This window comes from Melopsittacus undulatus, chromosome 5 (assembly GCF_012275295.1).
Source record: "Melopsittacus undulatus isolate bMelUnd1 chromosome 5, bMelUnd1.mat.Z, whole genome shotgun sequence".
NCBI lineage: Eukaryota > Metazoa > Chordata > Aves > Psittaciformes > Psittaculidae > Melopsittacus > Melopsittacus undulatus.
The window spans coordinates 78001692-78145126 of record NC_047531.1 but is presented as its reverse complement, the minus strand read 5'-3'; the positions used below and the strand labels follow the sequence as shown (position 1 = coordinate 78145126).

The 143435-nt window shown below is 40.6% G+C and overlaps 5 protein-coding genes across 13 annotated transcripts; 2 read left to right on the top strand and 3 right to left on the bottom strand.

The window, feature by feature from the left end:
- The first annotated feature begins 21699 nt into the window (after positions 1–21699).
- PPARA (peroxisome proliferator activated receptor alpha) lies at positions 21700–61443 on the top strand. 3 transcript variants are annotated; one of them, XM_031048004.2, is made up of 8 exons: positions 21700–21771; positions 24642–24764; positions 41441–41686; positions 44501–44661; positions 46037–46175; positions 48546–48748; positions 51572–52019; positions 53983–61443. In XM_031048004.2, the coding sequence occupies exons 3-8, from the start codon at positions 41479–41481 to the stop codon at positions 54228–54230; spliced, it is 1407 nt and encodes a 468-aa protein (XP_030903864.1). In that variant the 5' UTR covers positions 21700–21771; positions 24642–24764; positions 41441–41478; the 3' UTR covers positions 54231–61443. The 3 variants fall into 3 exon arrangements, with proteins under 3 accessions (XP_030903864.1, XP_030903863.1, XP_030903865.1); XM_031048003.2 differs by having other exon boundaries at positions 21732–21864; XM_031048005.2 differs by lacking the exons at positions 21700–21771; positions 24642–24764; positions 41441–41686; positions 44501–44661 and having other exon boundaries at positions 46067–46179.
- A 3160-nt stretch (positions 61444–64603) lies between these two features.
- Positions 64604–84702, bottom strand: CDPF1 (cysteine rich DPF motif domain containing 1). Of its 4 annotated transcripts, XM_034062739.1 has the most exons (5): positions 84670–84698; positions 84214–84328; positions 73735–73858; positions 71028–71139; positions 64604–65398 (listed from the first exon to the last, which is right to left on the bottom strand). In XM_034062739.1, exons 3-5 carry the CDS (start codon positions 73845–73847, stop codon positions 65252–65254), a joined length of 372 nt encoding a protein of 123 aa, XP_033918630.1. In that variant the 5' UTR covers positions 73848–73858; positions 84214–84328; positions 84670–84698; the 3' UTR covers positions 64604–65251. The 4 variants fall into 4 exon arrangements, with proteins under 4 accessions (XP_033918630.1, XP_033918631.1, XP_033918632.1 ...); XM_034062740.1 differs by lacking the exon at positions 84214–84328 and having other exon boundaries at positions 84670–84702; XM_034062741.1 differs by lacking the exons at positions 84214–84328; positions 84670–84698 and adding an exon at positions 84519–84566.
- TTC38 (tetratricopeptide repeat domain 38) lies at positions 84314–121499 on the top strand. Of its 3 annotated transcripts, none has more exons than XM_034062738.1 (15): positions 84314–84331; positions 88295–88418; positions 104928–105005; positions 105477–105558; positions 105897–106068; positions 107016–107189; positions 108993–109068; positions 110195–110314; positions 111873–111932; positions 112945–112983; positions 113898–113979; positions 115400–115565; positions 118432–118591; positions 118864–118937; positions 119884–121499. In XM_034062738.1, the coding sequence occupies exons 5-15, from the start codon at positions 105899–105901 to the stop codon at positions 119975–119977; spliced, it is 1215 nt and encodes a 404-aa protein (XP_033918629.1). In that variant the 5' UTR covers positions 84314–84331; positions 88295–88418; positions 104928–105005; positions 105477–105558; positions 105897–105898; the 3' UTR covers positions 119978–121499. The 3 variants fall into 3 exon arrangements, with proteins under 3 accessions (XP_033918629.1, XP_033918628.1, XP_005148041.2); XM_034062737.1 differs by lacking the exon at positions 84314–84331 and adding an exon at positions 84853–85022; XM_005147984.3 differs by lacking the exons at positions 84314–84331; positions 88295–88418 and adding an exon at positions 100970–101121.
- PKDREJ (polycystin family receptor for egg jelly) lies at positions 86058–93980 on the bottom strand. Its single transcript, XM_005148022.2, has 2 exons — positions 88508–93980; positions 86058–88330 (listed from the first exon to the last, which is right to left on the bottom strand). Exons 1-2 carry the CDS (start codon positions 93978–93980, stop codon positions 86058–86060), a joined length of 7746 nt encoding a protein of 2581 aa, XP_005148079.2.
- Positions 121500–122207: 708 nt separating the features above from the next.
- Positions 122208–143091, bottom strand: LOC101872189 (zinc finger CCCH-type antiviral protein 1-like). Of its 2 annotated transcripts, XM_034063098.1 has the most exons (12): positions 142742–143091; positions 139968–140100; positions 137596–137845; positions 136820–136921; positions 134348–134471; positions 132992–133157; positions 132397–132517; positions 131748–131844; positions 131221–131299; positions 126269–126399; positions 124881–125032; positions 122208–124064 (listed from the first exon to the last, which is right to left on the bottom strand). In XM_034063098.1, exons 1-12 carry the CDS (start codon positions 143023–143025, stop codon positions 123781–123783), a joined length of 1923 nt encoding a protein of 640 aa, XP_033918989.1. In that variant the 5' UTR covers positions 143026–143091; the 3' UTR covers positions 122208–123780. The 2 variants fall into 2 exon arrangements, with proteins under 2 accessions (XP_033918989.1, XP_033918990.1); XM_034063099.1 differs by lacking the exons at positions 122208–124064; positions 124881–125032; positions 126269–126399 and adding an exon at positions 128282–130502.
- Positions 143092–143435: the final 344 nt, after the last annotated feature.

Here is a 143435-nt window from a genome sequence, read left to right as displayed (position 1 = left end):
TGACCCAAAGTTCTTTCCCTCTCCCCAGTCTTTTGACCTTGGAGCCTTTCTGTATACAATAGTATTTAGCAAAGACACTGATTCTGTACTATCCTCTGCCTCCTGGGTCTCCTATACTATCAACACAGGAAGCATCTCGCTGGACTGAGGAAAAAACCAGCCAGCAGTGCCAGGATATTTTTGGTGTAAATTGTTACGAGGAGCATCGCTGTTGCTTTGGGTGGACAGCAGAGTATTTTGGACTTAGGTAAATTACACCCGTGAACTTTTTGTGTGCCAACTAAAACAGCACAAAAATATATTCCCTCTGTGCCTCACGGTTGCAAGGCTTTCACAGGGGAAAACGCAGCCATCTAACTATAAATAGAAACTTAACTAAAATTAGATAGAACTGGAAGGCTCTCCTCTATGAATGGGAGCACTGTTAATATGCTCATCAGGTACTGGAAGGGCTCCAAATCTGACAAGGCATGCTATGGTGCAAACGATCTGTGCCTGGAAAAATGAGCAGAAACGGCTGAATGAACAGGGCCGCGGATGTTTTCATAACTGGGTAATAATGTCAGAGACTGCCTGATGATGCTGATTCAATTTAAAGGGAGTACTGCAAGTAGGGATAGTTCTCCATGTTCCTTATTGCATCGCTTTGTTTATGCTAACAGAAAATGCTGTTAAATGTAATAAATAATGAAATGTGGGAAATCATTTAGGGGAAAATTAATACCAAGATAGTCAATGAAGTTAAACCAAGCCAGGTGAGAGTGTAAATTTAAAGTATGTAACTGGTTTTGGATGTTTTTATTCAGAAATGGTTAAGGCTTCTCTGCACTCATACATGATGGAATAACTGAACAGTGAATAAAAATATGAATTGACAATACACAAGTTACTTGGTACTAATCTGCCTGTTCCCCTCCCATAGAAAGACCAAAAATGCTGTTTGGCTTGTTCCAGTTCAAAACAGACCCTGCAGCATAGCGAGTGCCATTATGGTCACAAGATGGTAGAAAAGCTTCAGCTGCTCAAATGATACACGCTGACCTTCTTTCCACACGTAGAACCATTGAAATGCAATCATTCGGCACCTGCTATCAATCAGCCCACACTTCCACACATAGCACTTTTTTCCCCTAAAAAAATTAAGTTACCTCATAGAACAGCACCTGGAGGGCACGCTGTATTTCCATAAGGGAAGTCAGAGCAAAGTAGCTGATGAATTGTGAATTTACACCAAGCTTATTGTACAGTGTCTCTTCCATGTTGATAAACCATTAATTCTGTTCAGTTTAATTCACTTTGAGCATGAATTAAGTTACGGTAATTATGGCCAGCTGACTCCTAAATGAGTGTCTGTAGAGAAATTATATATGCTTGAGTTATATTCACCTTAAATTCACATCTTTTTTGGTGTTAATTCACTTTGACATCTAGTGTAGGACAAGACATTGGGTATCTTGGGCTTGTGCCAAAGCACCTTGAAGATTGGGAAAGAATTTTGGGATTAGTCTCAACAGACAGAAGAAAAACCTGAAGCAAAAAAAATCCCAGAGGCTTCTAGATGAAAAGTATTATAGAAATTTTTCTATTAAATAGAAAACATATGAGTGGCTCAAACACTGAGCAACTTGGTCTAGTGGAGGGTGTCTTTGGCCATGGCAGGGGGGTGGAACCAGATGAGCTTTAGGGTCCCTTCCAACCCAAACCATCCTGTGATTCTATGATTCTATATTCTATGATAACAGGATGTCTAAATTTAACCATGATAATTTAACTTTTTAATGAGAAATATTAGAATTAAACAATATAGTACTTGGTTATGCCCTTCTCAAATCACTGCTTGTCAGCCATAAGGAAAACACTAATTTATACCTATTATGTCCCAGTTATTCTGGTCACATAAATGGGATAAAATATTTGCTATCACAGCTGTTTTTACAGAAACCTTATCTTCACATGGCTCTGTCGACTTGTTTTTAATGTAGAAAATTATTTAAGTTGTACCTAATTTCATTTTCATTCTGGTGTCAGGAAATAAGTGTATGTTATTGTAACTCCAGTTCAGTTTTGAAGGTGCTATTGCTCCAGTCCTCCTGCAGATTTGCCACCATCATGTTAAAAAGACTATCAGTGGACTGAAGGCTTCACAAGGCTGTAGTGAAAAGTGAGTTTAACCTCAGCTTGCAGACAATGTTTTTGGCTTAGGAGAAAGTTTGTGTAAATCAGTACTTTGAAATTTAATCCTAGGTGGGATAAAAACAAGACTATTGTTTCTCATGGAAGGGATTTAATATTTGGATTAACCACTTGATTAGAAAGTTTAGGGTCTGTGTTTATGGAATAGCTTCTGTATTTTTAGCCCAATAGGAATGAAAGCTTTGATGTACAGAGTGCTGATAGTGAAGTATGTATTTTCATTGGAGAAATGTTACATGTCAGTTGAGGAGAAGGAATGAAGTCCAAGGGTCCAAATGTGCTTATTGAATACTGTGTGGGCATGGCGGGGAGAACAACCAAAGCAACTTATCAAAACCTTCCTATATGAAGATATAAATCCTGTTAGAATATTGCTGTATTGCTTTTTGGAAACCCTCTTTTTGGAAGACCGTGCACACGCTTCTTAAACATAGTAATAAACTCTCAAGATTCAAGAATAAAAGATTCAGAAACAAAAATATCCTGGATTCTGAACCAGGACCTTGATAAAAAGGATAATTAAAACCTAAAAAGGAACTAATGAAAGTTAAGGCTCCAATTCACGATTCCATCTTCCTCTATAAGCACTTTATTTCCCCTTTCCAAGTCCCTGGCTTCTTCCACATCAAGTATGCTCTACGGTTACTATTGAGGTAGCTGCCGCTAGAGGTCAGATGTTTATCATTCTCTTTAGAGTCATTAATAACCATTAGTGCTGTACAGTTTGAAAACGACGCTGCAAAATGCCTTATGTATCTACAAGTAGACATAAATACAAATTAGAATTGAGAGCGAAGATAAATTGTGACTTTACACCAAGCTTATGTGTTCTTTAGAAATCAGAAGATTTAAAATCAGAATTTTGTGTAAGAAATTTGTAGTTTTTAGTGTGCTATGTACAAAGATGAACCTTCCCAACACGCAATGAAATGTTCATTGATTTGAGTTATTGTATCAAAATAATAGAGAAGCTATAGTTTGGACATTAGTAATGGTGAAAACAATTGTTAGTTGCAATGCTTGCACTTTTTGAAACTTATACAGCTTTTTTTTACAACAATTTGTACCAGCCCTAAGTAGAAGAATATGCTTCTCATTTCGTGATGGATATTTCTGTTTCTTGCATTTAGACTGGGTTCTGGTGCGTGAACAGGGACATGATGTGGACTTAGCAACGTAGACCCCAGTGTCTGACTTGACTTAAACCAAAGTTGCCAGAGGGATATTAGATTCAAACAAATCAAGTCATCACAAATTATGAAAAAATTGGCAACTGAATAGTCAAACCCAACACAGATAAGTGTTTGCCCAGTGATATGGTCTCTTACCACTGCAAAACAGAGTAGTCAGCTGAGCAGGGAGCATGAGCATAGGAGCAAATCAGCTATTTTACCTCAAAATGATGGATGCTGGAAAAGTACTGTCCAGTATCGGACTGAAAACAAAGGATATGGAGCTAAAGAAACTAGGGGAGAGGAGATGATCAGCTGATGTTCCCATCACACAAAATGCATGGGAAATCAGGCTTTGTTTTGTCTTCTGGCATACATACAATGTGTGTATGTATAGAAATAGTCCTACTAAAGTAAGTCCTTGATTTTCCCAGCTTGTTCCCAAATTTTTGATTAGCCACACAATCAGTAAATACTACCTTGTATAAAACATGAAGAATGTAGAAGGTTATTAGGTTTGGTCTTTCCCAGTGAATGCAGTGAATATTCATACAGACTAACACAAGTAGAACAACCATTCCAGGTCCAAATATATCATCTTTTCACAGATCATGAACACTTCATTATTTTTATACAGGATTTATATCATATAATGATTTGCTGAGCAAGGCTCAGCAAATCAAGAGCTTAACTTGTTAAAATAAGCTGCTATTTAAATCAATTAACTAAACCAGCATGAGCCAGTGACACCACTGTAATACTATCTAGCTTTGCAGAACTCCACCTATGCTGTTGCACTCCCAACACTTCATCTCCATAGGAATACTCATTAAATGATCTTAGAGTGATGCCTTCTATAGGCCAATAACATGCTATAGCCTATGCAACAGGTATTTAGTAAGCAGCCTGACAGTCACTTGAAAACACCACGAGATGATATCCAAATGATTAATGGAGGCTCTTAAAGGACCAAAACAGCTCAGGAGAAGGAAAGAAACTCCCCACTTAGCCTTCTCTTTCATGAGACTGTTCTGATGACATGTCTCTTTTCCATAGATCAAAGCAAGGATCTGCCATCCTGCCTTTGGTAAATGAAACAGCTGGGTTCAATATTTTGTCAGAAACCATTCAGTTGCAAAAAAAATCAAAGAGCACCAGGCTCTCTGGATGCAGCCTTGGATATGTGCTAACCAGCCCCAAGCGTTGCTGCCATTCCAGAGGTTTAAACTGTGTTCATTTTGATTAATAGAGAATCGAACTCCAGAACAGTGGAAGACACTGAAATTACTATGGAAAGCCATAGGTCACAAACTAAACCAAACCTTTAGCATTTTCAAGACTGTAATTCCAAAAATTGCACTTTTCTGCTCAGAAATGCAGGCACTGCCGAATTGGTCTGTAAACTCACTTCATATATGTATGTGTATCTATATATATTTATAAACTTCATCACCTCAGGGCTGGGTGATGAAGGGCAGCACCAGGAAGCTCTGCAATACACTGTTTTAGTTACCAGTAGTTGAAAGTTAAGCCTGTAATCATGCTGTTAGCTGCCATGACAGAAAGAAACATACAAAAGCATAATTCCTTTTCTTTTGATGGCTCAAGTCTCTTCTAAGTTACCTGATTTTATTTCCAAACTTGCTTTTCACTCAGTAAAAGGATTTCTGTAACTTCACTAGTGTTTTGGAGTGAAGACAAAAGCATTCTAAGAGCAAAAAGACAAGGCCCACCACAAATATCTGGTTCACTACTGCATCTATAAACAAGCCTGGCTTTTCTTTTTGAGCTTTACATGGAGCTGCGCTCTTAGAAAAAGCAATACAGTAAATACTCGGAGCACCTTGATATTCACCAAATCTCTGCAATCAGTGAGCTTTAGAGACAGCTGTAAAATCAACTGTATTCACAGGCAAATTGTGAATTTTGTTAGAGATTTTAAGCCTTTTTTGTTAAAAAAGAAAAAATAAGGCCACCTGGAGATGGTAATGTCCTGCAGTTACAGTTCCAAAAAGGAATGTAAGAGTGGCTTTTAAATTGCAGAAATTGAATCAAGACATCAAACTCACATGGCTTCAACTTCAGGGTCTAAACATGGGGAGACTATACCCTAAATTTCTTTGTGTTGGAGCATGTTAGCCTCCCTTCTCCTCCACAGACAGATATGCTCCATTTTTCTTCTAAGGGTTATGATTAAGGGAAGTGCATTATAAGTTCAGAACATCTGTCAGGATCTGGTCTATATGGAAAACTCCATAATCCATCAGAGATATGTTCTTCCTTTTTTTTTCTGTTATAAATGTCTCTCAAATGATTTCAGAAGAACGAATAAAAATCACAAAGCTTGGAGAACCGGTCAGATGGATCAGGCATAGGAAAGAATGTCTTTATCTGGGATGGGGGAGTGTGGGTTTGGGGTTTCTTTGGTAGTAGAAATGTCTTTTTGTCTTTGTTCAAAGGACATATGGGTATTCTTATTAGCAGTGGGATGGGAAAAAGGCGGTAAGTCGGTTTATGTCTGAGTTGTTTCTAGTCTCTCCACCTTGCTTTCAACACGGCTTGATGCAACGTAATCACTGGTACGAAAGTCCACAGTTACTCAATGTCCATTTACTTCATGCAAATATTTTTGTTATGATAGAATCTTTATTTTAGAGGATGGCACAATTGTCCTGTTACTATTTTAAACCAGCTGCTGGTAATACAAAACTATTCACTGAGCACTGTAGAACACTACTTTATAGTTTTCCTAAAACTGGGTTTAGGGTTTACTTTAGTGACTTTGCTAAATAAGTTGCTCAGATTCTGTTGCCTGTGCCATAAAGCTTTGTATGCTTTTGAGAAAATTCCCGGAAGAGGGTCCTGCAACATTTTGTTCCAACCAGGGAGTAAGTTCATCAGAAAGCATTTCATTTTTAGGTTAAAATCATTTCCAGAAGGTTATTCTTTGTTACTGGTACAGACAAAATCTTATTATGTATTACTGATTACTATTATGTAATGGGAAGTCACCTATTTGTGTTCTTGTAATGCTGTAAGACAAATGTGAGAAGAAATGTTTGTAAATGAGAGAAAACTGGTTTTATTAAATCTGAAAGTCAGGTGTGCTTTCCAGCAAATCTGAATATAATCTTGGTAGGTGAACACTCGTCTTCATTTCATGTAGATGGTGCTTGCAGAAAAGTCATGTAAATATGTTGAATGTTAAAAAGTCATTCTAAAATATGACCTGTTATATCAAACTCCTGCCTTGTAATCATGCCTGAAATCTCTACAACACTTACTGTGCATCAGTTTTAATGTTTGGGGTTTTTTTAATAGTAATTTTTCCTGGCTTCAAAAGCACGTTGGTATGTCCTGAACTGCTAAAGCAAGACAACAATCTCATGGACAACTTTTCCGTGTGTTTCTTTTTTGTACCAACATCTTCCCTATCCCCTACAGATCAGTTTGGGCTTCAGTGTGCACCATCTCATGTGAGGTCTGAGGATGTGTTTTGCCTTGAGGTAAGCACAAAAGGTATTTTATTTCCATACATACAGTCCTTGTAAACCCTGCAATAGCTATGTTCACTTTGGTTATACTTAGAGGAATGGCTTGAACAGCTCATGAGTACATCCTCTCAGCATTCTTGATGAGCTCTGCTGTCTTCTGCACAACTGAATTCTTAAAAGCAATTTTAAGATAATGACTATACACTGACTATACATTTCTGAGTGTGAGCAGTGCAAGGTTTCTGTGCATGCTGGCAAGTAGCTAACTTTGTTAACACTGAATGATTGCACTTCATAAAGCTAAATAATTAGTTATTATTCCTTTTTTTCTGAAAAACAATACTTTTTTAATCCATTTAATGCTAGAAAGGTTAGTATAAAGCAATGTGTTCCCTACATCTGCCTTTATCTCTCTATAGGTTCTGGCACAGCTTTTTAGAGGCATGTCAGTAAAAGGTGAATATATACAAGAAATATATGCATCCATATATGTTACCTCTGAGACAGCAATTATGACTTTGTCTTTGTTATGCATGAGAACTGACCTCCCATCAACTGTCCTGCAGGCTGGGTTGACCACTAATGCTTTTTGGTAATGACATAAGAGGAAGACAAGAATGCAATTTTGATGTTTGTTGGGGATTTTTAAAAATAACTTTCTGTGGTTTTTGACTCTTCTACACCAGTGAATGAGGAAAGGCAAAAATAATCCCAACAGTTTTATCTTAAAGAGCCCCCCCAAAAAAGAGATAAAACCTTTTCACAGGTTATAGGATGGGCAGGTTGCTTAGTACTAACAGAGATAAAATGGCAGAAGTGTTGATAGCTGTCCTACCTGCAAACTCCCTCAAAGTTCTTCACTGTCAACAAAGTACAAATGGAAGTTCTCAATTTCTTCCCTCCAGGATGTCTCTGCATCTGGTACATCTCGGCAGTCCATTATTTTCCTTTTTTATGTACCAGCTTCCAATTCTTGAGCCTTCCAGTTCTTGAGGCACAAAAATCAATGAAGCGTGCCAAGGCCAAAGTGGTGTTAACAGAACATATGTGCCACATCAAGCTTTCATCATGACCTTTACAGTGACCTTGTGCTCCCCAGCTCTTCCTGGGTGTTATTTCCTACTGTATCACAAGCTTCTCCAGGAGGATCTGTCCCTTTATTTGCTGTAAAGCACCCTGCTCTCCCATGACGAATAAAAAATAACAACAGTGGGTTACAGCATGCACGGCATGAAGGACGTGACTGCCAAGAACCAAGGCTTGATCCTCGTGTTCCACAAAAAGAATGGCTCAGTGTATTTAGCACACTGCTCCAAGTGATTAATTCAGTGAACAAAATTTGGGGTTCTTTTTTTTTTCTTGCTAAGGCACATAAATACTTTTTTAAAGAAAGTTCTAATTCTGCTGGAGCAACAAAGCCTTAGAATTAAATTACCTAATTCTCACTAGTCCTAGGATGACTTGAGATCAGGAATGGAAAAACTATGTAGGTTAGTGGACTACTGTACCAAATGTATTTGCTCAGTAATCTTTTTGGTACCCAGGAGCTTATCAGAAACCTTCTGTCAGGTACTAGTGCTCTAGGTACAGCCTGGAATGGTATCCAGTTCAGCTATCCAAATTCAGAAACCTGCAAAGAGATGTATATTGCAAGAAGTATTCAGTATAGATTTTCATATGTTCATATTATCAAACATCTTATTTTAGTGTAGGCTTTGTCCCTTCACTAAGGAGTAACTCTAATCTGGAAGCTGTTTAGTGATCAGCCTTGCTGGACTCGGGCCCGTTGGTCACTATTTAACTTATTTATGGAAGGCAAAAGCAGGGCCATGAGATTAGCAGCCAAAGCTAAAACTGATTTCAAAGTACATTCTCCAGTAGTACAATACACATCTTTCAAATTTATGGACATGAGCGGATATCTGAGAAAAGCGTGAAATCAGCCGTAATTTATGAAAAGACAGCCTGACTTTCATGAACCACCAGGACAAATAAGATGTGAATACATTCCACAAGAAAACCCTGTAGCTAGGTCTCAAAAGCAACTGAAATCTGACTAGATTAATTTAACATCTGTAGATATAGCTCTAAAGCAGACATCATTAGTGTAAGATATATAGCAGCTGTAAAGTTGCTGTTTCTGGAGTGAAAAAAACCTAACAATGTGAGAGCTAGCTAGAAACAGAAAAAATAATGAAAAAGGGTTAGTTGTTCCAATGGGGCTCTTCTAGGAATTACAGATATTTTTAAAATCAGCATTGGTTTAGTGTTTTATTTTTAATCAGAGAATGAGTTTGGATTAAGTACATTTTGATTCCAGTGCTTCACTCTGATTTTTTGATATATAGTTCACCTTTATTTACTTAACAATACATACTTTCTTCTATATAGTTTATGGGATTGATAGTGGGATACTCTCTGATTCGAGTCTTTGTCTTCTCTCTAAAAGCACATGAAAATTGTTGAACTGCCTTCACTCCAAAAGCACATGAAAGTTGTTAAACTGTTTAGCTAAGCAAAGATTACTCTACAAAATCAAATAAAATGTTAAGATTTTGCCCCAAAGAACCAAATACTCAGGTAAACAGGAGCAAAAATTCCAGTATAATTATGTCGATGGCTGTCAACAAAGGGTTGACTAATTAAAAAAAGTTTGCAAAATAAATAGGTTAACAGGCTTAAAGGACTTATATAAAGATGATGTGAAAGGATAATGGGTGGATGTTAAGAGGGACACTGCCCCAATCAAGGGGTTTGTAGATAGGGAGGAAGAAAAGCGGAATAAAACTAATATTGATGCTGTGGGAAAACAAATGTCCCAGTAGTCATTTCAACAGCTTCTTGATCTACTTCTAAATATCCAGAGTGGCCTTTACCACCTTCTTCCAAAGTGCGGTTTAACAAACAACTGAACTGATGTAATACCTTGCAGCTGCAAGGGGGAAGATCTCGCTTCCTCCTGCCCTCTTCTGAGGTCGTCTCCTCACCCTTGTGCGTGTTCTGGTGTTCAGTCGCTCCTGTTTGAGTCAACTCAACTCACTAACCTACAGAAGTCTTCTTGGCAGGGTAGTGACTCAGATTTTGACTCACTAAGGTGTTTGACAGATACCAAAGCCCAAAGAAGATAAATTGTGAGGCCCATGCCTCAAGGAAGAGATAGGAGAAGAGAATGGGATTTTGTGTTTTCAGCAATGCTGAGCAGCTACATCAACATTACCCCAAATGACTGCTCTGCTGCCAGAATACCACAAAAAATAGTTCTGTAGCCTGTGACACTTCCTGACTCAGTTTCCAGTCCTAAAATTACCCTATGACATTGTCCTTAGCAAGAAAAAAGACACATTTTCACTTTGTGTTGTAATTAGAGCTTTACTGGGTCAAAAAAAAGGCTCGTGTTTGTTTTTACTGACACCAAAGCGCCTGTCTTAGAGCACAGTAATATGTAATAGTTAATCTAACTGTAAAATCTGAAGTGGAGAGACAGCGCTTGTAATTCTACCACCAAGTAATTAGGTGATGTCAGCACACTCACACCCTTGGTTAATCCAGCCTCATTTACCTTATAATAACATAACAGTGCCTTGCCTTCACCCATTTTTCAGTGGCACAGGTAGCTTGCACTATGTATGTTGCATTAAAGGCCCTTTGCGTCTCTGTATGTGTGATGACAAGCATGCTGACATGCAGGAGTGTGACAGGGCACTTTGTCTTTTACATAGCTTCAACAAGTAAACTCCAAGAATGTAAACATTTCAAGATGAGACATAGAGGGTAGGTATACAGACAAGCTTTTTTTTTGTCTCCAGATTTAATAGAAATAAACTGAGGGTATACTGAGCTATTGAGTGCATTTGAATATCCCTGCCTGGACATTAAACAAACATTTGGAATGCTGCAACCTAGGATAAACAGCAAATATTTTGTGTTCTTTAGCAAATATTTGCAGAGTTACACATGGATGAATTAGGTAATCAAAGCAACTGGAATTGGGTAACATGACTCAAAATGGATGCAAAACTTTGGTACACCTCTAATTAAGCACTCTTGTACAATGCTGTTGGAGGGGGTCCAGAGAAGGGCCACAAAAATGATCAAAGGGCTGGAGCACTTCTTCTATGAGAAAAGGCTGAGAGAGTTGAGTTTTCTCAGCCTGGGGAAGATAAGACTCTGGGGAAACTTTATTGTGGCCTTTCAGTTCTTAAAAGGGGCCTATGAGAAATAGGGGGAGAAACATTTTTGCAGAACCTGCAATAGGACGAGGGTGATGGTTTTAAACAAAAAGGGGAGGTTCAGGTTGGATTTGAGGAAGTAATTCTTTACAGTTAAGGTGGTAAAATACTGGAGCAGGTTGTCCAGAGAGAGGGTGGATGAGCCATCCCTGGAGACATTTAAACCCAAGCTGGATGTGATTCTGGGTAGTCTGCTATGGTTGGAGATATCGCTGCTCATTGCAGGGGGGCTGGACTAGATGAGCTTTGAAGGTCCCTTCCAACCCAAACTATTAGCTTCTTTTAGAAAAGCATTGGTGATCCACCTGGTGCATTTGCCTGTGCTGTCACTGGTATTTCCCAGACACTTGGGAACATCTGAGGTTTCCGGCTTTGGCTGTCAAAACAGGGAACTCAGACAAGTGTATGTGAACCCTGAGCGGTTGGCAGCTGGCAGGAGACCAACTTTGGAGTATTTGCTGCTTTACGTTCAAACTTTCTGAATTTTCTCTTTCAGTTTCTACAGCCAATTGTACCTTGAGCCATAAGCAGGAGAAAAAAAAAGAAATTAAGAGAATTATGTTAGTATATGCAAAAGTTAAGATTTTTATTTTTTTTTAATGGGGAAAGCCATTTAAAATAACTCAGTTAAAAGCTGAACATCTGGTGACACTGTTATGCAGAAAAGCAAACTTCAAAGACCTACTGCTTACAGAAGTCCTCACAGTTGCCTTTTTTAAACCATGTGTATCCAGATTTGTATTCTGACTCTTGTTGCATTTGGAGCAAGTGAAATGATCTGAGAAAAGAAGGCTTCTATGTGTGCTTTTTTTTCTTTAACTAGCAAGAAATAAGTTCAGGATTATTATGAGGGGGGAAAAGTTTGGAAAATACACCAAATATTGCAAATATTATAGGAAAGCTTTGGAAAACATGCTGGATTTGTATCCAGCTCTGTCTGAATAGTGTTTTTATATCTTGCAGGTTAAGTATCAAATTATTTCCATGAGGTTTCCAGAATTGAAGGAAGCATTTCAGGCACGGTTTCACTGAAGATAGACAGGTCTAGCTACACAGGGATCTGTTCATGTGCAATTTTGTTTACTGCTGCCTGTTTGCTAACCTCCAACTTCAGTGAGTCACAGCATTTTTGCTACCATGCTATCCATTCCATAGGCTTAAACATACTCCTCCACTTAATTATTAACGAAGTCCAAAGGTATCCACCCCTCTCCCACACAGCTAAACACAGCTCTGAAACCTCTTCTTATTTAAAATTGTTCTTTACGGTTTGGATAAGTATAGTGTTAGTGGTTGGTGTTTTCATGTTGCTGAAATGACATCCTCCCCCAGTTCTCCAAGCTCAGAAGCCTTAAGAAAGCCAATTCTATGCTCCTGCTGCTGCTTACATTCCTCATGTCCAAACAACTAGGACTTGCGCGCTTTCCAGTCCTACAGACATCTTCTGGCTTTGCTCCTCACAATCCAGTCAAAAATCACCTCCTTTTCCAGGATTCCCTGAATTTGCCTTTTAACTAAAATAAGTCCTTTGCTCTATTTTCTTATCCAATCACCCACTACAGTCATCTTCTCTGTTTCTTTGGTCAGGCTTGACTATGGTTTGATGCCAGGCTGATTTCAGTGGTAGCGCAGATGGAAGGAATTCAGCCAGCATTCCTTCATCACAGCACACCACCTCTCCAGGATGTGGAGAATGTGCCATGAATTAGATCAGGAAATCATTTTTATTTCCTGCTGCTCCTTTTTATTATTTTCAGTGGAATCTGATCTAGCTCACAACACAGCTCTGGGAAGAGCTGGGTTTGGGATAATTGAGGAGTGGTGCAGTACTGCATGAGGACAAAAAATGTGGAACTAGATGTTGGGATGTTCCTGAGGCCACAGGATCAGAAAATAGTGGCCTTTCTGCTAGTGGCCTGAGAAGAGGCTTGACTCAATTTGTAGCAAGTAGTGAGCTTGTTAGTATGTTAGTATGTTAGTATGTCTCACATAGCACAGTAAATCTGCACGTGTGTTCAAACCTTATCTCACCTTACCTCCGTCTTCTATGTTATTTAATGTCTTGTTTGAAAATTATTTTATCAAACACTTCAAACAAGTTTAGAAGTACAGTCTTGTTTTAAACAAATCTATCTAGGCACTTAGTTGTGAGCAGTTCCTATACACACAGTAAAGCTGGCCAGTGTAAAGAATAGTGAGAAATTCTTGAAGGAGAACATGGATAGTCAAAGTGTGAGGGAAAAACTGATACCTGAAAATCTTCACTGAAACTATATGTGTATTACTTTTGCTTAAACATCTGACTTGTAAATATGCAATGATTGAGCAGAGTACAGACATTAAATCTATGATTGATCTCAATGCAAGGCAGTTCTAGCTCAGTGTATCAATTGTGAATGCTGGAAAAGACTGGGTGTAGCACAGTGTTAGTCATGGCCTGGAAACTGGGTAGGAAAACATTTAAGGTGAATAGTTACTCAGCTAATTGCTTTAAGTCTCAGATTTACACACCCTACAACACAAACTCAAAATTTTTACACAGTAGGAGACATATACTTGTCCTTTCTCCAGGGCGGGGGGTTGGAGGGGATCTCAGGGCTTTCTAAACCTGCGTTTGCAGTAGAACAAGAACAGGAAAAGAAACTGCTTGCATCAAGGATCTTGTAGGGCAGCAAAACTGTGATCAGATGAGCTGCAGAATATTCACTGGAGCGGATACAAAGAACCAGTGCCACCTGGTGCGTATGCTGCCTGCTTGCCACGTGCTACCACTCTTAAAGCATCATGCAACCTCTACTTTCCCTTTAATTGCCTTGGTTAAAAAGAAAACAAACTAAAAGAAAAAACAAACCACCAACCCTAAACAGCCTAGCTTTAAAGTCACCTTCAAAAGCCACAGGACTTTGCACCTGAACAAATATATGTGCATGTGATCCACACTGACTCTCCTTAGGTGCTCTGGCAAAAACACAACTCTTAAAAATCACTGCATCTGCTTGCTAAATAAACATGCTTATGCCTTTGGTGCATGAAGAACTTGGTCTTAAGTGTACATGCTCAGTATGGAGGCAAACATAAGTTCCAACTTCAGCTTTAATTTCTGCACTTGGACTGAATTATTTACGAAAAGATGAGAACATGGCAAGCTGACATTTACATGGTAATTCCTTCTGGAAATCTGCATAAAACAGGAGACAAGGTGCAGAAACTACTGAAGCTTAGATTAAGGCTACAACTAAAGCCAGACAAGAATAAATATCTACTGAAGTATGCTGGGAGAATTTATCAGTTACACTGTAAGCTAGTCTAGGCATGCAAGAGAATACATATGTACTGCAGAGGTATATAGAAGGATACATTTAAAAGAAAACCAAGCAGAAGTTGCTAATAATTGTATTAAGAAACACGATCTACCATCCATTCTTTCTTGCTTCTGTGTTCTGATATGTAGTGCTAACATACAGGCTCTTCAGGGAAAGTGTAGATTTTCTGCATGACTGTTAAAGAATAGTAGAGAAAGCACAGGTTGTTACAGGAAAGAAGGGTTGGGAATTGGAAGCAGAGGTCAGAATGGGGTACAGAGTTGTAAAGAGACTTGAGAGGGACAGTAAAAGATAGCTTTAGCTGGAGAGGGGGAAGAATGAAGGCCAAAAGAGATGTTGCAATAGTCAGCTAATAAGATATGAATCACAGTTACGGTGGTGATGGCAAGGAGAGATTCTAAAGATGTCATCCAAGAACAGAATCTCAGTGAGTCAGATCAAACACTAAATGTGAAACTGAGACTGGAGAAAAAAAGGGCAACAAAGGCTTCATTGAGTCAACAGAACAAAAGCAGAAGTGAGAACCTGGATAAGAAAAAACTCTTTATTTGAAATAGGAAACATTCAAATAGTATTCAGTTCAAAGGACTGGAAAAACAGGGATCAATAAATTAAAATTCATTAAGCAATTAAATTAAGAATTAATTAAACTAAGATTACACCTATTTCCAAGAATAATAGGAAAAAATCTGTCATATAGGAGGCTACTGTTGTCCCTTCAGCCACACATCGTGTGCATCAAAGGAAGGCAGGAGTGAAAAACCCAGTAACAGAATAACAACTCTTCCTAGTTCAAGATATGGAGCAGTGATTTGTTTTCTAAAACGGTGTAATTTTATTATACTAAGTCTGACTCAGTCCGACCTAGTCTCATAATTTTATTATACTAAGTCTGGGTTCTCAGAGACAAAAAGCAAAAAAAAGACACCAAACCCAAACCATAAATAAATCTGATCAATCTTGCTGAATCTGGTAATTCACTGTCCCATACAAAAAGAAATTTATAGCAAAGGAATCTTACACTGGAGGAAGAAATGATTCAGGTGAGAAGGAAGGGAGATTTGGGAAAGAAAAACACAGCTGAGTTTTAAGAGTAATTAGTTATTCCCATAAACTGTTTTCAAGCTGGTATCCTCCTCTATGGTTCCTCCACATCCTGCAGAAGGCTCAAGTATGGGCTCTCCTTTGAAAAAAGCTTTGGGCTTTACTGTTTTCCTGCTCTCTTCCTGTTCACCCTTACTGTGTATGCTGCACAACTGGAAAACATAATGCTCACTGCTAACAGTTCCTCTTTAAAGAACCTTATTTTTTAAATGGAGATATGATACAGGCTGATCATAATAATGACAGAGAGAGAAAGAACTGTCATGTTAAAAAAAAAAAGTTAATTCAGTAATTCTCAACATTGCTGCCAATCATATAGCTGCCCATAGCGGTGATGAGAGCACCACCATAAAAAGCACTGGTTATTAGAGAAAGTCTAAACATTTTGGGTTAAAAAGGGTTAATTGATAAGTTTAAAGCACCATAATTTTACATGCAATTGTGCTTAGCCTTTTTGACATAGGAGACATACCTCTAGAATGTTTGTTCTTGAGACTCTGACCAATGATGAATGAGTTCACTAGTAAGTAAAGAGTAATGAGCAAAGTAACTTTCAGATACGGATAGAAATCTGAATGGCAATCCATACCTTGCATTGATGGGATGGCATGGTAAATGTGTCTGATGAAAATTAAATATAAGTAACAATTTTAATTGCTTGTTTTGTGGGGAAAAAGAAAGTCAGATTTAAATGTATATATATACAATATCTAAATAGTTTTGTGGAACATTAGACTTGTGTAAACCTGTAATGTGCATCCTGGTTCCATCCAGAAGCTGTCATTAAAATGAGACAGATGAACTCAATGTTTGGCTGGAGACCAGTAATGAGTGATGTCCCTCAGGGATCGGTGGTGCGACCAGTCTTGTTCAACATCTTTGTCTGTGACATGGACAGTGGGATTGAGTGCACCCTCAGCAAGTTTGCTGATGACACCAAGCTGTGTGGTTCCGTTGATACACTGGAGGGAAGGAATGCCATCCAGAGGGACCTTGACACGCTTGTGAGGTGGGCTGATGCCAACCTCATGAAGTTTAACCATGCCAAGTGCAAGGTCCTACACCTGGGTCAGAGCAATCCCAGGCACAGCTACAGGCTGGGCAAAGAAGAAATTCAGAGCAGCCCTGCAGAGTAGGACTTGAGGGTGTTGGTCAATGAGAAAATGAACATGAGCCAGCTTCAGTGTGCACTCACAGCCCAGAAAGCCAACCGTATCCTGGGCTGCATCAAAAGAAGCATGACCAGCAGGTCGAAGGAGGTGATCCTGCCCCTCTACTCTGCTCTCGTGAGACCTCACTTGGAGTATTGTGTGCAGTTCTGGTGTCCTCAACACAGAAAGGACATGGAACTGTTGGAACAAGTCCAGAGGAGGGCCACGAAGATGATCAGGGGACTGGAGCACCTCCCATATGAAGACGGGCTGAGAAAGTTGGGACTGTTCAGCCTGGAGAAGAAAAGGCTACATGGAGATCTCATAGCAGCCTTCCAGTATCTGAAGGGGGGGTATAGGGATGCTAGGGTTGGACTATTCATTAGGGACTGTAGTGATAGGACAAGGGGTAATGGGTTAAAACTTAAACAGGGGAAGTTTAGATTGGATCTAAGGAAGAAATTCTTTACTGTTAGGGTGGTGAGGTACTGGAATGGGTTGCCCAGGGAGGCTGTGAATGCTCCATCTCTGGCAGTGTTCAAGGCCAGGTTCGACAAAGCCTTGCGTGGCATGCTTTAGTGTGAGGTGTCCCTGCCCATGGCAAGGGGGTTGGAACTAGTTGATCTTAAGGTCCTTTCCAACCCTAACTATTCTATGATTCTATGATTTATCTTAAAACATTTTCATTTATCACCTTCAGTTTCAGAGCTTTGTTCTAATTTAGGAGAGATGTGCATTTAAAACAGTCAACCCTCAAAACCAGCCTGCACAAATACCAACAACAAAGCAAAGCAGCACAGACATTTCCATAACAAGACTGATGTGCTGGGACAGAGCTTCATAATGAAAGGTCAGGATGGATAAACCTCACAGGTCTCCTCTGTTTCACTAGTTTTCTTGATTGTTGTTTTTATTTTAAGGGGGTTGATCTGGTGAGCTCTTTTAACAATAATTTGCATACTGTATATGCATGTAACCCACGTATTAACTTATATAATGAGATGTAATCATCTCCTCTTCATTATCACATGGGACTTTTGGCTTCAACTTACTTTGACCACAAATGAGCAGGATTCAGCATGCATAAAATTGTGTGCAAAGAAGTCTTCAGTTACTCTCAAATAGTTTTCTACCTCTGTTCATAAAACTTGTTGTCTTGTGGTGATCCACCCACTTCTGTTCTTTTAAGAAACGTAGCTCAATAATCTTAGAATAATTTTCATTTAGTGCATGTTAGTTCGGTAAAACTTCAGTAGTCACACAAACAGAAACAGAACCATACTTAGCGCTTTTTCAGCTTACAAAATGCTGGCTACAATGCTTAGTCTCTGCAGTTCCCAAATGCGAAAGCTCTACTTTACTTATTATATTGACTTTGTCAAGAAAATCTTTCATGATGACCCAGCAAAAAGGAGGCATATTGTCTGTTAAGATCTCTGTCATCAGGTCAGCAAGAGAAACCACAGCAAATATTTGAGCATGGGGGTCAGCCCACTTCCTGCATTTTACCCGTGGTTGAAGAGGTGGCAAAGGCACTGCCAATTTTTGCTGGTATAGTTCATTTCCCAGACTTCTGAATGAGCCTGTGCTGACTTGGATCTGCTCTGCTTCCACAGAATTGTCATGAGAGACTCTGGATCTGGTCTTTATATAAATGGAAAGGGGTTCTTGTTTTGCAAATGAAAACATTTTGCTACGGAAATGCTGTGCATGACCACGGAGACCTCTGACAAAGCCAGCTGGCTACTGGAAAGATGGAAAATCAACGACTGCACAAGTCTGGCTCCTTGTTTAACTGCAGAGCTGTTAGGCTATAGTAATATGGTTATTGCATATGGAAGGAATATAACACCAGTTACGGCTTATTCCAGCTAAAAGCCTAGTAAATAATCTGATTTCTAATTTCTAAAAGCTTGCACATTTAAATAGCTAATGGAGATTATAATATTTAGTATGTTATTAAGATTTGAACTGTGATACAAATTTACACAATTCAGTCAGTAATCTATATTTAAAAAGCACTTTCAGTACAAAAGGAATCAATATGGTCTGCTGGGTGAATTTTTTAAATGCAGAATACGTTCTCCTCCTTCACTGCAGCTGCATTCTGTGACACCAGCCATTTTTATGGGCAAAAATGTATGCAACTTCTTTACAAGAAAACACTTCCAAAACAGGGATTAAACCAGAGGTCTTCTCCACGTCTGGGATAACATGGTCCTCTGCTGACCACACTGTAGGCGAAGGTTGCTATGAGTTTGGTTATCAGGGAGTGTGGGATGGGAGCCCACAGCTCATAAACAGGAAACAGCATACAACTCATTTTAAATTCCAATAAATATTTTGCTATTTCACTGCCTTTGAGACATCATCAGTGTCTGAGTCAGGACAAGATGTATGAAGCATTTGCCCTCAAAAAAGCTAGCTGCACTCAACAGTTAGAATAAAGTCTGGGCAGCCTGGAATGCCTCTCACTAGCAACAGCGAAGTCCTGATGTGGTGAATCTCCCAAAATACACATATCCCAACGTAAGAAATCTCACAACCATACCATGATCTTACTTTTGAGAACTGTACTGCAGCACTTGTACAATGTCACCTCAGGGACCAGCAACATGAGTATGCATGCAAACAGACCTCCTAAATCCAGTCTGAAAGTTCAATATGGAAACTCAAACAGAATCTCGCTCTCCATAGCTTCCTTGCCAAAACAGGAGGGGAAACAGTTTTAAGATATGATTATATACCCAAAGAAAACCAATAGGTATTAATATATATACTTGGGGGGGGTGGTGGGAGGAGAGTGAGGAAGTAAGAAGGGAGGGAAGGGAAGAAGGAAGGGAGGAAGGGAGGAAGGGAAGAAAGGAGGAAGGGAGGAAGGAAGGAAGGAAGATAAAAACTCATCTGCTCATATAACGTATTTATGTATATGGTCCCTGATCCTTATCAGCTGAGCTGATAAGTGCTGTAGGAAAATATGTAGGTGTTAAAATTGAGACTTAACTTACTAAATCAGCTGATACTGGCAGCACTGGGTGTTGGCCCAGCTTGGGACAGACTTTGGAGCAGCAGTAGTGGTTGAGAAGTTGGGCTGTAACCAGAACCATATTGAAATAGTCTGAAAATAGTCTTTAAATAAATGTGAGGGCTTTTGTAGCTTCCGTTTCAGATGGTGAACACTGCCTTTTATTGCTTGTTATTGAGGCTTGTTTTCTGGTCTTTTTTCAGCCTCAACTGTTGCTGTTGTTCCAGTACTGAGTGCTCTCATGTCCAGGTCCATGCGCTTAAACAAAATTTATGAGAATGTTATGGAATAAAATCTGGTGCTCACTGCAGCAGGGGCTGAGCCTCCAGGATAGTGCTCTCTTTCCTTCCCTTCTGGACATGCATTTCTATTTTCTGAGCTGCCACAAACTATATTTCCATCAAGTTAAAAAAAGCAGAAGCTGCACGTGTGCTTGGTACCTCTGAAACAACTTCCCATTAGAAACAGCTGAACTGAGTCGTGTTTTCTCCTTCTGGCACCCATCATATTGACTGCTCAGGTCAGTAACAAAGTGCCAAAGTGCCACTTTTTTTTTCCTTTAAATGGAATGAGAACATGAAAGTGAAAATGCAATTATTGGAAAGCTTCTCAGCTGAAAAGGACCAGGGAGTGCTGATAGATGGTTACTGAACATGAACCAGCTTGTGCCCAGGCAGCCAAGAAGGCCAATGGGATCCTGGCCTGTATCAGCACTGGTGTGGCCAGCAGGGCCAGGGCAGGGATCATCCCACTGTACTGGGCACTGGTGAGGCCACACCTTGAATCCTGTGTTCAGTTCTGGGCTCCTCACTACAAGAGAGACATTGAGGTGCTGGAGCAGGTCCACAGAATGGCAGCAAAGCTGGTGAAGGGTCTGGAGCACAAATGTGATGAGGAACAGCTGAGGGAACTGGTGGGTCTAGTCTGGGGAAGAGAAGGCTCAGGGGGGACCTTATCACTCTCTACAACTGCCTGAAAGGAGGTTGCAGTGAGGTGTGGGTCCGTCTCTTCTCCCAGGTAACAAGCAATAGGACAAGAGGAAACGGCCTCAAGCTGCACCAAGGGAGGTTTAGACTGGATCTCAGGAAACATTTCTTCACCAAGAGGGTGCTCAGGCATTGGAACAGGCTGCCTAGGGCAGTGGTTGAATCACTGTCCCTGAAACTGTTCAGAACACTGTATAGATGAGGCCCTCAGTGACATGTTTTGATGGTGGGCTTGGCAGTGCTGGGGTGATGGCTGGACTTGATGATCTTAAAGGTCTTTTCCAGCCCAACTGGTTCCATGATTCTATTAAATGGAGTAGGAAAATGAAAGTGAAAATGCAAGTATGTGATTAAAAAGGAAAAACAGCTAGTGGTATTTTTTGTGATGACACAATCATGAGGGTCATCAAGAGGTGCAATCTAGATGAAATAGTCAAAAAGCAGGAGCTGGGGGAAGCTGACCCTCTTGTAAAACCACTGTATTCATGTTTCTGGTTGTCTTCCCAACACTTAAGAACCTCAGGAAGGCGCAGTCCGTTACAAAGCCTTGTTCAGGGGATTGCTGAATTTTATCCAAGATTTCAGGCTTGATTTCAGCGTGACCCGCGGCCAGTTTAGACACGATAAAGCTGCTGGTAGCCAGCGGCACTCGGCACCTCCACACCCCGGCCCCTCAGGGCCAGGGCACCCCCCTCAGCCCGTCCGGAGGCCGGCGGCCGGGTCAGGGGAGCCGAGGGCAGGATTTGCCCTCCCCTCCTCCCAGCGGAGCTTTATTCGCCCTTGACAACCAATCTGGCCGCCTCACTCTCACACCCCCATCGCTCCCTTCGCCTCCTCTCCCTCCGCCGGCCCCGGCTCCCGGGAGTAGCGGGGGGGAGTAAGGCTGAGGGGGATAGCGGGGGGGGGGTGGAGGGGGGCGCGCATGAGGGTGAGGAGCGCGCGTGCCCCCGCTGCCTCCCCGCCCAGCCAATCGCACGCGGCCATTGCGGGAGGTGTGTGCCACGACCTCACTTCCGGTACCTGTCACCCCGCCGCCGTCAGTCAGTCACTCAGTCAGTCAGTCAGTCTGTCAGTCGGCCGGCCGCCGGACCTGGGTACTTCTGCACACCCCCCCTCACCCCTTCCTCCGTTACCGACCCCCGCCCGCCGCGCTGACAGCACCAGGGCCTGAGGCTGGCGGCGAGGAGGTGCGGGCGCGGCTGGGCAGGCGTTGGGCGAGCGTGTGCTGTAACGCACGGTATTGCCTTAGCGGTACCCCTTGTCCCGCCGCCCCCTGAGGTGCAGGGGCTGCCTGTGCCCCGGTTGGGGCTCCGGCGGCCGAGGGCGGCTCGGGGAGGCGGTGGGAGAGCGGCTGGGTTACTTCGGTAACACGGTGGCGGGTTTGGCGATGACCTCTCCTTTATTCCCCTTCCCCTCCCTTCTTTTGGTTTTGTTTTATCGTGTATTTAGTTAGCTCGCTAGCGTTTTGAAAGCTCTGCGGAAGCCCGGCGGTGGCAAAGGCCAGGAGCAGGAGTTAGCTTGGCCTGGGGAGATGCTTTAGCTGCTGCCGCTGCCGCGCTCGGGCTCAGCGCCAGCTGCCTGCCGTGCGGGGACCGCGGTGGGCGGTAGCCTGCGCTCACCGGGGCCAAAGGACGGGAGGGAGCCGGCCCTGATGCAGGCTGGCGTCTGTAGGTAAAGAGCGATCTCGGGAACTTGGTGGGGAGACTTCAGTGTACCGAGGGGTGGAGAAAACAACGTCCTGTCATATAAGGTGCTGTTTTGGAACTGTCATGTCTCTTAAGTGCAGGACGCTTGAATTGTCCTTAGCTGGTTTGGGAAGGGAACTTGGGCACCAGGCAAGAATACGTGCTTGCAGGTTATCTCTGGCTTGGCTTGGTCAGGCAAGTTATGGTTTCACCAGTTGGTTGGTCAGAGGGGAGTCCTATATCCTTGGAGGGAGGAGTGGGTCTGTGGGAGCTCCCCCTGTATTTGCTTTTGTAGTTTAATGAGAAAAACCTGTTCTTGATTATCCCTGTGGGGCTGTCCACTTGCTTTCTGAAAAGCAAGTGAAAACAGATAGCATCCAAAAAGTAATGGAAAAGAGTGCTAGAAGGAATTGCCTTATATTTAAATTAAGAGTAGCACAGCCTCACTGGCATGAGTAGCTGTTCCTAAGTTCTCTGATGGAAAAAGCGTGAGTGTAGGATTCGTCAGACAGGATTATCCGGAGTAATGATGTTTGGCAGTTTGGTGGCATTGGATGTTAGTAGTACTGTGCAAATTAAAACATTGCATAAGTTTTGTTGGGAATGAAAGTTTCAATCAAATTGTACTTGTATTACAGAACACAGAGATTTTCTTATCGACATCTAACAGTGGTTACTGGGTTGAAATTTATGTGGTCTTTGCAGGTAGCAAAACTGATAGGCTATAAAAATGTTTATGAATTCTAAATCACTGACTTAAGACTGAGGCTACCTGGCCTCATGCTGAAACTGACGGCAGTTATGGTTCATGTGATGTGGTCACAAGTCTACCCAAAGCTAAACCAGTATCATAACCTTTGTTATTTGGCATGAGCTATCAAGCAGCCATTGGGTCTTAGTTACTTTTAGTGGCAACTTTCTTGATTTTAAGTAGTGTGATGTAGTGCTTCAGAAGGATGAGAGTATGTGCAGTCCTTATCAGAGGTTTGTAGAACTGCACAGCCAGCACGCTCCCTTTCCCATGTTTGGAAGGAACACTTGCATAGTCCAAAAAAAAAAGAGTTCTTATCAATATGCTGATGCCTTATGTTGACTGTCATCCTCTGCAATCAGGTGGCATGGGAGTTTTGGCTGCCTATTACAAACCTGTACATCCTGAAAACCTTGTGGTTATCTCATTTGCTTTTCAGTAGTTAATATCTTCATTTTCTGTTCATGCCCCTCAATACTGTATTCTTCTTAAAGGGCATAATGATTTTTAAACCCTTAGAAAGGATTGCATTTCAGTTGTGATTTTTGTATCCTTATACTTTTAATATTGAATGTGTGAGTGTTATAAAAATATTAGAGAAGATAATGTGAGTAGGATACATGGCCTAGGATGTTCATCTTGCTCTAGAAAATAGATTATGATGCTCACTGTTGATCCAAAGTGGTCAAAGAGGGCAATGTAAATTTTCCTAGTATTTTTCTAGAAGAAGCTTTTACTTCAGTTAGCATTTGTTTTCTCTCTACCTTGCTTTAGCTTACCTGCTGAGGTTGGAGTTCTGAGTTCTGTTTCTCCTGCATATGGCATATTTTTTCAAGGGGAAAGAAGAGAACACTAGGCTTGGAAAATAGTTGAATTCATATTTTTTATAATTACAAACATATTTTCTTACAGGATTTTGGAATTTTAACAATTAAATCTGACTGCTTCATCAAAATCTCTCTAAATTTTGTTTGTTTTTAGTGGAGTGGACAGGGGAGTCAGTTTAAATGAATCATTATTTATTTTTATAGCAATGTATGCTTCTTTTATTTAGCAAGTCTTATAAGGTATATAAAAGTAGAATCTCTATGTTTGGGGTGTAAATGGTACTTAAAAGGCCAATTGCAAAATAAATCTTGTGGGACATGTATGTGTGCACTTTAAAAACTGTAACTACTCTGACAGTTTATCTATGTAAAGACTTTGACTCTTGTGAGAATAGTCCTTATAATGTAGTGGTTTTAGTTGAGTGGTTTTGGATTTGTCTAGTAGGAAAAAAATAGATCAGAATGATACTGGGGTATACCAGTCATATACCATAGTTAGCTAGATGTCAGTGTAGTCCTGCTGTAAAACTAATGTTTTATTAAAAGCATCAGTCATTTAAAAATAATTTTAGCTCAGGTGAAATGACAGTGGCTTTTTTCTGAAAAAGCATAAATATGAAAAAAGCATTTTACATGTTATCAATATAAAATTAAAATAGTAAGCTTTGGGAAATTTTGTTAATTTTTATTTTTTTTTAAAGGTTGTCAGCAGCTGCTTCTTAACGAAGAGCCGCTTGTCATCACCAATGTGCACGTGAAATGGAAAAGGAATAGATTCTGGAAAATAACTTCGGTTTCAACCTTACAAGATGTTGCATGACGTGGTGAGTACATGCATGGGCTGGGAGCTATCTTGGGATTGTTTTTGAACAACTGAAGAAGGAAAACATTGGAGGTAGAGTCTCTGTGAAGAGTGATTAATGTATAGTCAACTGATAAGGAAAGAAGCCTGAGCAAGAACTGCCAACAGATAGTTGATAAGTGGAAAGTAGTAGCACAATTGGAAGAAGAGAGTAAATAAAATTTCCTTATGTTCTGATATCTATTACTGTGTTAGATTGCTATGTGAAAGTTGTAGAAATGTGTTATTCAGCAGAGTCCTGAATATTTCAGGTCTGTAAAATTAAATGTTGAAGGACTTTTTATGAAGTAGAATGCTGAGCATTCACCAAACAAAAAAGTACTTAACCAGTTAAAGTTAGGCTCAAAGTCACTTATATCCTCGAAATTAAACTAAAATCTCACAATTTTAAAAACTGTGATATTTGGCATATTTTAAAAACATTAAATTGGTACGAGGAGATTGTTATGTGACCAGATTGCATGTGGAATTGAAGTGTTGCCAAATCTGATTCCACTTCCTCATACCAGTTCTCATAGTTTCTGCTTATGAAACAATATTTATAAGTGCACTGCATGTGCTTTTTAAGTATCTAGGATGTCTTTTCAGTATCTAGGAAATACAATTTCTGTGTCCAGTGGAGGGCTTCTTGTGCACAGGTTAATACAAATTACAATTCATTGGTGTGCTAGTCCTGACTGGGGCCTGAGTTGTCACATGACTGGTTTGTGTGATTGTTTGTTATGTTTTAAAATGCTCTGCATAAGCAATAGATTTTTATTTTGTTTTACTTTGGAGATCGATAGATGAGTTTTTAAAACTGATAGTCATGGTTTTTAAAAAAATTGTCAACTTATTCACTTAATCTTTCCAAATAATAAAATGAACTTGTTAAAAAATGTCTCTTCCTTGAGGAGCTCAGAGTTGCCACTGAAGTTGTAAGGTTCTTTGGCATTTGTTTCCAGGCAGCTGAAATATATGTGAAAGCAACTTAGTCCAGTGCTTTCATATCTTGTAATTTGTATCTCATTAGTCAATTTCAAGTTTGTTGTAAGTATATAAAAGGAAACCAGAACTGCTGTCCAGTGTGCAAATTAACTGCTGGTTGAGTAACTTCTTACTCAGATAAGTGTATAATATCCTAGAGCTGAGAGCAATTGTTGTGAGTAGCTTAGAGTTTGATTTATTTTGCATGGAAAAATGATACCACAATCTGTCCTACTTTTATTTAGATTTAACAAAAATGGGGTCATTTGAAACTGTTCTACAGCCTATGTTTAAGTGTTGGGTGCAGGGCTTACTGTCTTGTTTTATGAATCTATGCATCCAGCAAAGTTACGCTGTCTGAGTAAGTTCTATTATCTGCACATAGGTCTGTATTGCCACTATATTTTTTTGTCACAGAAATAAGAGTACAAGATGCCTGTTTTGTTTTGGCTTAAATAATTATTTGCTGGAAACGCTTGGTGTAATAATTCACAGAAGAAAACACTGAATTTAAACCAGACTCTGAATATTCAGATGCAAAGAACAACTTTTGTCTATTTTCAAAATCTGTTTGAAAGTGAAGACTTGAATTCCTGATGGTTTTTCCTGGCCTCCTGTTAGTGTTACTGCTTCAGCAGGAATGTCATGAAATACATGGCATTGGAGTCATGGTGCTGGCTCCCATTTAACAAAACAAATTCTTCCTGCATCTTTATTAAACATGGATGATAAATATTTCCTGGAGTAGTAAAGCTGAGAAATACAATATGGAACCATTTGGATTTGAGGGGGAGGAAGAGGGAAAAGGTGGGTGTTGTGTCAGAAGACTGCTTTGGTGACTCCTGGATTCATTAGCAGGCAGTGTTTAGCAGTGCTCTTTACAATAGGGCTGATGAATGCTCCATTACAGCGGTTGAGGAATTCACCCACTCTGATGTTAAAATAAAATTAATTGCAGCCTGCAGGTTGTAATGAATATTGGTGGCTTGTTGGCAATTCTCAGGGGAAGATTACAGGAACTATTCATTGCTAGCATAAAGATTATGTTTCTAGTGGAGGATTCTTGATGGTTAGGAATTCTAAGAATAATTAAAAAAACTAGCCAATGCAGGTATGCACAGAATATTGGTCACTGAAGTTTACTCAGCAGGGTTGGAAATGCTTAAGTGTGATTTTCAAAACCTTTTTCTTACTCTAGGTAAATACTCAGTTTGCAGTAAGTATGCTGCATGGTGAGGGGGGTTTGGGTGGAGTTTCTATCAGTGTAAGATGCTGGATGGATGCAGTTTCATTGTAAGAGAGAGCTGTAAGCAGGAGAATGTTCTGTCTGTGATTGTTTCTGACCAGCTGGTTGTTAGAAATTTTACTCTGTGAGCATAAGGAAGACTTATGTTGTTAAACTGTATATATGGTATAATGTGTTTATCATCTTGCACATAGCTGCCAACAGAGAAGAGCACATAAGAAATTAGAACTGTTTTTTTTACCTCTGAAATGAACTTGTGTGTATATATATATATATATATATATATATATGATTGATGACTTGGTGAGCGAAGATTTTGGGAAGGGCTTTAAACACGCTTACTTCAAGCATGATGACCAAGGGCAAGTGGGGTATAAGTCAGATATGTATATATATATAGATAGATATATATATACAAACATACATAAACGTAATTTCTTTCTTCTTACCCACCTCAGGACACAAAGACTGCTATGTGCACTTAAGCAGGCCAGTGTGATTAGAAGCAAGTCATGTAAAATCTTAACTATACATGTAACTAAGAGACAAGCAGCACGGGATACTGATTTTGAAAAATGCAGCAGCTGTACATTTTTGTGTACTGTGCTTCCAGAGAGATGTAACTATACATAAGTAGGCCAATGCTTTCAAACAGCTTTCAAATATTCAACTTGCATATATGTTTTGGACACCTAATTTTTCTGCCTACTGGGCTGCCATGATTCTAACTAAATTTACACAGAGTTGCATTTTCTAAGGATTATAAATCCTGTGGAAATGTAATAGTGATTATCCTTTAATAATGTAGAATTGTTCAGTTTGCAGCTATCATTCTGTTTTTTTCTCTTCTATATGGCACACATATTTGTGTATATGAATGAACACATAAATAGAAAAAAAAAGGATATTCCCCTCTCTTGTGTTATTCGTGACAGACTTGCAGATCTGAGGCTTACAGCCAGAGATGTGGTTATACAGCATGGCCTGATCTGATCTAGCAACTGTCGTTAAAGATAGGCCAGTCTCCTTTATGTTTCTTTCCTTTGCTACCATTCATGTATTTCTATCCTTCCTCTTTGCTGCCCCTTAGTGAGTCTGTTCAGCTGTTTCTAACTATTAATGTTTTTTATCTCCAGCTAAATGAGCTGTATTGTTTCACTAAAGCTGTGTTTACGCTAGGGAATAAAATATGCCAGGGACTGTTCTCTGGACCTAGAACAAAGTAGCAAGTTTGCATGCACCTAACAGTCTTCATCCAGAAAAGGAGTATGGTCACATCCAATTACCAGTGGAGAGTAGTTTGCTGCTCTTCATTTGCTGTCCCCTTAGCTGTGCCTGGGTGTTTGTTTGGGAGAGTGCCAGGCTGCTATGGGCCAAAATGGTGTTAGAGAGGATACCAACAGCATGGCTTGAGCCTGTGCTCCGGCCCTGTTTTATTTACTGTTACAGATGTGGCCAGATAGGTCAGGCAAGTGAGAGAGCCAGCACAGGGAGGATGGAGCTGTGTAGCTGGAAATAAAGAAGGGAGGGGGAAGTTGCAGGGCTGACAATGTCAGGGAATTATAGAAGGGATATAATTTTAATGTCAGGGAACTATTACATTACTTAAGCTGGTTTGTCTAACTAGCTTAACATAAGTTTGTTTTGCAACCAACTTTAGTTTAGCTCAGCAGAGGGCTTCACGTGCTGTGTTCCTATAACTACTTTATCTCAGTCGCTGAAGTGCCTTACAAAGTAAATTAATACTGGTGAGGGACTACTCATTAGGGACTGTAGTGACAGTGCAAGGGGTAACGGGTTAAAACTTAAGCAGGGGAGGTGTAGATTGGATATAAGGAATAAACTATTTACTGTTAGGGTGGTGAGGTACTGAAATGGGCTGCCCAGGGAGGTTGTGAATGCTCCATCCCTGGCAGTGTTCAAGGCCAGGTTGGATGAAGCCTTGCGTGACATGGTTTAGTGTGAGGTGTCCCTGCCCATGGCAGGGGGTTGGAACTAGATGATCTTGAGGTCCTTTCCAGTCCTAACTATTCTATGATTCTATGATTCTAAAGTACATATATGACTTTCTAAACAGGTTATCTTATCCTGTCTGTTTCATTGAACTGCTGTTTTTCTTCCATTTTTCTGCAGTTCAGGTGCTTCATTAGTCAAAGCAAGTGGGAAGGAGAAGTGAAGTGGCAGGCAGACAGCAGTGATGATGCTTTTAATATGGGGCTGTTAAAGCAGTAAGTAGACACCCTTCATGTCATTTGAAGGATGAGTAGAGAGGTTAGATGTCAGGAAAGTAATTGGTTATATTTTGACATTTTTTAGTTGTGCAGGAGTGTGAGGCTTGTGACCTCTATACTGTAGTGAGTGACCTGATTTAGAAATGTGAAGTCATGTGTCCCAAGTATATCCTCTATCTGACGTGTCAGTAGCTTGGAAGTACAAGTACTTGATGTCCATTTGCCAAATAATGTAGATTCATTGCATTCATACCTGCTGCCAAGACTCCTGCCAGCAGTGCTAATTCAATGTGAATGTTGCTTTTGTGTGATAAATTTATCACAAAGAAAAACTTTTTAAGGTGTGAATTTCTAAATTACCAGAACAAAACTGAAAGTGTTTTTCTTAACAAAAAAAGAGCCCCACCCCAAACCACCAGCAACAAAAAGTAAGAGAATTTTGTTTCACGTTCCAGTCTGGGTGCTCTGAGTTGTGGCATGCCATTAAATCAAAGTTAGTTTATTTTTAGAAAGCTTTATTTATTTATTTATTTAAATGTACTAGCTGAGCAACAAGAGCCTGCAAAAATACTTTGAAGGAATGAATAAAATTGTACTACACCAAAAAATGAGTAAACTACACAACTCCAGGTGCTGTTTATAGGAGACATTAGACTTTGTCTACTAGTAGAAGAGTATGAAAGCTAGCCCATTGGGATTACTCAATTAATTTTCAAAAAGACAGTTGCAAGTGGAAGGGGTCTAAGCCTGTAATATCTTACCTGAGGGTTATTCTCTTCACTAGGATATAAATCCTTTGTTAAGCTGAATTTAGTTTATCGAGTATGACTTGTTATTATGTGTGGGCAAGGAAATAAAGTTTATCAGTGAAATAAAACCACTGCAAATACACAGTGGTGGTGTTCTCTACTAAGAAGGCTAATTCAAGCTTCTTGAATATCTTCCAGAAACAGATGTAAATTCCACTGTAGCTTTTCAAATAGTGAATAATCACGGTCTGTTGTGTTTGGTAATGAATCATGCAAGGGGTTGCAGATGGTGAGAAGAGTGCAGCTGTGCAGATACTAGAGGGCAGAGACAGAAGACTAGAAGACCTGGGGGGATGAAGGAGGTGATTTGAGGATGGGTTTACATGGCTTATGGGTAAGGGTAAGACAGCTGAAAGAGTGTTGACGCTGAGTGTGCCAGGGTAAAGCCAAAACTAAACTGAGATTTGGGGATGCGGGGATTGAAAAGGAGGTATACTTGAGACAGAAAGATATTTGTTGTTGTTGTTGATCTTTGATGCGGAAGTTGCAACGTCAGATGCCAAAGTAACCGGACTTTTGCCCCAAGCCAGACCGCAATTAGATGTGGAAGTTTAAGCTGTAAATGAAAAGAGAAAACTATGCGACTTCATGTTGCTTTTAAAAGAATGCTGTTCCTAAGTAGGAGAGCTATTGTAGTAATAGATACAGATGCAAAGTTGTGTGTGGGGGGGTTATTTTGATTATCCTGAGCAGGACCTGTGCAATGAGATCAGGGTGACAAAATCTGGGGTTGGTCAGGTGGAAATTGTGCCTGACTAGATGTTTTAAAAAAGGGGGATTGCAAGGCTTAGGTTATCATTAAAGGTCAGGTAAGATTCCAGTGAAGCTTTTCTTAAATCAGCATACTAAAAAGTCCAGGTCATCTTTCAACTTTTTATATTAAGCAATTTTAATGTAAGATACCTTTTTTCTCCCCCTCCCCCCTTTTCAGATTAAAAGTGTTGTTCCAAAACCATAACACTTCATTCAAACATAATGTTGCCATCAAGGTGTCTGTAAGAACTAGTATTTTTGCCCACAGGTCAGAAATCCTCAGCCAAAGTGAGTATTTAACCAGTATTTCAAGGACAGCCAGTTATCTTTTTCTAAATAAAGTATGTGATTAGGAGAAAAAATGAGTGACCCTGGAAAACTGTAGAATACTCTGAGTACTGACATAACTTCAGGCACCCATTGTAATGTTCTACAAAACAAATACTTAAAGTGAACTGGAAAAAAGAAAAAAAAAAAGGGGGGGGGGGAGGGGAAGAGGGAAGAAAATGTCCAAATCTGGCTTGGAAGAGACTTATGCTCCAAAACTGCTATTCTGAAAACTGATCTCAAGATTGCTTTCTCATCTCTCTTAGTCTAGTTCCCTAAGAACATCAGGTTTATGCAATATGTCTGCTGTCCTCTCCCCCCACCAATAACTTTGAACCTGCAGGTCTTGTTGAATTTAACAGAAGAGTAGTGGTGGCAAAGGCATTAAAGCTCTTTAATTTGTATGGAAGTTGGTAACTGGGAAGAAGAAAGGAAAACACATTATTGACTCTCCCGAGGAAATGATGCAATATGAATTCAACAATTATATGTTCTGTTTGGCCTGTCAATTGCCAATCAGCATAGGAGCAATAGGGAGCCAGTTGCAACATGCAGCTCTGAACCAGCTACAGCATGTTTGCTGTTTGCATAGTAAGTAGTTCAGGGACATTGTGTGGGGAGGGGGAACTGTAAGTGTATTGAGAAGGGAAAGGAACAGGGGGACATGACATGACAATGTGGGGTGACAGTGCTATGGAAACTTAATGTTCTTGGGAGCAAATCAATAGAAATTAAAGCTTTTTTTTATTATTATTTCTTCTGAGCAAAGTTGCTCCTTTCCTAGTATTTTGATATCAGTAATAGCAAACACTGATATGAATTCTACCTGTCAAATTTGTGTACTGTCACAACTTAATGCTCTCAAGCTTTTATCATGTTGTTTAAAATCACAAAATTATGTACAACTTAAAATAATGCCAGTTGGTTTCTGTATAATGTTAAATTATGTGGCTGAAAATTAATAATATATTATTATATATAATTTGAATTAGGTTGTATTCAGTTGAAGTACTGATGTCATAGGAATATTCCTCTTCAAGCAATGTTGAAATCATACAGGAAGAATAAATATGCTCTCAGAACAAAAGATTAATTAGTTATATCTTGTACTTCATTTTACTATAAATTTAAACTTAAGGCAGGTATTTTTATTTATAACACAGCAAGGATTCTAAATTGTAAAGAGTATGTTACTACCAGTCCTGCCAATAATTATGCCAAGGGATTATTGGTAATATATAGCAATTGCTATCACACATAAAATATGTGTATATAAAAGAAAAGGGATTCTTATATCCTAGTTTATAAGGATACATATTAAGTTATCCGTACGTGTACATGAACCCTAAATATTGTTGAAATATCACTTTTAGAAAGAGCATCAAAGTCTTTAATTGACTGAAAGGTAGTGGCAACTGTTTTTTATTTCTTTTCATAAATGTAGTATGTCTAAAATTTCACTTCTGTTAGTGTGAATTACTAAACAGCTTTGCTTATGGAAGGTATGATGTCTTTCTGGATAGAACAGTCGTTAGTCTTGATGGGTTTTTGTTTTGTTTTGTTTTTATCAAGCATGTGAGCAAGTAAAGCTTTTGGCTTGTAGAGGTTTATGTAACAGCACAGCCAGGATGTTTAATGGAAAATGGCCAATTTTGCCTGGCACTGCCTCTGTATGTATTAGATTATAATTTTAATTGACAATTTTAGTTGCGCAGATGTCTTTAATTTGATACCCTCTGAAGTTTATTTTTACCATATGTAGTGAAAATGGACTCTGCAGGAGATTTAGCAAGGGGCTGATGTTTTATTTACTTCAAAAATTGATTATATCGGAGATAATCACTTAGTCACCACACTAAAATGCAATTTCTATTTGCATTTTACCCTCAGATATCTTTATCCTTCAACAAATGAAGTCTCTGTAGAATATCAGGGTATAGTTAGAAAATTGTTGAGAAGCTGCTTTGCATAATCTGAGATGCCGTAATCACGTGTGTAAGGAAACAATTGCAGCATTCCAATTTAGTTTTAAGGATCTGGTTTCCAGTCAGTGGCATGTCAGGACAGATGCGTAGGCTGTTTGTAAATTCTGTACATGTCAGAATCAACTTGGAATTCACCACCCAAAGTTACTTTTACGTATTGTTTTTAGGAAAAATTTGGTAATGGTTTCAAACAGGTACTAGTGCATGGAGTTCATGACACACAGTTTTTGTGGTGGTTTTGGTTTGTTCCTTTCAAATAAATTAAAAAAAAAAAGTCTTAATTCCGGTGATGCTGTGCCACCAGATTTAGCCTCAGCCTGAGCACTGATTTCTGAACTTGCTGTATCCCTAACTATATCCCTAACTGTTAATCAATTCAAAATCTTGGCATATATGATAAGCCTGTCAGACATTTCTACAGTACTGCAAAACTTAGGAAAAACAAATTACTTCCAAATAAATAGGTAAGTAGTTTTGGGACACATAGGGAAACTGAGAGCTTTGAGTTCATTAGCTGGGTAATGAACATAGAGCAAATACTCAGTTGATACATCTTGTGAACGTGACCTTGGATCTTGGATCAAATAGCAAATACATAAGTGCCATGTTTGTCTGAACATGACCTTGCATTGGTTCAAATATCAGTCATAAATCAAATCATAGCTTTTAATGTGCATATAAAAACCCTGGCCTCTTAAATGATGCATCAGATCTTCGTTTCACAGTAGCTGTGGTCTTCACTATTCAGCAAACACACAGAGCATCAGTGTGCTAAATGGTGTATTTTTTTAGCTCCATTGCCTAGCTTTATCACAAGACATTGCCATGAAGGATTTAGAATCTGTAAAAGATTGAAGCACAAGTTGCTATGGCTGTTATGATTAGCGTGTAAACATTTGAATCTTGCTTAAGTATGGAATAATTTGAGTAAATAGAACAGTGACTTGAAGAGATATTGACATCAAAATGCATTGGATAAAAAGCAAAACCTGGAGATTCTTTGGAGAGAGGAAAAGGGAAAGTGTATTGCAAGCATAAAGGTATACATAACAGTGAAGTGGAAGTTTTATTAGAAACTGGCGAGCTGTAAGCAGTACTTGTGGAACTGTATTTGGACTTGAAAGAGAGCACATGTCAGAGAACACAGAGTACTCTGTAATATAGTGGTTACTAAGATGTTGCCATGGCTTAGTTTCTTGCAGAAAGAGAAAATTACTGTTGCTCTTTTGAATCTCTTGTTAATAAAATATACTTACTTCAATGATCATGTGTCAAAAATACAGAATATAATTAGCTTCAAGCTGAATATTGTGCTTTACGTGCATTAATAACTAATGTAATAAATTGACAAAAACTCCCCTCATACTGTTGTCCAGGCTGATTTTTCTTTTTTTATGTCACATTAATAATAGAATGTCTATAGATTAATCTTGTAATCAATTCTCAGCCATGTGTCAGAGCACATTATTTACTATAAAAGTGGAAACAGAGACAAGATAAATAGAAAAAAGTTACAAATAGCCAATTTTTCAGGATTTTAGGCATCTCAACAATAAAAGTTGAAGTGAGAATACAGAATTTAACACAAAGTTTTCCATTTGCGTTTTTTGACAGTGCTTGCTTGGTTTAGAGTCAGGAATCATCTAAACATCAGACTGGAATATAATGTAGTTTAAAATATATTATTTGATACAAGACATATCAATTGATACAAATTTGGGTAATATCACGTTTAATGCGTCTGATTCCATTCCATTCATGTGGAAGAAAGCAAATATAACTTCAGATAGATGTAAGTCTGAGGTGATAGACCTGTAAGTCTTGTCTCTGGAGCCTGAAGGCAGAGGTCACAAAACCTTTATGTCCTGTTGCTGATGAAGTCAAACCTCCTGTGTTAAAGGGGTTAGCAGGCTTAAAGGGAGGATTCTGATCTCATTGTACCTTGATAACCTAGAGCTGTGGTATTTCTTTACATCTTAAGTTAAGCGCTCTGCTAGAGGTTGACCAGTCTAATGTTTTGGATCATATATGATGAAATATATTTTCTGGTCTAATAAAAAGTCAGTGTAAAAGTAGTGTATTTAAATGTAAAGTGTTCTCAACAGAGCTCCTTGTTACCAAATTCTTTAGGGGCTTGTTGAGTTTAAAATTTCCCATTAGAAACCCATTTGATGCCACGATGTTGTTTTATTCTTTACAAGTAGCTGAAGTCTGTCTTTAAGATAGACTCTATTCTCAGTTTGAGCTTCCAGCATTGGAATTATTATTTTATTTATTTGGAGTATGTTGTTTCAACCTAGAGTAAATGTCTGTATCTTCCATTTACTGGATTTCTGTGGGAGTTCTACTGCTGGAAGGAAGGATGATGAATTAAGTGTAGGATGTGCATTATCTCCCCAACCTATAAGACAGTTCCATGGCCCTGTCAAAAGATGCTGCTGCGTAATGTAATAGAGATGCTCTCTGATCTGTAGAGCAGTTTTCAGCCCTCATCAGAGACTTAAGAGGCATGTTTGCATTATTCAGGCAATGCAAGTGCCTGTTTTACAGGGCCAGCCTGTTCATACAATTATTGGAATCTTCAGAGGGGATTAAGGCTGCACATACGTATTTATTTGTTGGCCATGCAACACATGTATCCCTCTCCCCGCCTGCTTATTTCTGCCCCCTCCATTGAACCAGTGCAAATATTTTTAAAGCTTTGAACTCAACTGGATTAGGGAAGCAATCTGATTGGAAAGTACCACTTCTTAATTTGTAAATGTGGCCTCAGAGATCAGCTGTGGCTCTGGAAAGTCAGTCCACTGAGTTCTACTCAACACAAACATGTGAGGTGCTTGACATGAGATGAGTTACTGCTTTTATTTCTGTTCACTGAAAATTAATTTCTGCTTTGTAATATTTTTGTCCATTGTTAATTGTGTCTGTTATCTGGAAGTGAGAGGGTATGATATTTGAGATAGTTTAATTACTTCCTGAATAGTTTTGTTCTGTCTTGCTACTAGCTATTTCTTAGACAGTAATCTTGGCAAAACAAACAATTTTTAGAACTGTTTGGAGTATAATGAACGTGTTACATGATTGAAAGAAAACATTGGAGGAAATGGTGATTTTATAATCACAGAGTGGTTTGTCTTGGGAGGGACCTTAAAGCTCACACATTTCCAACCCCCGTGCCACAGATAGGGACACCTTCCACTAGATCAAGTTGCTCAAAGCCCCATTCAACCTGGCCTTGAACGCTTCCAGGGGTGGGGCAGCCACAGCTTCTCTGGATAACCAATTCCAGTGTCATGCTCATAATCATGAAGGTATAGAAAGAAGCTGAACAGTTGTAAAGCAGAAATGTTGCATTTAAAAAGGGAATGAGTGGTCCTGTTCAGAGACTTTTATCTTTAATATATTCTAGGCAATGAGTCTCCAACTTCCTGGAGTTGGGACCCATGAAGTAGCTTTTACTATGTGCCACTAAATCTTGGAAAGAAGCTACAGGGAGATGCCAACAGGGATTGAAGCCGGCTCAGTAGCTGCAAAGTAGTTGCGTAGTGATGTTAGTGATTATGGCATCGTTCCCTAGTTTTTCAGTCTGTGTTTCCACACCTTCCTTGGCTGATTAGTTGCTTTCTTCCTGTCTTTTTCTGTCTGTTTCTGTGTAGGGTCTGCCCAAATTTTTGAATTGAGCAGTGTTAGGAAATCATTTCAATAAGTATTTTGGGCTTTTTGGTCACAACCTAAGAAGGTTGTGATATTGGTGAAAGTGCTATTTGGGGTTTTTTTTCCTAACTGTGTGTTTGTATATACAGCAATCATAAGCAGTTCAAAGTTCTGTTTCATGAGGAAATGCAGTAGCATTTTGTCTAGTGATCCAAGATGACTTTGTATGCCTTGCCTTTAACTGAGTTTTTTTGTAGTAATATAGACTGAGGTTTTAGATTGTTACTTGGGAGGGACATGGATGTTAGACAGATGTTCCTAGAGCCTTAAACTTTTATTAATGCAGATCCTGCATCATGGCTACTTTGCATGTAATATGTAAGGAATCTTTCATGTTTAGTATGGCAACTCCATTTTTTACAACCCTTGTTTGTTTTCTCTACAGAATTTGTATCCTGTTCTTATGTTTTACTGTTGGTAATACTCTTCTTGCCACATGACAGGTGTTGCTTTTGTTAGTATTTCCTTACATATGTTTTCACTTTTTAAGAGTGGTTTGCACCAGGAAACTTGTGGATTTGTAGCACTGAGCTGTAAATTACATTTTGTAATTTTATTAAGTAATTTCCTTCGAGTTTTTTCGAACTAAAAATAACTGCGTAACAAAACAGTGACATTCTAAGAACTGAGGTTTTTGTTAAATTTCATAGCTTTTAATAGTTTGCAGTTTGAATATAATTTTTCAAAATCGAGGTATAGGAATTTTTATTTGTTTTAAATGCAAGGATGCTTATAAGTTGCATGGGATATCTTAGAGTACAACTTTGTACTGGGGAGGGATGCATCTGGCAGTCTTAAAGAGATGGCTCATGAAAGTTTTTAATCCCATGCATAGTAAATTCTCTTTGCCTTAACTTCTTAATACTTTGTAATATACAAAATGTTACTAGTATGTAAGGTTACAAAGCATGAAAACTGAATCACGTGTCACAGCATAGAGGACAAAACATGCATCCTTTCCCAGATAGGAGACTGTACTTCGTATTTTAGGTGCCAGATTTTATTTTCAGTTGTTTTTTATGTGTTGAATCAGGATATTGGAAATATCTGTAGCTTACAAATTCACCTCTTCCTATTTACCTAAGTTTTCTAAACCTATCTACTGCAGGCACTAGTTTTAAATGTGCTGTGTTCAGCTACAGCATTCTCAAAGTGACCGAGAGGTAATGAGTGTTTCAACTTTAACCTTGATGTTTTCATGCAAGCCCTTTACACGATCAATTTGTTTATGCAGTAAATCCAGACTTTGTTACTGCTTCTCAGAGACCTTTGCATCTCTGCCACCAAAGGGATTATCCCTAGTGTGGCAAGTATTGAATGTGGAAGAGCCAGTGGTTCAGTCTCCCACTATCCCTTTCCAAAAATGAAGCAAATAACCAAATGCTCCATGATTAGGTATTTTTCTTTGATAGGCTGACCATGATTTCTTTAAGACCTGTTTCAAGATTACAGGTAAGTTACTGATTGGGTATTTGCAGTATAGTGGTGGGAAAGGAAGACTTCTGAAAATAGACTTACTTCAGAGATAAAAGGCTGTGAGAGAGGGCTATTTATTCTTAAAGTCATAATTACATGAAATTGTGTTCTTATTTCTCCATGTCATGCTCTCTTGTTTTCAGTTTACTTTGTGTGTGTTTGTATGGGTACAGGAAAGGGAGTATGAAGACTAAAATATATGGGGAACAGAGAAAATCCTCTGTGAATGTCTGGCACAGGATTTTTCTAGAGTCTTAAGAGTTAGAAGTTATACAGATGCTTTAGTGGAATTATCGTGCTGCAGCTACCACATCTACTGTTGTAACATGCACAGCTTTTTTTGCAAAGCGGAATACTCTCTGGGAATATTACTTAAATGAATTTCATACTCATTACCTTTTTTAGTTTAGAAGTTTTACTTTCATACAAGTAAGGATCAATGCATATTAAATGAAACCTGCCAATGAAAGCATATGCATGTATAAACACGCACAGAATACAGAGAAGACAGAAGGCAAATGGTTTACTGCATGAACTCTAGACATTCACCTAAAGGTTTTCTGTGCTTATGGAAAAAAACTAAGTATAACCTTTTCAGTAAAGAACAGATCAGTATAATTTGACAGTCTCCAGAAATGGAGTCTCAGAAATAGCTATGCTTCCTAAGGTATCTAGTTAATCTTTGACAAGAGCCATAATGATTAAGCAGCTGTAATTCACTAGTAGTGTTTGAAAGTACAAAAGGGTATGTAATTTAATAGTTAAAACAATAAGCACTCCATTTATGTTTCACTAGCTGTTAGGTTGTTCTTACTTCAATTCAGCTGACTGCTGAATTTTAAATATTTACTGTAAATGTGGAAAAGTATGGTGCAACTTGGGCCATACCAGGCATACTGCTGGAAGAGCTGTTGCCATGTTGTGTTCAGCTGTCAAGCCTTTCCTTTGCTTTCATGTCAAATAATATCCATGCTTTTTCAAGGTAGACTTCAGCAATCACTTAACCTTTTAAAAATGCTCTTGCTAGATGAAGAAGTGATACTTGGAGAGATGTGTGTCATTCAGTAGGGTACTTGAGGTAAATTGAGTACAAGGAGAGTAGTGTGTTCTGGAGCCTCCACAGCTATCCTGAGGGGTACTACTCATGGAATCATAGAATGGTTTGGGTTGGAAAGGACCTTAAGAGCATTAAGTTCCAATCCCCCTGCATGAGCAGGGACGCCTCACACTAGACCATGTCACTCAAGGCTCTGTCCAGCCTGGCTTTGAACACTGCCAGGGATGGAGCATTCACCACTTTGGGCAACCTGTTCCAGTGCCTCAGCACCCTCACAGGAAGGAACATGCTACATATCTGATGAGGAATATAATGTTTCTGTGTTGCAAACAACTCTTTACCCTGGGATAAGTTCATGAAGAGTACTCTGGAGAAGCAGTGCCCATCATGTGCTCTGCCATTGCATTCTTCCTTTTTTGTTGATGGATTCTTAGAGAGACAAATTTGGTAGTCTGCTTTGGATTGCTGGAGAACAGCTATTCTCAGCCATCATTACAAAACCAACGTATGTCAAGGTTTCTTTATTCTTCTTCATCACAAAGCAGCTACATCACAGGGATAGCAATCTAACTTCATTTTCACAGATAAAATACAGAAATGATTTCTCATTTCTCAGCTTGAGTGTATTCCAATTATGTCAGGGATATCAGATGAATAATGTAATAATTTGGACTCGGATCTAACAAACAGCAAACAGCACGTTAGTTCCAGGTATTATTGGGCTGGTTCCTGCTGCCTCAACAGAGAAATTGTACAAAGATAATACTGAAAGCACTGGCAGAGAATAACAAATGGTGTTAACCAGAAATGTTTGCAGTTGATTCTTTTTCTTTCTTTCTTTGTAAAAGTAACATTTAGTAAGGCACTCTTCATCTGCTAAATTACTCTATATGTTGGGATTTTTTTTTTCCAGAATAAGTGACTGATTTTCACAGGATAAATCCATCACAGATTATCAGAGAAAAGACTCATTTCTTCATCTAAAATGTTCAGGGTCATATGAATCAAACTAGTTGGTATTTGAAACTTTAATATCAAGGAAGATGGTCAGGATTTTTTAATCAGAACATCACACTTTTATTTTAAAATCAGCATTTGTATGTATCCACATAGCCACTTATTGGTAGTTTCAAACTTCACTATAAACTGCTGTGAACGTGTGTGTTTTGGAAAGGCCAGCATTGAGTGGTAACCACAGTAACAGTCAGAGCTTCTCTAAATGCTCGTGCATATTCATTGCATGGACAAGACTTGCAGCACTGTGTGTATGCACAAGTGTTATTCAGTGTCAAAGAGAAGTTTCTTTCAGCAGAAGCATATCTATGCAGCAGTAGTTAACATTCTGCAGTACCTTTATTAATTCCTTATCTGAGAAGTCAACAAAAGAATAATTACAATTTGTGATGTTTTCTAAGGGATTTGTGCTGTTACTCAAAGTTGATGACAGTGGTGGCTAGCTTTGTAGGCAACGTTGAAAACTTACTTTACTGTAGGAAATAAAACTAACTCTAGGAATTACTGATGTATTAGATTGCTGAAGATGTTTTCTGACCAAAATAGGTTAAAAAGGTATTAGTTTTGGCCACTTCTACAAAGATTTTAGTATAAGACAGTATTTTGTTCCCTACAGTGTCATAAGACCTGTTGAACAAATTTGAGACATGAGAACTGAGGACAAAATCAACATAGCTAAACCTGTTGGATAAAGTGAGAAAAGACTTGCCAAATGTATGTGTATTGATGTTTGTAATTTTTTAATATCAATTTTGATGGGAGGTGCATAATGCACAGTATGCAATTTTTATCAGCAAAGGAGAGAAAACAATGATCCACAGATGAATCTTGTCGTAACTCTAATTCATAATGAATTTTTTTGGGCATGTTTTGGGTTTTTTTTTTCCCCTGTCCTGTTGACAATTCATGTTGCATAAAGCTTCTGGAGGAACAGAATGCTGTATAGTATTTCACTGTTGGATTAGAATTCATGTATTATGTGCTGTGATTTAAATATGTATGAAAGATTAAAATATTATGGTATTGTAAGTACAGGGTTTTTTAATTATTCTGTCACCAGCATAAAGAAGTTTTAAGTGACCGCTCTACTTGATCAACATGGTGGACGCTGAAAACCAGCTCTACCCACTTACTCCTTTGGAGGAGGATGATCTAAGCAGCCCTTTATCTGGAGAGTTCCTACAAGATATGGAGAACATTCAAGACCTCTCTCAGTCTCTAGGTGATGATAGCTCTGGAGCTTTAAGTTTAACAGAGTTCCAGTCGCTGGGAAATGGCCCAGGATCTGATGGATCAGTTGTAACAGGTAAGAGAGTTTTGGTTTACCATAAAACTTTGTTTTATAAATACATGTAGTATTGCACAGTGACAGAAATGAAAAACCTTTTAAATATAATAATTGTTGTTTATGACTAGGTGACACTGGAAATATATAAGCTGATTTATAGCACAGTCGTAAAATACTTAAGGCTGAAGTTAACTTGTTAGATAAATGCCACTGAAAAATGACAGTAAAGTCACTGTTTTAAATTATAATTAGTATCCACAACTTTTTCAAAACAACTTGTAAAAATCACTGTGAAAGATGTTACTATATATATTGTAGTCATATAGGAAGTCACAATATTGAACTGAAGGAATTCCTAATTTTTTTAAGTGTCTTCAAATCACATATATTCAAAAAGTGTTGTGAAATGTTTGCCAAAAACCTGACCCCTAAAAGCTCACCTAGAATTCCCATGTATTTTGGTGTAGTGGTATTCTGAACATGCAGTTTTCTCTCCCATCCAAAGAGGAATATTATTTAGCTAATGACTTCTACCCTGGTTCAAGTAATACTCTCAGTGTGCTAATACATTACATAGTCTTTAGTCAGAAGATCCTAGTGAGAGGCTTTGGGAGATCAAAATGGAATTCATTGAAGTAGTATGGGGCACTGCAATGTCAGTAAGGTATTCCTTTTGAAACTGTGGGTTTACAAGTCTTTTAACAGTAGAGCCAGTTTGTGATTAACTTTCTGGTTGATTTACATTATGTTTTGTTTTAGGATTTCTTACTTTAAATCAATTTACTGGCTGCGATTGCTATTTTACCTTACAAAAACTGCACTAACACATCTGAGGTGTGCCTCTGTGCTGAAGTGGTTGAAAGGAATAGTGAGAGTTTTAAAGGCAGGAGGGAGAGCTGCCTCTTGGCACTATTGCCCAAAGAAATATTTCTAGAACGACAATTTGTGTCCCTTTTGGCTGTAGACCTTCACATTAGAGAGATGCCTTCTACAGAAAAAGTTTATATGGTTTTATACCATCGTCCCTCTTAGACATGAGGCTTTTAAATTAATTGTGGGTATGGGTGTACAAGTTTCTAGTGTCACCTTCTAGTTTGAGTATTCAGTGTTCATTGCAAAACATTCTAGTTTTGCTGTTAGAGAAGATGGAAAGTGTAAACTTTCAAGGCTCAAATTCCATAAGGCAAGTAGAAAGAAATGAAAATCACACTTTAAAAAAACTCTTGGGTTTTAGGCTGTTCTTGATGACTCTAATGCCTGTGGGCTTGGCAGTGCTGGCAGTGCAGACTGACTTCTATGCCAAGGCTTTTTTCCAACATAATACTTGCTGACCTACATTCATAAGTGTTTCTTAATCTTTCTTTTAAAATAACACACCCATTAATTTGCTTAAGTCATGTGCTGCAAGATGGAAGATAAAAGAAATTCTGGCCTCAGAAAATATTTTCCTTGAATAAGGTGGAAAAATTAATTGAAGTAATTAAAGTTGGAATGTGTTAGGTCTTTAGCATGTTCATCTAGTAGTAAAATGTGTGGAGAGTTTTTTTCATTGTACAACAATTCAGAAGTGCTTTTCCCATTATAATCAAAACATAAAATACCTGAGCAAGTTTTCTATTGCTAAATTATGTTGGAAGCAGATGTTTGTGTTACCTTCTGTTTAATATCTGTTCATCCTTTCTACTGATGTGCAGGATCAGGCTTTCAAGTTGAGAAAATCTCTTTAAAAAAAGTAGTTGTGTACCTGTTTTTTTAGACTTCAGTTTAGATTAGCATATAAAACTATCTTAAGTATAACTCACCATGAGCTAGGAATGTGTTTCCTGTCATACCATAGCAATAGAGCTTATGCTTCACACTAAGGAAGATGTAAAGGCAAGTTGAGATGTTAATAACCATTTCTGGAAAGTGTGATTGACAGGTTGAATGGATATTGTGATACAAACTTGAAGTCATGGGGGGTTCTAGTTCCTTGTGGGTTTTTTTGATAGGCTGGTTGGTTTTGGTTTTGGTTTTGCTTTGGGTTGGGGTGTTTCTTGTTTTGAGTTTGTTGGTTTGTTATTTTTTTTAATATATTTTGTATCTGCTGCTCAAGACAAACAGTACATAGAATCCTAGAATCACAAAATGGTTTGGATTAAAAGGGACCTTAAAGCTCATCTAGTTCCAAATTCTATGCCATGGACAAGAACACCTCCCACTACACCAGGTTGCTCCAAGCCCTGTCCAACCTGGCCTGAATACTGCCAGGGATGGGGCAGCCACAAATTCTCTGTTGAATACTACTTTTTGTTTTCAAATTCATGTTATTTGTGAAAATGGTATATGTTAAGAAAATTTCCTTGATTTAAATGAAATACTAATTTGGGGGGGAGGGTGTTAACTTATTTTAAGTTGTGGGATAAAAAAAATCATGTTCACATCAAATTGAGAAACATTTGAAACAGTCCAAATAAAAAATGGAGTGTAGAAAAATCCAGAATAACTTGCTTTTCTCTTATTTTGTGTGCTGTGTATTTATTGAATCCTCAAGGACCATTCTCAGCCTGCTAGTTCTTGTTGTCAGAGTTACTTCAACAAGGCTTTTTGTTTGTTGACATTGTATGTCTCATCAAAATTAGCAAGGCACACCCTGTGTTTTGTGTTTGTTTGCACTGTTAATGTAAATATGAATTATTTTCAAACACTTATGGCCAAATTGTAATATCACTTAATGACTATTAACTCATTATTATTTTTAGCATAAGCTTTTTCTTTTCCCTGTGGTTTTAGTATAGCAATGGTATCAGTTTTGATAGTATAGTATTTATGAAGTGTTCCTTTTTCTTTTAGACACCCTTTCACCAGCATCCAGTCCTTCATCCATTAATTTTGCCACAGCTCCAGGTAGCATAGATGAATCACCCAGTGGAGCATTAAACATTGAATGTAGAATTTGTGGGGATAAAGCCTCAGGCTACCATTACGGAGTACATGCTTGTGAAGGTTGTAAGGTACAGTCATAATTTTCTTTTTAAGAACCTAAATCATGTTGCTTTATTTACAGGCTTATATGAAGATAAACATTTGTTACATAAATGTTTAATTAATATAATTCTAGCCATTAAAATATTTAAATAATAAACATATTGATGATCTTTTCTCTGAAATAAATTGTTCAGATACATACCTGGATACCACAACTCAGTATCAGACCTTCATCAAGCAGGGGCAATTCACAATGATATTTTTAATGCTGATTTTCTACATATAGATAGTTAATCACTAAAACAACTTAAAACACTAAACTGTGACCAAAAATCAAAGCCTACTTGCTCCACTAGTGTTTTATTTGTGTTGGGAGTATGGCTATGAGAAGCATGCCAGTTTGCTAGGTTTCCATTATAACAGTAACAAATGCTGAATTTCTCATCTTCACCACATTCTGCCTGAATCACTTAGTATTGTACCTCTTTTAGTTCTGGGGCCAGTGCATGTGTCTGCAGCAAATTAATGTTATCATCAGTGTTATCATCAACTGTTTTATCATAGATCATTGGCCAATGAATTATATTCTTTTTCCTTCCAATGTTTTAGTTTTCCATTTTTTTCTAAATTATAATGCGAAGTTAGATAAGTAATTGTATGCGTGTACCTTTTTCTTCCATGCACAATGTCAGAATATGATAATTCCAATATAAATCTTTCAGAATTATGCTACAATACCTATGAGAGGTGTGGGGCCAGTCTGTAGTCAGTTGTGTCCCACAGTGTAAATGACTTGTTGTTATGCCATGTAATACAAAATGGTGCGGTGTCTCTAAATTTGCTAACGCTATGATTTTGTAGTATAAAACTAACCTTACATTGCAGTACCAAGACATCATGGTATGATGTTGACTTGCAGGCTCTTCTGTAATGCTTTTTTTTGGGTCCTTGGCTTTTTCCATACACTGTGCTGTTGTCATACCCCTCACATTTGCTGGATGAAGAAAAGATGTGTTAAATCTGTGTGTTTGTGTGTCTTATGCATATGAAAGATGAAGGTTGTTTCTGACAGAGGATGCTGAGAGAATGTGTACAAACGCAGTATGTCACTGTTTTGCTTAATCCTTAAGGACAAATCTACCCAGGTACTCTGGGCTCTTGGTCCTCTCCCAAGAAAGAGGGCTGGGAGTTACTCCTTCCTTTTGTGTTTTCTATTCTGTACATGCCTTCATACTTACCACCTCACTGCATAGATTCTTACTTTTGGAGAGGTTATACTTTATGTATTGTTTTGCTAGTGACATCAATAAACAATGAAAGAAAGAAAAATCACCTGTATGACTGAAGCTTAGTAGTCAACTTTCTTTAACATTGCATATTGTTTTCTCAAACTTTTTATAGGGTTTTTTTAGAAGAACAATTCGTTTAAAACTCATCTATGATAAATGTGATCGCAACTGCAAAATTCAGAAAAAAAATCGTAATAAGTGCCAATACTGTCGTTTTCAAAAGTGCCTTTCAGTTGGAATGTCACATAATGGTAGGTAAGAGTGCCCTTAATAATTTGTTTGGTCCTACCCAGAGTCTGCTTCTGAAGCAGGAACTTGGATGGTGTTTTTGCTTGTACATACAAGTTGAACCTCAGATTTTTACAGTCATGTGGGGGACACCATTTTCCCTAATGAGTAGTTAATGTAATTGATACACAGCTGCCAAATGTACTGTTATGAGCTTTACACTCAGTTGTGCTGGATGTCTGTTTGTCCATACGAGTGTTCATTTAGTTGCTTTCTTTACCCAGAACTTTGGCACCATTACTTCTATTGAAACAAGTTTCAATACTGGAAGAATTCTGATCAGGAGCATTTTAGATGAGTAGGAGAACAACTAGCTCATTGTGGGAGGGAATGACGCAGGATAGAAATCTGTAGGAAACTGGACTTACTATTTTTCAGGTTACAGTGCAACAGCTCTTGGGCAGATGGTTCAGGGAGTGGTGAGGGAGGGCAAAGATCTGTGCTGACTGTGGACCAAAAATCTGGTAGGTTGATTGTTAAATGGAATGGTAAAAATTCTGAGTGATTAGATATTCAGTTTAAAAATTATGTTTTTGTGTTAATGATTTAAGATAAGGCTGGTAAACCTGTGGTTTGCAGGCCAATTTCAACCCACAAGGCAGTTTTTTGCACAGTAGGTAGCTTGCTAAGCAACTTTGGTAAAGAGGGAGAGGCCCAGCCATGAGAAAGCACATTCTGTTCAGGCAGATGACAGTAGTTTGCTTTTCCTACATAGGTCTGATAGTGACAATCAAGCCTGACCCCGAGAGCAGGTGCAATTTGGGAATGGGTAAGAAGTAGGTGAAAATGCTGAGCTGTGGGTTAAGAGACTTCCTGAGGAAAATATGCAGTCAAGATAGGTAGCTGGGTGGGGATGTGGTTGGGGAAGCTGCCTGTGACATAGTAGTCTAGAATCCTAGAATGACATTGGGAGAGTTGACTTTCTGGTTCTGGGCAAGTCTGACTTCCTTGTGGTGAGCCTTGACTGAGATTAAGCTCCACTGGGAGAGAGCTAATAGTCTCTACAAGAGTGGTAGTAACCTTCCTGAAGCAGCAGGCTTGGGGAGAATGCACCAGCCAACAAAGTAACAGCCCAGGGGCAGGAGTTGAACAGAGAGCTGTGCTGGTTGGCAGGAATTAACGTTCAGTTGAAGCTTTAAGTTTCAGTTTAGAGCAGATATTCTTCCACTTTTCCAACAGACCCATGGCCAGATTCCAAACAGGCCTTCCATGTTAGACTTCCATTGAAATTCAAAACCATATTTCACATCATGCCTAGAGTCACCTCCTTATGTCATGAGATATCTCCTCAAGTCAGGAGAAGGTTCCTCAGGCATGTGGAAGGGCTAATTCTGCCTATGCTCTGAATTGCTCAGTCTAAGCACTTAGGTTCTGTCCTCTCACTGGTGAGATGCTGAAACATGGTAAGAGTAACCATCTATATTAGCCATTCTAAAACCTTGCACACCATCAGAGGGTAAGGCCCTTTTTAAAATAGAGCTGGTTTAGTTCTTGACTGAAACTAAAGAAGGATATTGACATGTCTGTTTTATAGTTAAATGGCAAGACCACTTGCCTGAGAAGTGGGAGACCTCCATCCCAGTGGAGTTGCAAACTTATGTCTCCTTCTCAAAAGAATATCCTGATGACTAGATTTGATACTCAGACTCTGTTCTCATCCTCTCCTGTCATGAAGGACTAATTTATTGAAGAAAAAAAAGCATAAAATGCTGAGGCTAGGAAGAGATTTTGTTGACAATAGCCTTTAAGCATAAATCAGAGTCTCTGGTCTGTTTTGTTCTCACTGGACAGTATAGATATGTTGAACTGAAAATGGAGTGCATAAAGAACTGAATGCCCCAGCAGGTTCAAGATCAGCAGTGGGGTTTGGGCCCAACCCTGTTGCAGTGTTCCCTGTGGAGTAACCTTCCAGGCAGATCTCCAGCTGGCATGTGCACTCTCTGCCAGACTCCTGACAGGAGTTTACTTCGTTTTTAGAATTCCCAAGGCATACTTTGAGTTTCGTATTGGGAGCTGTAGAACACAATAAGGAGAGAAAAAAATAAATACAACTACTTAGGTAATATAGAAGGAAAAAAGCATGTGTTCTAGCTCATTGTAGATACCAGGTTGTGTTTTGAAACATCTGATTACCTTCAGATTTTGTCTAAATACTTAATCACTGTGTTAGAAAGGATGAGATTTTTTCACTTGTGAATTTCTCATAATAAAGATGCTGCCTCTATCTCAGTTTTTCTAGTCACAAAGTCTTACTGCTCTAACCAGCAATGTTAAAAGGTACAGGTTTCTGTGTCACTAACATTTATTTGTGTTGTAATGTGTCTTCCCATCAGCAATACGTTTTGGACGAATGCCAAGGTCTGAGAAGGCCAAGTTGAAGGCAGAAATTCTAACAGGTGAAAATTATGTAGAAGATTCAGAAATGGCAGATCTTAAATCACTTGCCAAAAGAATTCATGATGCTTACCTGAAAAACTTCAATATGAACAAGGTTAAAGCCAGAATCATCCTTGCAGGGAAAACTAGTAACAATCCAGTAAGTACTTTTGCAGTAACTTTAAAGTAAAGCTCTCAGGTATATAAGATAATTATAATCATTTTGTGAACTCTTAATCAGATCTACCAGATCTATACTTATTTTGTATCATGTTAATACAGACAATAAATATGTGAAAAGAATACCTGTAGTAAATACGGTTGCTTTTAGCCACTATCAGAATAGTAGGAAACTTAAGGAAAATCAGGTGATTAACTTGTAAATGGAAGCTTAAAATCTTAAATTATAGTAGACACACAAGGGAAAGATAATTAGTTCTTAATTAAAAGAAAGAAAAATGACATCTATATGTGAATATCTCTTGGTATGGGTTGGGAAAATGGTTCCAAAATAATTTATTTGACAGCGGAAGAATAAATCTGTTTTTTTCTGCCCCAAATGCCAGGATAAATCCTGTTATCTTTTAAGGTGTACAGGAGCTCTCCATGACTTCTGTTTTAATCACAACAATATTAATGGCAGGAGGGAAAAGAAAACTTGAGTTTGTAATTCTTTATTTACAGTTGTGGCCACTTCCTCACCTGCCCTTCCTGGTCTTTACTGTATGGTTACCTTGAAAGGGAGAAGCGAGCAAGGTTGTGAAGACACATATGCTGTAGAGGTTATTTTTCTCTTAGGATAATTTAGCCAAGTTCTACCTAATGCTATCACTCGCTTTTTGTTGTGTAGCACATGAGATTGTATAACCCTTGTAAGGACTGACTTTTTTCACTTTATGTGTATGTTTTTAAATTCTGCTGGGATTTATGTTAATTATATGTAGAAGATCGGTCTCTTATTTTACCAACAATTTTAATTTCAGGAGAAATTTGCAGGGAAGAGGCTTTACATATGCCACAATAAAAAAACATGTAACTGTGGGGATGAGTGTTATAAAAATTGTAAGCAAGCTGTCTTCTAAATTGTGGAACTTGGCATATTATAGTCTAGTCTAGCCAAGAATACAGGCTTCTACATTAAAAGAGAGACATACGAGTAATCCCAGTCTTTTTCATTGGATTAAATGGATGTATAAAATAGCACAGGCTTAAAATTTTGGGGGTACAAGCTGACATAAGCCTACAGTAAATACCATGCTTTAACACCTTACCAAGTAGGTATCTGCATAAAGTTCTTTTCACGCTTGTTGCCACATGTCACAATCACAAGTTAAAATATGTATCATACATGTAGGGATCCCAGATCACTTCACCCTAATTGTTGAGTTTCTATTTATGCGATCAAGGCTGGCATGTGTCTTGGTAAATTTACAAGTAAAAATTAAAGAAGAATAAGGCCTAGTATGTTATCAACAGGCTGGTTTCTCATTCTTCAGTACGCAGGGAAGAGAAGAGGTTTTTAAGCTATTTCATAATCTCTTGGGAAAACAAACATTTTAATTTTCTTGTGACTTTTTAACATAAAATTAGTAAAAAAAAGGAGGGGATTTGTTGTTAGTAATTCACCTGCTTCTGAACAATGCATTAACAGCTGATTTACTGAATCCTAATTCCTGTCACCACTATAATTCATTTGAGAATTAACTACTGTTTTTAACAATGGCAAGGTATCATTTTTAAATTTAGCTTCTGATTCATTTGCCACACATATTTTCTGCATAGTGAAATGATGATAAATCCCAAAAAAGATTTACAAGATAGTCTGCATCTTTCAAAGGGTTTAGAAGTGTGTTTATTGCTTTGCCACTTTCCATTCATATCCAGATGCACACAGAAATTTCTGTTCTGTGTGACACCAAGTATAGACGTGAGCTGGAAAGTGTAGCTGCCATAAGCATTTGAAAGTGAACAACTGTGGGAAACTATCATGCTTGACAGTTTTCCAAGTGAAATAAGTGAATTCTGTGAGTTTCTTAACAGAACACTAGGTGTTCCTCATGGTTTGCTTAGCATGTGCGGAACTGGATACATTTTCAATTGCCATGACTTTGGTAGGCCAGGGAGCATTGGGTTTTGTTATTTTCCTTTAGTGGATTGCCCTCTTCAGACATGTATCAAAATATTTTTGAATTCTAATTGTTCTTAGGAAAGTCTGAATACTTTTGCTTATGTGATGTTTGAAGTGACTAGCTCAACAGTTTGTAATGTACATACCTCTTTAAGCTAAGGGGATTATGGAAAACACCAGGATCAAGACTGGAATTTTGTGTTGTCTGATATTCTAGTGGGATTTTGGGTTTAGAGATGACTTAGCACTAATTGTAGCTAGAAAGATGAGTTGAATTTCTGTGGTAGATCAGCTGGGACATGGTCTATGAGAATCTGATAATAAAACACAAGAGTAGTAGAAGATTCATGTTCTTGTACAAATATGCTGTCCTATATTTAAATGACTGTCTGTATTCCCCCTAGGATACTTCAGGAAAGCAACATGATGTGCATCAAGTGTAGTTAGTTTAGGAATCGATAGGAGTGTAGGCAGAATAACGTGGACTTCTGGAGAAGGTAATACAAGTCTTTTGTGAACCTTCTGGGACTTGCTCTAAGATAGATACATGCATACTAAACACAGTACTTCTGGATCTTCACTAGAACTACTACATAGAACTAGATTAAAGCTATGTCATACATATTTACATTTTACTATTTGCATTGTTGTTGGCAGAGCAGACTTAAATGTTGCAGTTTGTAGTTCTATAATACTTGGTATCTCTATGCAGAAATATGAAATAACTCATGGTTTATTGATAGTTGAAGGCTGATCAGCATGAAAGTTAGATTATCAAAATTCCTATTCTTTAGGAAACCAGTGATTAATAACCGTTATTTTGAAACTGAATTAGTTTTGTTTTTTCCTCTGTAGCCATTTGTTATACATGATATGGATACCTTGTGTATGGCAGAGAAGACTCTGGTGGCAAAACTGGTGGCCAATGGAATTCAGAACAAGGAAGCAGAGGTTCGGATCTTCCACTGCTGCCAGTGTACGTCTGTAGAGACAGTCACTGAACTTACTGAATTTGCCAAATCTATACCTGGCTTCTCCAATCTCGACTTGAATGATCAAGTGACACTGTTAAAATACGGAGTTTATGAAGCCATATTTGCCATGTTAGCATCTGTGATGAACAAGGATGGGATGCTAGTTGCCTATGGAAATGGTTTTATAACCCGGGAGTTCCTGAAAAGCCTGAGAAAGCCATTCTGTGATATAATGGAGCCAAAATTTGATTTTGCAATGAAATTCAATGCACTGGAATTGGATGATAGTGATATATCCCTTTTTGTTGCTGCCATCATTTGCTGTGGAGGTAAGCATTGCATCTTTGGTCTTTTAAGGTAGTAAATTTTAATATTCCTGTGAATCAATAATTTTAATGGACAAGATTATATATGTCTTGAAGATTCAGTTCTATCTCTAACAATGTCATCTTGCCTTTTAGCATGTTTCATGGAAGATACTGTGTAACCGTTAGCAGTCTTGATGCTGTATTTGTAGAATTGTAGATGTGCTTGGAATTACTGTTAAGCCTCATTAGAGAGGGGTCTAGCTACTCTCTGTTATCAAAAGTGAGATGTGAAGAGTGTTGGTGGGGTTTTGTTTGGGGTTGGAAAGATTATTTTTTAATCATAGAATGTTTGCGCTGGGAGAGACCTTAAACCTCATCCCACTCCAATCTGCTGCCACAGGCAGGGACACCTTCCATTAGACCAGGTTGTTCAAAGTCCCACCCAACCTGTCCTTGAACACTGCCAGGAATGGGGCAGCCACGGGTTCTCTGGGCAACCTGTGCCAGTGCCTCACCACCCTCTCTGCAATGTCTCCATAGCAGAGGTCCTCCAGCCCCCTTTATCATCCTCATGGCCTCCTATGGACTCATTCCAACAGGTCCACGTCCCTCTTATGTTCAGGTCCCCAGAGCTGAGCGCAGTACTCCAGGTGAAGTCTCATGAGAGCTGAGCAGAGGGGCAGGATCACCTCCTTTGACCTGCTGGTCACACTCCTTTTGATGCAGCACAGGATACAATTGGCTCTCTGGGCTGTGCGTGCACACTGAAGCCGGCTTCAGTTTCTCATCAACCAACACCCCCATGTCCTTCTCCACAGGGCTGCTCTCAATCCAGTCTCTGCCCAGTCTGTATTTGTGTTTATGATTACCCTGACCCAGGTGTAGGACCTTGTACTTTGCTTTGTTGAACTTCATGAGGTTGGCACTGGCCACTTCTCAAGTGTGTCAAGGTCCATCTGCATGGCATCCCTTTGCTCTCACATGTTGACTGAACCACATACCTTGTTGTCATCAGCAGACTTGCTGAGGGTGTACTGAATCCCACTGTCACTGTTGCCAACAAAGATATTAAACAGAGAAAAAGAAAATAAAAGATCAAGAAAGTTCCAACCGCTGCTCCTGCCTGCTGTTCTTGCATTCTGCCAAATTCACAGGGTGTTTCACTGCCCTGGTTGCATCCTTAGCAGTTACAAGGAGACATGCAACCTGTGGACTTTCAGAAGCTTCATGTACTAGTTTAGATAGCAAATCAAGATCCAGTCATGATTTTTTTTTTGCACAATAAATTGGTGTTTTAGCATTTTCAGAAGTGAAGAGAGTTCTTTGAAGGCAAAATGTTTTGTTTTGCTTTGCCCCTCTATCCTCCTCCTAGGAACTAGCTTAAGTTCTCAAGAAGCAGATGTAGTCTGTTGTCCCAGACTTCTTACAGAGAAATTTAATCTGGAGAGTGAAGATGTTACAGGACTAAGTAGATGAAAAAGAGATCATATACTAGAAAGAGTGAAACATCCTTAATAGGGGCTTCTCTGTATCCTGTCAATAACTTGTGCTATGACAGGAACCAAGCCTGCCACTTACGTCTTGCTATATTGCTACCAAACTTCAAGAACTCTCTAGAAATAACCACATGCTTTTTCCATTGTTACTGTTTGAATTCTGTTACCATGCAGAATATAAAACTGGATACTTCTGGTTTTGAGGGTGAGAGAATGGTGGGGGTGTTGTGCTTTTGTGACATGAGCTGTATTTAGTGGTATGAAATCTCAAATAACTGTTGGCATTGATGAAAGTTAGGCAGAAGGGATAAGAAAGACCTTTTGTTTGTTTGTTTTTCTTGTCTTTCAGATTCATTTTGAGCCTCATTACCCTCAGTGTATAATGTAAACATACACTGTAGCCTATGATATAGAACCTATAAAGTAGCTTACTTTAAGAAATAATTCTAAAATTATGACATGTATTCTTTTGCTTGTGTTGAGAACAGATCGCCCTGGTCTTGTGAATGTAGGACACATTGAAAAAATGCAGGAGAGCATTGTGCATGTACTGAAACTTCACCTGCAAACCAACCATCCTGATGACACCTTCCTCTTCCCAAAACTCCTCCAAAAAATGGCTGACCTCCGACAACTAGTCACAGAGCATGCTCAGCTTGTTCAGATAATTAAGAAGACTGAATCTGATGCACATTTACACCCTTTACTACAGGAAATCTACAGGGACATGTACTAAAGATTTTTAGTATTTTTTTCCACAATATTTAAAGACGAGCAATACTAATAATGGATGGGAGCAAAGCTACTTGCACAGTCATCTGCTGTTCACTCAGCCCAGAAAAACCTAATGCTGGGTAGCTGGAGTGTTACACTTCTTTTGGTTTGGGATCTTTTGTCTTTTTTTGCAAGATTTCTGCAGAAAAGTACTGATCATAGTGCTCGTGAAGTGTCTTACAATGGTTCTTTTACTTGGAAATTTGAAGATTGGTAAGGAATACGTATTTGTATAATAAATCAGAATGTTAAGTAACAGCAATGAACAAAATTGTATTTCCTCTTGGCTTAGTCATTTTAGAATTACTGTAACAAATCCCACAAATTCTGTGCAGGCATATGCACAATCATAAAGGTTATGCACTTTTGGCTAATGGTAATTACTGAGAACCAACTAACACTTTTCCTTACAGCAGTCAGTCTAGGTGTATGAAATGCTTGGATATTACTGTACATACACATCTAAAACATTTGAAAGACCTTTAATCCACTGCTGCTTTAATTCCATGAAAGGCAGTACAGCTTCATATAGTATTACATTGGTATACCTTAGGATTAGCCTAGGTGTATCCTAGTAAGGTTACACCTTAGGACTAGCATGTTTAAAAGATGGTTCGTTTATGAAATGGATTGAAGTCTGAACAGTTATCTACAATACAGCAGAGATGCTCCATTCAGCTGTTTCTTGAAGAGTAAATGTGATAAAGCAATGGAACCCTTTTTTCAAGTGTTTTAAGGAAATATGAAAGTGTCCCTGAGGAAAAATGGTGTCATACCATGTGTATTTTGGAGAACTTGTAATAGCTCAAGCAGTTTTGGCTTTAAAATGTTATTTTGTATTAGCAAGAGTTTTGGAGAGACTGAAAACTCTGATCCTGGCCCAGAGAAAAAAATTCCAACTGCACAGCATTCTAGTGCCATGATAGCTGACTCTGAAGATTTGATTGCATAGGAAAGGCACCTTCTTTCTAGACAAGTATCTTGGCAGTACAGAATTGTTTGGATCTGTTTACTTTTGTGATGAATGTGGTGTTTCATTCTTTCCAGTTGTCCACTCAGCTGTATTTCTTTCTGTTCTTAGGCCTTGTCGATGGAAGTATTAGCTAGATTACTTCACCAAATTTTGTCCTTGTGGATAAGGGGAAAATATTACCAAGAACAGCATTTGTAGGTATCGTTTGTGCAATATTGTGAAAGAGAGCACAGTTGAGAGTAAGTTTATCACTGAGAGCAAACTCTGATTTTACAATAGTATGTACTGCTAATGCAAAATAAGCCATAAGGAAAGTGCTTGACTTTGATAAAAGATCCTGTAAAATGGCAGAGAGTACTACACAAAAGTACTAGCTGCATGCAAGACACTGTGCTATTTCTTTTTCTATTTTAATATGGTGACTTCACATTGTTTCCTTATTTTAGTGTTTGTTTCGTAACACAAAGATCTCAGGAGCCAATCTTAGCATTTTCACTATAGTTAAACTTTCAGTGGCACAGGAGAACACTTTGTACTTGTTTTATTGTAGCACATTTGAAGAGTTCAGAATCATACACCTTTACTAGACTAATTAAGTAAGATCATTGAAGTGCGGACATCACACCATGATTCTCATTTTAGTCACTTGTTTCTTTACAGGCCCGCTGGCATAGCTATACACTGGATAAATTACAGGTTTAAAAGCAACTTGTCTTTTATCCAGACAATGGTCATTAGCAGAGGTTTTGGTGTCAGATATATTTAGTGTAAAATATTGAAGCATAGGCCTCAAATTTGGTGACCATTGAGGTCAGGATAGAAGCAATGAAAGCACATGCACAAAAATTTCTCCTCTTCCCTGCTGCCAGTGGGCAACAGAAAGAAATAGCCCTTACATTACAGCTACTTCTAACACTTCATTAAGAGAAGATTGTTGGTCTTAACAGGAAACAGTAGATGAGAAATGGGTTGTCTTTTGTGGTTTACAGCAGTACAAGGTACGCCCTCAGAAATAACAAGAGGATTTTAGCAGTGATGCTGCTTTGTTCTTCCAGTCAGCCATGTTTCACTAGAGGACTGAGGGGTTTGTGATGGCTCTAATACCCAAATGTTTTATTTTCTAAAAAATGTATAAGCTGAATTTTCTTCCCCCAAAGCTTAGATATTTGCAAAGAGCAAATCCCAAAGTCATGTTCCATAGTCTGGGAGTACAGAAGTTTCTCAAGAAACCCAGACACAGTCAGTGTGGACAAAACCTGTTTTTCCTGCTCTTGTTCTCCAAAGTGTCTAAACCAGTTTTCTGAAATCTTAAAAAAAAAAAAATGGAAAATTTCATAACAAGTATATAAATTCTCAGCTAAACTATTAAGAATTGCAAACAGCAAGATGCAGTGGAAGACATAATGTTTAGCTGTATTAGCAGCTGCTTGTAACAGGTTCCTATTATTGGCATTAGTGAAGGGTGTAATTTGCATTTCTCCTGTTCCAGATCCATTTTGTTTTGTTAGTTGAAAACCAGCAAGCATTTTTTGGCTAGCTCCTTGGACACTGAAGTTTGATTTCTGTTTTAAATTCAATTGCAGACCTTTATGAGAAAAAAAAGGAAAGAACACATCTCTGCATTACAGAAATATGAACAAGATGTTAATATAGCCTAAAATTCTGGATGGATTCCACTGCCCACACTGCTGCACTGAGCGCTTACCCACAGCCTCTTTAAAGAGTGGCACAGGGCAGATGATTCACTTCCACAGCGTTAATGGCCGAAACAGGTTCTGAATTTCTACCTTCCACTTTTAATGAAGTACATTCACTACTTCAGTAGGTGACTGCAGTAGGCTTTTGCCATTTCAGACTGACCCCATTTGTGTTCCTTTCTTGGAAGTTCAGAATCTGAACTAGTTTGAAATCTATTACTGAGGAGCCTTCAGCATCTCCATCTTATACATGTTGTCCAATACTTTAAAATGCCCCTTCTGTGGAGGGAAATAAAGGGATCAGACTGTAGAATTAAAAAAGTATCGAAGATTTACTGACTTGTTAGGTACAGTTTTAGTCTGATTCTTACCAATGTAACTGCTATCATAGCACTGAAGTGCTCTGGTTAGCAATCAGGTACCCACAAACAGGTTGAGACAAGAGACAGCAGATGGATAGAGAAAAATCCTAGGAAACAATGGTACAACTTAAGTTCTCAACAACCATACAGATTGCTCATTTTTTGACGGTTGTTTTGGGGGGGTTTATTTATTGGGATGCTCTAGGTACTTTGACAAGGGGAAAGAAAAAACCCCAAAGTTTTCATGTCCAGTATTAGGGAAATCTGATGTTCATTTGTATCTCCCTCTTAGATATTTTCCTTAAAGGTGTACTGTCTTCAGTGTAACAGCACACAACTGCTGTTTAAAAGCAAGAATCAGTTACATTGTACCTTTTTAAATTTCAGAATCCCTCATCTATTTTCAACACCAACTGACAGACAATAGGTAAAAATGTCAAGAAATTGAATCTTTCTTTGCATTTAAAGAAACCTTTTTTATTTAATTGTAATTTCTATGTGCCTTTGTGCTTTGGTTCTAGCCAGCTGCTAGGAAGCTGAAGTGTTGCCAAAGAGTGTATTTTTGCCTCATTTCTGGCCCGCACAGATTTAGGAAATACCAGCAGTTGCACTAAGTCTGTTCTCATGAGAGAGCTAGCACAAGTTTGCATATCAAAGAGCTTATAATAAGCATCTAAACATTTGTTTGTTTATTCAAACTGCTAAAACTTGGGGAGATTTACGCATCACGGGAGCTGGGTCACATACTATTGAATTGAATTTCCGCCTTAATTTCTAATGGAAAGCCTGGAAGACTTATGCACCATCTCAGACAAAGCAGTTGGAGATTACACTGTAGCTGCCTGTACTGTATTTGAAGAGGAACAATTTCAGCCCTGTCTCTCCTTAACAGGATCCCTCTTACTTGGTTGAAAACCTGCAGCTACACTGAACAAATACATTTGCAGCTATTCTGATACTGCTTAGACATGAGGTCTTTCTTACAAATAATGGTCCTTCCCTGAAAGCCCTAATCCTTTAGTAAGTGTTGAAATGTAAGGTGTAGCATGGCATCTAGTGCTTGCTTGTATCTCAAGTGCTTTCTTGATAGTCCATTGCATATGTTGGGGTTTTTTAATCTAGGTTTAATCAGCTTTATTATCCTCCTTTTACTAGAGGTTTAAATTATATGTGGGTTTGATCTAAGGTTATTGATATTGTTATGTGTTGTGGGATTTATTGTTTAAAATAATGTAATACCATTTCTTTATGTTTCAATTTGTAAAATACAAGAAGATAATTGCAGGGTATAAACTTTCACTAAATTATATTACAGAGATGCTTTAAGAAAAATATATAAATTATTTAATTTAAATATATGTTTCATACTTTATCTTGTGAACCCTTTTGTACAGTGAGGAAAGATGTACTTTTATGAGGCAAGGATAATGGGCCTGAAGTCAAGGACAAACTGCTATTTATCCCTGTCGTTATTAATGTACCATTTGTGAAGAAGTATGACAAATTCTGCAACCTATCAGTGTTTGGTATAATTGTAACAACAGTTTAGAATATATTTTCACATGGAACATAGACTTTCTTTTATTCAGTTTTAATAAAAGCCTAGGTGAAGAAGAGCTGCAATCCCAAAATCGAGTTGGTATTTTTAATGTTTTAAATCAAGTTGACTGATGGGAGAGTTTCTAGCACAAGATGCTGAAATGCCATTACTGGCTTTTCTATAGGAGTGTTCCCTTGATGATTTTTAGTAGAGATGAAGTCAGAATCTGTTTTTAGGGATTTTGTGTCCTGTGATTCAAGTGTGACAGTCTGTGCCTACAGCATTCCTGATAACAAATTGTGGTACCGAAATACTTTTAAGTTACCTTTTAAAGGTATACCTCTTATTTTGCTGCAGTCGAAACGTAGCATCTGGTACAAGCACAGTGTATTATGAATGTTCCACCTGCGATTTATACTTAGTGCATTTTATTTGTAATAGATAGTATTTTATTTCCCCAAATCACTGTAACTTGCAATCTTCACTTGCTCAGTGTCGCCATACACGTATATTGCCTACTAAGATGTTTGTGTCATATTGGTGAAAGCTCTGCTGGACTTCCTTGTGCCAACCAACAGCTACTTCTTTTCTGAACTTCATAGGCAGCAATGATAAAAACCCCTGTAAAAGGTACTAGCAGATGTCACGTTACACTGTAAATACCTGATACAAATTCATTGTTAACTAAACCCATCCTAGGGCAAGGGTGTTGCCTCTTTTGTTTTCTGTAATGTGCTTACAGGGGTTTTTAATCTTTTTCTGCTTCTGAAGCTGTTCTGGTTTGTTTTTCTTAAACACCTTTTGTGCTTGTTGATCTTGTCAGATTCCATTGCCAGGGTGTTTCAAAAGAGAATTTCTATTGCAAGGACCTCAATTTCAGATGAGTTGCCCCTGCCCAGGGGATAGGCTGCATACACAAAAGAGATTAATCTGATTACTGGTTGGGCCTTAAACAAGGACTGCAAGATCAAGCATGAGGTACTTAAAATTGGTTTTGAGTATTTTGGTATGTTTTCTTAGGCTGGATATGCAGTAATCCCCATTGTGGAAAAGACACCAACCGGCCTTATGATTAATGCAAGACATTTCCTGGCATTCTTTACACTTGAAAGGAAAAAAAGCTGGCGGCATGGGAAAACACAGACCATCCGCACTGTTGGCAACGTGCGAATACTGCATCCTACACCTAACTGTGTAGGAGTGCCGTGTAATCATTCAAAACGTGTTTGTGCCGTGCAGCATCAGAAGGTTACCAAACCTTCTGGTGGGTGATTCATATGCAAATAACCATGCAGAGCACTGTTCAAATCCATGCTTTGTTACCTCTGGCACACTGGGATATTCTAGGTGCAATTTGCCTCGCAGTACTGTAGGGTTGCCTTTGTGGAGACAAGGTGCCTTTGCTGTCCTGTTAGTAAGAGCTGTTTGTGGTGCCGTGCATGTATTCAGGTATCTGCAGGCACTCGCCAGCAGTGCTGCTCAGCAGAGGGTCACTGAGGAGCCTGCTGCGGCTCTTCTGCTGCTGGTGCTTCTGCAGACAGCAGCAAGGAGCTGCTTCTGATCAAATCACTCCCCTGGGAAGTGAATCCTGGGGGTTAGGTGGGTATGTGAAACCATGGCTCTGTCTCAGTAGCCACAAGTACTTTCCTCTGGTTTCAGAAGTGGACGAACACTTACAGCTTTAGTTATTGCTTTAGTCTCAACAAATCTAATCAATGTTTTGATATTACGGATTTGAACAAGAACACCCCTTGTGACTGTTTGACCAAGTCTGGTTTATCGGCTATGAAGGTGAGCTGTTTCATGTTGCTCCTGCTATTTCACAGCTTTTGCAAACAATGGCTCTAAATTTTGTTTAGGAATGTAACACAACAGTTTAATGACATCATGGTGTTAACACCCTTTATCACATCTTAAATGGTCTTATATCTGATGTGACACAAAAAAGCACATTTTTGTTAAGGTTGCCAAACCCTAATTACTGCAGCTAACAAGTGTTTATAATTAAACCAAGATATCAATATTAAAGAATAACAAAAACCAACAAAAACCAGATCATTGTTTCCAGTCACCTCTAGTTTTAGGTTTTGGGTACGTTTTATGACAGTAAATACGGAACCTACAAAGAGCAGCCGTTTTTCGCAGGGAGTAATCAAACCTAATTCTCATGGAATGCTTGTTTCCCAGTAAAATACCACTAATTCAAGCCAAGTTCCCAAGTTTCTTTCTGTCGGAACAATGCAAATGACATTTTCAAGAAGGAACAGAAGCCCTGGTCTTGCAGGGATTTGTGGGAAAGACTTGCACTTGTGAATGTAAAAATGACACATGGTTAAATATGATGATGCATTCTCAAATGTTACCAGCCTTCTGATCTAGGATGACACAAACTTGAACTAAACGTTTTTCTTCTTTTTTACATTCTGATTTTTTCCTGTCTCCTTTAAAAACAAGAGGTTGAATTCATAGTGTTTGTATAGAGACTGGTAGGAACCTATGTGCTTTAAAAAAGAGTAACCCTTTAAGACTGTAAACACAGGTAATTTGAAATACGGATTTGCCTTAATGGTTCAAGAAAAAAATAAAGTATTTTTAAAAGTGAATTTAATGACTTGTGCTGATCTTTTATTTCTAGGAAAGTAATTCACTGTAATGTCATGGGTTTGAGACACACTCGTTACCCTCTGATGGATGCTTCTTGCACATTATCCAAAGCAGCTGCCAAGTCTTAACTGAGTCCTTCATTCAGTGACCATGCCTGCATGGGTAACTTTTATGTACACAAAAGTAGTTGTGTTCTTTACCCTCATACAACCACTGGTGATCTCACCTGATAGCTTGTGTAAATGTTTGCAATTGAGACCTGAGGATGGTGACACCCGTCACTCCTTCCACAACAGCACCAGTGGCACGAATCTGTCTTTTGTTGCTGCTCTGCTGCATATGAATTTGAATGGTTTTGCCTTAATCTGATTTGCCTTCATTTGGTGTACAAAGCCCTGCTTCAGAAAACTCTCAGCTGCATAACTTTATACCAGGGAGTAATCGTGCTCATTTTTGTACTAACAAGAGTAGATAAGCAACCTTTGTTGGGATTGGTGCCAAGATTGTTTTGGGTTAGCATCAAGTATCTGTTAACAAATTGTATTAAGTATGTTTGCTACATAATGTGTGTATTGCAAGGACATTTTGAAGGCATCTTTAAAGTGCTGATACTTACAGATTTACTGTTAGACACACCTTTTAAATTAGGAATGTGTGTGCAACATACATATATACATTGTATCCATAATACATTTATTATAATATATATATATATTTCATCAGTTTTTCTGCTGACCCACAGTCCTGCTCTGTGCTTCCATTCTCATTCACTGTACAACCAGCTTAAGACATCTGGTCGAGTTTTTGTCCAGAGAAGCTGTGGCTGCCCCATCGCTGGCAGTGTTCAAGGCCAGGATGGATGGGGCTTTGAGCAATCTGGTCTAATGGAAAGTGTCACTGCCCATGGCAGGGGGTTGGAACTGGGTGAGCTTTAAGGTCCTTTCCAACCCAAATCATTCTATGGTTCTGTAACTTTACAAACACTGAATCCACTTTTACATGTAGTGTAGCATGCTAACCAGTTTGATGAGCATGGCTCCAGTGTGTCACAGATTACTGTTTTCCATCAAGAATCTGGGGATTTATTAAGCTGGTAAGAGTGATGGAGCAAAAACTGCAGCAAAGGATAAAGAATCACATTTCTTCCTCAGCTGTGCTCAGCACTGAAGTCCTTATTTTTGAGCAGCAGAAAGTACTTGGAGAACCTGATGAAACCAAATTGCAAAGGTTGTTCTTATCTTGAAGAGTAGGCCTTGTGGCTGGTAAGTTGGGCACGATGGCATTTGGCCCATGAAATCCCATATATACCAGAATTATGATACCGAGGCCATAATGCTCACGTTCAGTGGGAATATGAGAACACGGAATACCTAAGTTTTAAAAGCTGGGCACAGATGATAATCCTTTGTCATTTCAGGAAACACTATGTTGCATATAGGTCAGCCTTCTTTCCCAAAAACATGGACCAGAAGTGACAGAACATATGTGATGGCCCCGGCCTACTGAACTACTTCGTGGTACTTGCTGGAAGTGTGCTTTTCTTCACCTAAAAGGTATGCAGAACCATGTACTGTGAAGCAGAGGTATCCTTAACTTGGCTTTTTGTACTGTACTCAAGATAGATAAGTGAGTTGTACTGGGCCAAAGTAAAAATCCTGTAGTTACAGATTCTGTTATCTTTCAATACGTGAGTCTACTCCCTCTTCACCATTAAGCTGTGGTTCAACTTAATAAGTACTTAAAGGCATGGTCATTTCTGAGAGCTTGAAGTGATTCTTGTATCTTAGCATGATGGCAAAGATAATAATTATGATTAAGTTAACTGCATTTTTCTTAAAGGGCACAGATGAGGTTGAACAGGAAAGAGAATAGCTCAGAGACATGAGAAACTTCCCAGCACATTAGTGGGTGCATTTCCTACTGCCAAAACAGATTGGGTGTCATACAACCAAAAGGCACATTCTCATTTAGATGGGAACTGTGCTAGCCAGGCTTTTAAAGCCTATTTTCAACCTAAGAGTTAAGATGCAACCTGCTGCAAACATTGTGAAATACAGGAAATAAAATGTTTTAGAAAATCATTTTCTGGTATAAACATATTATATGATCTCATGTAACTGTTGCTTTCTGTCAGCTTGATTATAACACTAGAATTTTAAGGTGGAAAAGTGCTGTGATTCTTTTTTGAGCATCGCTCATTCTCTTTACAGTCGATATTTTAAGCATGGGATGTCCTTCTGTTACTCGTACAGGGCAGATAGGTACACTACAGCTTTTAAGCAGATAGTACACTTACAGTTTTTTGGTGTGGCTAACATGAAAATGAAATTTCCAATTTTATATAAACTTAATATCACTTTCTTTAAAAGAACAGGCTCTGGTTGCTGCCAAAAGAAAGCTGAAATTTTGATTTTTTTACATGTATCTTTTTCCCACAATTAAAGATATATATATATATTTTATGTCTTAAGGCATCTAAGAGCTTGAAAAGGGTATGAATAAGTCCATTATTGCTTCTCTAGTAACTGCAAGAAATTCCAGTCCTTGACAGGACACCAGTATACGAGGTTCAGAAATTAAGACAATTTTAGGATACCAACATAGCTTAAAGATCTAAAAATAACTCACTGAAATAATGTTGATTTCTTTTAACAGACACACTGTTCATTCTACTAAAATGATCAAGTTTAGAAGCTGACATACAACAAATGATGGGGATGGAAGAGTTGAGCAAAAAGATGTTAACCAAGGCATTAACAGGTTCTGAACCACTGGCTAACACATGATTTCATGGTTAAGGAGCATTCTAGACATATCCTTAAGGTGTGGGACTAAGTGGTTTTTACATAAATGCCACTTAATCTTCCCTGTAATTAAGACAAAGTCAGTATAGATAATTGTGAACCTAATTTTTGAGCTAAACCAACTGCTGTTTTCCCAACAGACTGAAACCCCTATACTCGCTGCAGTTTAATTGCCCTGTCCAGGAAAGAATTAAATGTATTAGCTGGACTTTTCTATTTCCAGATTAATTGATGTGACAGTGAAAAGGAAGTCATCTTTACTTGTAAGTATAAACCAGGTATATTAAGGATCCTCTCCTGTTGCTGTATTTATATGGGCTTAGAAGATCAAGGGGAAAATTACTGCAACTGCAAGTAACTTGTATCTTTCTTTTATTATTATACTGGTATTCTATTACAAAAGCACCTACTTTCAGAAGTCTAATGCTGTGATAGTATTGATATTCTAATCTTGAAGAACCTAAGTATTGCTATGGGTATTTGTGACATTTTCTTATAACTATTTTATTTTAGACTTAAAAATAAAGCTTTGAATTCCATGCTTACTGTAATCTTATCAGGACAGCTCTGTCATGTTAACAATTGGTGTACACTGACTTTCTTGGATGTATACTGAATTAAGCCAGATAAATCTGTCCCAGATTTTCATAACACTGTAGGAGTGTCAAGAACAATACAAAACATTAAACTAACAAATGTGAAAACTGGGACATGGCTCCTATCCTATACACTGTTCAGTTTTTTACTACATGTGCTTTGCATGATGACAACAGGCTTGTCTGCCTTTCTTTCTGGCTCTTCAACACCTTCAGGCCATACTGCTGGCACCGTAATCGCTGCATGACAATGTTTGAAGCCTAGCCAATTGTAAGGAAATGTGTAACTGCGCTCTGTAGTAGTGAGATGATGAAGGTCACTTCTTTAAAAGGAGCAACATAATAGTCTCCAAAGGGAAAGAGGAGAAATCCTGGCCAAAAAACTGTCTCTCTCGGTCGTTCAGTGTTTATGCTTTTGTATGTGTTTTTTTGCTGGAGGATTTTTCTTGGGGCTTCTTTTTATCCATATCTTCTTGTATTTCCAAAGGAAAGGCTTTTAGGTTTTCATTCACACAAGGGAGGCAGAACCTTTTGGAGTAGAACAGACTACATTCCTGTAAAGAAAGTAACATTATTAGCAGGATACACAAAATGGAACTGCTTCCGTTCCAGTCTCATTAAACCACATTTATATTTAGAATTATTCTAAATTAAATTCTTCTTCTAGGTTGAAATATTCCAGCAATTTTGCTTCTTCCTATTCAATAACTAACATCTGGTTGGAGCTAACTGATTGAAAAACAAAAATGTTGGGTCTGTAACACTGCTAACCAAACCAGTTATGAATGAAACCTGTCAGATCACAGTGTTATTCCACTTCAAGAGCAGGGAAAATACCTTCTTTGTGTACCACAGCTTTTATACTTTGCCATCAAAAGTTCAGAGAAGAGACATCAGCTCAAGCTTTAGCCCCATGTATGTTTTTAGTTTCTAACCAGTGAGTACATTTATTCAAGGTAAAGGTGGGTAAAGGATGAAATCTCAGTTTAATTGTCTCAGCCAATTTACAGTACAGAGTTTGGACAACTGGAAGAGACGCTTATTAATGTATTATTCCTTTGCCCTGCAGCAAGACTGAAGTCCATGGTTCTCCCGGCGTGCTGATCACTAAATTCCAAATAGGATTTAATGTGTAAGCTGGTCCTGGTATTGCTGATGGATTATTCTTGGGGATTTAAGCATGAATAATGATATCAATTTAGATGGCTGAGGACATCTTTTGGGGAGTAATGGATTCCATTCCATTTTTCCTAAATAGCAAAGTTTTTTCTTGCCATGGTCATTTGTGGCTGGCCTTTCTCTGGGGGCTTGGCTTGGCTGTTTCTGTGCTTCTGATCTTCCTTTTGTATCCCTTGTCACTACTGAGACTTCAGCAGTAGATGATTTTATCACGGTCTCTATCAGCCTGCTTCTGTGCAACTTTCAAGCCCAAGGAACAACTCTTCTTCACCCATTGTTTGTTTCTGTGCTGACTGCAAGGCACCTTTGTATTGAGAGCTAGTGTGAGGACTTGGTTTCTGAAAAGCCCTGAAACTGGATTCCAGTTGCACAACCTCCAGAGCCTATTGTTTTTTGTCTCTTGGTATCCCTAATACTTTAAGCTGCCAATTAAAAGTGAAGATTAGAGTTTAAATTGGCCCTGCTATTCTTGTTTGTATTGCAAAATAACACACAGCTCCCCTTGCTTCCAGGTTAAGTTTATGGCTCCACAGTGATGGCCACTGCACCACCAGGCAATAACAAAGCAGGGGAGAGGCTTTTCTTCTGCAGATGGGGAACTCCAGTGTCAAGGCGCAGCTCCTCACAGATATACAGGTACTCAATTTACATTCTTTTAGCTGAAATAAGCTGCCAACTTTGGCCAGTGGGACTTAGACAAATGATGAATGTGAACCACTGCATATCTGAGCACTGGGCCCATCACTGTAGAACCATGAACTTAACCTGGAGGCAGGCTGTGGAATCTGAGTGGTGAGGCACTGGAACAGGTTGCCCAAGGAAGTGGTGAATGCTCCATCCCCGGCAGTGTTCAAGGCCAGGTTGGACAGAGCCTTGGGCAACATGGTCTAGAGTGAGGTGTCCCTGCCCATGGCAGGTGGATTGAACTAGATGAGCTTTAAGGTCCTTTCCAATCCAAACCATTCTGTGTTTCTACGATTATTCAGCCTAGCTGTTGCTTTAAAGGCCTACAAATTACCCTTAGTATGTATAGACAAGCCCTTCTTCGACCATTATCCTGATAGGCTTCAGTGCTTAAATGGAAAATTCTTTAACAGGTTTCACCTCTTCCATGACCAAGGCAGGACAAGGCCATTGGTCCAACTTCAAACTTAACAATTCGGTTCAGGCTAAACTGTGCTGACAAAGCATACTGCCAGAGTTTATTTCTGTTGTGACATGGATCATGTCTGAAAGTAATATACGCAGGGATAGTATCTTTATCACACTTGTAAAGGAAGTTGTATGTAAAGGAAAGGTTCTGCCTGACCGTGTCCAGGACTGACCCTGCATGACTGGAAGTTGAGTGGAAAGTAGCTGTAGTGTTACATTTATCACTTAATACCTACAGTCATATCCAAGGTCAATATCTAGTCACTGTCTGCTGAGATGAGCAATAAGAGATGAAACTTGCTCCCTGTCCTACTTTCTTCTCCAAAAGACACCTCTTTTCTTTACCTACGTTTAACAAGTGTTGCAATAAAAAAGAAATAACTGTTTTAAATGACTAATATGGTGAGATGGTATCACTTCCTCTTCTGTTTTCTGAAAGGGAAACAGGAAGAAGGGCACTCAAACTTCCTAAGGACTTCTAAAAGCATTTTTGTTATCTTCCTTTCTGTGGGGTTTTGTCATGTTTGAAGACATTATAGACAATAATTAGGATTATTTCCAGTTGGACCACAAATAACAACATTTACCAATACACTGTGATAAGGACTGGTTCACTAGGGTGATGGACACTGCAAGCTGACTGGAGCAAATTAACTGAGTGAGGCTTAAGAGAATATTTGCAGAAGTGAGTTTATGAGCATTAAACAGAGCAGTTGTTAAGTCCTGACTTTCACTGGCAGAGCAGCTGTGAGGGAAGCCACTTCAGCTAACAGGTTGTCTCATGAAAAGCCTAAAACCTGATCTGTATCTAAGCCTCCTTAGATACAAAAGCTACAAGTTAGTCCAATTTTGAGTCAACATAAAAATGAAAGCAACTTGCCACTGAAAACTTTCCATCACTTTGGTCCAGCTTCTTTGCCAAAGAGGCCCAAGAAAGCACCATTTTCTTCGGTTTCAATTGTTACATTACAACATTACGGACAGATTCGGAACAGGACTGAGTTGATCTACTTGGGTCAAGCACAAGCAGGAACCAAAACCAATCCCCAGAGATATTATCCTAATTTCATCTCTCCCTACTGCCTTGGATGAGTCTTTGCTTCTCTGGACTTTTAATTTTCCTTACATGAAAGAGGAATAGTATGTGTTTACCTACTTTGTGATGTGGGTGTTTAAAGCACTAATCTTCAGTTTTGCAGATCTCTTTCAATGTTACCTAAGCAGTATTGCTAAATACATTTTGAAACCATAGTCATAGATGTGATTCACTATCTGGTCTGGCCAGTTTGGTAAGAACTTTATTCTCAAGTATTTGCAATCAAGGTTTTGCTTTGAGTGATATCATCAGGGGAATCTTGAAGACTCAGATAACAAGAAGTAAATGATTGATATATTTCCACAATGGGCTAAATAGGCAGGAATGTCAAAAAGATTAGAAGGGGCTTCTATTAGCTCATTGCTAACATCCTCTTTCCATTGCTATGCCCTATATTAACAGAAATAATTAATAAATATTTTAAAAAGAAAAAGCCTCACCTTCATTCAGAAATGCGCAATGTGGAGAGAAACTGAGAGGCTAAAAGGCTGCATTTCTGACAGATTCAACTGCCAGACTTGGAAATACAGGTTGAATCCTTCCGAAATTCAAGAAAATACATTTGGGAATGAAGATAGCTAAATGTGCTCAAGTTTGCCCAAAATGTGCCTGAACTGCCAATCTTCTGCTGTAAAAAAGAGGGCTAAACCTGACATGTCAGGGCAGGAATTAAGCTCATAAGCCCAAACTATCTGACTAGTTGCATCTGCCTCTACAACCGGCTCTGTGGGGAGTGAGTCAACTTCCAGCCAAGACAGTGACATTGTCACTAGGAGGATCTTGCTCACATGTGACCTCTGCCTCCACACAACTGCCTTTAGCTACTTGGCGCTGGAAATTTGAGCCCAGCTATCAAAGACGTAACCAGAGAGCAGTGGTACTTCATCTGACTCCCACATAGTCCTCAGGTAGTTCCAGAGTGGAAAAAAGTAATCTGTTACAATCCCTAGTCTGACGTTCTGATGATTTTCATTCATTTAAATGACAGGAGAGACTTCAGAAATAGGAAACAAATTCAATCAGGAGCAAGGTGCTATTCCACACTCCTCTTAGGACAGGGGGCCAAATCCATCCGTGGTGCTAACTCCCTGTAAATCAGAATAGCAGCTAAACTTGTCCAAGTGTGCCAATTTACTTTTGGCTGTGTTTGTCCAACCCTCTAAATTTTGTCAGTGTAATCTGACCCTTTGTTTTGCTCAAGAGAATTTCCTCAAGTCCCCACGCAGAAACTGTCTGGCACTGGCGTATGAGCTGTCTCAGTTGCCCAGATTACCTCACCTCATGCTCTGAGGAGGCCAGGAGTGTTAGTTTGTCCCTCCAGAGCTATAACTGGCCACCAAACATGAAAAACAAATGCATAAATAAATCTACATCTTCACAAAGTTTTGAGCAGGTCTGTTTGTTTTAAAACTCCCACTTCCAGCTACCTGCTGGAGCTGATCCCTAACCACTGCAATTGCAGAGCAGGCTGAAAAGGTTGAATCTGAAAACTGCAAAAGCTGACACTGAAGACCCAGGTGTGCTCTTGCTAACAGCTCATGCTACTAGCTGCACTCTTAGATTTAAGCTTGTTACTCTAGGATAGCAAACAACCACTTTGAAAGAGGAGGCTGGGATCTGGCTGGCATTAGGGTAATGGTGTTTGGCATAACAGATACATGCCGCTGTCCATGTAAACAAGCCAGTGATGTCTCCTCGTGGGTTGAATCATACATGAATCCTGACTACTGCAGTCCCAACTCTCTTTCAACCACAGAACTGGCTTGCTGAGGGAAAGGAGTGGAGCCTAAGTTTTCTCAATTCATTTTCCTGCCTCCAAGACACACAGTACAGCCACCAGACACTGATAATTGTGTAATAACTTGTCTTCATTTTTGCTTTGAACTCTCAGCAAACAAAGGGGCCAGTTCTGCACTGAGGAGAAGGAATTAAGACAACTGTAATTTTACACCACCTGTCTGGACCGCACTCAGATTTCATAGTTTTAAGGTTGCCTACCAACCGCTACTAAAGGGCATCCTTCTTCAGAGAGCTATCATGCCACTTCACAGCTCTCCTCTCTGCTCACTTTCTAAATTAACTTTTGCAAATAGGATGGTAGCCCTGTGCTCTGGACAAACCTAACAGTCTATGGATAGAATCATAGACTGTTTTGGTTTGGAAAGGACCTTAAAGCCCATCTTGTTCCAACCCCCTTGCCATGGGCAGGGACACCTCACACTAGACCATGTTGCCCAAGGCTCTGTCCAACCTGACCTTGAACACTGCCAGGGATGGAGCATTTACCACTTCTTTGTACAACCTGTTCCAGTGCCTCACAGTAAAGAACTGCTTCCTTATATCCAACCTGAACTTCCTGTTTAAGTTTAAACCCATTGCCCCTTGTCCTATCACTACAGTCATATTCCCTTTAGAGGCAAAAAAGAAAAATCTGTTGTTGGGTATAGTACGATCTACTGAAACTTTAAGGTCGTGAAGTGACATGTGATCTGCCTTGCATTTCCCTGTGCTAGGAAAGTGGAAAAGAATACTCATTGTGAGGCTGGACTGTGCTCATCTGTAAATAGGACACTTGAATTGCTGATCATTTTCTTTTAATACAAAAAGCTTTAACTGTGGGGATCCACAAGAACATACAATTAGCTTGCCTTACAAATAGGCTGTTTGGTTTTTTTTCTGTTTGGTCTTTTCCAACAGGTCACCGGGACTGCAACAAAAAGAAGTGATTGAAGAAGCTTGTTTTACTTGTTACTTACTGTACCAACACACACTGATCTGCGACACAGACTGCAATGAGACCCAAGGATGAGGAATTTGTCCTTGTCAGGGGTGAAAGGATCCTTCATTACATAGCTTTCTTCCAAAAGTCTATAAAAAAAAAGGAGATTAATTTCAGGCTTTTAAGGGTACATTTCACAGTAGGGGAGAGTTGAAAGGCTGGGGCAATTGTGGAGGCTGGAAAGGTATCAGCCCTTTCTACTTGACTTCCTTGGCCTAGTGTTGCACATGAGGCAATGTAGCTCATATGCAGCTCCTTTCCTGTTCAAATACCAACACTGTGGCTGCCTTGAGTCCTATACTGCACTTCTTATGTGTCTTCTAAAACTAGGGGAATTGGTGATCCTTTTAACATTATCTTACTGTGTTCTCCTCAGTGCTCTACCTTGAAGTATTTTCTTATCTTCCATATTTTTGACAGGTACACCTTAGCATGGCCAACTTCAGTACCTTGTCAAGTTAGCATTTATTAGAAGTTCTATTCCAAAGCTGTGTGCATGACAGTATAGAAACTTTTTACTGCTCTTACGTCACTGCTGTAAAGCTACAGTTCCCACCTCTTGAAAGCTGGAGCTACTGGCACAGAGCTTTGCAATGACGTGGAATATGCTTACTTTATGTCACAGACTCTACTGTTTGCTTCAGGGTATTAAGGGAGTGTATTTATTAATAATTTGGCAATCTGCTTGGGAAAGACTAAGACTTTATTCTTCCTGTGAGCTCCAGGCAAAGCATTACAGAAGCCACTTGTGTGCCTGTCTGCACACGGCATCCTGCAAGGCTGGCTTATTGTTGGACTTAAATCAAACTTGGATTCTGTAGTAACATGGAGTACAATATATATTTTAAAAGGTATTCTTTTAATTCATATTGCCTTCTCCTTGTCTACATACATACACACTTATGTGTGCATCTCCGAGTGTATTCCTTTTTCTTTTTCATCTCCACTCAAACAAGAAATGGTATGGCTCAAGCCTTCTGTAGGAAAGATCAGGCATTTTATGATTGGAGATCACCTTGTCAACAAGTCTCTCAATATACAAAGACTGGATTACCTTTGCAAAGTTCCCCTTGCAAGATTCACAGTCTTAATGTAGTCATCATCTGTGCAGAGACCTGGCCATTATACAAGCCTTTATGTCTGGCATATGTTTCTCGCATCAATTGCATTTAGGGCATATGAGTAGGCCAGAAAGAAAGCCAATAAAGGTAATGTGTAAAGCTATTTCTTTTATGCATGTATAGAATTATTATGCTTCAGCATTATTCTTTTGCTTTTTGAATCCCAGTTACCTAAATAAAGCTGAGATGATAACAGAGAGCTTGGATAACCTAAAGTTAAGATTATGTTCAGCATTGACTTAGACTTTTCAGGAATGGACCTGATCAAAGGTAGGCCACTGCTCTGCTGAGTAGAAGAGAGAAAACCAGTAGCAGTGTGGGATTTGGCATGATAAAAATAGAGCTGCCCAAGAAAAATGGCCCAAGCAGGTAGTGATCAAGAGCTGTGTCCATTTTATAAGAAATTAGCAGTCTTAGTAGGGTGAAACACTGAGTACATGCCTGACTTCCAGTTCCAGTGAGTTCCTGGCCATGTTTGCCTGATGGGTTTGTTGACCAGGATGGACACAACAGAGCAATTCGTACATTTAAAGCTAACTGCTTTATGCAGTTTAATGCCTGCAGACAGTATTGTAATGGCATAGTTTCTGGTCAAACTATCCCTACTTTGCAGAGATGGAAAAGGCTTTGGTCTCCTAAAATGCAAATTTGCACTACATTTCCACACACATAAGTACCACACAATGTACCAAACAATTGTCTAATTCATGCAAAAAAGCATGGCTGCTCAGAACTCCAAGTTAAACATCTCTTAAAAACTGTTTTTACTGTATGTATTTAATTCTGTGTTTATATGTTTCCCAGCTGACACAGCTGAACGGAAAGGGCTATTTGCAGAACTGATAGGCTGACAATCAACAGCATTCTAGTTAGAAAATAATGATATAGTTGTATTCTAGGGTGGTCAGTGGGGTTACAAAATAAGTTGAATGAAAATCTTTGCATGGTGTTGATGCAGATTGGGAAAACTGATTTTTGTCTTTGCTATCAACGCTGACAATTTTTAACATTTCTTCCCTTTAGAAATAGGTCACTTTAAGTACCAAGCCCCACACTCAAGGGCAGTATGGTATGTTAGAATCATAGAAAGGTTAGGGTTGGAAAGGACCTTAAGATCGTAAAGTTCCAACCCCCTGCCATGGGCAGGGACACCTCACACTAAACCATATCACCCAAAGCTTCGTCCAACCTGGCCTTGAACTCTGCCAGGGACGGAGCATTCACAACCTCCCTGGGCAACCCATTCCAGTGCCTCACCACCCTAACAGTAAAGAATTTCTTCCTTATATCCAACCTAAACCTCTGTTGTTTAAGTTTCAACCCATTACCCCTTGTCCTATCACTACAGTCCCTAATGAATAGTCCCTCACCAGCATGCCTGTAGGCCCCCTTCAGATACTGGAAGGCTGCTATGAGGTCTCCACACAACCTTCTCTTCTCCAGGCTGAACAACCCCAATTTTCTCAGCCTGTCTGCATTCATGCACTGTATGTCATTCCATGGTACAAGGCTTCTAATGACCACAGCATAAATGAAATCTGTAATATGAAAGACTGTACTTACACAATAGAGCGTGTGTATGGTGGCTTCTGCCCATAGTACGTGTATGGAGCTGTTAAGTTACATAGCTGACATGTGAACTCTCCTGTAGGCTGAACTTCTTTGGGAGCATCCATCTTTGAGCTACCTACAAGCAACACAAACAGCTTTTAGTGCCAAAATGCAATACTGGGAACGTGCCTGCTTGCAAGAAGATTAAACTGATGTGGGACATCTGGCTATGCAGATTGAAATCCAATGGAAAATTGACTACTGCAAACCTTGATGAGTAAATCTTTTCTCCTAAATCAAGTTGGTTTCTCACGTCCCAGTTACACTTACAAATCCCTTAGATAGCTTTAGGCTTGACTATAAAGTCCACCTGTTAATTTGGAACTTGATCCATAAAAGAATTTAGGTAACAAAGCACATGGCTGTGATCTGGAAAACCCTTTGCTCAACCAAGGCCTACGCTCCCTAAGCACTACCTGGGAAATGACTATCTGCTGTATGGAATTCCAGTTCTGCAATGCCTGTCTCTTCCTCCCTGCAAATGGAGCTATTAAAGGGTTTGGGCCCTGCTCAGGAGGCAGGCACCAGAAAGGTAGGCACTGCAACGATTTTTCTTTGTTTCTGGTTCACCTTTGTATAGTTTTATAAGCTTAACCCTGGCTCCCTCTTCTTATCTGGCTTCCTATGGAAATGAGGCTGATGTAATCACCCTGTGCCTAGATAAGAGTGCTGGCCCATACAAGCCACAGAAGACAGAGGAGGAGATACCTTTACAAAAGTTTAGGTTCTATAACTTTCATGAAAATAGGCAGAAGAGGGATACTCTGCTTTACCCTCATGGAGGATACCTATGTATTTCTATGAATCAGAGAATTTCTATGAATCAGGAAAGCTACTGTATCTATCTGAAAGACTTCAGACACTGATTACAAAGGTATAGCTATCTGTCAATGAGATATAAAACCTATAAAGCCATGTTTCATCAGCTTTGATGCTTACAAGATGACTTGTTAAACATCTTGGCCATTGGTTTACACTTGGGAGCTCACCCTTCACTAGTACCACTTCAGTTGGGTGTCACACACCAAGCTTTTCAGAGTGTGGTGTCACAAGTATGCTTTTAGGACTGATTTTGGTGGGTATGTATGATCCGATCAAACACAGCTAACCATGTATTTGTCCCCAGATTTGCACTATTCACACTTTTCATGGCATGCAGTTTGCTGCTGAAAATCTGCCAGCTTTTTTAGGTGAAGCAGAGGTCGCATCAAGCTGTTAGGAAGGTGAGCACTAGGAACTCAGATTTGAGCAGTATCTCAGCAGTTAGGTTGTGTGTGCTCATAGCTGAGCAGATACACGGCCTGCCAAAGGACTGCAGCTGATTCCCACTCACTTAGCTTTGCAGTCATACCCTTCCCCTACAGAGTTGATTCAGTTCAGTATGTGAACTTGCATCATGAAGCAGTCTTAAAGCACACAAACTGGACAGTTTCAGATGAAACTAAACTGAAAAATGTGCTCCAGAAGCACACCCAATACACTTCAACCTGAAGACCTAACTAACAGCCATACAGTCTACAAGCTAGCACCAGAGGTAATCTGAAACATCCTAAAACATAGAGTGAGCAGCTGGTATCAAACATCAAGCACCTTGGTTTACAGTTTCATTCTTACTGCATCTCACCAGTTATTATTGTAGTAATGAGTAAAAGAACTACCTCTTCTTTTTGTTTTTATTTTTTCTCCAATGACTTTTTTCACTCTTTATTTTTTAGGGAACTAAATTGGCTTGCAGAGGAATCCAACTGTTAACAGCAGTTCAAGGTAAGGGGCAAAAGTACACAGCCAGAAGAAAGGGAGGTCTGAGATGAGAGACCCGTATTTCCCTCTTTCAATGACAGTAAGCTGCTATTTCTGCTCACCCTATGTGGTGAAACTGAATCCTTAAGGACATATGCTGCTAAGGTGAATTAGGGGCAAGGTGAAGCAGAGTTGTGACTACTTGTCACCTAATGTTCCAGAAGAACAGGGAGCCCCAAGATATTCAGAGGTTACAGAGGCCTCATAACAGACATCCAGTTCAGAAAGCCCTAGCCTTTTAAATTTTGGGAATAATCTCCCTAACCCCATCATTCTTTCACCATCATCCCTTCTATTTCCATTCCTGTCATTTCAATGGCACATGGAATTCTTCAAATGTAACACAAATGGGGGTGGATACTGGTTTAATGAATAAATATGACTTATGAATACTTTTGGCAACTACATTTTTTTCAAAACAGATGTAACCTACAGGTGTTGTGTATTTTCTCTACCTCACAGGGATGCTCTCAGTTAGATAGAAGTCATGAACATGCTACCTATTTCTCCCTGTATATTAAAACTGGGATTCTTCAAACTATTCACAAACTCAACTAAGAATATGCTTTTTGAACCCTGCATCTGCATTTTAGGATTACCAGGTAAGTCAACTGAAACATACCTAAATTTACCTTTTCTGTCGGTAGTCAGCAGCATTATCAAGACAACAACCTGTCTGAATGAGATTCAGTCCAGTACATTGTGTGTAATTTTTTGTAATCAATCCTTTTTTTTAAAGGGGAAATCATTAACCCCACAGAGGTAGAGCATGGAAAGTCACTTGAATCAAACAGAGAAGAATATCATTGTGATATTTTCTTTAAAATAATGCAAAAGACTCAGAACAACAACAACAAAAAAGTAGTATTTATGGCAGTGAGGGTCATAGACTTTGGAATGAATGTGTGCTGATTCCAAGTCAAAATAACAGCCATGGGTTCAGAGCTGAAGTACGTTAGATATAGAAACACCTGCTCTCATATAGTCCATTGGCATGTAGAACAGAATCTGTTCAGTGACTACCACTGGGAAGGAATGATATCTATGTACAAACAGATTTTTGGCTATGCCAGTTGAAAAGCATATGATCCTGCCTGCAAGGCACAGATGAATTTATGATGCTTTCCATTTTACTCCCAGCTTACAAGTCACTGGTATCAGCTGTATCATTTTGTATCAAATTGGTATCAGTTTTATTTCCTTGGGAACATCATTTCTCTACACAGCAGCACTTGGGAATGTTAAAGTTACCAACTCAAGGTGTAAAGTGAATGTATAGATTTCAGAGTGAATGCTTCAATCCAGAAGTTATATTTATTAGTTACATATATTGCTATATAACCAAGTAAAGCCATTTGCCTTCTTAAGAAAGAGATTCAATGGCAAATGTAACAACCTTTTAGTTTATGCATGGGCTTCACACCTTTAGTCTAAACAACCAAGCAAACAAGTCCTAAGATGCACTTTCTCACAAGGCTTCCAAAAACCTCGTATGCAATTAAAAGAACTGTATGTCAGATAGCAAATACACAGAAGCAAATCTGGGATAAAACCACAGTCGAGACAGACACTGGTTTATCAGAAGTAAGTTTGTTGGTTTGGCTCCATATACCATCTTAGTAAGATGCCTGATATGACAACTATGACAGGGTGTCTGCCTCCCCTCCGAGCAGACATATGAAGCGTGAGTGAGAACTTGTTTCTTTCTAGTATACCAATATCAGGATGAAGGATCTCTTGAGCAGATAAAAGTCTAGGGCACTAATCCCTTCATAATAATGACAGGCAAATTTCTGACCTCAAGTGACTCAAATCATCACCTGTGCTACCACTGGCTTTTTGTTCTTTCCCTGAACATTTCTGAAGCAGCAACACATCCCAGTAACATCTCAAATACCTGGCTGGCTGGTGCTGAAGAAGTCTTTCAGAACAGCTTGTTTAGAACTAAACTCTGCCCAAGCGTTTGCCATGTTGTCTGGAAGCTGCAAGGTACTTAAACACATACTTACTTTAAGCACATGCATAGCTCTCCTGTAAAGAACATGGCTACCCACACATGCTTGATTATGAAGCAAACGCTGAACTAGCATGCTCAGCAGAAACTTGCCAAGTCAAGCCCAGAACGCTGTAGGACGTGTGTGAGGTTGGCCCACGTGTCATGGCGAAAAATAAAGAACACAGATTTGAATACCACACTAAGGAAATAATTGCAATGAAAGAAAGGCACAGGTTAGACAGTGATATAGGAGTGTTTCTCCATGCTGTCTGTGACTGATACATGATATGGATGTGGGGAAATGGCTCTCAGTGCTGTTCTCTAGGGACTCCTAAAAACTTCAGGGCAGTTCTGTATAGAGTTCTGCTAACAGGCCTGGAAGGCATGCCAGAAATAATAAATCACCATTAAATTGTCAGGGTCAGTGGCAAAGTAGCAGCACAGATAAGTAACCTGATTTTCTTTGCTTCAAACCTCATTAGCACAAGTCTTTACAATGCATAGGTTAAGCCCCTCTTAATACTCCACAGGAGACTCGTGTATTTCTAAATCACTGATCAACTAGAGAAACTATACAAGAAACAAACTGCCTACAGATGCAGGCTTTGATTTGAAAGGGTGTCAGATAAAACCAACATTGACACACCTTTAATTCTCTCCAATTAAACCCTTGTTTCTTTTACTTCCAAGATTTTCCTGCAGTATCCACTGTTGATGACGATGACCTACTATAATATTCACAGCTTAATTCTCTATGGGAAAGAGTGTTCTCTAAAAGAAGGGCAGGAGTTGGTAAGTTCATAGCCTCGTAAATGCTAACTTATTTTGCAGTGTGTGGCGTGTCACAAATTTAAATACACTTTGGCACCAATAATGCATTTGCCTCCTTCAGAAAATTGCCTAATTGCTTAGGTAGTAAATGAAGCAGCAGAACCTTCTTACTTACTAGTTAATCCCCAGGAGAACAACTCTCTCCCTCCAGTTTCTCCATGTTACTGGCCTGAAGGCATGTTTAGGTCACCTACTGGCTGCCTCCCTGCTCTTCTTTTGAGGTGACTTACCTTGGGTTCAGCATAACAAATTAGCCCTGGAACGCAATTTCACCAAGCATAGCCATTTTTTACTCTTTACATCTTTTACCCTTATTACCTCTTGCAAAGATCACTTGATTGAATTAAACCTTGACTTGTTGCAGCAACTTCTCCCTTCAGGCTGTGGAGACTGTGCTGGTATTGCTATGCTTCCTCTGCTCTGAAGGAACTGAGATTGCTGCAGCACACAGACTTCTCTCTAGGTATCACAGGGTCATACCACAGGCCCCAGGCCCTGCTTTTCAACAACAGCTTGTGCAGATTCCCTGTGGATATCCCCTAGGACAAACAACCTAGTTAGTCACAGATGCGAGCATGTTTTCTGAACAGCTGTAGGGAATGTAGGGTGTGTCAGAAGAGACGAGTAATACAGACAAGCAAATCAAAACACTACCTTAGGTAAAAAGGCTTTATGAACACAAGTTGAATCTCTAAAGGCATCTACTGAGAAGATATACTATTTAACAAAGCTGACAAACCAAAACTTAAACAAATCTAGCCCAAGTACTCCTTACTTGAATATGGCAGGCAGCCAACTCTTAATTAGACAGCATTTAATAATCAAGAATCTCAAATTAGGCGAGAATGTAACAGCTTCACACAGGAACGCTGCAACAAGACGTTAACCGGCAGATACCACTGTCCTCTAGTGGACACATAGGACCTGCACTGCCCTGGTGACTGGCGGTATCCTCATTAGTAGCTGCAGGGAGTACTTGTTTCAGCACCTCAGCTGTTCAGAGTAACTTAGTTGCAAAAGCCCAGCTAAGCGGATCACACAGCAGGTGTGAATGACAGAATAAAGTAAAAGCAAGCTGCCTAAGCATGCCTGCTGGAGGCCATCTCCAGGTCTGTTTGGAGAGGCACAGCGTGTGGTGGATCTCTTTGCCATGTAACAGAACAATCAGTCCTGACAGAGGAGGAAGAACTATACTGTCATTAGTTCTTCCTTTCCTTCTCCCAAGAATTAACCTCTCATCATATCTAGTTTTCTGCTTAATATCCCTCTTTCTTCTCCTTCTCCTCCAACATGCCTTCCTAAGCAGAGTATAAAGCTTGTCACATCATCCATGATGCCATTCTAACATTGTATCAGTCAAATGGCCTAGAAATTAAAGAAAGGCAATGCAAGATTATTGCTCTTCTCACAGCACAGTTATAGGGACTTACAAGAGAGGAGGTTAACTGCAGCTCCCTATTATAGCTTTGTTAGATTAATATCCATAGTGGGGAAGAATAAGTCAGCAAGGCTCTATTAATATAAGTGATGATGATTCCTTTTAAGTTGTCCTTATAGAATAGCTAAGGACACTGTCCAACAGAGTCTAAAAATAGGAACTCCGAGAATTTGTGGAAATACATGAGGAGAGGCTAACATGCTGTTTCAGGAAATAAGACACTGCAATGTGACATAATCCTGAAAGAAATAAATATAGCTTCACTGATTTATCTCCCTACAGAAAGCAAAGTTGGTACTGTAAGGAAACACTCAGCTCCCACTATGTGGGGTTGCAAGTTACAGTGTCCTTGCTGTGACAGCCACTGCCCACTTTCCCTTGTGTTCAGCATTAATACACTTGTGGAGGAAAATTCTATCCAGTAAAATGTGAATGAAGCTGTCAGTTTGTTAGAACTGGGCTCAAGCAGAAGACTTCATAATGAAGTAAAACAAAATCTTCAAAAAGAAAGGGCAACACAAAACTATTGATGGAGCAGGGGGCATGGGGTAGTGTCAGCTTCAAGAAAGCCTGAAAATAAAGAAAGATCTATAACTACTATACTTACAACTTTCTCATGCCCACAGTCACACACACACCTTCATACAGGCATGTCCATTTCCTCCAAACGACGTGTTCATCACGTTTTGTTATCCCAGCTGTTGAGAAGAGCAAGCACAAGAAAACACCAAAGAGTATTTCCAGCGTGTCTGACAAAGCAAAGAAGTCCATTGTCACTCAACCCTTAAAAAGTTTTCTTTTCCAGGGTACTTGCTGGGAGTTATATTACAAGAACTTACAAACAGGTGCCTTGTTTCACACCTTCACACAGAGGTCATTCTGGTTTTGCCCCTTTGGTTACAATTTTACATTGGAAATTAATCCTTCATTCAGGGGCTAACAGCTTCAAGACTTCCTAACTTTCATCTGGTAAATTCCTTTTTTCTAGCCATGTAGCAACATGACATAAAGTGAAATCAGACAGATACAAAAACTGAGTTTTTTGCATTTTTTCAGGTTAGTCTGTTTGTTCCTCTCATACTGCTTCCCGACCAGTACTTGGATTACTGTGCCTAAAAAACAGGTAGGTACTAAGGCTGCACTTACTTCTTCCAACACCCAATACTCTCATCAAATAGGTATCGAGGCACATATACAAGAACCACTTCCACAATTTTCTGTAAGACACAGAGAAATTACGCTTATCCTTAGGCAAGTATGTGGAGTCAATCTGCAATAGACAGCCAAGCCATTTCTTTTGTGCATGCTCTGCAGTCTTCACAGCCTGTTCTCCAGAACACATGTACTTATGCTCTTCCCTTCAAGAAGCTCTTCTGGACAAATCCACTGCTCTGTTCATCACAGGTAAGAAGAGAAAGGTGGGGTTTTGACATGTGACAAATTTAATCATGGATAGAGAAGTGTGGACCCTGGAATTCTCTATAAACAGAATAAACTGCTCCTACTGGGTCGTATGCTAGGAGGGCAGATGTTCAAAATCTTTGCAATTGTGTCTTTTTGCCCAAGCAGCTCAAAATCCAGTGAGAATTAGCAGCATCCTCAATGTGTCACAGATACTTAAGGAACTTTCCTTTGTTTTAAGATCTTCATCTGTCCAGCAAGCATAGATGTGTCTGACTAAGATTTCACTGAGGTCCAAGAAGAAAGTATAGGCTGCTGAGTAGAGCTAATTAAGCAGGAGAATTGATGGGGTCTTTTATATGCTATATGCTTACATCAAGAGTTTTTTAAAGTACTGGCTATAGCTAGATAGAGAAGGCTTAAGAATGCTGTCATGTCTGTTACAGAATTAAACATGTTTTCTTTTTGCACATATGCATACCTCTAAGTGTGGTTAATTAGTAGTAACTTTACTCAGTGTTAGAATAAATGAAAATGTGGGAAAGAAAGCTTAGTGGAAAATTGTTATGGCATGTAGTTATAAGGAGACTTTACAGGAGGCAGCATAGTCCAGGTTAGCTGGCCAGTAAAAAAAATAAAACATAGAGCTGGTGAAACCTGCTCAATACCTGAAATATTGAGAAAAGGAACATAACAAAACATTCTCTCTTGCTTTATCCTGGCCTAGAGCAAAAGAGAAACCTCAAACTGTTGCAACCACAGAGATAACTTATTTATTAATCCAAATCTCAAGTTTTACTTATCTATTTGGAGCTTTGGGACTCTCTGCAGTTTTTTGGTTGATTGATTTTTTTGTGCCCGTAAAAGCACTGCTTTAGGAAGCCGGCCAGTGCAAAGGTAATGCACAGGCTAGGAAGTTTAGCATCTCAACAAACCTAGGGAGTAGATCTCAATTCCAATTCAAGTTAACAGCAGAATTCAATCCACTGTTATTTATCACCAAATAAAAGCCTTCTTTGGTCAGAATACCTTCAGGCAAAACCAGATGGCTGCATCTGTGCAGAGTGAAACTTTCAGGGGATGCTCCACTGTCTTGATGTAACCTCATATTTGTAGAGATCACAGATGTACATCTTGACTCTACTGGAGGTAAGACTAAGTGAGACAAGATATAAAGTAACACCCTTGTAACAGCTACGTTGCCTAGCAAACTTCTCTGTTTACATGGGAAATTAAGGCATAAGGAAAATATATATTTTTTTTTGGTATGGAAGCATGAAGGTCTTACATTTTACATTTTGTTTTGTATAAAACATACAATTTCAATTATAAGCATATAGGTGAGGTGGTGTTATAATTAGTTACATTGACATAAAATGGTTCATATCAATACAACCTGTAAACCACACCAATTAAGGGAAATTAATCAGCACATGGTGTCTTTGCACCACTGTGCTCTAGTGTCCATCCAAGGCGGTATACTAGTAACATCGCCAATCTGATCTAGTTGAGGATGTGCCTGCTTATTGCAGGGGGTTGGACTAGATGACCTTTGAAGAGCCCTTCCACCCAAAAATGTTCTATGATTCTGTGATTACAGCAGGGGAAAAACCCTAACAGAAAAAGAAAATAAAATCGAATGTAACCAATGCACAAACCTGTGAGTACTAGTATAACTAGCTGCTAGTACATAAATCCAATTCTTTGACTCATAGATGTGTAGAGATGGAAGACAGCTCAAGAGATTATTCAGGACATCATGCCTAAGGCATAACTGACTTTATTTTGATGGCATTTTGCAGTGTCTGTAGAGACTTAAACCAGCCCAAGTGCCTTAGAGACAAGTAACAGGTCAGCAATCAAGCCTGGATTGAGCATGAAGGAAAGCCATGTGATTAACACCTCTCCTTAAGCAGAGACCCTTTCTAGCATCACTGAGATACGGATGTATTTATTACTATATAGGCTCTCAGAGCAGAGTTGGAGAGAAATTGTGGCACCCCCTCTCTCATACATCTTTAAACTTCTTATCTCCCCTCATTTTGCAAGAGGTGTTGAGCATCCAATTATTTACATAGCTCTACAGTCCTCTAAACCCAAGGCCGTAGTCCCAACACCACCTTGTCCAAGCACAACCTCAAACTGGAAATGCCTACATATGACAGGAAAGGAGGGTTTCCCCTAAGATCTCTAGAGTCCTTAAAGCTCCATCCTTGTGTATATCCAAGAGCAGTGCCCTCAGATAGCTCAGAATTTCCCTGGAATCCTCTCCCCAGTCTCCTCTGAGGCTGCATCCTGTAGCTCCAACCTCAACTCATGCAGTTCCTCAGAACAAACAATCTGTGGCCACTACATTCTATTAAACAAAGCATATGCTTTATAGTAAAAGCCCCGTGTTGAAGAAAAATCAGAATCAAGCTTTGGCTTTGGATCCAGAATCACAAGTGTCTCCCAATAAGCAGTCAACCTGCTCAGCAGGCTACTCCCAGCAGGCTTATGCTCTCTCTTGACCTCAATGCTTTCCTCACTTGCTTCAGAAATCTGAAGGGAAAAGGCAGTTTAACTCATGCTCTAGCAAGTCAAGCACCCTGGAGGTGGGAGGTGCAGACTTTGAACCTTTCCCACTCCAAGCAAACCATAGAATGGTTTGGGTTGGAAAGGACCTTAAGATCACACAGTTCCAACCCCATCATGGGCAGGGGCACCTTCCACTAGATCATGTTGCCAAAGGCTCTGTCCAACCTGGCCTTAAACATTGCCAGGGATGGAGCTTTCACCACTTCTCTGGGCAACACATTCCAGTGCCTCACCACCCTTACAGTAAAGAACTTCTTCCTTGTATCCAACCTGAACTTCCTCTAAGTTTAAACCCATTACCCTTTGTCCTATTGCTACAGACCCTGATGAAGAGGCCCTCTCGAGCATCAAAGGGAAAAAATCCACGGTTTGAGCTCTGCTCTCCCACCTCTGCAGGGATGCTTTGGTACTGCTGTGCGCTGCGATGGAGAAGCCTCCACAGCAACGGCTGAGCCAGACCGGATCCTGTCCGAAGGAGGGAGGTCTTCAGGGAGGGACCAGGGCTGGTAAGGAGCACAGAAAAACCTTTCTCAGATCCCAGCTGACGTGAGAATAAAAACTCTCTCCTTTCAATAACACAGAATCATAGAATAGTTAGGGTTGGAAAGGACCTTAAGGTCACCGAGTTCCAAGCCCCCTGCCATGGCCAGGGACACCTCACACTAAACCATATCACCCAAGGCTCTGTCCAACCTGGCCTGTTGCCGGGGAGCTCGAGCTTCCCATGCAGCCCGTACACCGAGGCCCCTGTCCCCGGGGGGGCAGAGGGGAGCCGCGGTTCGGTTCCGCTCCCCTCCGTGCACCCCCAGGCTAGCTCCCTGCCCCCGAGCACCGCGGTACGCACCAGGTCCACCCAACCGCGGCCCGCGCTCGGGCGCAAGACCCGTACGTCACCTTCCTGCGCCGCTGCTCCTTAAAGGGCCAGCGCCGCAGGGCGCCCGCGGTCGGGGTGCGGTGTCCCCCGTTTCCCGTTCAGCACTTCGGCTGCTCGCAGGCGGTGCCGCCGCTTTCCTGCTAACCGGGCTCGCCGGGCCCTGTCGAGGTGCTTGAAGTTCCTGCAGTCTAAGGGAGAAAGGGGCTTTGGTTTTGGTCTTGGTCGTCCCTGCACCGCGAGGAGCAAGTGGCTGCGGGCCGATGGGCGACACCATGCCGTGGCCTGGAGTGCTGCCTGTGAACTCGCTGCACGGCGAGGAGCATGTAAGACTTAACCAAACAGTAATAATAAACAATTCAGTGGGCTCTGTGTATTCGGAGAGAACTGCCTGGAGGAGGCCCCCTGCTTTATGAATAAGAAATAAAGGTTTTCACCAAATTGCCCTGTCTTCCCAGCTGATTTGGCCAGTATGTCCTTACTTACAGGGGCTTGCAGGGTGACCCGTGTGCAGGTGCAGTTTTACAAGACAGAAGTCTACTTCCCCCCAGGCCCTGGAACAGGCTTTTATGGTCCACAGTTGTTGCCTTCCAAAGGGACATCCTAACAAAGTCATCTGCATATAAATGCAATGCAGTATTGTGAAGGTGTATTTTTAATTGCCTGCTGGCACCCTGCTAACTCGTCCGGTCTTTTCCTATTCCTTATGCTCTGAGTGGGAAGGATTTATCACAATTTTCAGATGTCAGGCCACTTGTGCTCTGATGTTAGCCTGTGCTCAGCCAGAGGGGAGAGTTCTGCTCACACTCCTGAGCCAACTCTTTATGCACCACCTCTGTGATACGGGTATCCCTTCCTGTGCAAACTGGGCCTTGGCTGACATGGAGTTAGTAAAGCCATGAGATACAAGGTCACATGTCGCAAGAAAACTGGAGAGAGGGAAGCTTTTTGAAAGTAACTTTCACTCAGAGGCTGGCAGGGCATCCGTCTGCCCGTGATGAGTGACTGCTTTTCATCACTTGTGGGTTTGGGGGGTTTCCTCTTTTTGCTTCTTAAACTGTCAGTACCTCAACCCACAGTGTTTTTTCCGTCCACTTTTGCCTTTCACTTCTCTCCCCATTCTGCTGCGAGGGGAGTGTGTGAGCAGCTGGGGGGGGGAAGGGGTTACCTGCCAGCCAGTGACAGACAAGTGGCACTGAAATTGATGCAGAGCAGTCTGGAGAACATCTGAGCCAAAGCACTAGTCAGGGGATGAATGATAAAAGAGTCTTAAAAGTAAATAATTTATTCATTAACATTTATTTGAAATATGAATACTACAGTATGAAGTGGTCTTGAATACAAAGCTAGTATCTCCTTTCTCATATGACAAGATAAACCATTTTCTTTCCATGTATTTTTCTGCTCTTGAGTCCTAAATGTCGCCGACGTCTTCTCTCAAGAAGGTCGGTCTCACTGGTTTTGGATTTTTTACAGATCAGAAGATACAACATCCTTCTGAGCCTTTGCAATACAAAAGTAACCATTTGTGTTTCATCAGATGGTTCTTCATATACGGATTGTTTCATATCTAAACAGGCAGAGATAATGACAGCTCGGAACAGATTGATAAAGACACAAACCATCACCACCACAAAAGAGGCTAGGAAAAGGCCACCTAGCAGCCTGTTGGATGAAAAATCGGTATCTCTGAAAGCTGAGACACAGTAAGAGACTATGGTCTGAGCTGAGTGAATCATGTTATTGTAACTCTTTTCATGCTGACCAAACACAAGGTAGCCGAAAGCCAAAAATACAAAGAAGCACAACATTATGATGATGGCCATCGAGCAGATTCCAGAAAGGGCTGCCAAGAGCGATCTTTGTGGCAGGTCCATGTCATAAAAGAACTGAGAATATTTTAGAGTTTTCAAAATTACAAGAAATCCTAAAAAGCCCATTGTACCCCTTAAAAACTGATCTAAAAGAGAAACTGCATGAAAATAAATGAAATCATTTGGGTGAAGTAAGTAAAAGCTCACCATATCTGCTCCCATCTTAAACTTTATGCCCTTTAAAAGAAAAAGAAGGAGGAATGCCAATTTTAAGGCAAAGTTCATTAGATTGGAAATTTTTTTCATATAGTCTTTTCTTTCTCGGCCTATGACATAAAGCTCCTCTGCAATGTAAATGATCAGAAAGGCAAAAAGAATTGCAGACACAAACATCTGAGCTTTGGTTTGCTGATTAAAAATTGGGAGCGCAAAAGAGTGGACTGACAAACTTGGTTTGATGATCCCCAAATGAGACATTTCAAATATGACTGAGATGGTACAAAAGAGAGCTGCATCTGAATTAAATGTAGTTAGTTCAACAATCACAGCCCATGTCTTTTCATCAAGCCAGTTGTTCTGTTGTAGAGTGGCCAGCCTTGTTGTTGAATTAGATCTTCCTTCTTCAGGGAAGAAGTAAAATGTGTATCCTGCAGGTCCATACGTGTACAAATCTCCATACGAATAATACATCCATGGAGTCTTGTTTGGCTCATACAGGAACCCATTGTAACTGCTGGCATCTTTGGAAACAGACTGGTTGGCAACTCTTGTCCAAGTGCCAGCATAGTCACCTGTTTCTGGGATGTCGCTGCCGTACTTGTGACGACAGTGGCTTTTCCTTATCACAGAGTTATCTACAAAGCTGTGAGGATGGAAACATTTTTTCTCAGTTGCTTTAGCCCGCACCTGCCTCATACGGGGCAAACCAATGATTTTGGATGAGCTCTCGGGAAGAAAGGTTGGCTGAATGTCATTGTGGATCAAAGGCAAGAACACGTCTTTCACCCACATGTAGATATCTTCTTGCTTATCTGCACTGGAAAGTTGTGGAGAGAACTGGTGATGTATGAACTTGTTGTAGCGAAAAATGCTGGTGTTCTTGTCAGAATAGGCAAAATTTAATAGCAGTGTTAAAAAGACAAGGTGACTGATGAAACCTGTGGTGAAAAGAAATGCCTTGACTTTAATTTTTGCTTTTTTACGCATTTTTGCTACATCATCAGCATCTAAAGGCCTGTAGTGCTTGCTGCCTCTGACTTCAGCCAGTTTCAAGTGCATCTCTCTCTTCTCATCAGCACTCATTGTTCCTCTAGGCAACATAAACTCACAGCCCTTGCCCTGAGTTAACCATGGGATGTTTTCACAGTGTTTTGGGCGAACTGTATGCACTGCTGAGAAAAAGCTGATTTTTAGGATTGAAAGGAAAAACACGTTCTCAATAAAGGAGGATACAGATGCTATAAGCCACTCTAGTGAAGTCTGATAGCCATAAGACAAACCATATAACACAATGAAAAATGATGATACCCCAGTTACAGCTGTAACTAGTGCCCATGAGACATAGACACACCACCAATTAAAAATGATGGGTGTTCTCTTGTGAAGGAGCATGGAGGCAGTGCTTGGTGGTTTCCTTTCTTCCTGAGCGTTGCCACCTGCTTCTGCATAGTTCTGACTAAAACTGGAATGTGATGGTGGCCTTCTCTGGCAGGCTTCAGCCTCTGGAGGGGAACTTGCAGTTATTGTCTGCTCTTCTGTTCTGATTACATTTGCATCTCTTTCAGGAAGAGTGCAATTCCTCCATGGAGCTCCCTTGCTTCCTGTCCTCTTGGAACGTGGTGGGCTCTGTGAATTACTGGGACCAGGAAGGTTCTCCGAGGGACTGATGTTCCTCGACTGTGCTGAGAGGTATGATTTTTGCAAGCATTCCTTTGAACTCTTACAATTTCCAGATAGGAGGTGTGAGCTTCCCTTTGGGACTCTCTGAACTACACCACGAGGAGGAAGAGGTTCCTTCTGGGAATACTTAAAGAAGGCAATTATCATCATTTCCACAGGTATGGTTAGCAAAGCACATTCAATTCCTAGTATTACTGATCTCAAATACCTCAGGTGTACTGACGGTTCTTCATTCTTCAAAGCATTAAAGAACATGATGTTAACAAGCAGGTTAAATAACAATATTGCTAAACATGAAGACAACCTTTGGAGCCTGCTGTAAGTGCCAGTGAGATCATTAACAAAAATGGAGAGCCACAGATGGCCCTGTGCTAGGCTGTTGGCAAGATTAATCACAAAATAGTCGATTCTGGGCAGCGGTGTCTTGGGGTTTGTCACAGAAAATGTCCTTTCGATTAAATGATCGCCCTTGTCGAGTGCAAGCCATTTCCTGCACATGAAGAACCAGGTCTTCCTAGTGGACATGTTCTCAACTTTGGCTCTGCTTAAATACCAGCTTGGAGATGGGCCCTTGTTATTGTGCCAGACCCTGAGGCAACAAATGTCTCCCAAGTCTTCCTTAGCAGTTAACAGAAAGCAGTCCGTACTTCCTTTCTGGAAAGATGGAAAATGTGGGTGCCGTAAACAATGGACATCGCTCATGCCATTCTGGCCGATGAGCTGGAGAAAGACATCGGCTGTGGTTCCAGCTCCCCAGCGACTGCCTGTGTATAAAGTGACCAAAAAGCTCACTTTGTCAAAGGGGTCGTTGTCTGGCAGAACTACAATCTTGTTTTTGCTGACCCTGTCAACTTTGTCCATTCTTATGGCCCAGAGAGACAAAAGAAAGTAGGTGGCAAAAATAAATAGCACTGTTAAGAGAGTCACTGGATTTTTATGGATGTCTGCTATCAGGATTTTCCCCAGATCTACTGTGTTGGGGGTAACTATTACTTTGGCTGCCAGGAACCTGATGTCAAATGTGGATGTGTTTAATGCAGTGTTGACTGACAGGCTTCTGTGACGCTGCTTCATATTGCAGACACAGTGTATCTTCTGCCAGTCGGTCATGGAGCCAAGCCTGCACGTGTCTTCTCTCCACGGACGTAGAACCCCCTCCAGAAACAAGCACTGATCACTAAAAACATAAATGCTCACCAGTCTCTGGGTTTGATACCTTATGAAATAGGTTGTCATCAAGACAACAGAGATGTTCTGAGTGTTGGTTCCACTTTCTTGAGCTGTGGCTGTCAACAGTGACTCTGGGAGACAGATAATATAGGGAGCCTTGATGTTACAGTCAGCACTGGCTGTCTCGATTGTGCTTGCAACCGTTGGCATGTTGTGAGAAGCAGCAAACGAAGCCACGGGATGAGCACCAGTGACATTGGAGCCTGTAAATACTAGAACCTTGAAAGTAACTTCTAATTTTGTCAGGATCTGGATGTATATGCTCTTGGTGTTTCCGTTGACTTCTAAAGTAAATCCTCCAGTTGTGTAAGCTTCTGTCTTATCAGGTCCCATTGTTAACTGAAAAGTTGAAGATTCCTTATCCTTTCTAGCAATTGTAATTTCTGCTCCTTCAGGCACTATCCCTAGCTGATCCCCATTAGGCTTTGTCTCTGCCATTTTGAACCCGAAGACTGTTGTTGCGATTTCTGTTGTGTAACCTAACCAGGGGAAGGGGTTCTCATCAAACTCAAAAAGGGCAGTGGAAATCACAGCACTATGGGGAAATTCAGAATAATTTCCCTTTTTCAGTGATGGATAAAAGCAGTTCCTGCAGGTGTTTGTTGTAGAAGAAGCATTTATACTGTTGAGATTTTCATCTTTCTTCAGAGTGATGTTCCAGTCTTTTGTTTCCATTAGAGTACTTGTTTCTCCAGGGACTTTGCCCAGGAGAACTATGTCTGTTAAATTTTCCATGATGGAGAAGACTTGTTTAACTGCACCTACATTGACATTTCTATGATGCAGAAGTGCAGCTCTCAGGATGTTGGACAAGCATGTTAGTATTCCACTACTCTGAATTTCTGCTTCTTCAGACCAGTGATTCTTGTTCCTCTGTATCTTCAGCAATCCCGTAACTTCTGTCAGTTTCCTAACAGCAAGGTCTTGTGATCTGAAGTTCAATTCACCAGGGTTGTCTGTGACTTGAGAAAGAGAAGCAACTATTTGATTGATTTCCATTATGCTTTCAACTGAAATATTCACAGCTATTTTAATCAGGCTTTCCCGAAACTGAGCGTTATGGAGCTGGATGGTTGGTGTGGCTTTAATATAGTTTAAGACTGAGGCTGTCAGATAAGCCAAATATCCTGCACTAAAATAATCTCCAGTCTGGAGATAAGATGTCATTGGTGCGCTAAAACCGCTTACTGAGGCCAGCAGTTCATGAAACACAGCAGCTACTGGTCGACTGTCAATTGGGTTCCGCACGCGGGCATATAACTTCACTTCTTTAAATGCTCCAAGGGAATCATAGATTTGAACATAAAGTGTCAAGATGTACTTCTGAGACGGCACTCCAATGGGGAGAAACGATGGAGGAGTTTTAGGCTGATAACCAAAGTACATAATTATGCCAAATGTATTTTCCTCCACAGAAGTTATTTTGGTAGTTTTGTCAGAAGCTACTATCACTTTATATGTCAGAGGTAAATTGCTGTCAGAAAACCCACTGCATTGAACAACAAATTTTGTCAGAAAGGCAGTACCCAAGCGTGGGTTGATGGTACATTTGCCAGACCTAGGAGGAATATTTATCTTAAAAGCATACTTGTAGATGGAGGATCTACCATCCCAGGTAGTTACTTTTAACAGAAGTATGTAGGATTGATGTACAGTCTTTGTAAAAGTCAGAGCATGTATAGATAGGTAAGTCCCATGTCTCCCCGTTGAGGTTCTGGAAGACCAGTCAAAACTAATTTCTGTAGAGTCTTCTGAAAAAAGGGACCAGTAGTAGACTGGCTGGTTGTGTGTTCTACAGTTCAGGCATTTTCCAAACAAGGTAAATCTCTCTGTTGGAATGAGACTGCTCCCACAGTTTTCGAGGCACGTCACATCCAGAAGGAGTTGGGAGCCAGGCTGCACATTCACAGTTTGGTCAGCGTAACTCATCCTTGTATCCTTTTGAATCACTAGACGGAAGTAGTATATGGTGTTTCCTGGGAGGGATTCTGGTAGTATTGCTTGAATTGGACCTGAGGATCTTAACCATTTCAGATCACTCTGGGCTGGATGGCATTTTTTTCCTGGGCTGATTTTCATGTTTTTGTAGTCTGACTCCTCTTTAGTACAGTACCAAGTAAATGTGATTCCCACTAGTCCTTCCTTTGTGTATGAATCAGGATCATAAGATGCAGAGCCATTGAGAACCCAGTTATCATGAAAACCCACTGTGCGGAATCTGCCTCCTGCAATATTTGCCACTAAATTGCTTCTCTCAATCAGAACATAAATCCCATCTGAATCCTTGACAACTTCTCTGGTAGCAGCAACGGTTATCGCAAAAGTGAAATTAAACAAATACAGCCCATAATCTAAAGTAAATCCAGGAACTGTTAAGCGTATCTTTTCTATACCATCTAATGAAGAAATGTCCATTGGGTTTGTCCAGTCTGGAATAGTGTTTATGTCCTGAAGAGGATAGACTTGCCAGAGGGGTTTAACCATTCTGGCAACTTTGCAATCTGCTATCACGTTGGTAGACAGAATGAAAGTTGATGCCCTTTTCTGATGCATGACAGAGGCATAAAGAGTAGGTCTCTGTATCTGTACGGTGTGTATTTGACAGGTTTCTTCCTGGCAAGACACCGGTGCTTCTATGGTTTTTGCAGCATAGTTGTTGACTCTGGCTCTTAAAAGAGCCGGTGTAAATGCACTTCTGGTACAGTTCACTTTTGCCACAAACCCTGTATATTTCTGTGCATCAAACGGTAAAGCAGAGCGACGGACAAAACGTGTGGCATTTCTTACATGATCATTGTATGTGTATGTGCTATTCTGGAGAAGGTGGTCTTTTTGTGTTCCAAAAATCTGCAGGTGGAAGGTCCACTCACACTGTAGCATTGGATGTTGTGCAGGGATAAACCACACTAAATAAGTAAAGCTCTGCAGAAAAGGATGGCTGCTGCTGAAAACATGGACTTCAAGGTCTCTTTCTGCTAGGGACCTAAACAAAGCCCTCTTCTGATTTATATAAAGATACATATTGAACTTGTAAAAATGGAAGGCCACAAACTCTATGGAGAATAAGTAGGAGAGACCCTTGTGTTGGTAGAACACCGTGTGTGTGTTAGCGCTGTCTGTGTAAATAGGATTGTGGTTATCTTTGGTTGCATAAAATGTTCCATGGTTGTACCTGAAAATGTATGTGCTAGTGTTGGTCTTCCCTGGCTGAAGGTTGACATGGGTGGGTGTTTCTTTGCCTGCAGTTAGACTGAGAGTACCATTGAGTAGATGTATTTCTCCTGTCAATTCCTCAAACCTCTTTCCATCAACAGGAAAGTAAATACTGGCCACCACCACCTCACCCAGGCTCTGAGGTGTGGAAACAGCACAGAAGTTGCTCTGCAAAGTAAAGGCACTGTAGGAATGGACCCAATCTCCCATAGCCTGTGTGTCCACCAGTCTGTAGGCCAGTGCCTGCAGGGTAAGGGGCTGAAGCCTCCAGGAGAGGCTGAGTGGCTGTTGAGAAACACTAAGGAGTTTGGAGCTGATGCTGAGGACATGCAGTAAGTCAGGCTCTACCTTGAGAGAGATGTTGATGCTTATCTGAGGCATCTGCTCAATGCTGACTGAAGCAACATGGAGCCCGGGATGCCTGTAGCGCACAGTCAAACGGTAGCTGTAGTAGGTGGCACAGGTCTGCTGCAACTCAGCTGTTGGGTAGATATCAAGGGGTACTGTCTCTTGGTGCTCACTGCTGGGAAGCAGAAAGGTAGAGGGGCTGCCTCCCTGGCTGCTGAAGCGGTACTGCCAACTGACACTCTTGAGACGAGCACACCAGCCCAGCTCTACTGGCTGCCACACAAGGATCAGGTGTGTCTGCGGCCAAAGCACAAAGAGCCGCATATCCTGGGCAGCCATCTGGATGCTCACGTTGTGATGGAAGCACTTGGGTGCAGCACATGAAGCAGATGAGCACTGCACTGTGAGAAGGCTGAAGCCCATGGGTGGAGGATCAGTTCCCGGTAGGAGGCCTGTTTGCAGTGTGACCTGGCCGGACCAGCGTGAGGTGTTCTTCACCCAGGCCGAGTTCAGGTACCAGGAGCAGTGGGGTGGGGACTGTGGCCACCCCGCTTTTCTTTCTACCTTGGCCGTTGCTCCCAGGGCAGGCTTGTAATGCAGGTTCATGGTGCTGCTCCACAGGCATGAGACCCGGCGCTCGTTGTCCTGCCGTTGAAAGACCTGTCCGTGAGTGCCCCAGCAGCTGACCAGCAGCGGCGGTGGCTGGCAGCAGGGAGAGGAGACCCCCGAGCCCTGGGGGCTGCAGCAGAGCAGCAGCAGGAGCAGCTGGAGCGCTGCCATTGCCTGGGAGCCGCAGGACACCGAGGGAGGCACACGGGCACCGGAAAACGTTGTGGGCGTTGACAGTTGGGTGCCCGGCCCGGCCCCGCCTCCTCTCCCTGCTCGGCGCGGAGCTGCGGGGCAGTGGCCGCGGGGCTCCTGGCGCTGCTGCGGATCACATCAACAAGTCATTATTCTTCCTTCAGAAAACATCACTGGTAGGGTACAATGATAGCTCTTTCCAAACCAGCTACTGCACTCCCTCTTTTCTATACTGCTCTATTCAGTTACTACAGCATGGGTAAGTGTTATGAATTACTGACAGATGTAGCTTTTGGTATTGAAAATTCGTTTGTATTTGAGCTAGTTCAATGATGAAATGTACCTGCAGAAAGGGGTTTTGTTCCTCAACAAGTATCTCCATATCTTTTATTTATTTACATTTGATGGCAATCTTTCTAGTGCTGCACGAAGTCTTGTTAAGCTCATGCCTTGCAAAGCCAAACATTTTTTTGGGGGGAAGGGTGGGATGAGGAAGGAAAAGGGGATAGATTCTGGGGATAGTCAATACTCCATTAGGAATAAAGAGTAACTATTATGAAGTGTGAAGGTCAGCGGCTTTAAAACTAATTTTGAGACATAAAGCAAGCAAACAAGGTGATGTTACTCATTTTCCACCTCAGGCCACCATGTGCACACATGAAACGGGCTCAGAGCACTGAGCCCAAAACAGCTCAGAAAGTCACGTGTGTTTGGACTTTCATCAATTCCATTGTCTGTTAAATCCTACCATCTTTTCAGCTTCCAGTGATGCTGATCAGATTTGTGCTGAGCTTTGGTATTCAAGACCTCATTTTGACTAAACTGTGTTAAAATGCTCTGCCATAACAGAAGTTGGTAGGATGGCACATTGAGTCAAGATGCATCAAACCTTGATTAATGTAAGTCAGCTGTTAGAGGGCAGCATAGCAAGGCACTAAGTAGCCATTCTCATATGGCAAGGAAAGAGAAATGTACCAGCCTCTTCTATACATAAAACAGGTGCTTTTCAGGCTATCAGGATGCATGGCTCTTGCAGAACACATACAGGATTGGAAACAAATGTACTGTTAACTGTGGTGCTTGTCAGGTTCTACCATTTAAACAGTATAGGCATGGCCACAGGAGGTTTCTGAGTATGTAAATCTGCACTGAGTTTTAGCACTTAGAAATGTAAAATATCAAAGCAAAAACCAACTCCAAACTGTGTGTGTGATTCTGTCATTGGTTACTGAGAGTGCCCACCCCATTCTTCTTACATAGAAAGAAGGTGTTTATGCATGTGAAAAAGAAAGCTTGAGAGGATGGTGAATTTGCTTGTCTGTCATCATGCAGAAAGACAGAAAGGGAACATGGACTTTCAGAAACTGCAGATAAGTACGGAACACAAAGAAACAAAGCAATAAGCTTGCACTTATTTCACTATTAATGAGGTTAAAATTAAAGACAAGGAAAAAGTGTATTTGAAAGTTTAAAGAAGATGTCATTGTTTGCAGCTCTTATGAGTTTAGAAGTCCTTATGTAATGAATTCTGGACATCAGAGGCAATTTCAGCAATCCAAGCTTTCTGCAAGATTACTTTTCTACTTCTGAATCAAGTCTGTGAAAAAGACCAGATTTCATAGCAGAGATGAATGTATATACAAATTTGGGGAGGTGAGGCAGTACTTGGCTGCATTATTCCATCATATCCAAGAAAATGCTGAGGTGAGGGGTGGAGGGGAGGGGGGGAGGACACCAGAATACCCAGGAAACTGTTTGTGTGGGAAGTAGGAAAGGTAAAAGCTTAAGATCTTCAGTAAAACAAGGTGTGTTACTGATTTTTGCTGCAATAATACCCAGAAACCTCAACAATGGGTCTTTGTGAGGAACTGGAGAAAGCAAAGAGTCTTTGCCCACAAAGCTCATAGTCCCCTAGGAGACAGACTCTCTGCAGCAGTAAAATGTTGAAGTAGATTGCAGGCATGGGGCATGGTAATATACAAAGTTTATAGCATTAGAGCTGGATGACATTTTATTGGGTGTAGGTGGCAAGGGTGGTTTTCTGGGGGGGAGGGGGGTGTGCTGCAGGACTGGCTTCTGTTAGATAGTTTTTTGTAGCATTATAACATGCTAAAAGTTGCCAGGAGAATTCAGGTAACATTCTCTATTACCTTCAAAAATGTTAACATTTTTTTAGTCTAAACTTACGCTTCTAAAAGGTTTTTTGCTTTCTTCCCAGTTTAGCACTGGACACCCAACAGCTGCCAATGGCAGCAAGTGTGTTTCAGCTGTGAAAGTAAGAGTTGCTGTTTTGAAAGGCTGCATCCAAAGTTCTGCATAATGGCCAAAGGGAAGATTTTCAAAGATCAGTATGTCAGATGAAATTTAACAGAAATCAAGATATCAATACAGGCTTTGTTTGGGAGGAAAGGCTGAGGAGAACCATAAAGACTGTTAGACCCCACCTGGGATGGCAGGTGGACTTTTGTGTTATCCGTATCCACTCCTTGTTCAAATCAGAGGTAAGACTAGCTTTGCAAAATCTGACTTAGAAATTACCCTGCTTAAAATCTGTGATGCACATCCATTCCTGTGCACATGGGGCCTGACTGGCATGGAGTTAGTAAAGCCATGAGATACAAGGTCGCATGTCGCAAGAAAACTGGAGAGAGGAAAGCTTTTTAAAAGTAACTTTCACTCAGAGGCTGGCAGGGCATCCGTCTGCCTGTGATGAGTGACTGCTTTTCATCACTTGTGGGTTTGGGGTTTTTCCTCTTTTTGCTTCTTAAACTGTCAGTACCTCAACCCACAGTGTTTTTTTCCCTCCACTTTTGCCTTTCACTTCTCTCCCCATTCTGCTGTGAGGAGAGTGTGTGAGCAGCTGGGGGGGGGGTTACCTGCCAGCCAGTGACAGACAAGTGGCACTGAAATTGATGCAGAGCAGTATGGAGAACATCTGAGCCAAAGCACTAGTCAGGGGATGAATGATAAAAGAGTCTTAAAGGTAAATAATTTATTCATGAACATTTATTTGAAACATAAACACGACAGTCCTAAACCACTGTAACTGCTGGCATATCTGGAAAGAGACTGGTTGGCAACTCTTGTCCAGATGCCAGCGTAGTCACCTTTCTCTAGGATGTCACTGCCGTACTCAAGACAACAGTGGCTTTTCCTGATCACAGAGTTATTTAGAAAGCTCTGAGGATGGAAACATTTTTTCTCAGTCCCTTTAGCCTGCACTCAGCTCATCCTGGGAAATCCAACGATTTTGGACCAGCTCTCAGGAAGAAAGGCTTGCTGAATGTCATTGTGGGTTGGAGGCAAGAACATGTTGTTCACCCACATGTAGATATCTTCTTGCTTATCTGCACCCGAGAATTGCAGAGAGAATTGGTGATGGGTGAGCCAGTCATAGCTGGAATTCCTGCTGCTCTTGCCAGAATAGGCAAATTTTAATAGCAGTGTTAAAAAGACAAGGTGACTGATGAAACTGTTGGTGAAAATAAATGCCTTGACTTTAACTTTTGCTTTTTTATGCATTTTTGCTACATCATCAGCGTCTAAAGGCCTGTAGTGCTTGTGCAAGGCTTTGAATGACTTCAGCGAGTTCAAATGCGCCTCTCTTGTCTCATCTGTACTCGTTGGTTCTCCAGCCAACATAAACTCACAACACTTGTCCTGAGTTAACCATGGGAGGTCTTCACAGTGTTTTGGGTGAATTGTACTCACTGCTGAGAAAAAGCTGATTTGTAGGATTGAAAGGAAAAACACGCTCTCAATAAAGTAGGCTGCAGATTCTTTAAGCCACTCCAGTGAAGTCTGACGGCCGTAAGACAAGCCATATAGCACGATGAAAAATGATGATAGCCCAGTTACAGCTGTAACGAGTGCCCATGAGATGTAGACACACCACCAAGGGAAAGCAATGGGTGTTGTCTTGCAGAGGGGCGTAGACTCAGTTCCAGGTGGTTTCCTTTCTTCCTGAGAATTGCTCCCCGCTTCTGCACAGTGCTTACTAAAACTGGAACGTGATGGTGGCCTTCTCTGGCAGGCTTCAGCCGCTGGAGGGGAACTTGTAGTTATTTCCTGTTCTTCTGTTCCGATCACATTTGCATCTCTTTCAGGAAGAGTGCAATTCCTCCATGGAGCTTCCTTGTTTCCTGTCCTCTTGGAACGTGGTGGGCGCTGTGCGTTGTTGGCACCAGGAAGGTTCTCCAAGGGACTGATGTTCCTCAATTGTGCTGAGTGGAACAATTTTTGCAAGCACTCCTTCCAGTTCTTAAGGTTTCCAGAGAGGAAGAGCACGTTTCTCTTTGGGTCCTGCCGAACCACACCTTGAAGAGGAGGCTCCTTCCGGGAATACTTAAAGAAGGCAAGTATCATCATTTCCACAGGCATGGTAAGCAAAGTCCATTCGATTTGCAGTGTTATGTATCTCAAATACCACAAGTGGACTTGAGGTTCTTCGGTTTTCATAGTGTTAGAGAACATGATGCCAGCAAGCAGGTTTAAGAACAGTGACGCAAAACACACAGATAACCTCTGGAACCTGCTGAACGTGCCAGTGAGAACAGGAGCAAAGATGGAGAGCCACAGATGACCCTCTGTTAGGCTGTTGGCAAGATTAATCAAAAAATAGTCGATTCTGGGCAGCGGTGTCTTGGGGTTTGTCACAGAAAATGTCCTTCCGATTAAATGATCGCCCTTGTCGAGTGCAAGCCATTTCCTGCACATGAAGAACCAGGTCTTCCTAGTGGACATGTTCTCAACTTTGGCTCTGCTTAAATACCAGCTTGGAGATGGGCCCTTGTTATTGTGCCAGACCCTGAGGCAACAAATGTCTCCCAAGTCTTCCTTAGCAGTTAACAGAAAGCAGTCCGTACTTCCTTTCTGGAAAGATGGAAAATGTGGGTGCCGTAAACAATGGACATCGCTCATGCCATTCTGGCCGATGAGCTGGAGAAAGACATCGGCTGTGGTTCCAGCTCCCCAGCGACTGCCTGTGTATAAAGTGACCAAAAAGCTCACTTTGTCAAAGGGGTTGTCGTCCGGCAGAACTACAATCTTGTTTTTGCTGACCCTGTCAACTTTGTCCATTCTTATGGCCCAGAGGGACAAAAGAAAGTAGATGGCAAAAATAAAGAGCACTGCTACGAGCATCACTGGGTTTTTGTGGATGTCTGCCATCAGGGCTTTTCCCCAGTCTACACTGTTGGGGACAACAATTGCTTTGGCTGCCAGGAACCTGATGTCAAACGTGGACGCGTTCGATTCAGCGCGGGCTGACAAGCTTCCGAGACTCCACTTCATACTGCAGACACCGTGTATCTTCTGCCAGTTGGCCGTGGAGCCAAGCCCACATGTGTCTTCAGTCCACAGACTTAGAACCTCCTCCAGAAAGGAGCACTGGTCACTAGAAACGTACATGGTCACCAGTGGCTGGCTTCGATACCTTGTGACACCGGGTGTTGGCAAGACAGCAGAGGTGTTCCGAGTGCTGGTTCCTATTCCTTGAGCTGCGGCTGTCAGCAGTGACTCTGGGAGATGGAGAATATAGGGAGCCATGATGTTACAGTCAGCGACGGCTGTCTTGGTTTTGCTTTCAACCGTTGGCCCGTTGTGAGAAGCAGCAAACGACGGTATGGGATGCGCATCAGTCAGGAACTGGATGCATATGCTCTTGATGTTTCTGTCGACTTCAAAGCTAAATCGTCCACTTGTGCAAGCTTGTGTCACACTGCTTTCAGAAAATGCACTGGCCGGATGACAGGTCTGTCCCACGCTGACTTTGGTGTTCCAGTAGTCTGACACCTTTTCAGTGCAGAACCAAAGAAACATGATTCCCTTTGGTCCTTCCCATGAATCCGAACTGTAGGACGCAGAGCCATTGAGAATGCAATTATTAAGGTGGAGGCAGAGGGAGGAAGCCCCTGAGCCTCGAGCCCTGCAGCAGAGCAGCAGCAGGAGAATGTAGAGAGCTGCCATTGTTGTGTGCATGCAGGACAACTGAGCTGAGGGATCACAGGGGCTATGCAGGGCTACTCCACAGTGCCCCACCCCACCCCCCGAGTGCATTATGATGTCGACAGTTGGGTAGTTCCCGTTTGGAACCAGAACCTGCTCTTCACCCTCCTCCGTGGCACAGCTGGTAAGAAAGGTGGTTCATGGTAGAAACAGCAGATCACCCGGGGGTATACACAATGCCACAAGAAACAAGTACTTGGGGGCCAGTAATCTCCATGGAGCACATCTGTTGGCAGCACCAAGGCCCACGTCGGTGGCGTGGGGGCTCAGGACCTGTGCAGTAAGAGACCCTTGCCCACAGAGACCCTTACTGCCGGAACATGTTTGCTGAAATCTACACTGTGTCTTTAACAGATGAGAGAATGTAGGAGCCAATGAATGCAGATTGCTGACCAATCACTGCAAAAATGAGGGTTTACTGCCTTGTAGCTTTTGTATTTAAATGTAAGGAAGAAGCCTGCATCGCATCGGGTGTACTTGCTTTGTGGAAATGCACCACTGAGCACCCTGTGCAGAATAAAGCATCTCCTCTCTAAACAGACTTGGAGTGTGCCTCAGTTCCAAACAGCCAACATTCCCAGCTGACTTGGTCAGTCTGCCCTTACTTACAGGGGGTTTCAGGGTGACCCGTGTGTGGGTACAATAAAGACCCCCAGGCCCTGGAACAGGCTTTTATGGTCCACAGTTGATGCCTTTCAAAGGGACATCCTAACAAAGTCATCTGCATATAAATGCAATGCAGTATTGTGAAGGTGTATTTTTAATTGCCTGCTGGCACCCTGCTAACTCGTCCGGTCTTTTCCTATTCCTTATGCTCTGAGTGGGAAGGATTTATCACCATTTTCAGATGTCAGGCCACTTGTGCTCTGATGTTAGCCTGTGCTCAGCCAGAGAGGAGGTCTATCTCGGCGGCTATAACGTATCGTCAGCAGCACCCCGCCCCCTTCCCCCCCACCCGACACACGGGTGCTTGGGATAAGCCGCTGCCAACGAGCCGAGCGGAGTCCTTCCCGCTGCCGCTCCGGGCCCAGACCTGCCTCCACCTTCTGTGTGAGGGGCGCGGAGCTGCCGGGCTCCGGCTGCGGGGTTCATGGCGCCGCTGAGGGACTGTAAGGTGAGGGCAGGTCTGAGGGGAGCGGGACAGCAGCTCCCGTCCGGCAGGGCCCTGCCGGGGTGCGCCCTTATGGCGGACGGTGTCCTCATCCTTGCAAGGGTCCCGGCCCTCCCGGGAGGGGAGGGAATGGCGAGAGAGCCACTAGATCTGGGAAGGGAGAGCAGCGAAGGAGGCCTGGGCTGGCGGGAGGGCCCGGAGAGGCCTCTGCTGGAGAGAGCCCGTCTGCCTCAACCTGTGGGGCCTGGCACTTGGGATGCATTCAGGTGGGGTGAGGCTGCTGTTGGGTTCTGAACATGGGGACGAGTCACTGCAGCCTTGTCTGCTACCGGGGAAGCAGACCTGTGGTGGAACATCTCTGGGTCTTGTTTGTAGTGCGCACCAGTCGCACCTGCCTTTTCTGTGGGTCTCAAAAGTGAATCAGGCCACTCTAAATTGTCTTTGAGTCCAAGGTTTCAAAATCTGCCTGTAGGGGCTAGTTACTGATTAGTTATTTGAGTGCTTTCTTCCCGACGAAGTTCATGGTATCACTCCTTTTTTGTTATTTTTTGTTGAATTAGGCCAGGGGAAGTGAACAGAAGTCTTGAAGATCTTCTGACAGAGTCATAGGTTCATGAGCAGCAGAGCCCCGGAGAACTGCTACTCAAGTAATAGAGGATGTGCTAACAGCAGCATGCAGAGAGCATATTGCTGAGACGCAGCTGGGATTCTAGCAGGAAAGAAAATAAAGAGTCAGCAGATCTCATGACTGAACTCTTACACTGAAGCAGGAGAAAGGGCAGGGCTTTGGTCTTGCCAAGAAGCAATAAGGAGAGCCAAGGCCATGGCACTCTCCTGCAACAGGCATCGCAGTCTTTTCTGGAATTAGAGAGAAAGGTTGTGGGAAGTTTGTGTAACACAATTTAAAGACAGCTTCTTTGGGGAAGGGGAGCTGATAATGTTTTACAATGTCTTCTGGCTGAGTTTTACCTACTTCCTTTCCCTCTCTTGTGGATTTCTTCAGTCACAGTCTGATATATGATTACAGGCAAGTCCCAAGGCATGAGTGTACCAGTCTGGGCAGGACCACTTGTGTATGGTGCAGAGGACAAGGGTTACCAGCTCTTCTGTGCTCTTTGTTCTTGGTGACAATAACTGATTAGATTTGGAGCAGATCTTTTCTTTTTCTGAGGAGTCAGCAGCTATTACAGGTGGTTCTTCCCTGCAGCTAATTGTCCTGGTATGCCAACAGGAAGAGCCTTGCTGCCATCCTTCTGTTAGCAGAGTGTGAGTCTTCCAGTGAGGAATGAGTTATGTGGCTGGAGGCTTTGCAGAGCAGATGCTTGCTGGAGTGGGTAGAAGTAGCATGTATGAGAGAAACAGTATTGCTTTCACATGCTGGGGATGGGGCTTTGCAATATTAAGGCTTTGAAATATTGGGGCTGGGGTTAAGTTACTAAGGGAATAAAGCAAAGGGTTTGAAATATCATGACTTAAACCAGACACACTGTAGTTAAAGACAGTGTCATCTTTGGGCAACAGACACACTCTGTGGCTAAAAAGAATGCTATCTTTGTACAACCTATGAAACTAAGCTGGTGTAAACTGGTTCTGTAGTTAAACAGTAAGTTGGGGTATTGCATGTATGCCAGAGAGTTATAAAATTGAGCCATAAAAGGACATAAATAAGAGGAAGGGGTGTACAAAATTGAGTAAGGGGAGATGTAAACAGAGGTGGGACAGTTAGCATGTAAATGCATAGGCTGTAAACCTTAGAGTACCCAAGCAATGGGGAAACAAAGGGAACTTTTGGACGAGATAGGAAATATAGAAGTTCTGCCTTTGCTGTGTGTGCCTACTTGCTAGGACACCCATTTTTGAAAAAAATGCTAATAAATAGCTGCTTCACAGCTGTGTCTTCCCTGAGCTTTTACAAGAAAAGTTTTTATCTAGAGACCATTTCTCAGAGCATGTACCTCAGCTAGATCAGCAGTGTCCTTCATCATGGGTGCAGGCCTTTTTTTTTTACTAACCCGTTTTCTGCTGTTTTTTCTGATGATACCGAAACATTTTCATTGTAGCATTAACAATCTCAAAATCAGATGACATTTTCTGCTTGGCAAGTACCTTAAGCTGTTGTGCAAAACGGGCAGTGGCAAAGAGCTGCTTCAAATGGAGCGTCTTCAAATGGAGCATGACTGGTGATAAGAGTGGTTCCTGGTCTGTTTTTCAGGCCACTGTGAAAGGTAGCCTGCAAGTAGCAGGCCTAACCTTGCTACCCTCTTGACTTTTCTCTCTACACTGTTTCTGGATACAGTATGGATTGTAAAGAAAATATGTAATTTTATATTCAGGTCTAGTCTTTCAGGCTTGTAATTTGAACACTCAAGTGCTTGAGCTGCTGGAATGTGAGCCTTTAATCCAGTCACAATGGGAAAGTTTTGGAACGTATTAACAAAGATATCATTGCCTAGGTACTTAAAATTCGTGAAAGTTGGGTCATTAGGAATTATGTTAAAGTGTAAAATGAGATGAGCTGAATTTTTGCAGCATTGGCAAGGACTAATCTCCTGTTAGGAGGACGCTAAATTGGTTTGCCCCAGGTCTTTCTTTTTTTTTAATGTCTATCCTATATGTTCTCTGTTCTGGAATAAAAGTGATGCTGAAGTGATTGGGGCAGCTTCTCAAATGTGTGTATGCTTAGACAGGAATGTGGTGTACTGAATATAAGTTTGTGCTTGAGAGACAGTTGTAGAGGTAATGATGGTTGCAGTATCAGAATGCTGAATGACAAGTGATTACTGGAAATAAACCCAAACATATTAAAAATATCTGAATAATAGATTGCTGAGGGAAGCACCTCAGCTCATGAGATGACAGGCTTTGTGGCTGTGTGGCCATCCTGTGTAGGGGAGAAGGCCTGCAAACAACTGGGGTTTACATGCCTGTTTGCCTAAGTTACTTAATAGAGCAGTCATGGAGACGGTCATGAAACAGGGTGCTTCCAGCTCTGTTCCACCATTCTGGCTAATGAGCTGTTTTCATTTTTCAGAAGCTAACCAGGAGATGTAGCACCTCAGTCAGTGTTGCATAGCTTCTGAAGAAACTCTCTCTGCCTGATTTCTGTGGTTGGTGAAGCGCTGGCACAGGTTGCCCCGAGAAGCTGTGGCTGCCTGGTCCCTGGCAATGTTCAAGGCCAGGTTGAATGGGGCTTGGAGCAGCCTGCTCTAGTGGAAGGTGTCCCCACCAATGGCAGGGGATTGGAACTGGATGAGTTTTGAGGTCCCTTCCAACCCAAACCATTCTGTAGGACTGCTTCTTGTCAGGCTTCTGTACAAATCTGTGGCCCAGATTCTTTGTTCTTTAATTCCAGCGACTTGGTGGATTTGCTCTGCCAAGCTGTTCAGCCTGCAAGATACCTGAAATACTGATTTCAGTTCTAAAAGAACAGGGTTTTATTTTACCATGTCTCTACTTCACATTAGGTGTATCTGCAGCAGGGGGACTAGCCAAAACTTGAGTTGTAATGAATTACAAATGAGTCTCTCATAATGAGATGGGTAACCCATCAAGATTTATTACATGTTACAATTTTTTGTTGCTTTATTTCCACTGCTAACTCCAACTAATTGAATCCTTGTATGCGACTACAACAAAATAAAGATTTATGTGTCTGCTTACACTGTTCTTCCAGCTTTTATTTGTTGTTTTTTATTAAAAAAAAGCATAATTGACAAAAATATCAGTAGATGATCAATTTGAAAATCTGTTGTAGTAGTCTGGAAAACAAGTATGCAAAATGAGTGTGTTTGTATCCATTTGTTGTGCAGGCCTGGCAAGATGCTGGACTTGTCCTGTCCACTACTAGCAATGAAGCCTGTAAGCTGTTTGATGCTGTACTGGCACAGGTATGACCAAAAAGTTTAAGAAAATGCGTTTGAAGGAATTTGTGCATGAAATAGTCTTCACTGTAGTTCACCTTCGAATTTATTATCAACTGTGAGAGCCTCAAAATCAGGCTGCCAGAGGATTTCGGCCATTAGCAGGCAGCAGAAAACCCTCCTGGTGCAGAGCTATGCCAGGTGCTGCAGCTGTGCAGAAGGTCACAGCCAGCATGCTTGTGCTGTTTGACACCGGAGAATCAACCCATTAACATAAAGCACATAGAAATCCAGGGTATTAGTTCGGCTGATGGCCAAACTGTCTTAATGAAAACTGGTTTTCTGGTTTGCTACTATGCCAACCCTATTGGAATGCAATGTTTGTCTTTTAGTCATTTGCATTGCTTGCTTTTAATTTTAAGTGCCCAGGAGAGCGAAACAAAGAGCAATATCTTTGAGCATTCCTTGACTGCCTCTCTCTCAATTTCTCTCTTCCAGTATGCAACCTGGACCAATAATGAGAGCCTTGGAGGCATTGAGGGATGTCTCTCCAAGTTAAAAGCAGCAGATCCAAATTTTAGTGAGTATAACCTTTAATTGATAACATGAAAAGTGTTGGATAATACCTGATGTCTTGGTGTGATGGCATACATAATGGCTTAGAGGATTCTGTAAAGTGTCTTCAGAATTTAGAGCAGGCCGGAATGGTTTTGTGTGTTTGGGCTTGGTTTCTTTTGCTTTTAATTTCAAGTCCTTTAAATGGCTTTCATGAAAAGCCTCTAAGAAATTTAGGCTTATAAGACTTTCTGGACCCCTGTGAGTACAAGTCAGTCTTGTTCAAAAGAAACAACTCTTGTGTTTATATAGGGATTAATGTAGTGCTGTACAGTTCAACTTGTAGTGTGTTGTTTTCCGTAGCAATGGGACATGTGATTGCTAATGGTTTGGAGCTGATTGGTTCTGGAAGTTCAGTGCGGCTCAACAAAGAGCTGGACAGTGCAATGAGAACGATGATGATGCTTTCAAAGTCACAGCCACTGACTGAGCGGGAGAAGCTTCATGTATCAGCGTTGGACATGTTTGCAAGTGGGTAAGTCCACTGTCATCCCATTTAAAGGACTGAAGAGTTTTAGCTACCACATGTGGAAGTGACAGTTGGTAGTAATGTTGCCTCACATGCACTGACATCTAGCAAAGGGTGAGATGTCAGTGGTTGTCCTTCGATTTATCTCTCCATACTGTAAGCACCACGAGTAGTTAATGGGCAGCACTGTAGGAGGGGAAGTGCTTTTTTGTCACTGCTTCATATCATTAAGCACTCCATGTTTTAAATGTCATAGATCCATCAGTGGAATAGTGGTTTAGGACTAGGAAGCTAAATATTTGACTACAGTAGGGTCCAGTGTAATAGAACACGGACTTGTACGCACAAAAGCAAAGCTACAGACTTTTCTTCTCTCTGTGGTCTCCCTGTGTCAAAAACTATTTCTCTTGTAAAATAGGAAGACAGAAGAGAGTCAGAAGTGCTGGAAAGGCTCATTGTTACATTCAATATAATGAATTTATGTGCACTGCAGAAAGTAGGGGCTAATGCTTCACTTTCATTATTTGTCAAGCAAACAGGTGAGCATGGATGTACCTCACATACTTCTTAACAAAGGTAAAGAGGAAGCTACTTAAACTATGGATTTGTTTCTCAGTAGGAGGGAAGGTGTCTGTGAATGTGAAGTTAGGCTAATTGTGGTAGATCTCTTTCTGTAAAAGCTATTCAACCCTGTAGATTTATGGTTTAAGGTTGTTTTATTTTCCTTGGGTGTTACAGTGACTTGTAACCCAAGGGCATATCTTTCAGAAGATTTCCCAGAAGGTGCTCAGTGAAGCTAATACCATTATTTTAAGAAGACTAAGATATTCCATCAAAGAAAAAAATCCAAATGTAATTTTTGTATTTTTCAGAATAGCATGAGTTCAGAACGAACAATAGAGACATGTATATGTGCCTTCTTGCAGCAATTAAAGTATTTTTTTGATTTCTAGACAGCTTCCAAAAGCTTGTGATTTATGGGAGCAGATTCTGCAGAGCCACCCAACTGACCTGCTAGCCCTCAAATTTTCTCAGGACACTTACTTCTACCTGGGATATCAGACACAGATGCGAGATTCTGTTGCCCGGGTTTATCCTTTCTGGACTTCTGATATTCCACTAAGCAGGTGGGTCATGCTTTGTTTCGAAAACTGCTCTTTATCTGGTGTGCACATACTTTGTGCTTTCTAAGTTCAGACACATCTAAATAACAGGATCAGTTGGCGAACAGACATGTAGATAAAATCAGGGGCTTATAAGTGAATTAGACCTGATCACAGCTAGAACATCTTTCCTGTATCCCTGTTGACACTGTTTTTTTCTTAAGTGAGCTGAGGCTCGCTTCGTAAATTTTGCTGTCAAATACAGCACATGACATGTATCCCACAGGACAAAATCATGTCCTCGCTGAGGGCAGTGGCAGAACTCTTTTGAGCTTTTATGGGTACAATTTTTAATTTTGGGGCTCACGTTGTGAGTGATAGAGCACAACAGTGGAAGGAAGAAAGGAATTGTAACTTGGAATACCCAAGTGTAGTTCTGAAATAAAACTTTTGAATACACTTTAACAGCTGGTGCTGCAAAGACTTAGAGGAAGGCAGAACTTTTTAAAATGTCCTTAGTTCAGACCTGAACTTTTCAGTTTCCCAGAGTTAGTTCAGGATAATCCAATCTATTGACAAGTGAATCATTAATAAAAACTAATTTGAGATTATTTTTTTAGATTATTTTAAGACCTGTTAAATTATTTGAAAGCTTTTACCTTTATGTAAAAGTTAACATTAGATTATCAGTCAAGGCATGTATTTAATATTCTGAGGTAGATGAATAGACAACCCACAGGCAAGCATAACTTTTTGAATATATAATGAATGTTGCTGTACACCAGTGTGCTGTACATCTACATCAAATGCAACCTTGTCTCTTTTTTAATTGCACAAACAGTGCAGAGGATACAGACTGAATGCCAACATAATAGTGAAGCTCCCTGAGGTACTCCACAATGTTTATGGCACAGAGGGTAGTATCAGGAGTTTCATTTTTTCCAGCTGTATTACCTTAGCTCTGAAAAATTTAAGCCCCTTAGTTCTTTTTAACTACAATAGGGGGGTTTCATTTTTGCTGGGGAAGACAGACAACTTAGAAGTTTTGGCTGCATTTTTGTAAACTTTTCTAGACGCTATGCTACAAAAATGCAGGCTGTTGTCCACTTAGTGGGCACAATTGTAAAGCAACAGGGAACACCCATATGCTAAGCTTTTCTTAAAGTATAAAACCCTGGCAAGTACCCCTCATCCTCAAGCTTACAGATACGTAGAGTTAACACATTAACTGATATGTGGACAAAAAATAAATCAACTTTTATTCATCTCCATCCATGGAATAAATCTTTTGCGACATACCGCACATGTTTTAATAGTTCCTGTGCCTCAGGAGTTTGAAACCAAACCTCCAACAGATATTTTGAGAAGCACAAACGTATCCTGTGGTATTTTGCAAGCTATGAATTTGCAAAAAATGCATTTCAATATTTCTTACATATATACCTGATGCAGTTATTTTAACAGCCTTTGAGATGCTCAGATAGGTCTGGTGACAGCACTGTCTCACTTCCAGCCTCCTAACTGTGCATATTGCAACTGTTACGGAGATCAGCAGATTGTTCTGTGCAACTCTTAAATCCAGTTTATCCAAAGATGTAAATGTCAGCTGTCAGAACACTGGTGATGTGCATTTTGTTACAGTTTCCTGTGCTGGTGTCTCTGGGCCTTTCATTTCCCCTGAGAACTGGCTAGTTCTGTATTCTGCAGACTTGAACCCTCATTGTAACTTGCATGTTTTGAGTTAAATGCTGTTTGATTATGCTTTTCAGTCCTAGATGAAATCTAGTTCTAAATGGATGATGTGCTGTTTTTCCCCTTTTTGCTTAGCTATGTGAAGGGCTTCTACTCTTTTGGACTCATGGAAACAAACTTCTTCGATCGTGCTGAGGAGCTTGCCCATGAGGTAAGCTGCCTGCTATTGGTGCTAAAAGGTTTCAGAATTCTTAAACATGGTCCCTTTCTCTAGGTGGTGGTTTGCACAAGTGCCACCACCTGACTCTTTCTGTCATGCCAGTTGTTAGCAGAAGTAGCAAAGAGATAAAGCTTAACATGGAAATGCTTACAGTTTCATGAGAAACTATTAATAACTATTCCTTAGAAAGAGTTGCACACCTTTGCCATACCATGGCAGTTTCATCTTGACTGTATTTCCTTAATTTGCTTATGAGCATACCTTGTCAGATGGTGTCAGACCACTTTAAAATCCATATATTATCCCATCTGCTGCTTCCCCCCAGTAAAACTGGCTGTATACTCCCACTAAAGAATGTTGGATTGGTTTGATGTAATCTACTTTTGACAATCCATCCTGTTTGGTTCCCCCTCCTTTATTCCTAGATGGTTGTTTCTGGATTATAGCACAGTTAACTTTACAGTGTTCCTGGGGATCAATATTGGCTGGTCTATTTCATTTTTATGAAGATAGTAATTATACTTGACTTTCTCCAGTCCTCAGGATTATCTTTGTCCTCCAGGAATCTCAGGTATAATTAATCTCTCAGGGGTGTGTTTGCAAAACTTCTGTTACATCAAATTGCTGCAAGTGACAACAAAGACTAAATATTAACATATAACATTTAACATATACCAAGTTAATGGTTAACCTTGCAAAATGCCTAAAACCTAGTGGGAGTTGTTGGAGCCAGAAAGAGGAATTTTCTGAATGTTCAGAGCTGGCTGTGTTCTTGAAGAAGACATGGTTACCTGCAAGGCATTATGTCATGGCATATATCGTGCCTGTACCCGCAGTTCTTTCACAGCTGGTACTGGTGCATGTCTGTGAAATATCATTTGATAGTCTTCATCAAAGCCTGCATTTTAAAGTGTTCTGCAGGTGTTAATATCTGTGCAGTAGAAGCTGGGAAGTGAAGTCAGCCAATAAACATTGTCTTCTGTCCAAACTAAACTTCCTGGTTGTGGTTAGTTGGAATGGTACCTGCAGCAAGTAAAAAGTAGTCTCTTGTTTCTATATCAGCAGTGTTAAATACTGTTAAATAAAGTTTATAAGCTTTCCCTTTTTTCACTTGCAGGCTTTGGCTATAAATAAGACGGATGCATGGTCTATTCATACTATAGCTCATATAAATGAGATGAAAGCAGAGGTGAGGAAAGGGTTAGAATTCATGAAGGAAACAGAAGACAACTGGAAGGTAAATATTCTTGTAGCATCTCTGAAAAACCTTCTTTTAGATCTCCTTTATCTCTTCCAGCCAAGTTCTCGATTCCTCTGCATGCAATTCCTTCCTATCTGCAGACATGTTACAAGCAATGCAAAGTTTGCATATTAGAAGAAACCATCACTTGAGGAGCTGTTATTTATCTGTGCTACTTTTGAAGCAAGAGGCAGGAAAAAAATGGCATACTATGAGGGACACATAGCTTGGACCACTTTTAAGTCATCATTCCTACAACCACCAAGATTAGAAAAATGATTTATGTTGCTTGCTTCTCCACCCCCTAAAAAAATCAGGTACCATTTAGTTTAATGTATATTTCAACCCAAAATCAAAAGGGGCAGATTATCTTACCAGAGAGGTCTTCTCTGCCAGTGAGGTTTACTATTAAATAGCAGTGTGTCTTCTCCTGAGCTGTTGTGGTAAGTTCTCATAGCCTGCTTTTATTTCTTTTAGTTATCTAGAAGCCTATTCCCCTTTAGCAGTTTAATCTCATTCAGAACTCAGAATCAGCAGCAGTAAAAAGGTTTTGTTGTGTTCATGAGGTAATCACTTGTTCTTGTTTGTATGACATTTGGAATGATAGTATGATATTAAACTTAATATTTTCAGGTTTCTGCCAAACACTTCACTACTTCAGTTGCTTAGGTTTGGTTTGTGATTTAGTATTAAAAAAGTATAGATTAGAAGAATGTTTATCTTAGCCCCATAAAGCTCTGACATGTGCTGGGAATATTTCAGATGTTACCATGAAAATGAAGATGCTTTTTCCACTTGTAAGAATGTTAAGCTTAACTACAGCACTGGAAGAGAGAATGGGAGGAGAGGGATGAACGTTTCTGGTGTTTTAATTTTCACCAAAGGATTGTGAAATTATATGCCTGTTTGTCTATTCTCAATGCACTCACAAAAATGAACCGCAATGACATTGTCTTGAAGTGCAGGCTGAGGAAGAGTATTTGAAGTTTTGATGCCAGCTGAAAAGGACAGTGAGGAGTTGGTACAGTCCAGCAAATATTCATCTCATCTGATGAACTGCCAGTGTGTTTGCTCTCTAGTGCAGCTTCTGTATTCTCTAGTAGAACACTTTACAAAGTGATTCTCTATGCCTGAGATTGGTGTCTAGATGGGCAGGATGCAGGGATGCATGGCCCTCTTAAGGTGGGTTTCTTTTTCCATTATCTAGGTTACTTTACACAAGATACCTAGGTTTTAGATGGGATTTTTTTTTCCCCAAGAAAAACAAAAATATGTTGCAAAAGAGTGAATTCTGGGGCATCCAAGTTAAATTGTTCTCTGGAAAATGATGTGGGGGAAACCTTGCTTTTGAGGTGTCTGCCTGAATAGCTGCAAGAGCAAATGTACCAAATGAGATGGGGTCTTGGCCAGCCAATTTAAAGTTCTTGCCTCTTACGTCTTTTCCATATCTTGAAATACTCATTTTTATTGAAGAAGGAAACAGAAATCTGGCTAGGTATGTTTAAATAGAAAGTTACTTTGTAAATAATGTTTTCTTTCTCCTCTTTTTCCCCAGAACAGCGATATGCTTGCTTGCCATAATTACTGGCACTGGGCTTTATACTTCATTGAAAAGGTATGACACATTTTCATATAGTTGTTTCATGGTTCAGATAGGTCATCCACCTAATGCTTCCTTTTAAAAATGAAGACCTAACATTTATAGGTTTCTTTTCAGCTATTTAAAGGGGCGTTTTTCTAAAACAGCACAATGCCATGTTTACAAGCTAGTTGTTATTACAGTTATTTTGAGAACTTTTCATTACATTGGTCAAAATTCCAGGATCTTTGTTAGAATATTGAAAAATTGCTGTGAGATTATTGCATGTTTGAAGATGAAATAGTCTCATTAATTACACTTGGCACAGTTATTTGATAGAAGAATTAACTTGGATCTCTGATTTTAAGCAAAAATCTCTTCAAACTCAGTATGAATTTATCAGCCCCAAAATCTGACTAAAAGAAAGAGGCGGTAACTCTAAATTTGGTCACAAATGTCGTTATTTTTTTATGTTAGTAATTCTTATTACTAGTTCATTAGGGAGACAAATGTGACATTGATAAGGCAGTATACTTTGGGTCAGAAAACTAACTTCTTTGGGGTAAGTGTTATTAACATAGAAGGAGCATTATTTTTGATAGTAGTCTAGTAGCTGGTTGATATTGCCACCTTCTGTGTATACAACAGTTTTGTAGCCTGCTTAAAATTATTTTTCTTTCTACCTCCTTGCATACACTATGGCTTGCATTAATTTGTGAAAAAAATCCCTGAAAGGAACATTAAAATGTGAGCTAATACTTTGTCTTTTTCTTTCATGTGTAACTTACACCAGTGTTAGTACCTAGTGTTAAATGAAACCTAATTGTACTGAATATTTTGCCTAGTAAATCCTGGTTTATCTCAGACTCTAGTCTTTCTTTTAATACCTCAAGGTTTCTTTGACTTGACTTGTTTTGATGAAGTTATGAGGCAGTTGTGAAGTAGTATTATGACATTATTAATTGTATGTATGTCTTTTGGTTACTACCAGTCAGTTCTGGTTACTGTATCTGACTGTTAATCATGCAGTGCTTGTTTGCTTTCACAGGGTGAATATGAGGCTGCTTTGACAATTTATGACAATCATGTGAGTAGGGCCTTTTTCTTCTTTGCCAAGAACTAGCTGAAAACCGTGATACGTGCTTTCTTCCTTCTGTATGAGTCTGAAACCCATCACAGAGTGCCATATATGTGCGTGTATTGTTTACATCTGTTGTTACAGATTTTAAGGGAAAGTATTTCTCAGTGATTTTGGGTAAAATGCCCAAAAGACTCTCATGTAGTTCAAGTATTTCCTACACCTGTGCTTGAAAGAGCTACAGTGGCAGTGTTGGTACTGTTTGTTTTCCTATAAAGTCTCAACGTACTTTTACGAAGAACTGAATTTTGCACGTATGGCACTAAGTCAGCAGAAGCATATCTTTTCTGTCCTGGCTAATTTACTATAGTTCTTCACTGTCTAGATTTCAAGGCAATCTTTGTAAATAAGCAATATCAAACTCTAGGGTAACATATCTTTGTAAGGGTTATAAAAATAGGGAAGCTATAGAATAGAAATACATAGAATAGAAAGCTGCTGGGCTATCCTATCTACTAACCTTGCTGAAGTGAAGTAATACTTACGGCATTTTTTTTTTTGGAAAAAAATGGAATGCTTTGGTGACTCTCCATACTTACTGAGTTGGGTGATATGGTTTAGTGTGAGGTGTCCCTGCCCATGGCAGGGGGGTTGGAACTAGATGATCTTGAGGTCCTTTCCAATCCTAACTGTTCTATGATTCTATGACTTCGTAACAGGAAAAATGGCACAAATGAAGTAGCGTGTTTGTCGCTGCAAATTGCTGTATTCAGGAAGGATGCAATTAGGGCTATTGCAAAACAGGTATTTTTCAGTTAATAAAAAGATAAAACTAATACTGTACTGTGAGAATAAGTTTGATTATTTGACTACGTTCCCACTAGTGCATCAGTTGGGTAGCTTATGAATATCTGTGATTACAGATTGCTCCTCGGTGTCTTTCAAGTGGAAGTATGCTGGATATAGTAGATAATTCTTCGATGCTGTACAGGCTTCATCTGGAAGGTAGGATATCCACCTGCCATTCTTTTTTAGAGCTGTAATTTCTCCCCTTCCCCTGCCTTGCATTTTGAAGAAGTATTGAAATACACTTACAGAGTGAGCTTGGTCAGTGTTACAGAGGAATTCTGTTACAGAAGAAAATTCTGCTCTTGGGAAAAGCCTGAATGTGAAATTCATAATGTCCATAACCTTCGTTCTTCCCAAGAGCTTCTTTTTTTTCCCCCATGCCACTGTGGTGTTACATTCAGCTCAAGCTAGCGTAGGTCACATATTTTTTCCTTGAAAAATTCACTTCAATTGTCCCTGGAGATCGGAGGCTGAATGATCAAGTACATAATCCTCTAAAAATCTCTAGAGCTTCCTTGAAGTAAATGTCACGCTAGATACTTAACCTCCTATTTTAATACTGATTGAAATTGCTAGTATGTAGGTATTAGCCTCTGGCTTTCATGTACTCTGCTAACTCAGTGGTATTTCTCCTTTTTTAAGCTAGTGTTTATACACTGGAGTTCATGAAGGGGAGGGGATGACAGACAGATGGACATTTACAGTATTCTGCTAAAACACTAACGATACATTGGCTTTGCTTATGAAATCCATCTTGTCACTCTGTTTTTTTGATTGCTACAGATGCTTCACTGGAACCTCATCTCCAAAAAGACATAGAATCATAGAGTCATAGAATAATTAGGGTTGGAAAAGACCTTAAGATCATCTGGTTCCAACCCCCTGCCATGGGCAGGGATGCCTTGCACTAAACCATGTTTGCCCAAGGCTCTGTGCAACCTGGCCTTGAACATTGCCAGGGATGGAGCATTCACAACTTCCTTAGGCAGCCTGCTCCAGTGCCTCACCACCTTCACAGTAAAGAACTTCTTCCTTATATCTAATTTAGACTGCCCCTGTTTAAGTTTGAACCCATTACCCCTTGTCCTACCACTGCAGTCCCTGATGAAGAGTCCCAGCCCAGCATCCTTGTAGGCCCCCTTCAGGTAGTGGAAGGCTGTTATGAGGTCTCCACGCAGCCTTCTCTTCTCCAGGCTGAACAGCCCCAACTTTCTCAGCCCATCTTCATATGGGAGGTGCTCCAGTCCCCTGATCATCCTTGTAGCCCTCCTCTGGACGTGTTCCAACAGTTCCGTGTCTTTTTTATATTGAGGACACCAGAGCTGCACACAATACTCCAAGTGCCATAATAAAGCCAGAACCTCACATAATGCAGTCTAGAATATTTATGATAAATTACTGATAATCAGTAAACTCTGCCCAAATACTGCATGCTGCAGCTGAGCATTACTGTATACATTTTGCCATTTCTTGAGTTTAGTAGCAATGCTGTTTATGCTGAGTAGCTGAAAGTATATTGCAAAGTCATGCTTTTGCATATGGTATTTTTACTGAGAAAAATACATTTTACTCTTAGGTGTAAAGCTTGGAGACAGGTGGAACAATATTCTCCAGCTTACAAAGAAGCACAGCAGAGATCACATTCTTCTGTTCAATGATGTGCATCTCTTGATGTCCTCACTTGGAGCCAAAGACCAAAAAACTACTGATGAGCTTTTAACATCCCTTCGGGAACTTGCCAAGTAAGCAAGTGGATGGAAGTATTGTATTTAATTATTTTATCCTCTATTTAACGATTTTATCCTCTGATAATGTCTCTGGCTTTGCTTTGTAAAGCAAAGCACTACAACATGCTCTTTGCTTTAGCATGTCACTGGAGCATGTCTGGTTCAAGTAGGTCAGTCTCCAGTTAGGAGATACCTGTAATTACTCATTTTTTGAGTCAATGTCTAGAGGGGTTTCTTACCTTGCTAAGCAGAGATCTCTTACTTTAAGTTATGGATGCTAACTGAACAGTTGCTGTCTGTTCCCTTTCAGTGGGTTCGCATTAAGCTATGTTATGTACAGTGAACAAAGATTTTCACCTCTGTATTAGTAAGGTTATTCAACAGTGTACATCAGCTGTCTATGGTGGTTCTTTTTTATGGCTCTGGTTTGAAAGGTTCTTTTATAATAGAACATTGGTAGTGATATTCTGGTACGTAGTGTTTGATGTGTGAGAAGTACCTCTGCAGGTAACTGAATTTCAAGTACTGCTAAAGTAAAAATAGAGAATATTTTGCTTGCAAATTAAATTATTTGAAATATTTGAATATTTAAGTATTTCATCTAAACAATGTTTGGGGTTTTTTATGTTCCCTTATGTATTAAATAACTGTAAATTGCCTCAAGTTTTTGAAGGGGTTAATATATATATAGATGCTTTAAATGCAATTCCCTCTCCCCCATTTTACCTGTTTCATCATCTGTTGCTTCCCTTGCCTTCAAAAAGGAGGGAGAACTGAAATAGTCACTATTTGTTCCTGTAATACCCGTCAATCAAAAGTAACAAAAAATAAATGTAATTTTAAAGAATAGTTACAAAACCAAGTAACTGTCAAACCAGTCTTAAGCATGTCTGACTAAAGTAGAAAATGGTAAATATCTTTTATATAAGTACATAAATAGATATAAGTATATATAAAGTATTAAAACTGCACATGCACACCACTTCAGGGAAGCTTTAATGAGCATACGCTACTTATCCTTTCACCCAGTGCTTCCTTTTGCTTGTGTGTTGAGCCTTTCGTAGTAATTCAGCTGTACATTTTTAGCTGTAGGTGGAAGTATTGTAAAGTTTAGTTCTATTATTTGAGGAAACAGACTGTGAGATGAAGGGATCATAGTAAAGATTGGATTAGTGGATTAATTTATGTGTATCACAAGAATGTAATAACTAAATTATACCTAAGGTGGGTTTTGTATGTGTTTCAAAAAGCAGTCATGAAACTTTGGCACAAACAACAGTCATCCTTAGCTTTTCATTAATATTTTTCCCTAGCCTTTGCAATTTGAAGTTGACAAGAATTTTTTTGATGAGGTATTCCCTGGTGCTCTCTGGTGTTTGCTGTCACGTGCTTAATTTTGGGGATAGAAATGTTACAGTTGATGCAGGGGGCATGTTGTTCTTCATTAACCAACGCATCAGAGCACTTGAAAGAGAAAAGAAAACAAAAGCATCTTCTATCTCTGTGCATTTTATCAGAGAGCTGGAGCCAGTGTTTAAGTGAAGAATTGTTTCATCATTTTCTTCATTAGCCATCTCAAACTACTTACTTAAAAGGCCCATCTCTTGTGCACTTCTAACTTTCCAGGGTGCCATGTTTTGCTGAAGAATTGATAAACACATAGAGCAACACTGCATACTGAAAAGTCAGCATTGACCTAGTGGAAGAAATGGGAAGTTTGTAATACTGACTCAAAAAGGAGAACACAGAGCATCTCTGTGTTTGGTGAATTTAAGGTACTAGCATGGGATTGTGACTCTTGGCTGTCCTTGCAAGCACTCAAAACAGATGCCGGTGACTAAGGCTTCTCAGTGTTAAAGACTTAATTGGAAAACTTTGGTACAGAAAAATCTGTATTAAACAACAGTTGTAATTTAAAGCATTGAACTGTGCACTCTCTTCTCAGGAATCACTTATTCTGCCTGAAATAGAAAGCCCTCCTGTCCTCGTATTGCCGGCCAACCTTTTGGCACTGAAATGGCACTACCTCTAAGGCCTGATCACTGCCAGCTGCTGCTGTAGCAGTGCAAAAACAAAGTTCCACATTGTCCCCAAACCAGCTCTTTAGCTACAGTTTGGTTACTTTAGTTTTTAGTTTTTTTGGTTTTTGCAGAGATGCTCACTAGAATGTCTGTGTTATCCTGCAGGCATATTGTCATGCTCTCTGCCTCTTCCATTTGTAGGTGGGTTAGGATATAAGCACTAAAACAGGAAAGAAAAAACAGTATCTTCAGAGCTAGCTAAAATCCATTGCTGTTCATGGACGTAGAAGCAGTCTGTCATGGTTAGAATGAAAGAGACTTTGAGAGCTGTCATGGCGAGTACAGTTCATATTAGAAAGATGGGGAGGCAGGCACTGTGCTATGTGGCGAGCTCTTTGCAAGGACTGATGACTGCTTTTGGGAGAGGTGAGGACAAAGAACTAGCAGCAGGATGTTCTGATCAGCTCATTAGAAGAGAAACTGGGCAGTTCTCACTTTTCTGACCAAAGCTATTCATTGCAAAGGCAGGAGGGGTTGGGCTTGGGCCTTTTGCAGCTCTGATCAGAAGAATGAAAACTGGTTTACAGGTGACTAACAAAAGGATGAAAGTAACATAGCCACACTGAAAGATACAGAATCATAGGCTGGTTTGGGTTAGAAGAGACCTTAAAGATCCATCTAGTTCCAATGCCCCTGCCATGAGCAGGGACACCCTTCACTCTAGTGCAGGTTGTCTAAATGAAGTACCTGAAACATCAGGCTTTGTACAGTAAAATAAATTGTGTTTGTGATGGAGTGACATTGAAATACTCATATTCATAATTTGACTTACAGGAGTTAAACACTTTCTCATTCTACAGAGCACCTTGTGAAGACCATGAGCTTTCCCTGGCACCTAGTCTGGGGTTGCCACTGTGCCAGGCATTTGTAGAGTTTGAAAATGGAAATTGTGACAAAGCTGTAGACCTGTTGTACCCAATCCGTTATCAGCTGATCGAAATAGGAGGCAGCAATGCTCAGGTAAAGAAGATCAGTAAGACTTTCTGATGCTACTTTATCCTCTTTCAGTAGCCTCCATTAAGCGCTGGCATTATTAACAACCCTTCATTCTTAGAAAATGAAAAGCTAAACTGTGCTTGTGACTAAATTCTGTTTACAAACACTATCAGCAGTGTGGCTGTTTATATTTTCTTGTTGATACCTTTCCTTCCTCATTGGTTTTAATAATTTGGAAAACAAGACACTGTAATCAGCAGCACTTTGTAAGTTACTTACTACTCTGTATTTTTCAGAGAGATGTTTTCAGCCAGTTACTGATTCATGCAGCTCTAAATTCTAAATCACAAGCCAAACAAAACCTTGCAAGGTGAGTGTTTTTCCTGCTAAATATTTGGGGAAGTAGTAGTATTACTAAAAGTATGAAGCAATGGGTATTCTCAAGCCAATAAATTAAGGCTGAAATTGTGTCATGGAATGGTGGTTTGGGTTGGAGGACCCTAAGATTATCTAGTTCCAACCCCCTGCCATGGCAGGGACACCTCCCACTAGGCCAGGTTGTTGAAAGCCCCTTTCACCCTCTCCTTGAACACTGCCAGGGTTGTGACAGCCACAGGAGCCTGGGCACAGGAGGATTAATGTTAACTATAGCAACATTTAACTAGGATAGCCAGTAACATAACTCCAATTCCAAAAGTACACTTTTGCAGTCTGGAAGAATGGTCTGTATTTGTTCAAGGGCAGTTGATTTTCAAATGGTTCTGTCTTAAAATGTGGCCTCCTGCCTGTTTGTCAGTGTACCTAATGGACTGCTGAACTTCTCTGTGAAGTGCTGAAAATCAGATCTGTCCTAAAGATGACAGCTGCTGTATTGGGAGATAACATTTGCAGAGTCTGATGTGTGATCTTGCCTTAGTATAAATCACAAGAGTCTCATTTGGTAGTAATCATAGGTGTTGCTGCTTCATCCACATGGAGTTCTCTTGTGTTGTCTTGATTGGGTCTTCTTAAAAGAATGGATCCTTGGGACAATGTGAAGCTTTCCTTGTTCTTCTCCTGAGGTCTCTTTGAAACTTAAAATTACATACGATAATGAAGTGATTCCTCTGTGCACTCTGATCTTTGGGTGCTCATTTTCAATCTCTCCAGGTGCTGAAAACAATGATGAGAATTCTGCCTAAATTTACTGCCAAGGCCAACTATTTCCAACAGGGGAAACCTTCACCTCAAGAGCAGGTCTTTACATACTGTTTTCCTCCTCTCACAAGGATACTGATGATGGTCTCCCTGTTTCTCTCCTACCTCTTCTTTCTCAGATGCCTCCTGAGAGAACGTGATATGATGAGACCAAATTCACCGATGACAGAGCGACTTATTAGGAAGGCAGCAGCTGTTCACTCGATGGCATAAGTCTTTCATTTGTGCTTCAGCTAAATAGCAATACGTTTACCAATCAAAGTGTGAATGCAGGGAGCGGAGGGGTGCTCTGCTGTAAACCGTGGTAGACATTGACGGTAGGTAAGAGTACCTGAGGAGTCAGAGATCTGATGATGATTTCCTTCCAGAAAATAGAGAGCTGTTTCAGGAGGTTGTATCTTAGCTTTTTCTTTCCTTTTGAATCAGGTAACCTGCTGATAATGCATAGCTTTTGGGAGCATCCTAGGACACTGCTTTTCTGGTATATTTTCCTGAAAGTTCCCTCTGCCCCTGATTACATACAGTGCAGTAACAGGGCCTGGATTTCAGTCCTTCATTTGCCCAATTTGTTATATCTTTTAAACGTAGCTAATAGGAAAGTGTGGGGTCAGGGCCAATATGGAGATAAACCAAGTTCCATATCAGACCTCCTATCCATTCAGGCGCAGGTTGCAGACTCTGTCCTAAAGATCTGTCTGCATTCATTCTCTTTCCAGGTGTGTTTTGTTGAACTCCCTCTCATAAAATGTTTAACTTTCTCCTTTCAATATAACACCTCAGAGCTTTCTGATATTACTGTGTGAGTGAAACTAGACAAGAGGGATAGTAGCTGCCTGCAACTATTCCAACACAAATACTCTCTTGGCACTTTTAAATCTTTCAGGGAAAAAAGAAAAAAGCTTGGATTTTAGCTCAACCACCACCATCTCTGAATGGCAGGTTGGACTTTTGGGAAGTCAGGCTTTACCACCCTCTCAAAAGCACAAGTCTCTATGTGTTAGCAAAGCAGAGTTTAAAAACAATGTTTATAGAGGTGTATCAGAGCAGGTGAAGACTGGAAGGGAGCTTCTGCTATAGAAAGAGAGCTAATGGAAACCGACACAAAGCTTTGTGTGGCACAAGCAATGTGATAAGCTTTGGTGCTGCGAATGAGGCACGATAGAAGCCACGTACCTCTATGATGTTCTTGAGCCTCTAGATTCCTGCAGCATAGCCGAGCTAAGAGATTGCCATGCAACAGTAACTCAGTAGTCCCTCATGAGGGAAAAGATGTTTCAAACCAAAACTGAGCCTAATGCCTCCTCTTCTTCTTCCTGAATAGAAATGCTTCTCAACTCTTCAACTGCCTGAGCTCTGGCTTTGGTATCACATCTACAAGCTCTTCTTCACACAAACATGCTTGTCCAGCTCAGGCTCTTCCCCATGTCCCACATACAGTTCCCTTTTGACCTAAAAAAGCACTTGCATAGTTGGCCCTGCACTGCCTCTGGAGTCCTGCATAGAGGAATAAGATATGGATAGACAGGTAACTTTTCCCTCAGGGAATATAAAGTCATTTTAGGGATGAAAAGTCTGAGAACTCCGCTAGCCCTTTGTGAAGTGTGTAATTAATGTGATGATCCATTGCTACACAAATTGAAGAATGACATTTGTAGTACTTTTGATATGTGATTGAGAATTTTGCCTGCTTTACATCAATAAATTCAAAGATGTGCTCAGTTGAGCATCAAGTATATGACTTCTTTGCATGTGTGGATGAAGCTTTAAATGGGTTATTCAGGTTCATTTCATAAATCTGTAACAGTCTGCCCATCCAGCAGCCACAACTTCTCTGGGCAACCTGTTCCACTGTCTCACTGCCCTCACAGTAAAAGACTTTTTCCTAATCTAAATCTGCCAGTTTAAAGCCATTCCCTCTTGTCCTGTCACTACAGGTCCTTGTAGAAAGCCCATCTCCTGATTTCTTAGAGCAGCTTCAGGTGCTTAAAGGAGCCACAAGGTCTCCCAGGAGCCTTCTCCATGCTGAACAAGCCCAGCTCTCTCAGCCTGTCTTCATAGCTCAGGTGCTCCAGCTCTCAGATAATCCCTGTGGCCTCCTCCAGATCTGGCTCCTACAGTTCCACATCTCTCCTGTGCTGGGGGCCCCAGAGCTGGATGCAGGATTATAGGGATATAGATATATTTATTTACAAGTAATCCAACTAAACTATCACAGCACTTAGAATTTATTAAAAGTATCTTAAGGAAGTTCCTTTATACAGAAACTTCCATGACTCAGACTGTACTCTATCCTTCCTGCTTAGCTAAGAATCTACACTAACATGCTAACCTGCATCCTTGTAGTTCCCTGGTTTAGAAACATAGGGAAGACATAAGTTTATATATGGAGAGAAACTGCACACTAATAAGCAAAAAGTGAGTGAAAACACATTTTATTTGGAAAGAAGACAAAAATGATTCAGGAACTCTACAGAAAAATGTGAAAGGGCTCTTCAAAAGTGGTAAAATCTTTTTAATGCATTCCTGATGCATGTTTTCATTTAGTGCCAAGACAGCAATCTTAGTTAGATTTCCTAGTTTTATACATTTCCCTGTCCTCTGCGTAATTTGTGAACTTTGAGTAGTACATGTAGTTGACAGATTACTATTGAAAACATAAGTAAATGGGAGGCTATTTGTGTTACTGTGAAGCTTCCCTAAAAAGCCAAAGTAACTGCTCCCCTTTGGCAATGGTTTCCCTCTTAACAGCTAGACTGCTGTTAAGGTCTTCAGTTCTGTTAACGTACAGACTCCTTATTAAGATGGAGGCTCCACAAGTTTATGTATTTTCTTTTGGGGACAATACAATTCATGTTAACTTTGTCAGAAAAGGCGTAACCACCATTGGTAGGCTTGTACATCACTGATGGAGGCGAGGCACATTTATCACATCAGACCCAGGGAAGCAGTAGTCAGGAAACCAACAGGTACAAAGAGGAGTTATACACATCAGCAATTTGCCCCACACAGTGTGGGTAACAAAACGTATCTTAGAACAGCAGCTCTACCACTGGCCTCCGTAGGACATAACTGGGTTCTTCCAGTCAAGTTGTATTTCTGCAAAAATAAAAATTAACACCTACAAGTAGGGCAGGAAATATCTCTGCTGCTGGAGATGTTTCTCCTGTCCTGTAGCATTTGCTAAGCAAACGTTCACACTGAGAAAATAGGTGGTCACATTGACTTGAGAGCCTGGCTGACTGAGACACAGCCTTTATATACTTAAGACCATTAGTTGCAGCCAAACCATCACATTTTAGTACCTACTTACTCATAGACTAGGATTTTCACAGTTTCACTTGAGCTCTATTCTTATAACAGGTCACACAGCACATTACTGCAGACCTGCAAGGAGAATCTGAGCCAGCAGTTTTCTGATCCAAACAGTAGCTGCCATTGTACAGATGAAACTTGAGAACTTATGATACAGATTTAAAATAAGCTTTTGATTTTTTTGTCTTGCCATTTTAAACTTGAAACTTGTATCAGCATTAACAAGTGGTACTTTGAAAACTAAGTCAAGTCATTCTAAGGTAGACTGACTTATTTAGAATTGCAATAGAGAGGACCAAGAACAACTGTATTCTGCAATGGAAAGAATCTTTGATTACTAGAAACCTGACATCTTGCTTACAAACAGCTGTACCGTTAATTCTTCTCTTAACTGAATTATTGGCAAAGAGAAATACTCTAAAAAAATGGATTTATAATTATTTTCCCACAGAAGTGATAACACTCTATTTCCCATCCCACAATTCTGATTCTTCTGCTACAGTTACTCAAACGTCTACACTTGATATAGGAGAGGAATAGAAGAAGACAAGGCAATGTCTCAACTACAACATCTGCTTTGCTAGCCCTCCTCAATACAGAAATTCCTTGGATTAACATTCCAAAGGCTTCTAATAGAAAGAAGTTGCCAAGTATGGGAACACCTGCAGTACAGAAAATAAGGGATACAAACAGCTCTAATCCCTTTAAGATATAATGCATTTTTTTTCTTCCTCGGTGTACTCTATTGTATACTCTGGGTAAATCTGGTATTTTTCAAAGACAACAAAAATGGAAGGATTTATCTGGTTGTCCACACAACTGTCATAAAACCGGAGCCCATCAACAGACTTTGGTGGGGGGCGCACGTAGGCCGAGTTGCCATTCACGTAGTCTCCAACCAACACGCGAGCCACGAACATGATTTTATTTTTCACCGTGACCTCACAGTACGAGTGGGAATAGGAAGCGTCTATAGCAAAGTAGCTTCCTAGAAAATAACATGAAAATGTGGTTATAAGAAATACGTATAAAGGGACAATGAAAACAGCATCCCCTTGGTTTTTGGGAGGTATTCAACCCAACTTTCAGGTCTCTTCTTACTCAGTTTACATAATCCCATAGAAATTTTTACAAGAGAAGAGATTTCCACACATGATTTTCACTTGGAATTTGCTATTACAGGAGTTAGTATTTTAAAAACAGAACCACTCCAGGTGTGTTATGACGAGGTATAGACAAGAAAACATGATGACCTTCACAACCCTACTGAGGGAATGCATGCCCTTCTTGCTCCCTGCACTTCATGTGCTCAAAACCACAAAGCATCCACAAATTCCTGTCTGAGTTAATAGGAACTACCTAATTCTCTGTTGGAAGTGGGCGTGCTGAGGCACACATGTGGTAGGCACACCACCCAAAGCTGCATAGGAGTTAACTGGAGACCTTGTGGCTATTCATTTCTTCTAACCACACACATCTTCCTTTACTTGTGTCACAAAGTCATGGCACTTCATGGCACTTGTGTCACTTTGAACTCTTGCAAGTTCAAATTATGAACCTGAGCCTTCAGAAGATCCCACCTACAGCAACGGAGGCTTTTCCAAATCCCTACACTCATTCTCTTAACGCCTTATGAAAAGCCTTAACCCTGCTCAAAGCAAATCCTTGTTCTCCCCAGAGGGAAGGAAGATCATATTAATCACCTACTCCTTTTTTTCCCACCCTCTACAGTTCAAGACTTTGATTGCTGTAGTATCAGGGGAGTCTTAAGTAGACATCTAACACAGAATCATTTCCTACGTACCCTTCCCATAGACAGTTCCATTGCTCCCACAGATTCTCCAGTCAAAATTGTGAATACAGATGGATTCCACAAAGGAGGTCTTGGTTCCATGGAAAAGGAGCTTTTCATTCACATCCTTCCCTCCATTTTCCCTTTTCATCTGTTCCTTTTGCCTAACAGAAAAATGCAGAGCGAGTGAGCCATAGAATAAAAGGGAGAAAGTAATTTTTAAAAACAAGTACATAATGTACATGTAGGTATCAGCTAAATGAGATATACCCTGGGATGAATCAAAAGGAGCATGACCAGCAGGTCAGAGGAGAGGTGATCCTGCCCCTCTACTCTGCTCTTGTGAGACCTCACCTGGAGTATTGTGTGCAGTTCTGGTGCCCTCAACATAAAAAGGACATGGAACTGTTGGAACAAGTCCAGAGGAGGCCACGAGGATGATCAGGGGACTGGAGCACCTCCCATGTGAAGACAGGCTGAGAAAGTTGGGGCTGTTCAGCCTGGAGAAGGCTGCATGGAGACCTCATAGCAGCCTTCCAGTATCTGAAGGGGGCCTACAAGGATGCTGGGGAGGGACTCTTCATCAGGGACTGAAGTGGTAGGACAAGGGGTAATGGGTTCAAACTTAAACAGGGGATATATCAGGTTAGATAAAATGAAGAAGTTTTTTACTGTGAGGGTGCTGAGGCACTGGAGCAGGTTGCCCATGGATGTGCCTTTGTTCTAAACTACACATTGTTCCTATGCAGCAGCTTAATCTGCTACCAAATTAACCTGAACATGGTCATGTATTGCTACCAGCATCAGCTGAAATCTGTTATCATCTAGCTTGGCATTCAGTAGTACTGATGCAAATGCTGCAAATCAGAAAGGAGCTCTGATCTCAGGGATCATTAAGTTAAAGCACAAGGATTCTTTCTCAGCAAATACTGATTTCATTCAGCAAAGGTACTCTTGAGAAGGCCTTCACTACATCTGACTGGAATAAAAGCCCCAAGCACCTTGTAGCGTTGCTCACTTTCTCTAATGCATGAACATTTGTAACAGACAGAACGCGTGTGCGGCAGGCAGTCAGTGTTCAATCCCTGAGACAATGCACTATGCCGCATTACTGTGGGCATCCTTATCCCAAATTCTGCATCATTCATGTCTTTGTGTCAGTATCTGTCCCCCCACCTTCCAAAGAGACATGCAAAGGGAACCTTCTCCCTGAAGCACGGCATTCTCTGGAAGGGCACTGACACAAAATTTTACTCCTGAACTGCTCTGAAGATGGAAATATCAGTCACATTAAAGCACAGGTGGTAACATCTTTTCTTTCCTAGGAAGCAGATACAGGACATCAGGACACCCCCTCCCACCCCCCCAGCCCTGATAAGGATGAGGAAACAAATACTCACCACTGAAACACTTTCCATAGGGATGGATTCTGAATCCTTTTTATTTTAAGGATGCTGTATTTCTTCATAGTCTTATGAAACAGCTGCTTTATGTGGTTGTATTCCACAGTTGTATCACTGATCTCCACAGCCTATAAAATACAAACCAAAGCAAAAGAAGACATGAGGCTTCAGTTAGCTCATAACATGCAGAAGCCTAATTACAGAAGGTACACTTCCAGAAGAAGGTCCCCAGCTATCCTTATGAAGGTTAACTTAATGCTTTAGATCATGACTTTGTGCTAATTAGGATAGATACTTAATGTGTAAATCAGTGCATCATTCATGTGTTGCAAGGACACCTCGCCTCTCTTCAAGAAGGATGCTGAAAGGGTCAGTTAAATGTTCATCACCTCCAAGTAAGGGTTGACACAACTTTAGATCTCGGTGAAACAGAAATTTCAGAAAGAAAACTTGACTGATTATGGCAGATAATCTTAGTTTTATATACAAAGCTGTTTAAGAACAGAAGGTGTTAGATAACAGTATCATTTGTAACCAGACATTTAATGAAGCTTCAACTATTAAAGGTGAAATAAATACATGCAACCTCCCAGGGTCACAGCTCTTATCAAAGTTAAAACTTGGAAAGTTGCACTTAAATATAGACTTAAAATCCTAAGTGTTCTCTTAAGTTTAGAAATGAAGCTTTTTTTTTCTTAATAAGAAGGTTACACTAAACACCTGTTTAAGCAAATAGATCTCCTTTCCTAAAGGAAACAAAGTTTATTTGTCCTTATTTCTTGTGTTTAAAAATCCACCAGGGAATGCACATTTTTCCCAAAGAAGAGCTAATGCAAAACATAATTAAAACATGACTGGATCTCTTCTGCTTGTGTCACGCATAAAATTTCCACTTTTTCTATGAAGTAATCTATAATCTTGTAGAATAAACATGTCCATAAGCTTGACTGAAAATGCATAATGCTGGTAGACTGATGTCACTTGGCAGTACTTTCCACTTCACCGCTGCCTAAGCAAGCAGGGACTCAAGGTGACATCTCACATATCAAGATTGTGTTTAAAGCACAAGAACTGCTTTAATGGAACCAATGTCTTAACCATCATTAGGCAAAACCTCCATGTTTTACAAGGCTGAGTTTAAACAGGAGATAAAATCAGACTTATATTTCACAGCTGCATATATATAAAGAGGTGTTTCTCTGGACACCATGTACAGACTGTGCACTAAGGACTTACTGATGAAAAGGCTTTACAGAAAAGTCTTCTAAGGATTAAAAATAAAGTCAGCTACACAAGGAAGAATAATTTCTTTTAATTTATTAAAAAGCTTTTACAAGGTTGAATGGAATTTCTCATATCTTAATACAAGAGTAGTTTCCAAAGCTTTTTTAAAGCATAATACAACACATAAAACAATATTTATTATCTGCAAGCTCTGTTACCCCACAGCTCAAGTTGCTCACCATGACCTAAGAAGATGAAAATTACATCACTATATTTCCGTACTAAATCTTTCATTCCTACATAATTCTTCTTTAAACTGCAATTACACTTTTGCTATGCTGCATCTTTTACTGAGGAACTGTAACCTTTCTGGGTAAAACAGACTCAGCCACGTGATACAAAGCCTAATCTTGTAAGGAAAGTACGTAAATTATCATATTATGGCCTTCCAGCAACGACGCTAGTTATCTTTTGCATGAAAACTGTGGGATTGTCCATATTTCCCCAAGGATGCTTCTCCTGCTACTCTTGCAGGTTGATACCTATCATAGAATCACAGAATGGTTTGGGTTGAAAAGGACCTTAAGGTCATCAAGTTCCAACCCCCCTTCCATAGGCAGGGACACTTCACACTAAGCCATGTCACCCAAGGCTCTGTCCAGCCTGGCCTTGAACACCACCAGGGATGGAGCATTTACCACTTCTTTGGGCAACCCATTCCAGTGCCTCACCACCCTCACAGTAAAGAACTTCTTCCTTATACCTAACCTGAATTTCCCTTGTTTCAGTTTGAACCCATTACCCTTTGTCCTAGAGCTCCAGTCCCTGACGAAGAGTCCCTCTCCAGCATCCTTGTAGGACCCCTTCAGATACTGAGTACTTCTTAACGACATTAACTTTTTAAGCTCTTTTCATCTTCAGAGCTAAAATGCAAAAACCTAGAGAGCATAAGCATTTGCTAACCCTCTGTTAAGGAGTGGAGTTTCTGGAGCAGTGGAGGAATCCCTGCCCTGACAGTAATTTCTGTTAGTGTGCGATTACAAAAACAGTATGTGATATCAAATCTTGACCTCTGGTTAACTTGGGTTTTGGAAGCAGTACAGGTTGTACGACTAACAACAACCCAACTAGAACTGCTGTCTGTAAAGTACACAGTCTCTTCACGTTGCATCAGCTCTCGTTCCTGTTACAGCACAGCAATCTTTGGGACGTGTTGGGATTCAGCAATATGGCAGCCAAAGACTGATCCTCTGACATAAACCCACACATTCATTGCACATATTTCTCAGTTAGACATTAAAGATACACTTTAAAACCCATCACAACGTTCCAAGACAACATCAAATCTTTTAGAGACAAAAAAAGAATTATCAACTACTAATGCCACTTTGTTACACAAAGACAGAAGAAAATCACACCAACTTGCCACTTGGTGTTCCCAAGTTCCATTGGACATTTCACACACTCTACTTTCTACAGAACTATGATCCTAAAGTACTTACAGATTAAGACACTGCAACACTCAAAAAAAAAGCAACATTACCAACACACAACTACTATTGTTAAGCAAAGATGACTTTCTCCCTATCTCATAGCTGTTCCTTCTTAAAATGGATCACCTCCAGCGCAGTAAATTTTGGCAGGGTTATTTGTCAACATGTGAAGAATGCATCAGTTAATAATTGTCAGGTCATACGATGGTCACCACATGCATGTAGAATCCCAGCCAGTCCCAATATTACCTACTGCAAAAAAAAAACAAGCATAGGGTCCCACAGAAATATTTAATCTAGCCCAGGCTTTCACCTGAAGCACCAACAGGTACTGTGGGATTTGTCACTTTTTAGGGAAGGAATCAACATTTCCTTCCCTGTGAAATGCACTGTTTACATGTTAAGAGACGGTTTCTTAGGCATCAACTCAGCAAGCAAATGGAACCTGGGGGAGCAAGATGAACCTTCCACCACACACATCCGTACAAGTACCTCTAGTGATACCGTGGATCTGTACATCTCACTCCAAAGCATCTCACACTCACCTCAGCGACTCCAGAAACACCCCAACAAAAGGACTCAAGTAAAATTCAGACTGAAGTTTGCAGAGTAGATAAGGGAAGCAGCCAAGCACGTAACAACTCGGAGACCTATAAAGAACTGAGCTACCTGTCTTCCTGGCGTTCTTCAGGAAAATTTAAGCTTATGTCAATCAGCAAAGCTGCTGCTAAGCCAAAGGGGTTGCTGCTTAGCTATATCCTTTATTACTGTGACAGAGCTCAAAATATCACAGGCCCAAATCTTGAAAAGGTCTGGCTGCCACATTTCCACACAAACTCCTTCTTAGTTCATTTGGTGGGTGCTGGGCACTGACACTTTCATAATTGTGATTTTTTAGTGAAATTTCACAGTTTTGCTGATTGTGAACACCGTTTGAAGTGAGCAGATGAACACAGCAGCCAACTTCAATTTTACCTGACAATGTTGCATTAGGACTGGGTTTAGATGAATTTGCTGCATTCACGTGGCCAGATACATGTGTTACACTAAGGCATAATCCAGCACAAGAGGGTAGTCAGGGTAAAATGAAATATTTAGCACAGAGTAACAGAAACCAGGACAGAGAAACCAAAGAGACAAGATATTTCTGGTTCTCATGCCACTGCCAATGTAACTACACTAGGGAAAATAAAAATGCAAAGAGTGACAATAGCAATGGAGGTCTCCATCAACTGAACCTAGACAGTAAGATCTCCCAGTTCAGAAATACAGTATTCCTTCTGTCCCTCATCATCATGGTATTTGTGCCAACACAACTTGGTCAGCATCACAAAACACTCTGACACAGTCAACAAGGAAAACCCTACACTCCACATTATGTGCTGTCCTCTAACCTAAGACAAAGACACTATAAAGAAGGCCAAGTGTAACACTGAAAAGCCTTTTTTTCTAGCATTCTGGTACTTCCACAGTGTGTGTTGCTCTTCCAGGAGTGCTTCTTAATGCCATTAGACCTAGCAATTTAAAAAAAGTGTTAAAACAAAGAATTACTAATGATTAAAAACACCTGACCATTTTTGTTCTTGGTAGATCAAATAGGAACCTAGACCTTGGGCTAACAGGGGTTTGGTTTGTTGAAGAGATCACTGCAAACAGTTTTTTACTATTGACTGTAACTCTGCTTCTGCCATTCCTTGAGGCCATGGCCTGCACTCAGATCTGTGATGTACACAACACTACCGGGTGACTTGAAAGAGCATACAGAGATTTCCTTTCCTATATCTCCAGTCCAAACTTTATCCATCAACAGCCATGATGGTATTATTATTGGATGGCTCTTTTAAGGTCCTACACAGAAGAGTTTGGTCTCAGCCCAGCTTCTAGCGAAGGAACACACTTCACAGAAGCCCCTTCTTTAACTGGCCCACTAAGTCATCAGTTTTTCCTTTTTAACAGCACATCTTTTTGTGCTGAATTCGATGAGTTTTGGTTTTGCGTGCAGGTAAATGCCTAAAATGCTGCTGAAGTTCATGAGAATTTGGCACCTTTTTTCATGCTCTTGGGAAATCACCTAGTTCTTTAGCACACCCATCCAAGAAATCATTCCTGTCCCTTTTTAGCATCTACCCAGTTACAATTGCTTCAGTTAAGCAGCATCCTCCTTTGAATCATGCCTTTCAATCAGAACTACAAAAGGGAAAGAATAAGGAGGGAAGTGGGGGAAGAAGATACCTTGTATCCGAAGTCAGGCAGTGCAGACTTATCCCAGTGTTCAGGACAGGACTGATTGGGAATAGAGGAATCCCTCTGGCTGGTGGCAAACAGAGAGAAAATGAGGTGTTAGTAATTTCAGTAATGCTCCAAGCATCTGAACTGGCAGCATCCCCTTTGGCCAATTCCTACATTTAAAAATACACAAAATAACCCACAAAGGCCCTGGGAAACAGCCTCAGCCTGTGAGCTGGGCTTTGCATGCTGCCATTCAATTGTCACAGTCCTCTTTCATTTGCTTGTTTATTAATGAACAACTGTCTATCACCAGTCCTGCGGACATGGTACCTGGAGTAACATGTACCCCAAAAAACAGGTGATGCACCAAGCTGGCAGTTTGTGATACAGCTTCTGCTCAGCCAAATGGATATGTTTCCTTCTACCAACAGCTCTGTTCTCTGCACAATCACTGCCAACACTGGAAGCCATTTTGCCTTATAATTACTTCTGAAATATGAAGACCCAATAACTTACAGTGCAACACTTACCCTTTCTTTATCTTCTGCACATCTTCAGAAGACACAAACTTTGGTCGCCTGCAGACCCGTCTTCGAGTTCTATATAAGGTGTTTGTCTGGGTCATTTCTTGAGAAAAGGCAAGGAAAAAGTCACAAATAAGCCTACAAGATGGGGTCATTAATTAATGACAATTATTCATTAATGAAAAGTGTATATCCATTGTCAATTCTATCTGCTGAAGAATGGTGGCATAAACACTGTGTAAGCTTCCTGTCCTTCCTGTAGCTCTTACTTAACATGTGTCTGCCTTGCTTACTCCCTTAAATCATTCATGCTCTTTAAATGTTGTGCCAGTGGCAGGGAAAGATGCTTATTTTTCATTTTTACCATCCACAAGATTAACTGACTTTACTTAAGGTTTACTATGTCTTTATGTGAAGATTAAGGATCTTTTTTATTTCTGATCCAGTATGAGTCTGTATAGTGTCAAGAAATGAGGTGGAAGGTTACTTTTATAAGGAATTTCCTCTGGGCCATCGCTAGCTTGCTTCCTATTTCAGTGAGTAAATCTGGTAGTGTTAGTAAAACCAATAACAGCTTCTAAAAGCTGGGATAGCTTGCAAGTTGACATTTGTAAAGCAATCCATAGTTGTAAACGAGAATCTTTAAAAGGAGTACCTTTAAAATTGAGCTCATACTTCAATGCGCCAGCCTGGAAAAACATGGTGCTATCTGGATCTGCTAGATACAAATTCTCAATGACAGCAGAAGATGGTGAGCTCACACTATCCCCTTCATCCTTTGTGGGGAAAAAAAAGAGAGAGAGAAGAGTAATGAGCGAACACAGTCAGGACTAAGCCCTGGATGACTAGTTTGGGTAGAGGAAGAAAAGACACAAAGAGTAGGATGAAAAGGAATCTATATTAAGTCTAAAATCTCCCCCTGCAACAAACTGGCACAGTCAGCAGATCCTGAATCTGCTCCATGACACCAGGGTTAAACCACAATGCAAGTTTAATTCTCTAAAATACAAAACAATGTACAACATGCAAAAAGTTCATACTGAGCCTCACTGCAAGGAGATAAGGCATGTTCCCTCCTCACAGCCTATCATCATTTCATCACATCTGTTATGCACATCTGTAACTTTACTGCCTTGACACTGTAACATCCAAGTATTTCCTTAATTAACCCTGCTGAGGAAAAGGGAAGAGAGGAAAGAGGCTCCACACATTTCTTCAGAAGTGATTCCTTGCACAGGATGTGGAGTCACCTGTTCTCCATATTCAATCCACTGGCCTATGTTATTCTTCCAATACCAAAGCCACTGCGTGGTCAATGCAAACGTGGGTTTTGTGACTGATGATGGTGTAGAGAGGCGTCGAAGTGGAGAAGAGCAGCAGGTCATTGTTTGGAAATTGATGTTCTTACCCTCTATGCTGTAAGGACAAAATCAGGTTTATTGCAGTTAACAGTATATATATTATCCTTTAATCCCCAGTAACATGGTGGAATTTTCTTTAATATAATGTGACTGCCTGAACTTAATAGGACTGAAATATGAGTGTTTCTCACAGGCTGTATGGCAGCTCTGGAAACTGTTTCTAAGCTTCACAAGTGAACTATGGCCTGTGAGACACTGAATGTCAACTCGATCATTAGCCACATGCTGCACCGCCAGCTTTACAGACAGTCTGGGGCTACACGTACAATGTGGCAAATAGTACTTCTGAACTAAGTATCGTGTTTAGTTTATCTCAGTACAAAAATGGAAGTTGGTAAGTACCTGCCTGAGTCTGCCAGCAAACACCTGCAGCGTACCAGCTCTGTTCTTAATGTGGCTACAGAGGATGCAGTCCCAGCTGTGAGTTCTGTAAATGGCATTCATCACTGGAGCCACCCGGGCTCTTACTCCTGGGAGGCTTGAAAAATTAACTCTCAGGCAAAAAGACTTTGAAAGCAGCCTCCTGTTGGGAATCTTGCTTGTGATTTGTACCATCCACAGCCTAACTGAGATGCAAATCTAAACCATCTTCTGTCAGAAGAGGCACAGGCCGAAATGCCTATACCATTTTACTGAGGCCAAACTTGGGGTCCCCTACAAATCCACGTAGCTCACAGGGGTTGTTTCAGCAAGGAGTTAAAGGGAAAATGCACTCTCTTGAAAAAACAAGATTGGCTGCTTACACAAGGGGCCATTTAATAAATTTCTCTAGGCATATTATAGATACTATTAAATTTTTATAGATACTAGCTGTATTGGGAAAGGAATAACCATAGAGAAGGACCAGCTCTGAACTGCTGTTAAAAGGCACAACTTAAATTATTACACAGTATCATTCATTATCTGAAATACTAATATTTTAAGCACTACATTCCATCCACTTCTTTTTACCCTCGAGTTTTAAATGCAAGAGTTTTGTTACTTTTAGACGACAAAAATGGGGCGATAGTTCCATGCAATCACTTTTACTTTTTAAGAAGAATTCTCATTTGTACATCTTTCAGATCCTGAGCAGCTCACTAATCAGAAATTATGGATATCAAACACTTTCAGGAAGAACACAGAATGGTCGTCCTCCAGGGCTCAGCTACAGTACTCTAAGCAAGCAGTGCAGCATCACTATACCTGCTGATCTGTGGGTCACAATAGGCCTTTTCAACTTCCTCCATCATGGCGAGGTCATTCCAGGTCACCCCATTATATACCTGCCATCGATACGGCAAGTGGTAATGAACAAATTTGCATTTATCTGCAATGAGATCAGACACAGTTGAGAGTTCTGCAATAATAACAGAGAGCGAAACAAGGCAGGGTGGGGAGGGAAGGAACAAGCTTTCTTTTTGCCTTTTTTACACTCTTGCCTGTATCTCCTGGACTTTGGTGTGAGCAATAAAGAAAAAAGGCTGAAAATAGCATTTGAACTATAGGTGTGTCTCCAGTTTTACCTGGAAAAGCAACATAAGCTCTCATACTGCTAAATATATTCCAAAGAAACCACAACCTTCCCTTTGCTGAGACTCAACAGTGTCAGCTGGGAGAGCAGTGCCACAGATAGGAAATGTGTGACTATGGGTCACACCACCACATTTCTCAGCAGTAAAAACTCTAGTCTACAGGTCACATAAGCATTCAATATATTTGGTTCTCACTTTCCTTTAGAACATATGGGGTGGTTATCAAAATCTGCATGCTTTTTTATTTTCAGGCCAAGCCCAATAAATGAGGTAGCATAAAGGACTGCAATGCTCAGTAGAACATCACCCAAAAGAGATCCTACACTCACCCCTAAACAGGTAGTATGCTCCCCCACTAATGAGACTGCCAGGCACTCTTAGAGTTGTTGCTCTGCTTCTTCAAACATAGGAAGCAGCAATTTTTAGCTGCCTTGCATGCAAGACCTGCAGCTGTGCTATATACCATTCATACAGGAAGAGGAAGACTTTGGGGACTTTTAAAATCATCTACGTTTTCAATGCATGTATATCTGCATGTTTGAGTTCAGATCGGCTTATCACTCTTGCACATGTGCATATTGCTGGATAGAGGCAGAGGCTGCCCTCCAAGCCTCTGTGCTGGGGAAAGCTGATGTGCTCCACATCCAGTTATGGACCAAACCTCTTATTTACCACTTTTGAGACAAATGTGGCACAGCAAAGCACACTAACCCTCCAACTGTTACTTGAGTTTAGCTATTTGGTGATCACAATATAGCTGCTTTGAGCCTGACCTCCACAGCCAGCACATGGGTACATCATTAACACCATGCAGGTCCAAAGGCTGGTAAACTTCATCCTCAAGCCTGGTCCTAAACAAGCAGAGAGTCTGAGAAATCTGACACAAGGCTGGAGTAGTGGCTGCACAGAGAGCCAAAAGGATTTTCACTATTCATGACCCCTGATGTATCTGACCACAGAACATATGGAAATTAACCCTAGTTATGAAGACAAGAGTGTCTTTCACCTCTTTCTTCCTTCATTTTTGTTAACAGAGCTGGAGTGCACCCTGTGTGCTTAAATTAAATTGGCATACTGTAGACAAAACCACACTTGGTCTCTCTTGGCCAGATTTCATTTTTATTATCCATAAAATACCAATAAAAAAGATAACTTGTTTTTTTAAAGTGCTGTCTCTCTTCAAAGTAATGATTAAGAAAAGGTATTGGTCAAGCCCTAAAGTAACTTACTCATCTGCATCTCAGAAAAGGAGCTTCTGACAGGAGAGTGGCATCTTTACCAGAACACACACACACACTATGGAAATGCTAAATGCACAGAGACATCTCAGACCAGTTATTACCCAACTTACTGTGCACATCCTAAGTGAAAGCAAACACACTCTGATCTATTCAAGCAGCTCTTTTACCAAGATCAGGTGGTCAGGAGTAGTCCTTTAGAAAGAGACTGGACAAGCTCAGTTAAAGAAAATCTCATGGTTCCTCCTCATAAGCAAGGAAGAGCCTAACCTGGGGGTTAAGCAACTGTTCAGCGATAGCCTCCTAATACAATTGCTATACTTGCAGTTTCCCCCAGACCTCTGATATTGGCCACTGCCAGACAGACAATGGACTAGATTTACTTTTACCTTAGTTGGTAGAACTACCAAGTTTTCTTCAACCATTTAAACACCTCAGATCACTTTAAAAAGGACTTAAAAGGGAAGAGTACCATTATTATCTGATGTACATAAGATACTGCAGGAGTACAGGATGACCTATAGTTACCTTCCGTCAACGATGACAACATAAGAAGAGCTCTTAAATCCATTTAATAGTTACAGAAAGTGTAACATTTAACATTTGAAGAGTTTTTGCCACAGCAACACACACAAAGCCTGCCCCCATCAAGAGGGCTGAAACAGGCCATAGGTGGATCATCTAGAGAAGAAAAGGTTTAGAGAACCCACCCGACTTTCCTCTGATTATGTCTGTAATTCTAACAATGTTTATTAGTGACTTGGAAACAAAGCAAATAAGAAGGCAAAATTGCCAGTCCATATGGCACCGCTGTTACCATATGTCCCCTTGTTTCACCATATGATTGGGGAGTGTCTCTGTAGACCCTGCTCTCCAAAGATAACATTACTTTTTACAAAGCTTACCTTTATGCTTGCAGTACTTCCAGACATAGAACACACATATCTGATCACAGTTATCTTCTTTGTTGTCCTTTGAAGCTTTAGAAGAGGAATCACCTTTTTTATCTACAGGAAAGAACACATCAATCGTTATTTAACCTATCAAAATAAACCAAGATGTCTAAGACAAAGACACTGCATTTGATATTTCATCCCCAAAAAACAAGGAGTTGACTGCAGTAGCCAAGTTAAGTGTTTTCAGAATCCAGCTATCCCACATATATAAAGCTCCACCACATGAGTTAGGGCTTTGTGACTCATCAATAAATCCCTACAGTGGAAGAAGTCCCAGCAGAAATGGGCAAGGGCAATGAAATGAAGCTCAGTTACACAGGGTATGACTGACCATGGCCACTGCAAAGAAGCTGACTTTTTCTCAACACATAAGGGACCAAAGTGTGACCTTTACTGTAGATAAAGGGCTACAACAGCTGAGTGAATCAACTGGCAATATAAATGTTTCTCCCTTAATTAACCAGACCAGCATGGGGGGAGTGAACACAGGGCTCAGCCCAACACACGAGTATAAAAATTTAGCTACTAATAAAATAACTCCAAAGAAAGCAACGGCCTTGAGTTGGCTTCAGCCTATGTATTTATTCCTAGGGACTGGGAACACTCAGCATCATGACAGTGAGCATATTATACAGACCAGTATGGGAATCACATTGGTATTAACTGTGTATTGCAATGGTAACATCCCAATTTGTTTGTTGAGGATGATGTTTCTTACAACTTACCTTTCCCCTTCTTCAGTTCCTCACTGAGTTCCATATGCTTGTGATTACATATAGTCTGCATGTTTGTAGCTATCTTCACATCAATGCCTCCAGTTTCCAACACTTTCAATGAACTGGTATCCAAGAGGTTATGGGACCTCTTGCACCGAAAAAATCTACATTCCCCTTTGAGAAAGTGTCGACAAATATGAAGCTTGTTGCAGTTTTCCTGGTTGCAGTTACTATCCTTTCTGTTGTAAAGTTGGCAGATCTAGAAGTGGGGAGGACAGATGAAGTATGAAAAGGAATCAGTAATTCCACTAGAATCACATTAGAAACAGCAAGTTTTTCCTTTCTCCTGTAGACATGCAGTTTTAACAGCAGAAATACAGTGACAGAAAGGTGTGCTCTCATCGTGACTTCTTTAATCTAGGCAGGTTTCTTGTATGGAAGAGCAGGCATTTTCAGGTGACTGATGCATTTCCACTTTTGAAGTTGTGCATAAGTGGGGTTTGGTTTTTGGTTTGTTATTTTTCCCCCCCAAGAAAAGCCAACCCAACAAGCATTCACTCTGGGCACTCCTAAACAAGACAACCATGTAACAAATGACTTGTTTACAGCTATTCTATTAAAAAACAAACCAACCCCTGCAGACACCAAGGTGAGAAGAAGGAGCAATGGGAGGTGCTCAAGGTGCCTGAGCAGAGATACCCCCTGCAGGGCCCAGGACTGTGTCCAGGTGGGTTTTGAGTATCTCCCAAGAGGAAGACTCCACAGCCTCTCTGGGGAACCCCTGTCAGTGCTCAGTCACCCTCAGAGTAAGAGAAAAGCATTTTGGGATGTTCAGAGGGAACCTCCTGTGTTTCAGTTTGCGCCCATCACCTCTGGTTCTGGGCACCACTGAGGACAATAGATCAGTTCTGTGCTGTTTACACACTCTGAAGGGGAGTGTTTGTAAACACCAATGAGATGAAATTCCCCTGAGCCTTCACTTCTCCAAGCTAAACAGACCCAGCTCCCACAAACACAGCACACACACAGAGCCAGTCAGCATCCCTAAACAACCAAAGGGGCTTTCACACCCCTCTCCCCGCAGTCAGGTTTATGAATGGCCTGCATGGTCACTGTCTTCTGCTGTTTTACTTGGTAACAGTTTAGGTGCTCAATTAGAGGTAATCGACAATGCCTGACAGCAATGAAGTCTGAACAGAGCTATAGAAAAGAGCTTAAAACAATACCAATCAGTGATGGTTGCTACTCTCTGGTTATTACCAGGACTAATGAAACGAGTGCAAGTTTTAGATGCAGCTGAGCTGACAGAGGTTTTGTTAATCCTCCTCACTCATCACCACCCCACTCCTTGAACCGGCCAGCACAACATGTTTTAAAACACTACAAAAAACCAAGAAAGGATCTATTTCGTCAAAGCCCTGCACTGTCACAGCAGGGAATAAGAAAGCAATAAAAGCATTAGGCCAACAAGTCTGTGGAGATTATAATCTTCAAAAAACAAAGGTAACAGGAAGTACTTTGGTAATTTCTTAACCAGGAAAGCTGTAGCCAGAACAGGATATTCTCGGCTTTGAAACAGCCATACCTTGAAGATAACATTGCCCTTATGCACATATGCGGAACCACCAGTGACTTGCATACAAAGAAAAAGTGCCTTGTAAAAAATCAGTGTACAAAACCTCAGTGCACTTTAGAAGGGGCAGGTTTCAGACAAAGCTGACTGCACTCATTTGGTTGCTTTCTCACAGGTTTTTCTCTCTCCCCTATACCCTCGAGCACCAAAATGTGCAGGCCTACATAGGCTGGAAAAGGAAAGGGGCCCTTGCTTCCTGGTCTCTATCACATAGGCCTTTTGTCCTGGAAGCACAGTTATTGTGATCTTTCACTTCCATCTTGCTTACCTCAGCGTAAATCTCTGGTGAAGCTGCTGATGTTTTTTGCTTGCTTGTTTGGAGTAACTTTATAGCTATCCTGTTGGGATAACAGGAGTAGCACACAAAACAGGCCATAGCCTTGTTGTCCAGTTCCTGCTGTGAGACAGCAGGTCATCTGCTGACAAGTCACAGGTGACACAGCTTTATCCAGGTGTGACCTCTCTGGTATTTACATAAGCAATACATTCCTCAGCATTTAGCATTTTTATTGCTGTTATTTTCTTTTTTCATTATAAGTACTTGGCACTTTCACAACCCCAGCTCTATGTCCTTTCTTCTGGTGCTTTCACACCCAGCCGTTCCCATTCCTACTTCATTCACACTAATCTTGGCATTACTGTTACATAGCATAATAGTTTGAACTTGAGATCAGAACTCCACATTCTCTCTGCCCCTCTCCCATTCCAAATGAACAAAAGGTTCTCTTAAGAAATCAGTACAACTCACATCAGGGAGGAAGGAAGGGTCATTTTGGAGAAGCAGGACTCGCAGCTCATTCTCATCAAGGCCAGACAACTCATGGGTCTTTAGAACCTTTTTGTTCTCAGCACTGATGATGTTGTGTGGGTACTTACAAGATCTGCAGGAAAATACACAGAAATATCAGTGGTTACTTCTGCAGTCAAGCTGATGTAAAGGACCACCTCAGATAATGTGCAACCTGGAAAAAGCCATGGAGAGAAAGGTAGTTTGGCAAAAGCCTCTGTGAACATTCAGATGGTGTCTGTAATTATCTAGAGAATGGATCAAACAGCACAACTGTGAAATACAGTAGTGTTACTATCCCCATGTTAAATACTGATGTGGCCAGACACTTTTAAGGAAGCTAGCAGCAGTCTGTCTACCCCACACTTTCTTTCCCTTCTGTAAGAGGCAAGTCAGGTCACACGACCTCAACAGCTAGAAAGAAAGCTAATTTTAGAGGAATACACCAACAACAGAGGAAGTTGAAACACTCTTGGTTTTGTGAACATAAAAAGGTTGTTAACTCAGAGTTGGCATGTAAAGAAAGATGTAAGAGTCCAAGAGTGCAAACAAAGAGATAGTGAAACTGAAAACAACACACTTTGTTATGTCTGCTGGGCAGGAATTTCAACAAACAAAAACCCCAAAACACAAAAACAAACCCAAAGGAAGTTCATTAACTTCAAAGTTTCGGATAAAGAAGCAATTAAACAACAGTAACAAAGATGCTGGTAGCATTTACTAACCCAAGAGAAATGTCTGAAGTGAGTATGAATTAGAGATTGCAGGTCTTTTTGCTTCTATTTGAAAAGATAATGCAATCAATAAGAGGAGAAAGAGTCAACCTATGCATTAATTCAGTGCAGTAAAATACAGCTTCCTAATGTCTTGCTCTTCAAAAGCATTTGATACAGCCTTCAGGTTAGACACAGCCACTAAAAGTACCTGTGAATGTATCAGACTCAAGCCTCTGTCCCCTTTATCATTTTAGCCTCCCTCTAGTTAACTTCTGAAACTCTTCTCACAGTTCTTTTACCTCATGTTGTGTCTGATCCATCCCTTCTGTACAGACCTTTGTGTAGCCAGTTTGCCCCTGACCACCACTACCTGTTGGACTCATTGCTTTGTAAGTTAATAAATAAGAATACAAAGCCTGAAGGGCAGAAGTGTGCCATATTTGGTCCTAAGAAACAACGTCCTAAGGATATTAGATTCTGTAGGCACTTGATTAATGGCTATGAATGTAAGTGAGCTATCTGTAGCTCAGGTGGGAGCCATCACCAGCATTCCTCCACAGAGAACTTCAGATTCCACTGTAGTTACACAGTGATCTACATCACTTGAGCACACATTTGGAAGTCAAAGGTTGAAACAGTCCACAAAGACAGTGATAACTAATCAGCTGAATTTAATAATATGTTTAGAAAAAGCAGTGAAAAGTTACTTACCAGGCACAACTTAAGAATGGGTTTAATAGGACTAAAATCCTAATTCCACTAAATAAGAGGACCACAGTATTTGCACTGACACTTTTATTTCCAGAGATTCTAAAACAAAAAGGGTGTAAGATCTGGAAGCAAGGGTAGATTTTACCTTACCAGTTAAAAATACTCTCTGTCTTGATCCATGTTGTCCTCCTAGCAGTACTTCAGCATTTCATTTTAATCAACCTCCCCCCATGAAGGACATACTCTTCATTTTAATAATTATTAATGCATACAAAAGTGACTTTAAATACTTGGTGCTATTTGAGAGAACAGAATCATATATCATTATTAAGGGTGTCACCTCACTACACATTTTAGTTCATACCAACTCACCCAGCACAAGTACCTACATGCACTTGAAAGCATTTCTAACAGTGGGTCATGTGGAAGGTTATTGTACTGCCAGTGATGCAAGAAACAGTAAGAAAATTTCAGCATCCTAACACACTGCTAGTACCACTCTGAGACATACACAGCCTTTCCCCACTGTGCTCTTCAGAGCCCAGTGCACTCTGAGCTGGTTTGCTGGGATAAAAGAGGAAGAATCTGGTGGTTAGCAACACAATACTGCAACAGCACAAGGCCTGGGGGGCTTAAATTCTTCTACCAGAGCTCACTGTCGCCATTGACTCTCGCTGAAAAGCTTCTGGGTTGCAATTCTGCCCTGTTTTATTTGTTTCATTTATCTTTATTTTTTAAACCTTTGGCCCCAGGCCTGGCTTTTCTGTGGGTCCTCTGTACATACAGGATCGATGTACAAGGGAACTCAAACGATGACTCTCACAGACAGCGGTGTAAGTGGAGCAAGCAACTTACACTGGTAACTTTATAGCTTAAAATCAGACAGGATATACTAGCACTCTTAGGAGGCACACATTTGTAAAGTATTTCAAAGGTTTGAGGTGCGGGTGTGATATGCAAGAGGCTTTAACAAGCAAAAAGTCGTAATACTGACAAGGAAAAACAGGCTTTAGAAACCGCAAGCTACCGCGGTCACTTTGAAAGTGACTAAATGTAAAAATATACAGAACATATAAAGGGGTTTAACAGCAAGACACAACAAGCAGCGAGAACGGCAAACGTGTTCTTCGAGAGCACGAAATGTATGGTACGAGGCTGTAACCGTGTCGAGCCCCGGGACACGAGGGGGCCTCGGGCCAGTCCCGACGGCGGCTCGATCCGTGAGAAGCCCACGGTGGCCGGATGCATATAAGGAGAGTCCCTCATGCCTTGCCCTTAGCGAGGGCTGCCTGCCCCGGCGGTGCTCACCTGGCCAGGTTGCACTTGCCCATGAGATGCAGCTTGCAGAGGTGCAGCCGGTCGCAGCCCCCGCACTCCTTGAAGATGCAGACCCGCACGGCCGACACGGCCAGCACCCACACTCCGCTGCCATCCCGCTGCACCAGGAACCGCTGGGAGCCCACTGCCGACAGCGTCTCCTCCAGCTGCTGCGCCGACAGACCGACCTGCTGCTGCAGGTCCCCCAGCGCCATCCGCCCGCCGTGCGCGCACAGGGTCTTGGTGAGGAAGCTGCACACCGACGGGTCGCTCATCGTTCCCCTTTCGCTCTAACTCGACGGGTCCAGAAGAAACTAAGAAGCTCAGCGGGACGGGGCGGATCTGTGGGGCCACCGCCCGGCCGGCAGCTGCGGGAATCGAAACCGAAGGTCTGGGGCGGAGCCTGCGGATGAAGGCATTGCTGAGGGGAAAGGCGAGGAGCGTGCACTGAACACTACCCTGGAGAAACGTGAGGTGAGAGCTCGTTGGAAGGGATGTGTGGCTTCCGGCTTGCTTAGAGCAACCTACTCTAGTTTAAGGTGTCCCTGTCAGTGGCAGGGTGTTGGAACTGGACGAGCTTTAAGGTCCCGTTCAACCCAAACCATTCCATGATATCAAGTATGGATCCCAGCTAGTCTCTCTCGGAGTGTGTACTTAGAGGAGAGCACCAGAGTCCACTGAAAGA

Bases quoted from the DNA above. Each gene is read 5' to 3' on its own strand.
- PPARA (XM_031048004.2), top strand. From the start codon at position 41,479: ATGGTGGACGCTGAAAACCAGCTCTACCCACTTACTCCTTTGGAGGAG. The intron at 41,687-44,500 runs GTAAGAGAGTTT...TTTTTCTTTTAG, and splicing joins TGATGGATCAGTTGTAACAG to ACACCCTTTCACCAGCATCC. The intron at 52,020-53,982 runs GTAAGCATTGCA...TGTTGAGAACAG, and splicing joins TGCCATCATTTGCTGTGGAG to ATCGCCCTGGTCTTGTGAAT.
- CDPF1 (XM_034062740.1), bottom strand. From the start codon at position 73,847: ATGGATGCTCCCAAAGAAGTTCAGCCTACAGGAGAGTTCACATGTCAG. The intron at 71,140-73,734 runs GTAAGTACAGTC...TTTTTTTTATAG, and splicing joins CCATACACACGCTCTATTGT to ACTTTTGGAAGAAAGCTATG. The intron at 65,399-71,027 runs GTAAGTAACAAG...CTTTCTTTACAG, and splicing joins GATCAGTGTGTGTTGGTACA to GAATGTAGTCTGTTCTACTC.
- PKDREJ (XM_005148022.2), bottom strand. From the start codon at position 93,980: ATGGCAGCGCTCCAGCTGCTCCTGCTGCTGCTCTGCTGCAGCCCCCAG. The intron at 88,331-88,507 runs GTGGTGTAGTTC...CCAAGAGGACAG, and splicing joins GAAGGAACCTCTTCCTCCTC to GAAGCAAGGGAGCTCCATGG.
- TTC38 (XM_005147984.3), top strand. From the start codon at position 101,098: ATGGCGCCGCTGAGGGACTGTAAG. The intron at 105,006-105,476 runs GTATGACCAAAA...TCTCTCTTCCAG, and splicing joins TTGATGCTGTACTGGCACAG to TATGCAACCTGGACCAATAA. The intron at 111,933-112,944 runs GTATGACACATT...TTGCTTTCACAG, and splicing joins CTTTATACTTCATTGAAAAG to GGTGAATATGAGGCTGCTTT.
- LOC101872189 (XM_034063098.1), bottom strand. From the start codon at position 143,025: ATGAGCGACCCGTCGGTGTGCAGCTTCCTCACCAAGACCCTGTGCGCG. The intron at 140,101-142,741 runs GTGAGCACCGCC...ATTTTCCTGCAG, and splicing joins GGCAAGTGCAACCTGGCCAG to ATCTTGTAAGTACCCACACA. The intron at 131,300-131,747 runs GTAAGTGTTGCA...GTTTGCCACCAG, and splicing joins GTGCAGAAGATAAAGAAAGG to CCAGAGGGATTCCTCTATTC.